The sequence below is a fragment of the Balaenoptera physalus genome, assembly GCF_965194825.1.
Source record: "Balaenoptera physalus genome assembly, chromosome: 9".
NCBI classification, from domain to species: Eukaryota; Metazoa; Chordata; class Mammalia; order Artiodactyla; family Balaenopteridae; genus Balaenoptera; species Balaenoptera physalus.
In genome coordinates, this window is record NC_138888.1 from 30,504,001 (window position 1) to 30,634,026 (window position 130,026).

A 130,026-nucleotide genomic window follows, 5' to 3' on the forward strand; every position below is an offset into this window, starting at 1 on the left:
AAGAATTTGTCCATTTCTTCCAGGTTGTCCATTTTATTGGCATAGAGTTGCTTGTAGTAGTCTCTTTGGATGCTTTGTATTTCTGTGGTGTCCGTTGTAACTTCTCCTTTTTCACTTCTAATTTTACTGATTTGAGTCCTCTCCCTCTTTTTCTTGATGAGTCTGGCTAAAAGTTTATCAATTTTGTTTATCTTCTCAAAGAACCAGCTTTTAGTTTTATTGATCTTTGCTATTGTTTTCTTTGTTTCTATTTCATTTATTTCTGCTCTGATCTTTATGATTTCTTTCCTTCTACTAACTTTGGGTTTCGTTTGTTCTTCTTTCTCTAGTTCCTTTAGGTGTAAGGTTAGATTGTTTATTTGAGATTTTCTTGTTTCTTGAGGTAGGCTTGTATTGCTATAAACTTCCCTCTTAGAACTGCTTTTGCTGCATCTCATAGGTTTGGATCGTCATGTTTTCTTTGTCATTTGTCTCTAAGTATTTTTTTATTTCCTTTTGATTTCTTCAGTGATCTCTTGGTTATTTAGTAACATATTGTTTAGCCTCCATGTGTTTGTGTTTTTTACACTTTTTTCCCTGTAATTGATTTCTAATCTCATAGCGTTATGGTCAGAACAGATGCTTGATATGATTTCAATTTTCTTAAATTTACTGAGGCTTGATTTGTGACCCAAGATGTGTTCTATCATGGAGAATGTTCCGTGTGCACTTGAGAAGAAAGTGTAATCTGCTGTTTTTGGATAGAATGTCCTATAAATATCAATTAAATCTATCTGGTCTATTGTGTCATTTAAAGCTTGTGTTTCTGTATTAATTTTCTGTCTGGATGATCTGTCCATTGGTGTAAGTGAGGTGTTAAAGTCCCCCACTATTATTGTGTTACTGTTGATTTCCTCTTTTATAGCTGTTAGCAGTTGCCTTATGTATTGAGGTGCTCCTATGTTGGCTGCATATATATTTATAATTGTTATATCTTCTTCTTGGATTGATCCCTTGATCATTATGTAGTGTCCTTCCTTGTCTCTTGTAACCTTCTTGATTTTAAAGTCTATTTTATCTGATATGAGTATTGCTACTCCAGCTTTCTTTTGATTTCCATTTGCATGGAATATCTTTTTCCATCCCCTCACTTTTAGTCTGTATGTGTCCCTAGGTCTGAAGTGGGTCTCTTGTAGACAGCATATATATGGGTCTTGTTCTTGTATCCATTCAGTGAGCCTGTCTTTTGGTTGGAGCATTTAATCCATTTACGTTTAAGGTAATTATCGACATGTATGTTCCTATTACCATTTTCTTAATTGTTTTGGGTTTGTTTCTGTAGGTCCTTTTCTTCTCTTGTGTTTCCCACTTAGAGAAGTTCCTTTAGGATTTGTTGTAGAGCTGGTTTGGTGGTGCTGAATTCTCTTAACTTTTGTTTGTCTGTAAAGCTTTTGATTTCTCCATCGAATCTGAATGAGATCCTTGCTGGGTAGAGTAAACTTGGTTGTAGGTTCTTCCCTTTCATCACTTTACATATATCATGCCGCTCCCTTCTGGCTTGTAGAGTTTCTGCTGAGAAATCAGCTGTTAACCTTATGGGAGTTCCCTTGTATGTTATTTGTCGTTTGTCCCTTGTTGCTTTTAATACTTTTTCTTTGTCTTTAATTTTTGTCAATTTGATTACTATGTGTCTTGGCATGTTTCTCCTTGGGTTTATCCTGCCTGGGACTCTCTGCACTTCCTGGACTTGGGTGGCTATTTCCTTTCCCATGTTAGGGAACTTTTCGACTATAATCTCTTCAAATATTTTCTTGGGTTCTTTCTCTCTCTCTTCTCCTTCTGGGACCCCTATAATGCGAATGTTGTTGCATTTAATGTTGTCCCAGAGGTCTCTTAGGCTGTCTTCGTTTCTTTTCATTCTTTTTTCTTTATTCTGTTCTGTGGCAGTGAATTCCACCTGTCCGTCTTCCAGGTCACTTATCCGTTCTTCTGCCTCAGTTATTCTGCTATTGATTCCTTGTAGTGTATTTTTCATTTCAGTTATTGTATTGTTCATCTCTGTTTGTTTGTTCTTTAATTCTTCTAGGTCTTTTTTAAACATTTCTTCCATCTTCTTGATGTTTGCCTCCATTCTTTTTCTGAGGTCCTGGATCATTTTCACTATCATTATTCTGAATTCTTTTTCTGGAAGGTTGCGTATCTCCACTTCATTTAGTTGTTTTTATGGGGTTTTATCTTGTTCCTTCATCTGATACAAAGTCCTCTGCCTTTTCATCTTGTCTGTCTTCCTGTGAATGTAGTTTTCCTTCCACAGGCTGCAAATTTGTAGTTCTTCTCGCTTTTGCTGTCTGCCCTCTGGTGCATGAGGATATCTAAGAGGCTTGTGCAAGCTTCCTGAGGGGAGGGACTGGTGATGGGTAGAGCTGTGTGTTGATCTGGTGGGCAGAGCTCAGTTAAACTTTAATCCACTTGTCTGCTGATGGGTGGGGCTCCCTGTTGGTTGTTTGGCCTGAGGCGCCCAGCACTGGAGCCTACCCGGCTCTTTGGTGGGGCTAATGGCGGACTCTAGGAGGGCTCACGCCAAGGAGTGCTTCCCAGAGCTTCTGCTGCCAGTGTCCTTGTCCCTATGGTGTGCCACAGCCACCACCTGCCTCTGCAGGAGACCCTCCAACACTAGCAGGTAGGTCTGGTTCAGTCTCCTATGTGGTCACTGCTCCTTCCCCTGGGTCCTGATGCACACACTACTTTGTGTGTGCCCTCCAAGAGTGGAGTCTCTGTTTCTCCCAGTCCTGTCAAAGTCCTGCAATGAAATCCCGCTAGCCTTCAAAGTCTGATTCTCTAGGAATTCCTCCTCCCATTGCCAGACCCCCAGGTTGGGACGCCTGACATGTGGCTCAGAACCTTCACTCCAGTGGGTGGACTTCTGTGGTATAAGTGTTCTCCAGTTTGTAAGTCACTCACACAGCAGTTATGGGATTTTATTTTATTGTGATTGCGCACCTCCTACCTTCTCATTGCAGCTTCTCCTTTGTCTTTGGATGTGGGGTATCTTTTCTGGTGAGTTCCAGTGTCTTCGTGTCATTGATTGTTCAGCAGTTAGTTGTGGTTCCGGTGCTCTCACAAGAGGGAGTGAGCGCATGTCCTTCTATTCCGCCATCTTGAACCAATCTTGAAACTGGAAGAGATACATTTTTAAATAGTTTAAGAGTAAAAGGATGAGAAAAGATATACCATGCAACCAATAAACAAAAAGGCTGTAGTGACTATGTTAACATCAGGTAAAATATACTTCCAGACTATTACCAATGATAGAGGTACTTCACAATCATAAATGACAAATGAGCAAGTTCACTGGGGAAACAAAACAAATATATATATATATATATATATATATATATATATATATATATGTACAGAAATTAAACGGTATGATAAACAAACTCAAAATTACAGTTGGAGATTTGAACATCCCCCTCTTAGTAATTGACAGAACAATTAGACAAAATAAGTAAGATCATAGAAGGTATGAAAAAATCTATCACTCTCACCTAATTAACTGTTATAAAATACTACATCCAACAACAGTAGAATATTATTATTTTCAAGTGCACATGATACTGTTTACAAAGATGGAATGCATGCCATGCTGCAAAACAACTTTCAATAAATTTTAAGAGATCGAAATTTCCAGGATAGAAATATTCCACAATAAAATTAAATCAGAAATCAATAATATAAAGACATCTAGAAAATCCCCCAGTAATTGAAAATTAGAAACACACTTCTTATTAATCCATGGGAAAAATAAATAAATAAGGAAAATTAGAAAATATTTCAAATTATATGATAATTTGCAGCATGTAGTTAAAGCAGTGCATAGAGAGAAATTTAAAACCTTTTGTGCTAATATTAGAAAAGAAGAAAGGGCTAACATCAATGATATGTTTCTAAAGTATAAAAAATAAGGGCAAAATACGTCAAAAGAAAGTGAAAGAAGTGGTTTCACTGGTGAATTCTATCAGACAGTTAAGGAAAAAATAACACTAATCTCATACAAACTCATCCAGAAAATACTGGGAGTAGGCAAAACTTCCAACTTGTTTTACAAGTCCAGGATTACCATGATACCAAAACCTGACAAAAGAAAAGGAAATTACAGGACAACATTATTCATAAACATAGGTAGAAAAATCCTTGTCCAATTTAGCAAATTGAACCCACCTTATATAAAAAAGATAATACTGTATGTCCTAAATTGGGTTTATCCCAAGAATGCAAGGTTGGATTAACAGTAGAAAATTGATCAGTTTATCATATTAAAAATATAAATAAGAAAAATTATTTACAATAAATTCAAAAGACACTTCTGATAAAAATCCAACACCAATTCATGTTAATGTCCCTCAATACATTAGAAATATGAGAACTTCCTCAATCTGATAAAATGTACATATGAAAAATCGACAGCTAACCTCATACTTACTGGTAGAAGACCTAGTATTTTCTTCCTAAGATTGGGAACAAAGTGAGTATCCCTATTCTCAACATTTCTATTCAACATTTTCCTGGTAATCCTAGTCAGTGCAATAAAGTAAGTGAAAAATGAAGGCATACACTTCAGAAAGGAAGAAGTAAAACTCATTCATAGATGACATGATTATGCAGAAAATCTAAAAGAATCTATAAAACAACTATTTGAACTAATGAGGAAATTTAGCAAGATTGCAGGATACAAAATTAATTTTAAATTAATTTACTTTTATATATAATCAACAAGTGATTGGAAAAGTAAATGTAAAAAAAATCCATTTTAATAACTTCTAAAACCAAAATATTTAGAAATAACTTGACATGAGGCATGTCATAGATACCTCTACAATGACAACTGCAAAGCATTTCTGAAAGAAATTAAAGAAGATTTACGTCAGTGGAGAGATATATCATGTTCATGAATTAAAAGGCAATATTAATTGGATGTCAGTTCTCTCTAAATTGATCTATAGAGTCAACAAAATCCCAATAAGAATCCCCCCAGGTTTTTTTGGAGAAATTGAGAGCTGATTCTAACATTTCTATTGAAATTCAAAGGACCCAGAATATTTAGACCGCTCTTGAAAAAGAGCAAAGCTGGAGAATTTTCACTCCCTGACTTCAAACATACCAGATTTTGACACGTGATGGAAGCAAGTAAGTGGAAGTAGATGGCCCCACCTGAAATCCCCCCGGTGCAGTGGGGGCAGCATTCCAGGGGAGTAGGGATGAGATTCTGACTGTAGTGCCTACCTCCAGCAGTGTTGACACAGTCTGGGTACTGGGCCGCTCCTGTGCTGTGATTTTAGGCACGTAGCTTCTAAGTGGTGTGCATAATCCTCCTGATAACCCTGTGCGTTACCTAATAACCTATGATACATTCAGTGTCTGCTTAAATGAGCAAAAGTTGTTTCTTTTAATAGCAACAGGGAACCCTGATTGATACAAATGCTAGGAAGAAAAATAAAGAAGGATGAAGGGACAAAGGGTTACGGGTGTATCAATTTGCATTCGCATAACCCTTTGTCCCTTCATCATATCAATTTACATTTCCATAACCCTTTGTCCCTTCATCATATCAATTTACATTTCCATACCCTTTGTCCCTTAATCCTTCTTTATTTTTCTTCGTAGCATTTGTAGCAATCAGGGTTCCCTGTTGCTATTAAAAGAAACAACTTTTGCTCATTTAAGCAGAAAATGAAGGGTGGGATAGGGAGGGTGGGAGGGAGATGCAAGAGGGAGGGGATATGGGGATATATGTATGTATACGAATAGCTGATTCACTTTGTTATACAGCAGAAACTAACACACCATTGTAAAGCAATTATACTCCAATAAAGATGTTAAAAAAAAAAAGGGTTATTGGTCTGTGTTTTGATATAGGGGTAAGAATGAACTCTGAGGAGGTGACATTTAAACAGAGACCATATTATTCCATTTTAGTTTGTAAAGAAAAAATGTTTCACATGTGTATATATGTCTACATGAACATATAAAAATATGAATAGATAATTGTGGTAGGTTGATAATTGATCCCAAAGATACGTCCACATCCTAATCCCTGCCAGTTATAATATTACCTTATTTGAAAAAAAGGGTCCCTGCAGTTTTGATTAAGTTAAAGATCTTGAGATGAAGAGATCATTTTGGATTTTGGCTCAGTGAAATTGATGTTGAACTGCTGGCCTGCAGAACTGCAGCTTATTTTAAGCTCCAAATTTGTGGTTATTTGTTATAGCAGCCACAGAAGACGAATGAGATAATATTTTCGACCGTAACACTAAGGATCTGGAAGGAGGATGGGAAAGAGTGGTTAGATGTGAGAGGAAGATAGGAGTATGAATATGTGTACCACAAAATCTTATTGTAAATTAAAAGTAGATGGACGCAAAACAAGAACATGCCTTTTATTAAAATATATACAAACAAAAAATTTATATTAAACAGGCAAGAAGGATTGCTGATGGGGAGGGAATGGGAATGGGGATAGAGGGAAATACATGACAACAGAAATGAAAAATTCAGTTGAAGGATTGGAACATAAAGTTAAGGAAACTTCAAATAAGATGGAGCAAAAAGAGAAAGAGATGAAAAGTAGAAGAGAAAAAGAGTAATAAGTAAGAGGATCCAATAGTCTAGTGACCCAATAGCTACATAAAGAGCAATCCAGAAAGAGAGAACAAAAAAAGGGGATGTAGTCATCAAATAAATAATTCAAAAAAATTCTCCTCTATGACTTGATGTTAGACTGGAGCGAGAATGCAGAATAAAATAAGATTAGAGAAACAGGCAGGGATTAGATCATAAAGATTCTGGAGGCCGCTTTAAGGAACCTTTGCTAGAGCTAATCCTGTTTAGAATGGCTCTAAAAGCTCTCCTAACCTACCTGCTCACCCAGGAATTTTTACATAATCTTCAAGACTCACTGTAACATCACTTCCTCAGGAAGCCACCCTGGACTCATTTAGCCAAAGTAAACAGTTCTTCCAATATGTTTGTCTTATAGAACTCATTGCATTATAATAAATTATTAATCAGTGTCTGTTTTATCTGCTAGAAGGAGGTATGTATGCTACTTAAGGGCAGAGGCTGGACGGAGCTCACTTATCTTTGAATTTGCAATGCCTGGCACTAGGCAGTAACTCAATGGTCTCGATTACTTTATTTTACCTTGGCCCCAAATTAAGAATTTCCCAGTCTTCAAACATTAACCCTTCCCAAATAGTAAATAAGTTGAAGATAAGTGAAGACTCTATTTTTTTGTGCCAGAAAATTGTGAGAGTGAGCGTAACATAGCAGCCGTCATGTTCGAGTGCCAAGCCCTTCACATAGTTTGTCACCAGTGCTCACAGCCATCTTACAAGATAAGCATTATAATCCCAGTCACACAGATGGAGAAGTTGACCTGTGCTCCAAAGTCACATACAGCTAGTACAGTCATCCCTTGGTATCAGAGGGTATTGGTTCCCCAGTGCATGTGCTCAAGTCCCTTATACAAAATGGCATAGTATTTGCATAACTTACAGCACACCCTTCCATTTGCTTTAAATCATTTCTAGATTACTTATAATACCCAATACAATGTAAACGATATATAAATAGTTGTAAACAGAATTTAAATGATATGTAAATCGTTGCTACTGCTTGGCAAATTCAAGTTTTGGTGTTTGGAAATTTCCAAAAAATTTTTAAAAAATATTTTCAGTCCCCTCCCTCCTTGGTTGAGTTCGAGGAATGCAGAAGGAGGATACAGAGGGCCGGCAAGTGCCTTGAATTGAACCTCAAGCCTCTGCCTCCAGGGGGATACTCCCAGCCATTCCGCCATGCGTCCTCAGCATTCACTATAATTCCTGCAAATATTTTTCTAATCCGAGTACTTCACATCAGTTAATTCATTGCCAGGTTACTAAGGTCTGGCTTCAGTGATTACAAACACCACATCATTTACCCACTGTGAAAAATAACGCACTTTAAATAAAAAATCTGGGCTGCTCTAGCCTTCTGAGACGGACTGCATTCTGCCTATGGAATGTGTATCTCTCTAAATAAACTTGCTTTCACTTAAAAAAAAAAAAGAGTCGTTATGAACCTAATTTTCTAATTCACATTTGTGTTTTTAAGTTTAGGTGTTCCCTATCTTTTCTGTGTCTACCTAGCTTCCTTTCTTACTCTTAGTATTCCTAAATTTTACTCATTTTAAGGTAGGGGGTTCAACTATATGAAATATAGACTAATCTTTTTTTTTTTTTTCTCTCATACAGAGAGAAAAAGTACAGCACATCTTAAGTGGTGGACGTAAACAGCCTATGCCTTAAAAAAAAAAAAAAAAAAAAAAGTCCTTGCTCCGCCCTCCGCCCGCCCTCGCCCCGCCCTCGCCCCGCCCTCGCCCCGCCTCCCGGAGCTCCTCCCTATCCTCTAGGGCTGCGTGGAACTCCCGGCCGCGCTTCCCGTAGGGAATCCGGGATGCCTGGGCCCGGCTGAGCAATCGCCGACTGCGTTTCCGCTCGTTCAAGGTCGAGTCCGAGGGCGCGGGCTTGGACCCGGGAGCCGCGGCGCAGGAGTCCGCGCACTGCCCATGGACTCGCCGGGGGACCCCGAAGGCCCACGCCCCCCAGGAGGTTACAGAGAGCAGCGAGGCCGGATGTACCTCTGGGGCTTGGGTCGTGTCTCTTTAACAGCGATTGAATTAGCTTTAGCGGGGTTTGTTTGCGAGAGATTCGAAAAGGAGGGGCCCGGCAGTGGGGTTCGGGTCAGCGTGTTTTTTCTCTCTTTAAAGGGGTTAAAGTTTGCGCACTGGGGTGGTGCGGATGTGGTCTCTAAGGACTTTCTCTCTGTAGCTCTACTTTTAAGTACTATGTGTTTAAGAATGCATTCAAATAAGTGTGCCCGTTAGACAAACGAAAATCGTTACATTTCGAGCCCCGCTGTTGTCCCCCTCGCCCCTTTAACTTTCTCTCAGTTCCCTTCCTCATCCACTACCAAAATTTTTACACAGATTCTTAAGACTTCCTCCTGTTGCACAGATTTCTTTTTCTAGACAGCAATGGCAACCTCTGAAAAAATAGAACAACTCAAATATACTTTTCTTACTTAAATTTCGTTTTTCTCAAAACCATTTAATTTAAAAATAGCAAATAGATTTACTGGATGTTTGGAACTGAGTAATTGACCTCGTGTCTTTAAATGGAAATTTAGCCCTGGGAATATTTATTAAATTAATTGATGCAGAAGACCGGTAATTATTGTAAAACACTGAGTTACAGATTTATGACACTTGTCTTTCCAGGAGCTGCCATTGTAAGTATTAATTCTCCAGTTGAATGATTTAGCTTATTTTCTCCTACTTACACTTCACTTGACTTCAATAGTACCCGCTTGATAAACCGCTAACATGACATGCTTAAAATGTGATTGAGTCCATGTAGCATATGAAGCTAGTAACTTGAGAAAGCACACTATACTTCAGAGAACAGTACTCTGGAGAGTACCCTGTGGCCTCATCTTTCTTGAAGGAATCTATTAAAGGTGAAAGAAATAGACCTTATGGTGAAGGCAAAACAAAGCAGATGGTTTGATAACTTGTGCACTGAAATCCTAATAGGGAATAGTATGTAAATGAAAAGTGATATATTTTGAAAATTGCCGTGATATACAGGGATTGTGTTACATTTGATCAAATGTGCTGTATTCAAAATAGCCCTTAGCTCAGTAAATGTTATCCTGAGTGCATTTCTGTGCACAGAAGTGACATTTCTGTACTTTGATCAGTAGCCCCAATTACATGTCTGTAATTGCAGCATGTTTGCCTTCAAGGTGATGGCCCTCCAGGAGGTGCAAGGGAGACATCCAGGCGGCTTTCAAGAGAACAGATTTTTGTACTGATATCAGCAGCTTCCATTAACTTAGGTTCCATGATGTGCTATTCTATCCTTGGACCTTTTTTCCCCAAGGAGGTAAGACATTTTTATATCCTTATGAACTATTAGTGTTTTTAAAAAGCCTTTGAAATACTTCATTTGGGGGATGTAAAAATCTGCATATGGCAAAGATGATGTATAGAACTTCAGCCAACAGAAGACTTCTTAGAGGATATTTGATACCAGAAAAAAAAAATTCAGTAAAAATAACATCATCTTAGGAAGTAATTCACCTAAGTATAATTGACCTTCTGAGGATTACTTTGCTTACCATGTAGTTTGATTCATCTGTTTGGTTTCTGCAACTGATAAAAAAAAAAAAAAGGAAGTGCACTGAATAACTGAGATTTTAACATTATTGCAAAAGATCTACGTTAAGACAGTGTTTCCTGGAGTTTGGGTTTATTAATATTTTGGAATTAGAAAGGCATGGTCCACTAAATGCCCTTTTCTGACTTGAATTTCATATGGAATCTAGTGGCAATGTTTGTGCCAAGGAGGAATTCTGATTAATATTGTTTAGGTCCTTCTAATCATAGTGTTTTATATGGTGTTAGGGTCTATGGATAATGGCACAGACTTGAAGGAATAACCCTTAGAGAATCCACCTGGAATCTGGAGGTTGGTGAGGTATAGTATGGAAGGAATGATACTGTCTTGGCTGAGTGGAGATAATATGCCCATGTGTTTTGTTTCATGCTCTTTGCCAAAGCCTCATGATGCACGGGCCCCTCCCAGTCCTCTAACTTCTTTGATAACATGTGGTCCTTCCTTCTGTGTGCTACAAAAGACGAGAAACATGGCTTCTCTGCTACAGGAGCAGTACAGCTCTGTAGCCATAAGTGCTTTTTAGTTTTCAGTGTACTTTCCCACACATTATCCCATTTGGTTTCCGTAGCAACTCCATAAGATAGGCAGAATAGTCAGAATCTCATCATGTTGAAAATGAAGAAACAGATTCCGAAGTTAAGTGACTGGCCCAGTTCAATTCTGTTTACTGAACAGGAATGGGAGGTTTAACGACTTCCCACCCTAGAGTGTGCTAGGCGTTGGATGTGTTAGGGCTGGAAAAAAGATGAGGAAAATGTCCCTCTCTCGTCTGTCCATTGGGAGTGAAAAAATATGACAACAAAAAGTTGCAGAGTATTTGGATCTCCTTGAAGAGGATGTCCAAAATGTTAGGAGACTCCAGGGAAGGGAATGGTTAATTTTGCCACGGGAGAGGCTGGCTGGTGTGGAAGGGAAGGAGAGAAGGAGTAATACTGAAAGGGGCTTGGCCGAATAACCCTAAGGTGAGTCAAAGAGGTGTTCTAGGTTAGAAACCCGCCGGGGATAGTCACGAGATTAGCAAAGTAAATAGCATGTTCTTAGGGAACCACGGACGATGGTGGGGCTTGGGCCTGGGGTTCAGTGAGGTCCGATGGGAGCAGAGGATCTGAGGAGGCAGGTTGGTGCTCGAATGCAAGGGTCCTTCCACGCAGGCCAAAGATGTAGTCAGTAAGAAGTCATCAGAGGTGCTTGGGCAAGACAGAGTAAGCAGACTGAGTAGATACCGGTTTTGGAAAAAAATAATGATGGATGGAGCCTGTGGAATTACGATGGAGAAGAGCGGGAGTAAGTGGGCCATCAAGTTAGAAGGGTATTTCCCGGTTCAGCTGGAACTCAGCAAGGGCAACTAGTGTTAGATTCCTCTTAGTGGAACACAGACGAAGGAAAAGAAGGCTGTTGGTGTGTGCCTTTTTTGTTTTTTCTTCTTCTTAAAGTTTTTGATTTAGTTTTTTGCGTCCAAGAGGCAGGGGAGAGAGTGTTCTAACTTTAATAGGTGTAGATTTGAAGAGTGGGCTCTTCTTTTTCATTTTTTAAAAAAATTTATTTAATTTATTTATTTATTTTTGGTTGTGTTGGGTCTTCGTTTCTGTGCGAGGGCTTTCTCCAGTTGCGGCGAGCGGGGGCCACTCTTCATCGCGGTGCGTGGGCCTCTCACTATCGTGGCCTCTCTTGTTGTGGAGCACAAGCTCCAGACGCGCAGCCTCAGTAGTTGTGGCTCACGGGCCTAGTTGCTCCGCGGCATGTGGGATCCTCCCAGACCAGGGCTCGAACCCGTGTCCCCTGCATTGGCAGGCAGATTCTCAACCACTGCGCCACCAGTTTTTCATTTTTAATAACAGCCTTAGGGTTGACAAATGCACTGGCAAAACTTGTTCTTTCTCCTTCGTATTCTGTTAACCTTCCTATTAGCTAGAGCTAATTAGGTCAAGGGAAAACAAGGCCCTTCTTCTTAACTTCTGGCACAGGATTCTTATTTCTACTCATCCTTTTTCTGGCCTCCTCCTCCTTTGGCAGAGGATTATAAGTGAACTAGAAATTGCTTTTAATAGCTCTTCTTGCTGTCCTAATGTGAAGCAGGATCCACATGCCAAAAGTGGTGTTCAGTTACTGCTGTGGTATGTGATTGTAGGACATCCTAAGTCACCATCCTGCTTCCACAGAGAATGTGGGAACCTGTGCAAGATGGAAACTGACATGACTGCTGGGACCATGACACAAGTAACTTTTGCAAGTCTGTGTTCTCATCTGTAAAATGGGGCCAGCTAAAAATACATCCCGTATTTAATTGTTCTTAGAAACCATATAGAATAGCATGGCTCATAGTGAGGGTTCAATAAATGTTAGTTGCTGTGACTAGTATATATTTTCTGCCAGACTCTAGAATTAAATACCTTTCAGAGCTATTAAGCAAAGAACATGGATGTGACTTGACCAATGAATGTTCTTTCTACATCTTAATTCACCCCTTTGATGATACCTTCCCTTCAAGGTACCTGTTTTATGTTATTAGGGCTGCTGTAACAAAGTACCACAGACTGGGGACAACAGAAATTTATTGTCTCACAGCTCTGGTGGCTAGAAGTCCAAAATCAAGGTGTCATTGGCAAGGCTGGTTCCTTCTGAGGGCCGTGAGGGGAGGATCTGTCCCAGGCCTCTCTCTCTGGCTTATAGATGGCCAACTTCTCCGTGTGTCCTTTCACACCATCTTCCCTCTACGCGTGTCTCTGTGAAGAAATTTCCCCTTTTTACAAAAATACAAGTAATACTGGATTAGACTCTACCCTTAACGACCTCATTTCAACTGATTACCCCTGCAAAAACTATATCTCCAAATAAGGTCACGTTCTGAGGTACTGGGAGTTAGGATATCAACATAAGGAGTTTGAGGGACACAGTGAACCCCGTAACACCACCTGACCTTTGTGTAGTAGAGATGTGGACTCTGTGTTCCTGTCTACACACAGTGTAACCTTTTGCTAGGATGCCAATGAAGGCATCGTTCATAGTGAGATCTCTCTTTTCTCCACACCATTATCTCATGTGATGATTAGTAATGGAAGGGGAATGGCTAATCCTGAGTCTCATAGAATTATGCGCTGAAATCCTGCCCAAGCAGTTTCTACAATGCTCTGGGTTCAACTTCTCCACTATCTCCCACCACCAGGCACTTAGGGACCACACTTCAGGGGTAGGGGGTGCTTCCTAGAGTGAGGGGACCTTTCCTGCCTATAGTTTACCCATGAAAAGTAGAGTTCACCTATCTGATTTCCTGTGGTATGCTGCTTTGAGAACTGTAGGGTTTATTTAGAGACATAATAACATAAGAAGAACATTTTTTAAAAAGACAAGGTTTGAATGATGATCATAACTTCGTATGGGAAGCAATAAAGTAAATTTTTATCTTAAAATTGTAGTTAGGGAGAAAAGGTAAAGAAATAGAATTATGGCTGTTGTGGAGGACGGATTTTAAAGGGAGTGTGTGTATGCACATGCATTTCTGTATTCAGAGTAAAGTGATTTGTGGAAGAGCTGAAGCTCTGACAGAAGGATGAATCTAAGTCGGATCTTCTGAGCATAGCTATTCACTGCTGGCTCCTGGGTACCATGCGTGATGCATAGAAGGTGCTCGATAAATGATTCCTGACTGCATGAGAGGACAGATGTGTGTTTCAGGCTTAGTGCTTCATGGTATGCCAAGTTGCCAATCTTATCTTAAAGAAATTAAACTCATATTTTAACCCCTTACATGGTTATAGCTAGAACCTGATCTAAGGATCTACCATAGTTCCAGGGTTTTAAAAAGGTTTTCAAACCTTTTGTCTATTCATTTGTACATCACAACTAATGGTAGCATTTGAAGTTCAAAAGAAGTAGATTTAGAATAAATACTATATCATCTGTAGCAAATTTAGGAGCTCACTGATAGAATAGGCTATAAATATTAATAGGGATCATTGATGGGCGATAAACTACTCCAAATGTTTCAGGAGAATGGAGAGAATGCTGGGAGCTGGGGGAGCTTCTTTCATCTGTGTTATTGATGTCAGGAAAGGAAACTTCATCTTCTCTGAACTGTCAGGTAGTTGAGAGTGGGTGTCAGAAACAGAGAACCAGACTGAACAGTCCTTGGGATGACTCATGTGCCAGCTTAAGGAGCTTCCTGTTCTTGAGTTTTTTTGACCAGCAAAGTGATTTTTTTATTTATTTGCATTCGAACCTTCCTCCTGTGTGTTTCTCCTTTTTTTTAAAATTTAATTTTATTTATTTTTTATACAGCAGGTTCTTATTAGTTATCTATTTTATACCTATTAGTGTATATATGTCAATCCCAATCTCACAGTTCATGCCCCCATCCACTTTCCCCCCTTGGTGTCCATACGTTTGTCCTCTACATCTGTGTCTCTATTTCTGCCTTGCAAACTGGTTCATCTGTTCCATTTTTCTAGATTCCACATATATGCGTTAATATACGATATTTGTTTTTCTCTTTCTGACTTACTTCGCTCTGTATGACAGTCTCTAGGTCCATCCACATCTCTACAAATGAGCCAATTTCGTTCCATTTTATGGCTTTATATATTTGTCTGTCAGTGGGCATTTAGGTTGCTTTCATGACCTGGCTATTGTAAATAGTGCTGCAATGAACATTGGGGTGCGTGTGTGTTTTTGAACTATCGTTTTCTCTGGGTATATGCCCAGTAGTGGGATTGCTGGGTCATATGGTAATTCTATTTTTGGTTTTTAAGGAACCTCCATACTGTTCTCCATAGTGGCTGAATCAATTTACATTCCCACCAACAGTGCAAGAGGGTTCCCTTTTCTCCGCAACCTCTTCAGCATTTGTTGTTTGTAGATTTTCTGATGATGCCCATTCTAACTGGTGTGAGGTGATACCTCATTGTAGTTTTGATTTGTATTTCTCTAATAATTAGTGATGTTGAGCAGCTTTTCATGTGCCTCTTGGCCATCTGTGTGTCTTCTTTGGAGAAATGTCTATTTAGGTCTTCTGCCCATTTTTTGATTGGGTTGTTTGTGTTTTTAATATTGAGCTGCATGAGCTGTTTATATAATTTGGAGATTAATCCTTTGTCCATTGATTCATTTGCAAATATTTTCTCCCATCCTGAGGGTTGTCTTTTTGTTTTGTTTACAGTTTCCTTTGCTGTGCAAAAGCTTTTAAGTTTCATTAGGTCCCATTTGTTTATTTTTGTTTTTATTTCCATTACTCTAGGATGTGGGTCAAAAAAGATCTTGCTGTGATTTATGTCAAAGAGTGTTCTTCCTATGTTTTCCTCTAAGAGTTTTATAGTGTCCAGTCTTACATTTAGGTCTCTAATCCATTTTGAGTTTATTTTTGTATATGGTGTTAGGGAGTGTTCTAATTTCATTCTTTTACATGTAGCTGTCCAGTTTTGTGTGTTTCTCCTTTATTCTTATACTACTACCACACTCACAACACTTTTGACACCAGATATGTGGGGGTTTTTTTCCTACACCAAGCAGTTCCCTTCGACACCAGGTGGGTGTCCTACCATTCAATTCAATTCTGACAGTAACCTGAATTAGCCCAGATGCCACAAGTTAAAAGCTCAGTCCCACGAGACTGCCCCCCCACTTCAGATGCCAATCGCGAGTAGTAGGTGTCTAGGTTACCCCCAGCTTCTGTCCAACTTGGCTACAAATCAGAGGTTCCCATGACCACCCCCCTGCCCCACCTTGGATTCAGTTATTTGCTAGAATGGCTTACAGAACTCAGGGAAACACTTGCTTAATGCTTACCACTTCATTATAAAAGGATGTGATGAAGTGTACAGATGGGCATGCGATGGAAGTGATACAGAGGGCGAGGTATGTGGGAAGGGGCACGGAGCTTCCATTTCCCCTCCGGGTGAGCCACTTTTCCAGCACCTCCATGTGTTCACCAACCCAAAAGCTCCCCAAGCCCCATACCTTAGGGATTTTTATGGAGGCTTAATCATGTAGGCATGATCAATCATTAACTCAATTTCCAGCCCTTCTCTGGAGGATGGGGTGTGGGACTGAAAGTTCTAAGCTTCTAATCATGGCTTGTCTTTTCTGGTGACCAGCCCCCATGTAGGAGTCCACCAAGAGTTATCTTATTAGAACTCCTGTCACCCAGGAGATGCCAAGGGATTTAGGAGCTCGGTGTCAGGAACCAGGGTCAGAGAATGAATATTAGAACAATATTGCTCCTAGAGCTCTTATCACTTAGGAAATTACAAGGGTATTAGGAGCTTTGTACCAAGAACCGGAGGGCAGAGACCAATATACATATTTTCTATTATCTCATGGATACCAAAAAGAAAGTGTGTCAAGATCAGCTGTTGTTTGCATTGATCCACGGCTGAAGCAAAGCCCAAATTTCCTTAACCAAGGTTTTTTGTTTTGTTTATACTCTAATTCTGATTTTTGCCAGCTAAAGCTAACAATTCTTTTTTTTTTTTTTTTAGGACTTTTAAAAAAATTTTTATTTATTATTTATTTATTATTTATTTTTGGCTGTGTTGGGTCTTTGTTTCTGTGCGAGGGCTTTCTCTAGTTGCAACGAGCGGGGGCTACTCTTCATCGCGGTGCACTGGCCTCTCACTATCGCGGCCTCTCTTGTTGCGGAGCACAGGCTCCAGACGCGCAGGCTCAGTAATTGTGGCTCGTGGGCCTAGTTGCTCTGCGGCATGTGGGATCTTCCCAGACCAGGGCTCGAACCCATGTCCCCTGCATTGGCAGGCAGACTCCCAACCACTGCGCCACCAGGGAAGCCCAACAATTCTTTTTTTCTTTCTTCTTTTTTTTTTTTTGGTGGGGGACTTTATTGAGGTATAATTGATATACAAAAAATTGCACACATTTAATATATCCGTCTTGATGAGTTTGGACATATGCACACACCTGTGATGTCATCACTGTTATCAAAATATTAAACATATTCAGCACTTCCAAAAATTCCCTTGTGTTCTTTTGTGGGGTTTTTTTTTTCTTTTTCTTTTTTTGTGGTGAGAACATAACAAGCTCATCTTACAAAACAGAAACTTTATACCCAAAGAGCAATAATTCCCCACTTCCCCCTTACCAAAGCCCCTGACAACCACCATTCTAGACTCTGCTTCTATGAGTTTGACTATTTTAGATACTTCATATAAATGGAATCATGCAGCGATTATTCTTCTATGACTGGCTTACTTTGCTTAGCGTAATTTCCTCAAGGTTCATCCATGTTGTTGCAAATGCCAAAATTTCCTTCTTTTTGAGGCTCAATAATATTCCATTTTATGTGTATACCACATTTTCTTTATCCATTCATCGATCAATGGACATTTGTGTTGTTTCTATATCATCTTGGCTATTTCGAATAATACTGCAGTGAACATGGGGGGTGCAAATATATCTGAGACCCTGCTTTCAATTCTTCTGGATATATACTCAGAAGAGGGATTGCTGAATTATGTGGTAGTTCTATTTTTAATGTTTTCAGGATCCTCCATATTGTTTTTCATAGTGGCTGCACTATTCTGCATCCCCACCAACAGTGTATAAGGTTCCAATTTCTCCACATCCTCATCAACACTTGTTATCTTTTGTTTTTTTCAATAATTGCCATCCTAACTGGTGTGAGATGATATCTCATGATTTTAATCGGCATTTCCCTGACGATTAGTGATCTTGAGCAGCTTTTCATATATCTGGTGGCCATTTGTGTGTCTCTTTTATAGAAATGTCTGTTCAAGTTCTTTGCTCATTTTTAAATCAGGTTCTTTGTGGTGGTGTTTTGGACTATTGAGTTGTAGGAGATTCTTACATATTTTGGATATTAACCCCTTATATAGAGGTGGTTTACAAATACTTTCTTCCATTCTGTAGGTTGCCTTTTCAGTCTGTTGATTGTTTCCTTTGCTGCGAAGATTTTTAGTTTGATGTAGTTCCATTTGTCTGATTTGTTTTTTTGCCTAAGATTTTGGTGTCAAATCCAAGAAATCATTGCCAAGATCAATGTCAAGAAGCCCTCACCCCCTGTTTTCTTCCAGAAGTGTAACAGTTTCAGATTATATGTTTAAGTCTAATTTGCTTTGAGATTATTTTGTGAGTGGTGTAAGATAGGGGTCCAATTTCATTCTTTTGCATGTGGATATCCAGTTTTCCCAACACCATTTGTCGAAGAGAATATCTCTTCCCCATTGTGTGTCCTTGGCACCCTTGTGGAAGATCAATTAACCATATTTATGTGGGTTTATTTCTGAGCTTTCTATTTTGTTTCATTGGTCTATATGTCTGTCTTTATGCCAGTACCATACTGTTTTAATTACTGTACCTTTGTAACTTATTTTTGAAATCAAGAAGTGTGATTCCTCCAGCTTTGTTCTTTTTTTTCTCAAGATCGTAAAGCTAACAATTTGTTATAGGCTTGGTGAGTGAATTACTTTCATGTCAGAGACTAGGTCTTATAGTTTCCTTTCCTTCCTCACCCTGTTTATTTTAAAATAATAATCTTTGAAATTACAGATAAAGGTTACAAGAAGATGATGCTCTGATCTAATAGCTCCATTTTTCTATATTGGTGCTAATTTGCCTTTCAAACTTCGTTTTCTTTTCTGTTTCTTTAAAGGCTGAAAAGAAAGGAGCCAGCAATACAGTTATTGGTATGATCTTTGGATGTTATGCTTTGTTTGACTTGCTGGCATCTTTGGTATTTGGAAAATATGTAAGTATTAATTTTTTAAAATTGTGTAATGAGTTATTCTAATTTACTAGTCTAGAATTTCCACTGATACAGAAATAACCACCATTATATTTTATGAATTGTGCTTCAGTTGACAGTTCCATTCTTAAAGTTGATTGATTTTTAACTTCTTCCATGTTTGTAAGCAACGCATGTTGTCATTCCATTAAAGACTTATAATGTTTTGTTAACTGTACATATCTTCCCCAAATCTTTTGTTTCCTGATACAGTGGATTTGTTTATGTCACTATAGACTTGTAGCAGTCATCAATTTATACTTTTCTTTGACATTTATTATAGCTTGTACATATTGGAGCAAAATTTATGTTTGTAGCAGGAATGTTTGTCTCAGGAGGAGTTACAGTTCTCTTTGGGTAAGTCATGTTCTGATATGTTTGGGAGCTTGAACAGGTTTCATAATTTATCTTCAGTTTAAAATGTTAATGGTTTATGTAAATCAGTCAATACCATGTGACTAATGTTGAAGGGAGTTGAATGATACAGTGAATGGAATGAATGACATTGATCTTAAGAAAAGAGTCCTCTAGGGGATCACCATTAAGCTGGCTGCTGAATCTGTTCTTTAGGACTCCTGTGATCGTGAGAGACAGAAACTTAACTCCCTTTTCTGAGTCACAAAAACCTTTTGGCTTAAGCAGAAAGGTGAATTTCTTACCTAAAGAATCAGCTGAAGAATATAAGGATACAAATGTTAAGATAATGTCATCAGAAATGTTTCTCAGGTTCCTGGTTTTGCTTTCCTCTTCTTGTGCTGTTTTTTTGTTTGGGGGAAGACCTAAAACTAAGAAGGCTTTCTACACATGTTCTTTTTTTTTTTTTTAATTTATTTATTATTAATTTATTTTTATGTCTGTGTTGGTCTTCGTTTCTGTGTGAGGGCTTTCTCTAGTTGCGGCAAGTGGGGGCCACTCTTCATCGTGGTGCACAGGCCTCTCATTATCGCGGCCTCTCTTGTTGCGGAGCACAGGCTCCAGATGCGCACAGGCTCCAGATGCGCAGGCTCAACAATTGTGGCTCATGGGCCCAGTTGCTCTGCGGTATGTGGGATCTTCCCAGACCAGCGCTCGAACCCGTGTCTCCTGCATTGGCAGGCAGATTCTCAACCACTGCGCCACCAGGGAAGCCCTCTACACATGTTCTTATCAGAGTGACTCTACATTTTTCAAAAGTCCTATTTAGTATTATTATTTAGGGCATCAAATATATCAGTAAAAGAGCACAATGAGGCTGTCATTATGACTCAAATTCCTCCTACTAAAAATATAACAAAGAAACTCTTAAAAAATTTGTATTCTAAAGAGATTTATTTTAATAACTGTGGTTGAGGTACTACTGTTTTCAGTGAGTACCGTTAAAAAAAAATCAAAATCAATTTGGCATTTGAGAGTCATCTTATTCTTTTTTTAGTGTATTGGACCAAGTTCCAGAAGGACCCGTGTTTATTGCTATGTGTTTTCTAGTGAGAATAACTGATGCAATCAGTTTTGCTGCAGCAATAACCGCATCTTCTTCTATCCTTGCAAAGGCTTTTCCAAATAACGTGGCTACAGTAATGGTAGGTATTTTATACACTTTTCCTATTTTCCTTTTAGTGTAGGCTAAAATATTTATTTGACCTTTCAAGTTAAACCTGGGGCCCATTCTTCTAGACCTGCCTTTTTTCTACTTTCTGTTTTTGTTACCTTTTACCCCAATTTCTGCCTGTAGCAGCAGGCTGTCAATAAATATACCCTTAGGCTACCTAGGTGCTCTTCCTGGGCTTAGAAGCCCCTGAATGGGCAAAACCAAATGTTCTTTTTACCCCTTAAAAAATAAAAAACCCTCTCTAATAGTATTTTGCTGTCTCTCTATAGCCTAGATTGTAGCTAGGCCGCCTGAAGCAGATTTATACTAGAGTCCTTCCTCCACTTTTCCCAGATTCACGGAAAGGACCTTAGAGATCATTCTGAAGTCCATAAGTGCTTCTGTGCAGTCAGTCTGAGGAGCGCCCTCTTATTTTACCAAAAAAATCCAGAGCCTGGTAGCATCGTATTGGCGTACATTCTCATATATTGCCTACGCGCCTCGACACCAGGTATGAGTGACATACCAGATTCCTGTCCTAGCTCTTGGCTGCTGTCTCCCTGATCCCAACTAGCCTTTCCCATAGCTCACTCCTCTGGACCCAGACATCCCCGAAGGACTCCTGGTTTGCAACGCAGAACAGGCACCATCCTCAGAGACCTCAGGGTCTAATCAGCTCAGTACCAAGGATTCTCTCATTTACCCATATTAATACTACAGTTTGAAAGTTTTGACCCTCAGGTAAACTACTTGCTGTATAAATATAAATCTTCACACTTGTATTAAATATATGTACACATATATTTATACACCCATGTAAGTGTATATATATATATATATATATATATATATATATATATATATATATATATATATATGTATGTATGTATGTATATATATCTGTATAGATTCACTTTAGGTTCTATAGTCATTTGCCATGCAGTGGTGGCCACTGTAACAGGTGTGCTGTTTACATTTCTCAAGAAGGGTTCAGAAGGATGCTAGTCCATTGACATGCTCTGTAAGACAAGGTTTTGTGGCTAAACATGTTTGGAGTGTGGCTTTGCTGTCCTGAAACTTAGAGGTGGCCAGTTCACATTCGAGCTAGTTGTATTTCATTTTATGTGTCAACAGTCTATTTACAACATTTGCCCATTTTCCCATAGGATTGTGTTTTTTCTTTTTGCTAAATTTTTTTTTATATGTTTATTTATTTATTTATTTATTTATTTGGCTGCATTGGGTCTTTGTAGCTGCACACAGGCTTTCTCTAGTTGCGGTGAGCAAGGGCTACTGCTTGTTGCGGTACACGGGCTTCTCATTACGGTGGCTTCTCTTGTTGTGGAGCATGAGCTCTAGGTGCGTGGGCTTCAGTAGTTGTGGCATATGGGCTCGTGGGCTCAGTAGTTGTGGCATATGGGCTTAGTTGCTCCACGGCATGTGGGATCTTCCCGGACCAGGGATCACATCCGTGTTCCCAGCATTGGCAGGCAGATTCTTAACCACCGCACCACCAGGGAAGTTCCTCCCATAGGATTGTTGATTTTTCTCATTGATTGGTAGTTGTTCTTGTGATGCATTTGGGAAATTAATCCTTTGCCATATTTTTTCCCCATTCTTCATTTGTCTTTTGATTTTTTTTTTGCCATTCATAGTTTTTCATATTTTCATGTAATCAGATTTATCAGTCTTTTCTTTTGTGTCCTCTAAGTTTTTATGTCATAATTAGAAAATTTACCTCACCATAAGGATTAGAAAACAAAAAACTCTCATTTTTGATTTTTCTAGTACTTATATGATTTTAATATGTATGTTTAAATTTTTGGTCCATCTTGGGTGTGTGTGTGGTGTGTGTATAAATTGTAAAGTGGATAGAATTTTTTTCAGATCCTGCCCGTTAAATCTTTGTTCATTTTTCAAACAAAATGTATTAACTCAATTTTCTTTTGTTTTCCCATTTGTAGGGAAGTCTTGAGAGTTTTTCTGGACTGGGCCTGGTACTAGGGCCTCCTTTGGGTGGCTTCTTGTATCAGTCCTTTGGCTACGAGGTGCCTTTCATTCTTCTGGGATGCATAGTTCTGCTGATGGTTCCCCTCAACATGTGTATTTTACCTAATTATGGTAAGACCTCATATATTACTCACTTTAAGAACCTTAAATTCAAGTATTTTTATGCCTTTGTAGGAGACCAATTTAACATATACACAGTTCTATCTTACATAATCAATAATAGCTTTGTAGAGCGTGGTGAAAGAATCGATCCTCTTTTCAGAAATGTTGCTGTAAGCAATCAGTTTATGTGAATTTCTGTCTGTCATAAATTCTTTCTGACCTATAGAACTAGCAAACATTAAATTTCTTATCATAAAACACACGCAGTGCCCATCAGATGTCTTTTTGATTTAAAATGAAAGATTCACCATCTGCTTACAAGGCTCTGTGACAGGAGGACAAAGTCAGACCTTCCTTCCCTGTGGTGCTTGCAGTTGTGTACAGCACAGCTCAAGTGCAAGGACACAGGGCCGCATCAGGCAGTAACGGGAGTCATCTTGGCTCCAAAGCTTCATGCCCCATAGGAGTCATCCTATCCTTAACAGCACTATGGGCACAGCTGCCAGGGTCTCCATGAGGCATGCGCCGGGTACGGTAGTCACCATAGTCAGGGAGGCACAAAGCATCCCATATTGATGGTTTGTTTATAGTTCCTTCTGTACAGATGAAATTTACCAGTCGGGGGTTATTTTCATTATACGTAAGATTGCCTAGCAGTGGAGTAGGCATTTTACCGTTGTCAGATTACTAGTGGAACAGAGCTGGAGGGGAGCCTGTCCTCTTTCTGTGCGTAGTGATGGTTATTTCTGTAGTAGGGCATCCTGGACTGTGCTCAGACTGGGTTCACAGGTGAACACTTGGCTGTTGACTAAGAAACTGATACCAGGTCGGATTCTCATGCAGCAGGAGAAGGAGTTGTGTTAACTCTTTATCAGTAACACCGTATAAGGAAAAAAGACTTTACTAGTTAATCGTGGGACGTGTATTTAGAGCTTCTGTGGTCGGGTGCCGGACTGGCCTCAACATCAGTAATTCCCTGCGTCCTGGCCTGCTCTCCTCATCGCTGCCCATCACCCCCACTACTTGGTATCTTTTGAAGCCCTTTTAATCCCTGCCAGCCTGGTTACTTCTTCCTCTTCATTTCTTTTATTCCTCAATTAAAATTTCCCTGCATCTTCAGTGAACTTAAAGTTCCAGTTAGCTATGGTTTTTTTTGTTTCTTTGATTTCTTTTTTTTTTTTTTTTACTGTTTATTCTTTTCCTTTTTATACATATATATCTTTATTGGAGTATAATTGCTTTACAGTGGTGTGTTAGTTTCTGCTGTATAACAAAGTGAATCAGCTATATGTATACATATATCCCCACATCCCCTCCCTCTTGCCTCTCCCTCCCACCCTCCCTATCCCACTCCTCTAGGTGGTCACAAAGCACCGAGCTGATGTCCCTGTGCTATGCAGCTGCTTCCCACTAGCTATCTGTTTTACATTTCGTAGTGTATATATGTCCATGCCACTCTCTCACTTCGTCCCAGCTTCCCCTTCCCCCCGCCCTGTGTCCTCAAGTCCATTCTCTACGTCTGCGTCTTTATTCCTGTCCTGCCCCTAGGTTCATCAGAACCATTTTTTTTTTAGATTCCATATATATGTGTTAGCATACAGTATTTGTTTTTCTCTTTCTGACTTACTTCACTCCGTATGACAGACTCTAGGTCCATCCACCTCACTACAAATGACCCAATTTTGTTCCTTTTTATGGCTGAGTAATATTCCATTGTATATATGTGCCACATCTTCTTTATCCATTCATCTGTCGATGGGCATTTAGGTTGCTTCCATGACCTGAATATTGTAAATAGTGCTGCCATGAACATTGCGGTACATGACTCTTTTTGAATTATGGTTTTCTCAGGGTATATGCCCAGGAGTGGGATTGCTGGGTCATATGGTAATTCTATTTTTAGTTTTTTAAGGAACCTCCATACTGTTCTCCATAGTGACTGTATCAATTTACATTCCCACCAACAGTGCAAGAGGGTTCCCTTTTCTCCACACCCTCTCCAGCATTTGTTGTTTGTAGATTTTCTGATGATGCCCATTCTGACCGGTGTGAGGTAATACCTCATTGTGGTTTTGATTTGCATTTCTCTAATGATTAGTGATGTTGAGCATTCTTTCATGTGTTTGTTGGCAATCTGTATGTCTTCTTTGGAGAAATGTCTATTTAGATCTTTTGCCCATTTAAAATGGTTTGGCAAACTTTCTGTTTATCTAAAGAAGGATCTTATATTTAGATTGAATGGAAAAACCTGGTATTTTTTTTTTAAATCTCAAAAATTGATAATGTTGAGGGTATAAATATTGATTTAGGGGTTCCCATTGAGTACCTTTAAAAATTAATGTTTTAGGAAAGCTTATAGATAGAAGCTAGAAAATTAAATTTTCTTTTATTTGGATGATATTGGCAGAATTTTGTTCTATAAGTTCCACCCCACTCATTTAACTGCTTCTAGACCCATGAACAATGTAGCTTTAGGCTTGGGTATCTAAGAGTCAACTTCGGTCCCTCCCTCTCTCTCATCCTTTATATTTGCTCACCAAGTCACCTCTTCCATACTGCGCTAAAGAAATATTTTTAAAACACAGTCAAGTACATGACAATCCTCTTAATAAGAATCCCTAAATCCATGAAATGAGAGCTTTATCCTGAAAGCCACTAGGAGCTGTTGTTAGATGTCAGCAGGGGAGTCACATGAGCTGGACTATCTCCCACTTCTACTCTCCCTAACTCCTACTCATCCTTCAAAACTTAATTTGTATGACCTCTTCTGGGAAGTTTTTCTGAGCCTTCTCAATCAATGATCTAAATGCTAAGTCACTAGTGCCACAGTGCTCTGCATTTTTCCTGCCCCTTCACACCTGAGGGCCACACCACTTCCTCATCTCTAAGAGCAGTTTCCTGTGGCAGGCATTGTCAACCATGGAGTCCTGTCCCTCCAAGAAGAATGTATCAGAATTGGAGGAAGCAGAGAGAATACCTGAGTAGCTTGGAAAAGCTCCCCAGGTGATTTTGTCACGTGCCTCTGGAAGTAGGTATCACCGTAAGTTTTCATTGCTTGGGCTTCATCAACAGCTTAGTTAAACTCATTATGTGTTCATTTTCATGTACATTCCTGTATGTTCTTTTTTTTTTTTTTTTTAATTTTATTTATTTAGTTATTTATTTATTTATGGCTGTGTTGGGTCTTTGTTGCTGGGTGTGGGCTTTCTCTAGTTGCAGTGGGCGGGGGCTACTCTTCGTTGCGGTGCGCAGGCTTCTCACTATGGTGGCTTCTCTTGTTGTGGAGCACAGGCTCTAGGCATGCGGGCTTCAGTAGTTGTGGCACTTGGGCTCAGTAGTTGTGGCTCGCGGGCTCTAGAGCACTGTCTCAGTAGTTGTGGTGTATGGGCTCAGTAGCTGTGGTGCATGGGCTTAGCTGCTCCGCAGCATGTGGGATCTTCCCGGACCAGGGCTCGAACCCATGTCCCCTGCGTTGGCAGGCGGATTCTTAACCACTGCGCCACGAGGGAAGCCCATCCTGTATGTTCTTATTGCGATAATCCCCTTTCCCACTTTGGATTTAGAGAAAGGGACCATTTATGCCATAATAATTTTGTCTTATACCATACATCCATAATACCTTCTATATGCACAATAAATGTAGTTGATTACAGTTGATCTTTTATCATTTATATTTTAAAGGTGACTAATAAACATCTGTAATATACAATCCAAAATCCACACCCAGTGAAGTCTCCCTGCTGGCACTGCCACACTGAGCCGCAAGGGGGTGCCTATCCCCGTTCTAAGTCCAATCTGTAGTTAAACGTCCTAGGCTGGGCTCACAATTGGTTCATCATTGAATATTTGGCTAATAATTAAGAAACTAACACCACAGTTTAACTTTATCCCTCATATTCTGACAAAGTCCAAGTGTAGTACTTAAAATAGTTGAACCACACTTTATGCTTTTTTGGTACTTTGCTCCCTACTGGATCATTATTCACCAAGAATTTATTGAATAATGAACTGTGGTGGGTGCTTTTGGAGAAACGAGGATATGTCAGTGCTGATTTGGCCCTCAGAGAGCTTCCTGACCTGGCTCAGTGCACAGTCTCCTAACCCGTCCCCCTGTCTCCATTTCCCAGGAGACCACAGAGGGGTCTCTTTAAACCACAGATCTGGTTCTCAGTCTTTGTTTGAAGTGTCTAGTGATTTCCCGGGCTTCTTAGCCTATTTTACAAGTGCTGCATAATCTTATCACTACATTCTTCTACAATGTGATCTCTCCTCCCTACCCTCCAATCTCCGTCCTCCACCTTTGCTTCTGTTCTTTCATTTCCTCAAACAGAATCGTTTTCCCTCACTTCTGAGTCTTGGAATGAGCCATTCCTGGATAATATGCCTGGATTATTCTTTCCTCCTTCTTTGCTTGTTCATCTCAAGCTCCTCTTTTAGGCAGCAACTTAGATATTACTACTTTTGGAAATTCTTTCCTAAACAGCTTTCCCTGTTTTTTTAAGGCAACCCTCTCATATGCTCCAATCCATACCCTCCTAGCTCCATCCTAGCTCTCTCCACGCCTTACTGTATCTTCTCTGTGAGGTCAGGGTCTGGGTTTGTCTCCTTTGCCTTTGTCTGCCCAGCATTTTACATGGTATCTGACTCAGCATAGATTTTGTTCAGTAAATTAGTTGGAAGATAGGAAAGTCATCAAACAGTAGAAGACCACATAAAATGAAATACAGTTTAAGTGCTAAATTACATGGTATAGATTAGAAGTGCAGTAGGAAGCAGAGGTAAAATTTGTGGCGTAATTAGGGTCACAGCCAGACGTTACAGAGTGAACAGAACTTGAAAAATTAGCAGGGGAAAAAGAAGGGAGTTGTAGGATATGATTGGCGGCTTGGAAACAATCATTCCTGGTGCTTGGGACGGTGCAGAAGTTGTGTTGCTGTTGGAATGGCGGGACATGAGGTTGCTGTTCAACTGACCTTTACTGCCAAATGGAATGTACACATGATTCAGTAGCATCTCATTCTTTTTTTTTTTGGCCGTACCACACGGCATGCAGGATCTTAGTTCCCTGACCAGGGATCGAACCCATGCCCCCGGCAGTGGAAGCAGGGAGTCCTAACCACTGGGCTGCCAGGGAAGTCCCGAGCATCCCTTTCAATCCAGTGTTTTTTCTTACAAGCAGAAAAAAATTGTTTTGTATTCTTTGATTAACTCAGATTCCTCCTCAGCACACACACATTGTTCCCTGATAAAGCGTCTGGCTTTTCCTATGCACCAAATCAAACTTTACATATTCTCTATCCCATCTGGGAAGGCCTCACTGACTTCTAGGTTATGACCCGTAACCAAGACTGCTTCTTCTCCTCACACTCTGATTCCAGTTGATTCTTTTTGAATTAGAGAAATTATTTTTAAGAACACTGAAATGGCCTCTAGGTTTGAATAACCTATATGCAAATTTTAGGCAAACTCAAAAGTGTGGTTATTTTGATTACTGGATAAAGGTGACCTTACCAATTTTACTTTTCAAAATAGATTGAAAGATAAAGTTAAGCAATTTTCATTACTCTCATTTCTTTTTTTATTTTTACCCCACAGAGTCTGATCCAGGGAAACACTCATTCTGGAAACTCATCATTTTACCCAAGGTTGCCTTTATATCCTTCGTCATTACCTCACTCAGCTCAGGTTTTGGCTTCCTTGATCCTACGCTGTCCCTCTTTGTTTTGGAGAAGGTGAGTAGCCTGGTGATGCAGACCTCCGCATTGTAGCGGGTGGACATAATTGCTTGCTCTCGGGCCCTGCTTGATGGAAAGTCCTGGGAGTGGCTTCAAGAAGGAGGCAGAATGAGAGCTACTCACCAAGACAGCCTGTACCTTCCCTCTGTGACATCCCTATAACTAGGGGTCTGATTTGGTGTAAATGAAAGAAGCCTTTCATCTGGTCTCCTTTTTCCAAGGCCTTGCTCGAATCATTGTAGCTCTGGCTTGGGCAACATCCTGGCTGCTTAATAAGATACTTTCCTCTGTTTTGATTCCAGTGAGGCATTTGGGGTACTTAGTGGCTCATTTAATGTGAGGTGTCCCTTCTTTTCTAACAGATCCCCTCTGGGTCCATTTACTTTTTAGTCTATTGCGTACATATTCAAAAGACTGTGGGCTATATTAATCTGAGATGGGAGAAAGGAACCAAGAATCTCTCTCCATCTGTTTAATGCTGAAAATTATATACTGAATTTTAAAGTTTGATGTTATAGCAATTTGTTCTTAGATATTTTTGAAAAAAGATTATTAATAAATAATGCAATAAATTACTAAGTCTGATAGTTAATTATACTGGAGAATTAATCTGTGTTTATAAAGACAGAAATCTACTAGCTGCAGTCCATACTCACTTTATTTGAGGCCCTAGAATGAAAAAAACACTGTTACCAGAAACACAGCCCCTTCAAGTCAGTAAAGACAGTTTTGGGTATTTCACAGGTAAACTTGGGGACTGTTATTTTAGTGCCAGACCCAAGTTTTGGAAAATAATATAATATCACACTTAAGAAGTGAGCATCTATGAGGTAATGCATAAGAAAAATACTTTGTGTTTATGGTGACACATTCCATTCACATTATCAACAACGTGTCTCTTTTTTTAAAAAATAAATTTATTTATTTATTATTTATTTTTGGCTGCATTGGGTCTTCATTGCTGCACGCGGCTTTCTCTAGTTGCGGTGAGCAGGGGCTACTCTTCGTTGTGGTGCGCGGGCTTCTCATTGCAGTGGCTTCTCTTGTTGCGGAACTCAGGCTCTAGCTGTGTGGGCTTCAGTAGTTGTGGCACATGGGCTCAGTAGTTGTGGCCCATGGGCTCTAGAGCACAGGCTCAGTAGTTCTGGCGCACAGGCTTAGTTGCTCTGCGATACATGGGATCTTCCTGGACCAGGGCTCGAACCCGTGTCCCCTGCACTGGCAGGCGGATTCTTAACCACTGAACAACCAGGGAAGCCCAACAACATGTCTCTTTAAGTCATTTTTCTGTCCTTTTAAGAAGTGTGTCCAAACAATGAAAAAAAAAATTTGTAACCAGTCTCTCATAAACCCAAGTTGCTCGTGTCTAACTTATAAAAAACTCTTTAGAAATGTACTTTCTGGTTTTTCTATCACATTTTTGTTCCTGTTGCCCTTCTTCTGCCTTCTTAACAGTTTTTTGTATTGGCTGTTTGCTGTCCAGTTGCTCAGCCTTTTAGGGAAGAAGGGTTCCACCCTGTCTCCCCCCTGTTGTAAAATCAGAAGAGGACATTTCTGACTTTTGTATCTTGCTACTGTCTTTAAAGGGCTGATTTTTAGCTTGAGTTATGTCATTAAAATTATTCAAGCATATACTGATGTATAAATAGATCTCATGGGCTTAATTAAGGATTAGTTAAGGAAATTAAGGAAAATGAGAACAACTCAGATAACCAAGAAAGGCATTTATATCATGTTGGTAACAGTAACAGTAGCAGAGTTATGAGGTGGCTTACTACTTTAGAAGCCTTTTAAAATGTGTCATACCATCTAATTCTTTAATTAGAAATTAATATCTCTTTGAGATGGATAGAACAGATATTATTGTCAGTGTTTTTCACACCAGTGCACTTCAGTCTGCGAGCAATGAGCATCACCTGGGATTTTTGTAGAAATGCACATTCTCAGGCCTCATCCCAGACTCTTTTGAATCAGAAATTCTAGGGCTGGCGTCCAAGAACCTCTTATAACAAGTTCTCCGGACTTCTCTGGTGGCGCAGTGGTTAAGAATCCGCCTGCCAATGCAGGGGACACGGGTTTGAGCCCTGGTCCGGGAAGATCCCACATGCCGCGGAGCAACTAAGCCCGTGTGCCACAACTACTGAGCCTGCGCTCTAGAGCCTACGAGCCACAACTACTGAGCCCATGTGCCACAACTACTGAAGCCCACACAGCTAGAGCCTGAGTTCCGCAACAAGAGAAGCCACTGCAATGAGAAGCCCACGCACCGCAAGGAAGAGTAGCCCCCGCTCGCAGCAACTAGAGAAAGCTCATACGCAGCAACGAAGACCCAGTGCGGCCAAAAATAAATAAATAAATTTATTTTTAAAAAACCCACAAGTACTCTAGGTAATTTTTTGTGCATACTAACGTCTGCAAAGCACTGATTGACATGTAAAAGTGCTATAATTCATAGAAGGATAATTATACTATATTTAATGTCAAATGCTACAAATCAAAAACATCCAGGACTTCTGACCTGTGGTTAGGTTTTTTCCCCTATAGAGAAAAAGTAATCCGTTTATAAGAGTAAGGCAAAAATTAGGAAGGATGCTGTTAGTAGTAGCCTCATGGCAGATAGTAAGAGCTGAAGAAATGGTAGAAGGAAAAGATAGATATTTATTGAAAAAATGACTTAACCATGTAACTTTAACACAGGATTTCTTCTACAGTTTAATTTACCAGCTGGATATGTGGGACTGGTATTCCTGGGTTTGGCGCTATCCTATGCCATTTCTTCACCACTGGTGGGCCTACTCAGTGATAAAATGCCAGTATGTATACTTCATCGATAGTTAAGAGTTACTTTTGTATGTCTAGACTGGTGGTTGTCCAACTGTACTTCCTGAACTCTAGAGGTCCATTGATTAGAATTAACATATTCAGTTTTTAAGAAATTTCATCTTTATTGAGGTATGGTTGACAAATAAAATTGTAAGATATTTAAAGTATACATCATGGTGATATGGTATACATACACCCTGAGAAAGGATTCCCTCCACCTGGTTAATTAATGTATCCATCACCACAGTTACCTTTTTGGGGAGGTGGAGAGCAGTGAGAACATTTAAATTTTAATATATTCAATTTTTTTAGCTGATGGAGAGGTTCCAGTGTGAGGCTCAGTATGTGCCAACCTGCCATCACCCTGAACAGATTCACTTTTTTTTTTTTTTTTTAAAGATCTTATGTGGCCAATTTACTAGTTTTTATTTATTTATTTATTTATTTATTTATTTACGGCTGTGTTGGGTCTTCGTTTCTGTGCGAGGGCTTTCTCTAGTTGCGGCAAGTGGGGGCCACTCTTCATCGCAGTGCACGGGCCTCTCATTATCGTGGCCTCTCTTGTTGCGGAGCACAGGCTCCAGACGCGCAGGCTCAGTAATTGTGGTTCACGGGCTCAGTTGCTCCACAGCATGTGGGATCTTCCCAGACCAGGGCTCGAACCCGTGTCCCCTGCATTGGCAGGCAGATTCTCAACCACTGCACCACCAGGGAAGCCCCAGATTCACTTTTTAATTGCTTCATCTGGGAGAAGAGGAGTCTTAACGCTAAAACTGTTGAAAAACTCTTGATTTAGACTTTCTAAAGGAAAAAGTTCCCTTGATGCAAAAAAGTGGTTTGACCTTAATAATTAGGGCAGAGCCCCAAAAGTAGTTAGGACTTGACCAAGTTGAGAGGATAGAATTTAGTTTTTCTGTGGGAGTGAAAGGATTGGTCGTGTAAATATGCATCAGTTATCCCATCGCCATCCTGACAGAAAATCCTTTCCATTCTCCTTTAACTAGGTCTAAGCCGTTCAGTCCAGATGACTAGTACACAGAGCTAGTACTGTTAGCCAGGTCTCAAGCTTCTATGACTTGAGTGCTTATTTTTGTGTTTCCCCTCTTAATTAGATGTGGGTATATATTTATGAAGACCTATTACATGGAGATTACTTGGTAGTCCAGGTGGAAAAAAGCAAGTGTCTTAAACAGCGTTTGTAACTTAGTTTTAAGGCATAGCCTTATATAACTGAACAGATATCGTACCCCTATAATTTTTAGCCTGCGTTTGAGTAGTTTATAAGGAAACATTTTATTTGGTACTTTTTAATAATGTGAATTTTCTAGATAGTGCATCTACTTGGTCATTCCTTGTGGTGACTGCTTTTTAAATTGTTATATTTGGAACAGTTTATCATGTGCAAAATCTACCATACACTCCCTTTCCATGGAATACTTGTCCTTTGCTCAACCCCTGTCTTGGGGGATATTGCACTTGCTTTTGTGTTTACCATCTACCTGTTTTCTCTTACATGTAAAATTTTGTTTTCTCCAATGTATTTGGATTTTTTAATATCACGACTTGTGTTCTTCAGTGATTTCTTTATTTTCCTAAATTATGGAAGATCTTTACCTCTAAGAGTTTCTGTGGACTTTCTTTACCAGCACCTAAGGAAATGGCTTCTCGTTTTTGGAAACTTAATCACAGCAGGGTGCTACATGTTCTTAGGACCTGCCCCATTCTTGCACATTAAGAGGTAATTTTTTTTCTTCTTTTGAATTTGTGGCAAAATAACATTAGGAATTATTTTAAAAATTTTTGGTGTAACACTGATATGCTTAGTATCTTTGAATCTTATTTAAATAATTACCAGATTTAGGACTATATTGAATTGTTTGTTTTACTGACAGTATTACTGGATGCTAGCAGTAGTCTAGGCAAACAGGAATGCATAAAATCTGAATCAAATTATAAAAATGCTTATATTCCCTTTGTATTTCAATTGCACATTTGTACTTTGTTTAATTTTTTAAAAATTTATTATTTATTTTTGGCTACGTTGGGTCTTCGTTGCTGCGCGCGGGCTTTCTCTAGTTGTGGCGAGCATGGGCTACTCTCTGTTGCAGTGTGTGGGCATCTCCTTGCGGTGGCTTCTCTGTTGCGGAGCACGGGCTCTAGGCGCGCGGGCTTCAGTAGTTGTGGCACACGGGCTCAGTAGTTGTGGCTCGTGGGCTCTAGAGCTTAGGCTCAGTAGTTGTGGCGCACGGGCTTAGTTGCTCTGCGTCATGTGGGATCTTCCCGGACCAGGCCTCGAACCCGTGTCCCCTGCATTGGCAGGCGGATTCTTACCCACTGCTCCACCAGGGACGTCCTGTACTTTATTTTAAAAGTAGCATTTGTTAATCTACCTTTAGCTGATAGTTCTTAGAATATACTTTTGTTTTTTCTATTCCTTCTTGCCCCTTGAGGAGGGAACTAAATCTTTTTTGTTTCTGTATCATCCTTAGCATATGGTAGCTGCTTAATAAAGCTTGTTTATTATAATTTATTTGCTAAAATAAAGTGAGCTACTTAGAGCTTTTTAGGTACCTCTGGGACAAAACATGATATGGAAAAAGGAATGATTTCAGAGTCTTTCAGATTTGGGTTTGTATTTGGGCTTTGCCCCTCCCTTGGTATGTGAACTTGAGCAAATCATTTAACTTCCAAGAGCCTCAGTTTTCTTATCCACCAAAAATGCCGATAAGAGTACTGTTGAAATAATTTTCTAGGCTCAAGATAGAGTGACTCCAGCCCAGGGTGCCATGTCAGCAAACCAAAACTTAGAAAACTTTCATGTCCCTGTAAATGCTCCTCTTGACCAGAAAAGCAGTCTATCCAGTCACCCAGTCACCCCCAAACGCCAAGCCACCAACTGTGGGCCGCTCACCCCAAACAAGATGGACTGTGTAGCCCCAGACAATCAGATATTATCTGTTTTTCTCTTCCTTGCTTTTTTTTTTCCTTATCCTGTAAAAGCTTCCTGCCTTCCATCCCATTTTTCAGTTCTCCAAAATGAGACCATCCACTTCATGAAGTGTTAAATAAAGTTTGTTTGTATTACCTAGATTGTCTTCCTTAATCATTTTTAACAGACTTACATGGCAGGGTTGCTGCAAGGATTCAGTAGAATAATGGATATGAAGTAACTGACGTAGGGCCCGACATGGAACACATAGCAGGTTCCTGTCACTTCCTTTACCATTTTCCTTCTGTGCCATTTTTCAGTCAGTGGAATTTCAAAGCCAAGTGCTTGAAGGAGCAACATTAACATTGACATTTTAACCAACTTTGAAAGGCTTTTACATGGTGATAAGAAGGCAGGTTGACTCTAGGCATGTGACATGTGTGACCAAAGATATTGGGATAGCAGGATAAATTGATCGTTTTCCCCCCTCAAAAATGTAAGGAGTTAAAAGATGCTTTCACTGAACAAAATGGGATCAGATGGGGATAAGAACCAGACTAGTCATGTCATCTGTGAAACGAACTTCTCTGAGATCCTGCCTGCCCTCCTTGGTGTGAAGCTTTGTTGTCTCTTTAAATGTTAATTTTTCTCCAAAACTCTCTTGCAGTCAGCTCTGGTTGTTGGTGCTGATACTAGTCATAAATGGTATCTCTGCTGGAATGAGTTTAATTCCAGCTTTCCCGGAGATTCTCAGTTGTGCACAGTAAGTTACTTCCATGGCTTGAAGAACTGTATTGTGATTAGCAATAAACATCACAAGCTTTCTTGAATTTCTCAATTTTGTAGGATGTTGGATATTTTTTTTACAATACTAAACCTTCATGATTTCATGTCATGCAATATTGTGATATAAATAGTATAAGCAAAAATACAATAATATAAATGATAACATATAGTAATATTAATACAATGATAGGTAAAATGGGTTGTGGATAGAGGCTCGTCTTAGTTTACGCCTCGGTATAGGTATACTTCTAAAAAGCCAAAGCATATATATGTATAAGTGAAGCACTTTGCCGTACAGTAGAAATTAGCACAACATTGTAAATCAACTATACTTCAATAAATTAAAAAAAAAAAAAGCCAAAGCACAGTGGGAAGCCCTCAGCATCATTTCCCTCTCATAGAGGAGGTCCACACAAGGGCACAGAGTGACCAGGTAAATGGATTCTAGTATCAATTCCAATGTGTGGGTTTTTCCTCCCTCACACCACCAAGCTGGGTGTCCTGCAGTTCAACTAATTCTGACACTATTTACCGGGAGATAACATCAGATCCCACAGGTTAAGGGCTCAGTCCCACAAGAGTGCCCTCTGCTTCAGATGCCAATTTCAAGTGCAGGTTGTTACCTATGTTTCTGACCGACTGGCTGTAAATCAGAGGTTCCAACGACCCCCTCCGTGGGTTCTCTTCATTTGCTAGAGCAACTCATAGATCTTAGGAAACCAGTTCACTCACTAGCTACTGGCTTACTGCAAAGGATATTAAAGGATACAGATCAGCAGTCAGATGACAAGATATATAGGGCGATAAGGTCCCAAGCAACAGAGCCCTGTCCTTGTGGAGTTTGGGGCCCAGCTCGGTGGCACGTGGAAGCATTCTGGCTTCCCAAGCTGGAAGCTTTCTGAACTCAGTCCTTTTGGGTTTTTATGGAAGCATCACTACATATGCATGGCTGATTAAATCATTGGCCATTGACAGTTGATTCAACCTCCACCCCCTCTCTCTATGGGGGGAGGGATGTGTGGGGCTGAAAGTTCCAAGCCTGTAATCACGTGTTGGTTCTCCAGGCAACGTGGGTGCTAGTCCCAAAGTCATCTCATTAACATAACAAAAGACACTTTTTTTTTTTATGGCTTTCATCACTTAAGAAATTCCACGGATTTTAGGAGCTCTGTGCCAGAAATGGGGAAGAAGACCAAGTGTATCTTTGTCACTTGGCCATCAGTCTTTTGTTTAGTAGGCATAATGATGAAGAACACAAAGTGATCTTGAGCAGGGAGAATACTGATGGCTCTGCTGTTGTCAGTTCAACAAGTCTCAAAGGAATAAGGAGCTGCCTCTGTATTTTCTAAAGGTTGCCCATCGTTCTCTCTACATGTTCATCTCATTTGAAGAATTTCTTAGTTAATTATATACTTTAATAAACATTTAATGCAAGTGGGTCGTGATTCTTAATATTGTATCCTATATATGCAGTAGAAGTATTTTTAGAAAACCCTGGAGGAAATATTACTATAGTGATATCTTCAAATGAGATTAGCTTTTTATTTTAGAAATGGAGTGTTCTTGCTGTTGGGTTTATCCAGATTATCCCTGGTTTATTTTTATACCATACACTATTCTTTTGTTTCACGCAGGTTTCCCTTTTAACCACAGACACACTCTTGTTTCTCTTTGCAGTGAAAATGGATTTGAAGAAGGATTAAGTACCTTGGGACTGGTGTCAGGTCTCTTTGGTGCATTGTGGTCAGTTGGGTGAGTAGCTATTGAATTTCATTCACACCTGTAAGTTGGAAAATGCTATCTCCAGTTTACAGATGAAGAAATTCAGACACTGAGAGGTCAGATGAGTTGCCAGAAGGCACATAATTCACTTAGGGGAGAGCTGCAGTTCTAATCCAGCTGTCTGACTTCAAGATCAATGGTTATACCAGCAGTTTTAATACATAATCAAAATGGTCTCATATACTTTGTCTTATTTAAGTGATATTTTAAAGTTCCTTTAACAGGAGCCTGTCTCAGTTTTGAAAATGTATTCATTTATTCATTCATTTGTGTATTTATTTTTAACTCTCTACTATATACCAGAGGGATAACTGTATGCTGCCCATGTAGCTATCATCAATAAGTATGTACTGAGTTGTTTTAAATACAAATACCTAGAAGAGTAGAGAGAATAATATAAAGGTTCTTTTGAATGCATATCATCTTTTAAAATTTTTCATATAAGGCATCAACTTTTCAGAAGCAGTTATAATTTTAGGATTGTTTAAAAATTTTAAGCAATCATCATTATCAGGTAGAATTATTTTCTTAAACCTAATGCTCTGTCCAGGAATTGGCTTTTTTCGTTAGCGTTTATAGTTTCAATATAATGAATTGAAGCGGTCATGCAGCCTATAAGGAGTAATGTTTTTTTTTGCACTGTAATCCTCTTTCTTCTTTTCATTGTTAGTGCTTTTCTAGGACCAACGCTGGGGGGATTTCTGTATGAGAAAATTGGTTTTGAATGGGCAGCTGCTCTACAGGGTCTCTGGGCTCTGACAAGTGTAAGTAATTAGTCTTTTACTTTCATTTTCCTTATGTTTATGGAGAAATGTGACTTGGATAATTGACAGTAACCAGTACCTTTCATTGTGTTAAAGGGACTAGTGATGGGCTTGTTTTATCTATTGGAGCATTCAAGGAGAAGAAGGAGGTATGGTCAACGCTTGAGTTTTTTTTCTCCTTTAAAAGTTGGCTTGTGGGAGTGGGAAAAAAACACCATTTTACATCCGTTCTTCCACCCTGGAGATTTCTGGGCACTCTGAGCCTCATCACTTGATAGACACGTTTACGGAAAAAGTTGGATAGAGATGTAGGTACTGAGGTTTTTTTTTAAGGTGAGAAATACTGAGGTTGGCCTCTTCTTTCCTTCCACGTAGATCTAAACTTCAAAATATCCTCGGCACAGAGGAGGAACGGACTGCTCTCTTGCCTGATGAAACGTAGCCCTACGTTAGGAATCCCTACTGGTACGGGGCTGGGAGATGGATGCTCCTGGCCTTGAACTTCATTGCTGGAAGGATTTTCCTAATTTTTACACACAAAACTCCATGAACTCCACACCAGCATCCTGAAATTGTTAACATAGTTTTGGATGATCCTGTGTTGGGCTGCACATACTGTTGTCCTGAAGAGCTGGCCTGCTGAACCAGCCATATTTGAAACCTTAAGTATGCGAAGAGTTGTTGAAAATCAACAAAAGTTTTTGGTTTTGAGTGACCAGACTTGGCCCTGAGGCTGTTACTGACTCTAGGTGTCCTGTTTCCTCTGTTTACTTTTTATTCTGAGGGCACTGATTCTGTGACTGTACCCCTTTTATTAACAGGGAAAGAAATGAATTGATTTGATATGCTTAAAAATAATATAAAGATAACTCAAAATATACAGAATAATTACTGTGAAATCAGTTTTTAAAATATTTGCTTTCTCTGTGTCCTAAGATTTTTTTGTTTTTGTTCAAAAGGCAAAATTCCAGCCTACCATGGAAAAACTCTATTGCATACCCTGGCCATCAGCTCTTCTAAAACTTTTGTTTGTGTGAAAGATACAAGAATAATATTACTTAACACTTCCAATTTTGTAATATGCTGTGAATTAGGATCTGGATTTATACATAATGCTTGGTATAATATTATTCATTTCCCTTAATGTCTCTGTTTTAGTTCTATCATTTTTAAAAAAAAAAACATACTCCCAATAGATGTATCCCATTCCCAGAGCAAGTGAGCCCACAGGAATGCTTGTTCTATGTTAGGGAAGGGGTTCCTCTCACTTCATGTAAAATCCATGCTGTTGTTTGAAGTGAGTGAATCTCTGCTGTGCAACTCTCATACCTCCTGATCCATTTTCATGGTGTAGTAGCCCCATTTACCCACCCACCCCCCTTTTTAGTAGAAGAAATGTTTTTTATCTATTTATTAATTCAAAAATATTTATTGAATGCCTTCTCTGAATTGACATTGTGCTTGATCTTACAGATTTAGCTGTGATCAAGATAAACAGAGTCTAGTCTTTATGGAACTAATATTCCAGTGGAAGGGACAAGCAAGAAATAAATACCAGAATCTCTAGTTATCTTGCAGAGATGCTCCGATGAAAAACAAAAACAAAAACACAAACCTGGTGATATGAAAGAGTAATCGGCTGGAGCTGATTAGGTGTGAGGAGCCTCGTTTAGATAAGGCCTTGAACTGAGCTCTGAAGGGTGAGAACGAGGCAGCCATTCTGAGGGGAGAGCCCTCCCTAGCATGTGCAAAACGGCTTGACATGGTCAAAGAGAAGGCCGTGGCCCACATGGCTGGAGTCTAGTAAACAGAGGAATTTGGGCAGGGGAGAGGAGCCGGCTTTTGAATGGAGGATTCTAGAATTTGATTCATATTTCAGGAAGGTCATTGTGTTTACATGGCCAAGGTGAGTGGGGATGTGGATTACCAGGGGTGGAGGGAGATCTTTGGAAGCTTTGAGAGAGACATTAATGGTTTGGATCAGGAAGGTGGTGCTAAAGTAGAGAAAAGGATGTGTTTGGAAGTAGAACCAACAGGGTTTGCTGATGATGGACAGAGAAGGGGAGGGAAATTCAGGAAGACTCCTAGGATTTGGCTTGAGGGCATGGGTGGCCAGCTGGTGCCTCTCAGTGCAATGGGGAAGAATGGGAGAGAAACAGATCTGGAAGAGGCACATTAAACCATGCCCTTTCACACCACCGTAAGGAAAAAAATAAAATTTAGAGGATCACAATACCCAGGTTGGAGAAGATGGACAGCAGCTGGACCACGGACTGTTTCGGAAGACTGTTTGGCATTAATTCCCAAAACTGAATACTCACAGTTCCCATGAACTCTTCACTCTCCTCCTGCCCCAAGTCCCTTCGCCCTGAGAGCTCTAGAGGCTGGTCCCTTGCCTGCCAAGCACAAGTGGCCTGTCACCCGCTTACTGGAGCGGCACCAGGACGAGTGTGACCCCAGCCCCCTGCACTCGTGTGCACTGCGGAAAGGGCCAGGCCTCGATTTCCCGGGTTAAATCGTCCTGGCTCCTCTCCAGGGCTTTCCTTCCTTGGGCGCAGGATGCAGGCTAATGCGGGGCCGCCCCTCCTCCGCCCAGTGGCCGAGGATGCCGCCGAATGCCTGTAGTTCCCATTTGTACCACGTGGGGCCGCTATTAAAGCACCGCGGGGATCCAGCAGCTCAAAGCCGGGCCGTGGCGCCCGAGCTCGCACCGCTCGCACCCGGCGTCCCGGCGTCCCGGCGTCCCGGCGTCACTCAGGACTGTCAGCCTATTACCGTTACCAGGGCTGTTGACTGTTGAGACTAGTTCAAGGTCAACGCAAAGATTCCAGGCTTACTGGCTAGAGAACTTTTTGTTCCCCCTCCCAACACGCCGCTGTCAGTACCTACTGTGGATACCAGTGTATTTAAAGCCGCTTTGTACAAAAACAACTTTGCCCCTTCCTCATTTTATGATTTTGAAGTATTAAGATAAATGACAAAAAAAAAGTTAAAAATATGAGAAACAATAGCAGAACTTTGAACCTTTTGAAACCAAAAGGTAGGTCAAAATTATCAGAGGAAATCTGTGTGTTTATATTTATATATATTTATATTCATCTGAATGTAACAAAGTGCCCAGTTTAAAAGCACTTTTTAAAAATGAGACTGAATGTAGAATACAATAAATTAAAAAGTATCTTTTATGTTAAGGTCACATTGCAACCTATACATATATGACATACAGACTAATCCCAAGGAAAAATAAAAAGGACATATTTTTTTAAATCACAAATCGTTGTTTCAATTAAACTTTTAAAAAATTTTTGAGGTAATTGTTGATTCACATGCAGTTGTAAGAAATAATACCCAGAGATCATCTGTACTCTTTACCCAGGTTCCCCCAGTGGTAACATCTTGCAACACTTAACAGTACAATATTCTAACTAGGATATATTGGTAGAGTCGAGATAAAGAAAGATTCCCAGTCTTCAGTTGCCCATGCTGCTACTTTTCTGTCACCCTCACTCCCTCCTTAATCTCTGGCAATCACTAATCTGTTCTCCATTTCTGTAATTTTGTCATTTCAAGAATCCTGCGTAAATGGAATCCTATTGTATGTTATTTTTGGGGATTGCCTTTTTCATTCAGCATAATGCTCTTGAAATCCATCCACATTGTTGCATGTGTCCATAGTTCATTTCTTACTGAGAAGTATTCCATGGTGTGGACATACATACAGCTTGGTTATTCATCCACTGAAGTACATCTGGATTGTTTTCAGTTTGTGGGTAAAACAAATAAAGGTGCTATGAACATTCATGTACAGTTTTTTGTGTGAAGATGTCTTCATTTCTCTGGGATAAATGCCCAAGAATTCAACTGCTGAGTTGTATGGTAATTGCATGATTAGTTTTTTTCCCCAAATAACCCATATATTTTACATAGGAAATTTGATTTGGACAATAAATATTAAATATCATACATCAATGCAATATTCTATTGTTTATTAAGTTATCAAGATTTAAATATGTTAAACATACCTTCTCACATCTAGCTGGCAAAAGAGGTGGGTAATAAATACTGACATAGCCAACTAATTTTCAGTAAGTACAATTAATAAGTGAGAAGTAAAACAGATATCTTTTATTTATATACGATCATAGCAAAAGGGAATGATCCAAAGACTATGATAGTTAGCTTTCCTTTGGTCTCACTGTCATATGTCCTCAATTTGTGAAATAAACACACAGGAGAGTAAGAAACAACATACTTAAGACAGAAAAAGTAAAATGTTATCCAAAGTATTAACAAATGAAACAAAAGCCTACTTATTCAGTTTTTCATTAGGAACAACTTGCAACTCTTAAAATATTTGCACTAGTTTCTTTCAGAAAATCCACAGCTCCACTTCGAATCCCAGTTTATTTATAGGTGACAATCTGAGAAAGCATGATGTTCAGTAATAACTTCTGGTTTATAGTTTAGTGCAATTGCATCAGCAGTACTAAAATAAGCCAAATGCATTTCTGGTCGATCATGGTCAACAGTAGCACAAGTACAAAAAGCAGTACATTATTATCATTTTTAAGTTTTTGTCATTTAAGATAAATTTGAATACCAAATCAGTTAAGTCACATTATTATATGTTTCAGAAATGACAGCCATGAGGGACTTTACTGGCTGTCCAGTGGTTAAGACTCTGCGCTTCCACTGCAGGGGCACCAGTTCGATCCCTGGTTGGGGAACTAAGATCCCACATGCCGCCCATTGAGGCCAAAAAAAAAAAAAAAATGACAGCCATGAAATCAGTTGTTGGATGAATATGAATAGGGTTTTTTTTTTCTTTTGAGAATTAAAACCAGTGTAGGTATATATTTCATTTGAACATATTGACCTGAAACAAATAGACAGCCAGATATTTCTTCAACAAAGATGGGTTTATTTAGAATCAATAGAGAATTGCAATTCAGGGTTTGTACAAGTGCCCACACAGCAAGGGAAGGAGGACACTTTTATAGATGGAAAAAGGAAGTTGGGAGGGCTCTGGTAAACAAACAGCCCATGGTGTTTCGTTGGTTGAGTTCTTGCCAGGAAAGAAGATGAATTTTTCTTTTCCCTGGTGGGCTCTGCTATCCTCGCAGGGTGTGAGAGCTTCCTCTCTGGTCTCCCAACTTTATTGAGATTTCTGTTTATTAATTTTTTGCAAACATCACACTAATACTTTTCACTTTCAGAACTTAAGTGAAATGAATGGTTATATTCATTTCCTCTGTTGTTTTCTCTTGCTATTACTAGTTTGCTTTTGCCTCTTTTATTTATTTATCTGATAAAGATCAGAGTTACCTGATTGTCGAGGTGTCCATTCCGAAGAGCTGGGTCCAACCTCTAGATCTGGAACACGAATGGTGTGAGGACAGGGCTGTGCATTAAGTGGCACTGCCATCTGGTAGTAAGGAAGCTGCAGGATTTAATTTCACGCGTGTCACTGAAAACTCTCTGAAAGAAAAAATATTCTTGAGGTAAAACAGCATTATTAATTGGAAAAAAAAAAAACTGCCTAAGAAAGGAAGATCTGCCCACACTTTTCCATCCCTGTACCTGGTGAATGTGTCTTAATGCAGCTCTCAGGACTTTGGTTAGTTGATTCAGAAGAGCAAGAACTCCCAAACAGATGTTGCATATTAATTGATCTTCCATATGAACAAATTCCATTTAGCAAAGCATAAGGTTTGGATTCTGGGTGGTCAAAGCAGACAAACGCAGACTTCGGCTTTTCTTCTCTATCTTTGAATATAGTCACTTTGGTTAATGGCCCAGCTTATAAGAAACTGAAGAAGCAGCTCATATAGAAATTCCCAAGCTGATTTCCAGAGTGGCTGTATCATTTCACAATCTTCCCAACAGCAACGCAGAAGTAACCCAGTTTCTTGGTAAGTTTTGTGTGTGTGTGTGTGTGTGTGAGGTTTAAAAAAATAGAATGATGTGTGAAATAGGGAGAGCTATTGATCAGAGGGCGAATCTGTGGGACTGCTGCAGGAAAAGCCGTCCAGATGAGCTCATAGAAATGGACTTTAAGTGAATAATCCCTGGCGAAACGATTCAGGTCAGATTGACATAGGAGACAGGAAACATGAACGACTTTGCGGAAAGCGACAGAACAATGAGAAAATAGAGAATGTGAACTAATTGACATTCTTTTAGTGAGTTAGTGGCCGAGAACAGGTGAGCATCTGACCAGAGAGATTTAAAGACGTGGGTCAACACTGCACTGGGCATTGCCCTCACAGTAGGGCCTCCATCTTGTGGGCATGAGATAATAATAATAGCCAAAACTATTCAGCACATTTTATCACCATCTTGCAGGTGAAGGAAACTGCAGCCCTGAGAGGGCATATAACTTGCTCATGGCCACACAGATAGGAAGTGTTTCAAACCCAGGCATTCTGGCTACAGGGTTCATACCCCTAAGCATCCCCCAATATCATCTTAGTTCAGGCTGCTACAACCGAATACCATCAACTGGGTGGCTTAAAAACCACAGAAATTTCTTTCTCACAGTTGTGGAGGTTGAGAAGTCCAAGAACAAGGTGTTGGCAGATTCAGGTCTGGTAGGACCCAGTTCCTGGTTCATAGATGGTGGTCCTGTGTCCTCACATGGTGGAAGGGGCAGGTGGCTCACTGGGGTCTCCTTTATAAGGGCAGGAATCGCATTCAGGAGGGCTTCGCCCTGAGGATCTAATCACCTCTCGAGGGCTTCACCTGCTAACACCATCACACTGGGGATGTGATTTCAATATATGAATTTGTTGGTGGGGTGGACGCAAACGTTCAGTTTATGACACCAACTAACAGACGTTTCAGAAGTTCCTGTTGGTGAAGTCAATAAACTTTGGCAGAGTTGGATCAGAACAAAATAAAGGATTTGCAAGTGAAATCATCAAGAAGAGAGCTTGTTACTATTTTTCTTTTGAGGAAGTGGGGACCTTCAGACAATGTGGGAGCATACTGCCAGTTCAAAGGGGCTTCTGCAGCCCGGCCTACCACGATCCTAAACTTCTAAGAGCAGAAAGCAGAAGGGTAGTTTGAACCACATGAAATCACTGTTGCCGCAGGTCAGAAACAGGTGGCGATTAGCAACTTCCTATGACACAACCCTTTCCACCCATTTTGGGAGCGGCAGGCTGTGATGAATCATTACTCTCTCAGATTCTCTCTTGGCTTGAGTTGCATGAACTGTCTGAAGAGCTGAACACCAATCCAAGTCCAGAGCTGGAGGAGCACCTCACCTGGGCTGGGATATGACCCCAAAAGATGGTTAAAGTTCAGGCTGGGGCTTCCCTGGTGGTGCAGTGGTTGAGAATCTGCCTGCCAATGCAGGGGACACGGGTTCGAGCCCTGGTCTGGGAAGCTCCCACATGCCGCGGAGCAACTAGGCCCGTGAGCCACAACTACTGAGCTTGCGCTCTGGAGCCTGTGCTCCGCAACAAGAGAGGCCGCGATAGTGAGAGGCCTGCGCACCGCGATGAAGAGTGGCCCCCGCTTGCCGCAACTAGAGAAAGCCCTCGCACAGAAACGAAGACCCAACACAGCTAAAAATAAATAAATAATTAAAAAAAAAAAAAAAGTTCAGGCTGGTTCTGCTCAAGCAGCCATTTCCTTTCTCAAACGCTGACTCAGACAGGCTTGCTAAAGACCAATGCAAGTCTCCGACGGGGACAGGGACAGAAACATTGTTCTTTACCACCGAGTACTTTTTTGGGGGGGAGGGGTACAGTATCATCCTTTTTTTGGTATACAGCATCAAGAGAAAATAGTTTTAAAAGTAGGGCCTGGTTTTTCTCTTTTGCTTACTTATTTTTTGATGTCATCCTTGCTGCTTACGAGGAAACGCCATCAGTGACTGTACATGCTATTTCCAACTCTTTGTTAATGTCATTTCACACCTGGGAGAGGGGCCAGACCAGGAAGTCCTGAGGCCTGAATCAGAGCCAGGAGCCACCCCTTGCCTTTCTGGGGCCTTGGTGCTCTTACGATGCCTTCGCCACGCCGTACGTCTGCCAGGCCCAGCTGGGCATGATCCAGGAGTAAGTGGCCAGGTGCTGTGTTCCCCATCCCATCCTCAGCACAGTGCCCCAGATAGACCAGATTTGTCCAGCCGAACAATAGTAGCTCTGTGGACCTAACGATGAATTATGGAGTCAGGATCATTACATTACTAAATTGTCTCCCCTTTTTGTTAATTATTGTCATCCCATCATAATCTTGCAGAGGACTTTCATGTGTCTTTGACTCTCAGAATAACTTTGTGAAGGTGATAGAGCAGGTATGATTACCTGAACTTTTAAGGTGAGAAATAGAGTTTCAGAGAAGTGGAGTGCAAAGCAGAAACTACACTTCTACTCTTCCTACTTATTACAGCCAGAAAACTAAGTCCAGTTGAATACTATTTTAAGAGATGACCAGATTCCCAGTTAGAAACAAATATTTGAACTATGTCTATTTTTTTTATAGTGGCCCTTTGACCATATAATTTTGAATTGATCGGAACTTTTCACCCTTGAAATCAATTCCATTAATCACAAATTGGTAAATTAGTAAATAGGTCCTATTAGCAGTGACTAATACTTAATCAATGTACCCTGTGGCCAGGTAACATTATTTTATAACAGAGTTAAAGAAGTTAATTAAGCCTTACTTAATCAACCACCTTTATGAGCATGAAAATGTAAACTCTTCAAGTTCTATGTCTTGAATTTAGTCTTTTACCTCTGAAGATTTAAAACAATATCAGCTGCTTCTATGACAAATGTATGTAAAAATTATTCACTTTTTTCTTTATGTCTCATGGATTTTTCCATATTTAAATTGTTGTTTCATTTACTAGCTTCTGACTCTTCCATGCCATTGTCTTTGTTACTCAGATTCTCAGTTTTTATGAGACAATTTTGAAATGCTGCAGAGAAAAAAAGGAGCTTAATCACCCTGACTTCGCATCAGAAACCACTTCCCCTTTCGCCCTCCAGCCAAAAAACCCGAATAAACAAGACACTATTTCTCTTGTTTATAGCCACAAAGAGAGAAAAATGTCCAGGAAATTTGGGGACACTGAGATGTGAAAGACATATATGACTGTTTCTGTTCTTACCCTCCAAAAGTAAAGATGTTAGCTTATTTTCACCAGCTTACCTAACTACTTACAAGCAAAAGCGATAATGAAGTATTACTAATTGGTGAGATTAAATCACAAAGAAGTAGATCATGATCCAAATTATACTGATACTTGTAGAAATGAAAGAGCTTACAGTTCTCAATTACATCAAGTACTCACTCAGTATTTAGATTTATCTGTGGTCTTCCTAAGGTGGTCATTTTGAATGGGGTTCCTTAAAAGATGCAAGTGAGGGACTTCCTTGGTGGCGCAGTGGTTAAGAATCCTCCTGCCAGTGCAGGGAACGCAGGTTCGAGCCCTGGTCCAGGAAGATCCCACATGCCGCAGAGCAACTAAGCCCGTGCGCCACAACTACTGAGCCCGCGCCCGAGAGCCCGCGAGCCACAACAAGAGAAGCCACCGCAATGAGAAGCCAGCACACCGCAACCAAGAGTAGCTCCCCCTCTCCACAACTAGAGAAAGCCAGTGTGCAGCAACGAAGACCCAATGCAGCAAAAAAAAAAAAAAAAAGATGCAAGTGAGTGTCCAGACACTTGGATGCAGACATTAAACCAGAGTACAGACTCATGCATGATGTCTTGGGTATCGGGGAAGATTCTGGAATCAGGAGTGAAAAGTCCTACGCCCTGCTCTAAGTCACTCTGCCTCTCTATGCCTCAGATTCCTGTTCTGTAAAGTGTGGGCATTTGCATTACATGCTCTGTAGACTCTAAAGGCACTCATAATCTACCATATAAAAATAGATTATAAAAATCTCATTCCCTTCACATTATCCACTAAAAGCCTTGACCATTTTTCTAGAAATTATTTTCAGTTTTCTATTCTATAGAGGTAAGAAGTTATTTCTTTACTAAAAATTTCTATTCAAAGCAGAAAATATGAGCAGACCTCATATTTTAGACCTCATATTTTAGACCTCAAATATAGACCTCATCTATATCAAGACTTTTATCTCAGTATGAGGGGAAACATAAAAGAATTTTATTCATTTGTTTCTACTCTTCTATGCCATCTAAAAGTATTTGAATGAAGAGACTCAGATTAAAAAACAAAATCAAAAACCGAAAAACCCCACTAAACTCTTGTGTGATAGGATTGGGACTGGGGAAGGGAGAATATGGATGTCCTAGGAGGTTATCAGAGGTCACATAACATATGCGTTTTTCTTAAAAGCTCATTTATGTGGTTATTTGCCTCTAACAAAAATGAAAATTACATCTTATCTGGGTTATAATAGAGATGATCTTTATAATCACCAGCCCGAGTGAGATGCTTCCCTTCCCTTCCATCTATCTCCAAAGAAAGGAAGGAAGGGGGGAAGGAGGGAAGAAAGGAAAGAAGGAAGGAAGGAAGGAGAGAGGGATGGGGAGAAAAGGAGTGGGGGAGGAAGGAGGCTTAGTCCCCGGAGGGCCAGGGCCCCCTTAACAGAAGTTCTTGATTTCTCCTCTGGCTAAACACCAGGGACCAGCCCCTGGAGGATCAGTGCTTTGGGTACTAAGGATGCAGCAGTGAGCAAACCTGACACAAAATCTTGTTTTTATGGAGTGCAAGTTCAGAGTCTTTAATAGGTAAGTCAGAGTGTTGACTTGGGTGAATTTTGTTCCCAATATTGCCCTGTATTGCATTTTCCTAGTAGTAAATATTTTAGTTTTTTTTCTTCTCTTCTAAAAATAAACATGACGTAGATCTGTCAACAGAACAGAAAAAAATTATTATCTAGTTTTTGTAATTTAATAAATGAGATTTGTTGTATTATGGTTTTTCACATGAGAGTTAATTTAGTTACTATTTTCTTTCTATTAATAAAAGGGTACAATTGTACTATATTTGAATTTTGTCTTTTTGAAATTTGACATTAAATCTTATCAATAGTACATGTACAATCCTTGCAATACTTTTTGATTGTATTCATGGAACTGGAATTTTTTTCCTCCAAAATGATCAGGCATAATATTCATAAGATTGTAAAATAAGAGCTGGCAGTCATGTTACCTAAATGTTCCTTTCTTTATAAATACTACATGAATGTTACTTTCACTTGCAGAACTCACTAGACTTTGATCATGATCACTTCCTCTTTTCAAACTTCCGTGGCAGTTTTGGCCCTAATTATTCTGCATGTCAGTGCTTTGGATACTTTCAAAGCTGCAGTATATGAACATGCGGTCATATTGCCGAATCACACAGAAACACGTGTTTCTCAGGATGATGCCTTGCTCCTCATGAACAAGAATATAGATATTCTGGAGATAGCAATTAAGCAGGCCGCTGAACAGGTATTCTTTTATTTCTGCTAATCATAATTTATGAGGAGCATGAGAGCTGGTGAAGGTTCGAGTGTTGAATTGTCTACATACATAGAGAAATAATTGTGATTTAACTTGTTTTAAACAGGGTGCTCAGATCATTGTGACTCCAGAAGATGCAATTTATGGGTGGAAATTTACCAGGGAAGCCATTTTCCCTTATCTGGAGAATATTCCAGATCCTCTGGTGAATTGGATTCCATGTCAAGACCCACACAGGTATTTGAGTTATCCTAGTTGTTTGTACAAAAGTGCTGTGGTTCTCTAAAATGTACACGTTCACTGCAGCAAAATGATAAATCCTGAATGATCATGTATGTGGTGTATGTTATTGTTTTATATATATATATATCTTGGCATTCATTAGATATTTAAAAATTGTACCTAGATGCCATTTAACAATTATTTATAATCTAGTATCTTTATTAAATTTGGAGAAATATAAAAATATTTATTACTGGGATTAGAAACTAAGGGGAACACGATCTCATGAATATTAATTTCTCATGAAAGTTAATTTCTGAAGTGGACACGGTTGTGTTTGGAAAATATTCCAAGGTCTCTATTGAAGGTACTATATTTCAATTCATAGCCTCTCTGCTCTAGAATCTGTTTCCCAGGCAGAAAGACCTCACTATCTACTTTCTAGTGAGACTTTATGATTTGAAACCTTGCATTTTCCTAGGCTCATAAAGCTAATTTTCCTGGGAAAAAGTAATCTAGAAACTTTCTAATATAAAATATTTAATATATGTGTGTATATTTAATATATAACTCCTACTATCTACTAAGGCTTGAATTATTGAAGCATGGATTGCACACTTCTATACTGGCAGTAAAAAGTCCCTCACTCTTTCACACTCGTTCTTTCTCAACTCTCAAATCCTCTCACCATCTCTTACCCTCTTGCACTTTCTCTCACTCTTGTACCTCAAATTAAGTTTATTAAACATCCCTTTGCCATGTTCTTGCTGGAGGATTATAGATACCACGCTTTTTGAGGCACTCCTGGTTAGTGTAAATTTTATATAAGTGTTATCAGAAAGCGGCTTTTCTCAGCTCTAAAGAGACTAACCGCACAACGAGGAGAATATCGGGTTACATGACAGTCAACCGCTCCACTTGCCAATCATTCCTGTTCTGAGCTAATGCTTCCTATGATGTTTGTAAGAAACACTTTTGTGGAAGAAGAGAGGCAATAGCTGGACAGTCTTTCTTTTTTTTTTTTTTTAATAAATTTATTTATTTATTTTTGGGTGTGTTGGGTCTTCCTTTCTGTGCGAGGGCTTCCTCTAGCTGCGGCGAGCGGGGACCACTCTTCATCGTGGTGCGCGGGCCTCTCACTGTTGCGGCCCCTCTTGTTGTGGAGCACAGGCTCCAGACGCGCAGGCTCTGTAGTTGTGGCTCACGGGCCCAGTTGCTCCGCGGCATGTGGGATCTTCCCAGACCAGGGCTCGAACCCGTGTCCCCTGCATTGGCAGGCAGATTCTCAACCACTGCGCCACCAGGGAAGCCCTGAACAGTCTTTCTGCCTAGAAGTTTTGAGCAGGGGGACAACCCATTTGTTTTCATCTCACAGTAGGATTGTAAGATGGACTTCCTGTTAAAAACAACATATGTTGCAAATTTATGGACTAGTCAAATATCACAGTAGCTATGGAAACTGGTGAAGGTTGGGGGAGAGGTCTACTCCATATGGTTAGTAAATACCTCTTTCATAGCTCTACACTAGAAAAAAGAAATTTTGACAGAAAATGGGCTTGCATTGTCACCCAATACAGTTACATTTAATTCATTTAACTATTACTTATTGAGCATCTACTGTGTGCCAGATACTATTTTAAGAATAGGAGATATAGCATTTATTCAAACAAAGTCTTTGCCCTCCCTGTGGCTTATGAATATTCTAGTGGGAGAAGATAGATGTAAACAAACTCATTTATTATATAGAATGTCATTTGGAGATAAGAATAGGGATGCTGACTGAAAAAGAAAAAGCACAACCTAATAGTTGACAATTATGTTTTCTTTGGGGCTTTACCAAGGACTTTAGCCTGGGATACAGCCCCTCAGACACCTCTTCGGACAGTTACAAAGAGGTAAGGGAGGAGCCAAGATATATGAGTTTTTGCAACGCCCCCAAAGGAAAAAACAAACAAGGTAGCCCAACATCAAAAGATTACTGCTAATGGGACTTCCCTGGCGGTCCAGTGGTTAGGACTCCGTGCTTCCACTGAAGGGGCCGCAGGTTCAATCCCTGGTCGGGGAACCAAGATCCCATAGGCCACTTGGCACGACCAGAAAACAAAAGAAAACAAACAAACAAAGAGTGACTCCCAAGTGTTTGGCCTGAGCAGTTGTAGGCGTGGAATTGCCATTTACAGACACAGGGAGTGATACTGAACCAAACTTGGGTCCACTTGCCCAGGCACAGTAAAGCCTATCTACTGACACGGGGCTGTGGTGAAGGAAAGTGCAGGGCCAAGCAAGGCATACAGGCAGCTAATGCTCAAAAGACTGAAACTCCCCGCTGGATTTTAGGGAAGGGTTTTTAAAGGCAAGGTGAGGGAGAGAGTGGCAGGGTGTGTGATCAGCTCTTGCACAATTCTCTGATTGGTTGATGGTGAGGTAACAGGGTGATGTCACAGGGGTTAACATCATGTCTCCTCAGGCTCCAGCCAGTCTGGGGGTTATGTGCTCATGGTCGTCATGCAGTTAGCTTCTTCCATCTGGTGGGGATTTTAGTATCTGCAAAACAATTGAGGAATGTGTGTCAGACTCTGTTATTTATGTTCGTTAGGGAGGAACTAAAGATTCTGTGACTCTGCTGTATGGCTAATCTATTATTTAAGTTGTTACCAGTTCTCCCGGCCCAACTGCTATTTTTTTGTTACTATGTGTTTACATTCTTCCAGTCATTAATTCTTGAGCCAGTTTTTTGTGACTCAGGGGAGGCCTGGGAGACTAAAGCTTTTCCACAAAGAAAGAGGCAGGTAGAGGACATGGAGGATGGGGGAAGTCTGTCCTGGGAAGGTCCCATAGGGTCCTCTCGGTTACAGGAGCACTGAAGGAATAGAAAGTCTGGGATGGAACTCAGGAAATCAGTTTTGTGCATCTGAAGTTTGAGCTGTGATTTAATAGATATCCAAGTGGAGATACAAGCTTGGCAGTTGCATATTCGAGTCTGGCATGAAAGACAAGGTCTGGGTTGGAGGGAGAAAGGGAGAAAAAATTTTTAAATCAGATTTACTAACCTGGAGAAGAGTAACTATCAATCCATCCCTTTTCATTCATTCATTCACTCATTCACCCATGTAACCAGCAAATGTATAAAGAGCTACAGTAAGGAAGCAGGAGGTGCAGTCATGATAAAGAAGCGTTTGAGGTTTGAATTCAGACTGCCTGTTAAACGTAAGCTCCAAAACACATAATTGTGCTGTAAAAATCAAAGGTGAATCTTACTAGATTCTCATTGGTGAGGTCGGGGATGTGCCTTAGCAGTGGCAGCTCAAATGAGGAACCATCTATAAATATCTCCTAAGTAAATCTAGGTCCACAGTAATCTTCTCACATACAGGCCTTTTTTTTTAATATAAATTTATCGATTTAATTTATTTATTTTTGGCTGCGTTGGGTCTTTGTTGCTGCACGTGGGCTTTCTCTGGTTGCAGCGAGCGGGGGCTACTCTTCATTGCGGTGCGCGGGCTTCTCACTGCGGTGGTTTCTCTTGCTGTGGAGCACGGGCTCTAGGTGCACAGGCTTCAGTAGTTGTGGCACCCGGGCTCAGTAGTTGTGGCACACGGGCTTAGTTGCTCCGCGGCATGTGGGATCTTCCCGGACCACAGCTCAAACCTGTGCCCCTGCATTGGCAGGCGGATTCTTAACCACTGTGCCACCAGGGAAGCCCAATACAGACCTTTTTTTCAAATCACATTGCTCTTAATGAAACTAATGTAATAATGTAGTTTATAGGATGGATAAGTTTATCATTATTCTATTCAGACACTCACTTTTATAAATTTCCTCTTATTTGCCTTCTATAAATAAACTCCATGTTCAAACCTATTAAGCTTTACGAAATAAAACACAATATCTATCATCTATACAAGAATAGTAAAGTTGCATTTTTAAATATTGATAATCACATTTAGTTTAAAAAAGATACCCTGACATGGCTCTCACTCTGTCCCTTTCACATTTAGTGTGACTATTCTCAAGTAAGGTTAATAACTTATCAATAAGTATATTGCCAACTCCACATTGGTCAGTAATGTCAAAGAGCAAAGAATCTTGGTCCTCAGTGGAAGCAGAAATGTCTCAAAGAGTTACCTATTCACAGATGAAACCACAAAAATTAAAAAGCACTCTACATATTCTTTATTCGGGGTAAAAATAGAGACCTTTCAAGCAGATTTTTTTTTTTAAGATTGATTGATTGATTGATTGATTGCTATGTTGGGTCTTCGTTTCTGTGCGAGGGCTTTCTCTAGTTGTGGCAAGCGGGGGCCACTCTTCATCGTGGTGCGCAGGCCTCTCACTATCGCGGCCTCTCTTGTTGTGGACCACAGGCTCCAGACGTGCAGGCTCAGTAATTGTGGCTCACGGGCCCAGCTGCTCCGCGGCATGTGGGATCTTCCCAGACCAGGGCGCGAACCCGTGTCCCCTGCATTAGCAGGCAGACTCTCAACCACTGCGCCACCAGGGAAGCCCCTTTCAAGCACATTTTAATTTTTGTACTTTTGTTTTTATTTAGAGAATACTTTGTTAGTTTCTGTAATCAAACCCATGTAGATAAGACCTTACATATTTAATACAGTGTGTTACCCCTGTACAAATGGAAAAAATTATGTTTTAACGTTTCTAGACCACTGTAGCTGTTAATTTCTGTACAGTGCCAACCCAACACAGTACAACTGGGATACTTTTTCCAAAGTTGACAGCACAGCTAAAGTTTCCAAAAATTCCAATTTTATGTATATACATATATATGTATATATATATAGATTTATTATTTATATAAAAAGACCAAGAGCAGTATTTTATGCATCAATAGCAGCAACAGCTTTTCCAGGTTCTGCAGTCATCTGCACAAAATTATAGAGACATATAGCACACTCTATTTAAAAAAAAAAGGTAAAAAACAAAACCTCAGAAAACAGCAAAGTTTTGTTACCTGTTGTGGTACCTGGCACCATTTTCTTTATTAGCTTCTCAATCATCATCTGGAAAGAAAACATTCTAGAATAACATCATTATAAATAGATCTGATAAAGCATGGTCACTACTATGTATCATAAAGCAGGTACAAGATATCTTACATTCACAGAGGTATGATACAGTACTGTTCTACATCTGTAATACTATAGGATATAATTAAAAAGACATTATTTGAGACTTGATTCTACTTTTCCAGCAGAGGGCCCAAGGGATGGTTACAACACAACTCTGGTACAGAAATGGACCTTCTTAGATAAGATTTCCCTTCTTTAGTGGCACAGTTCTAGGCACTCACTGTCAAGCACATTTTTATGTCCTTAAACATAAACTTTTTAAAAGTATTTCTATAGTAGGAAAGTTAGCTTCGTCATATAAAGTTATTCAATTCACTGTAAAGACACAGTAGTCAAATTTTCTATAAGCCCTGCAAACATTTCTGTTCATACTCCTTTCATCTCCAAAGATAAGAATTATAGACCACTTTGCATAACATAAGGCCACAGAGTTACAGCTAAAAAGAAAGTCACAATGGTAAGAATAAGGTCCCTTCTGTTGTAGTCTGCTATTTATTTGTCAGTTATCTTGGTATCTTGAGAGTATGGGCTTCCAAACGTCAGGGCACTCAGAGCTGGCCTTGGTCTAATGGTTCACAGCACTACCATTTCCAGGGGAGTTCCAGCGGTGTTCCATTCCTGCACTACCCAGATAATACGTCTGCGTTTCGGATTACCACCACTAACAAACTGAGACCCCTACCTCCGCCTTAACACCAGGAGGAAACGTCATTTGGCTATTCCCCAACTACCAAGAAACAAATTCCCAAATACATCTTAAACTTCAAGACTTTAGGAGCTGGATTATTTTTGGAAATAATAAAAGAATAAACTTCCTTTATAAAAAGAAAAGAAACTTACCGCTAAGAGGGAGAAAAAAAATTTTAACACCGTGATGAGTTCATCTATGGAGTGAGTTAGAGAAGAGATCTAATGCTTGAGCTATAGGAAACTACAGTGTTTAGACTCAGTGCAGATGAGGAGGAACCAGAAAAGGAGATGGAGAAAAGCACCCAGTGAGTAGGAGAATGAGAGCGTGGGGTCCAATAGGCAAGGTGAAGTGTTTCCGGGAGGAGGGTGTAAGTAACTGTGTCAACTGCTGCAGGTAAGTAGCACAAGATCACAAGATGCCACATGATGATGACATCATGTGGATGTCATCATCAGCATTAGTGAGAGTTGTCGGGTGGGATGATAGCGATGAAAGCTGATCTGAGCGCTTCTAAAGAGAACGGGAGAAGATGGGCTGAGGATAGCAAAATGGCCAGCTCTTCCAGGGAGTTTTGTTGTAAGATGGACCTAAGGAATGGAGCATAAAGTAGAGGGGCATGGGGGTCAAGAGAGGTTTTTATTTTATTTTGTTTAAAGATGAGAGGTACTACAGCATATTTGCATGCTGATGGAATGATCTAGTAGAGAGATGACAACGAGAGTGAATAATAAATTGCTGGAGCAATAGATACAATGTGGAAAAAAATTCATCAAGGTTAGGCATAATTTGTGACTTCTGCATATAATCTCTATCATGTCACATAATTATCATTTCTTTTTTGGTGGATAACAATTAAGATCTAGTTTCATAGCAACTTTGAAGTTTATCATACAGGATTGTTGACTATAAATGCTATGTTATGCATTCAGTCTCCAGGACTTATTTATCTATTAGTTGCAAGTTTGTACCCTTAAACTGCATCTCCCCAGTTCCCCACAATCCAGCCCCTAGTAACCACCATTCTATCTTCTGTTTCTACAAGTTTGACTTTTTAAAATTCCACATATAAGTTATATCGTACGGTATTTGTCTTTCTCTGTCTGACTTACTGAAATGTCTTAATTAAAATTGGATTTAGATTTGGTCGTACACCAGTACAAGCAAGACTCAGCTGCCTGGCCAAGAACAACTCTATCTATGTCTTGGCAAATATTGGGGACAAAAAGCCATGTAATTCCTGTGACTCCGCGTGTCCTCCTAATGGCCATTATCAATACAACACCAACGTGGTGTATGATGCAAAGGGAAAGCTGGTGGCACGTTACCATAAGGTAAGAGGGGGTCGGTGTGTAATATGCAGCCTGCTATGAGGGGGGTGGATGCTGTGTATAAGAGTTAGAGCTTCGTTCTCTTATAACACAATGTTACCAAGAGTTTTTTTAAAGCGAGCAATAAAGAAAACGACACTTTAGAAATGTGGAAAAAATTGTAGGCAGAGACCTGTAAGAAACGTTTGGTAATACTCCAGGATTGAGATAAAACATATATAAAACAAGTAATTTTAATATTGATATAAAAGATACTGAGATGACTGTACTCTGGATCCCATTTAATTTTGAAGTGATAAAAGATGTTTTCACATTGTATGAATCAGTTGCACGGAAGTTAATTTCCCTGCTTTCTATCAAGTCACAAAAATGATCTTTCTCTTTTCAGTTTCTATACCAGTTAATTGAATTATCCTCTTATTGATTTAAGGTCAAATCATAAAATTTTTTACTTTAAAATCTGAATTGAAAGAGTAAAATAACCTGAAGTGATAATTTTATACTAAATTAGACCGGGAGAGAGACTGACCTTTTAAATGGTTATGGGATGTGCAGGTCAGTGTGAATGTCCCTTTTCCTCTCCCATATTTTTTCTAAGCATCTTAATTGTGGCTTCAAAATCTTCTGACTGGAGAAATTATCACCTGGAAGTCCTAGGGAAAAATAAATATTACTCAAGAGGAGTGATATTGAGCCAATGACTTTCAAATGTTTTTGATCATATACCTCTATATGGAAAAAAATTTTAACATGAGCCCTCAAAATAAAATATATTTATATTTAATTGTGTGTTTGTGTATTTATAAATAAAACACAAAACTTTCAAAAAGTTTTCTTCATAAACTTGTGGGTTTCACAACTTGTTTTTATATGTAATTAAACTTCCGTGTTCTCCTCAAAAATATGTCTCAGACTGGAAATAGAAATGTCAGTACTTCCTTTTTCCTTATTTCCGAGACTGTGTGTGCATTGTGAGTATCATTTTTAAAGGCTCTTTCTTTGCAGCTACTCTTCCATTCTGTAAGTGTTGACCTAGTTAAACTGGTAGCATAGTTGGTCAATCCATTTACCCAGGCCCAGTAAACGGCAGGATGGCACAGTGCACCGGATGTGGACAGCTAATGAGGACCTGGGTTATCCTAAAGTGAGAAGCTCTCGTTCTTCCATCAGGGTACCTCGGAACAGTTCGTGACCCATGCTCTCTGACATATGGATCTGATAAGAGTACTTTTGTCAATCAATTCTTAAAATGCTAGTAAATTTCAATTAAAGATTTTTTTTTAGTTAGAAAATAAATTTAGAGAGAAGTTTTAATAGTCTGGCTCCCAACCCTCAGTCTTTCCTACTTTGCAAATCATTTTATTAAGCTGTTGACCCTGATTATTAAATTAGACTAGGTTCATTTCTCAAGTTTACTTGGACGGAATCAGAGAGAATGAAATAAAACATTTATTTTTAACAACAATTTTGAAAGCTGGGTAAGAGTCCCTGAAATTACTTTGGATAGGACACTGTAAAGAGGGAGAGGGCCTCCCTCATCTGATTAATAGATATTTATTGTGCATCTATTATGTTTCGAGGGATCAGGGACTCAAAGAAAAATGATGTATGTCTTCAGCTTTCAAGAAGCACGTAGTGTTTAGGATTTATGGGGAGGTATTTGGCTCCTGATTGAGAGAGAGAGGGAGTTAAGGAGAGAGAGGGAGGGAGAGAGAGAGAAAGAGAGGGAAAGATAGAGAGAGAGAGAGGGAGAGAGGGAGTGAGAGAGACTGTATTTCTCCATATTTTTCATTGGAAATTAATTTCCAGTCACCAGAGTTATTCACCTTCTATAGATTTCCTGCTATTGAGCATTGTCAAATCTCAAAATTACTAACTTGGATAGTTTTCATGTGTCACCTCTTCAATAAACAAGCCTTTCCTGGTTTTATCCTGTGTGTTTGTTATAGTACAACCTCTACTCTGAGCTTCAGTTTGATGTCCCCAAAAAGCCGGAGTTGGTGACTTTCAACACCTCCTTTGGAAAGTTTGGCATTTTCACATGCTTTGATATTCTCTTCCATGATCCTGCTGTGACCCTGGTGAAAGATTTCCACGTGGACACCATATTGTTTCCCACAGCTTGGATGAATGTTTTGCCCTTTTTGACAGCTATTGAATTTCATTCAGCTTGGGCAATGGGAATGAGAGTTAATCTTCTTGTGGCCAACACACATAATGTCAGCCTAAAGATGACAGGTAATTCAAGACCAGATGTGGTTTGCAGATTATATTTCTAAATGCAGAGAAACGTGTGCCTCAGATATGACCTGTTGTAATTTTTTGGTTCTTTGTTGGGACTTCTTACTATGTTTGTATCCTTTCATTAAAAAAAAAAAAAAAAAAGAGGAAGAAGAAAAGAAAAGCTACTGCTTGATTATAACAGCTATGGCTGTGTTAAGACTTCTATGTGTATTATTTCATCTATCCTCACAACAACTCTACGTATGCGCTGAGTACTATCATTCCAACTTTGCAGATTAGAAAACTGAGACACACAAAAATGCAAGTAACTTGCCAAAGGCCACGAGATAGTAGGGGACAAAGCAGGGAACTAAACAAGATATGCTCTATAACTGGCAAGGCAGAGTAGTGTATTATTGACATGTTGCTGTATAATAAATTGCTTTAAAAGTAAAAAGTGAAAGTGGCTTAAAAACAATAAACATTTATTATCTTACAATTTGTGTTGGTCAGGAATTTGGGAGTAGCTTAACTGGGTGGTCCTGGCTCAGGCCATCTCTTCAGGTTACATTAAACTGTTGGCTGGGCTGAAAGTCATCTGAAGGCTTGACTGGGGCTGGCAGGTCTGCTTCCAGGATGGCTCACTCATATGCCTATCGGTAGGGTTCCTCTCTTTCTCAGTGGGTGTTGAGAGGAGACCTTCATTTCTTGCACATGGGCCTCTCCATAGGGCTGTGTGATGTATCCTTATGACATGGCAGCTGGCTTCCTCCAGAGCAAGTAATGAGAGAAAGGGGGAGAGAGAGAGAGGGAGATAGAGAGAGAGAGAGAGAGAAAGAGAGAGAAAGAGAAAAGCTGCATTGCCATTAATGACTAGTCACAAACCATTATTTCTACCATGTTCTATTGATTAGGAGTATGTCACTAAGTCAAGCCCACACTCAAAGTGAAGGGAATTAGATCCACCCATTGGAGAAAGGAGTTTTGAAGAATTTTGGAACATATTTGAAAACCACCACAGTGGAGAACAGGAGGGAATTTTGTATTAACTTCCCTACCTCTCAGGAATGCCTGAGTACAATGATTTTAATATTTGGCTTAATTTTCTATAATGCTAGTAAATTATATTCAAGGTTTATTTGAAATGAGACCACTGATCACGTAGTTTAATCTCCTCCAGTAGAGAATAGGAGAAGTATTATACTTAGATGTTCAGTGCCTTGTGCTTTCTCATTGTGACTAATCTTGTGACATGACCACATGCTGAATTCTGATGGGGAAACTGGTGGTGTTGGGTTTGCTTTTTGTTTTTAAAAGACTTGTCTTCCATTCACAGGCAGTGGTATCTATGCACCACACTCGCCCAAAGTATATCATTATGATATGGAAACAGAGTTGGGAAAGATCCTCTTTGCAGAGGTGGATTCGCATCCCCGAAACTCTCTGACCTACCCACCAGCTGTGAATTGGAGTGCCTACGCCACCACCATCAAACCATTCCCAGGACAGAAAAACTCCTTTAGGGGCTTTATTTCCCGGGATGAGTTCAACTTCACAGAACTCTTTGAAAATGCAGGAAACCTTACAGTCTGTCAAAAAGAGCTGTGCTGTCATTTAAGCTACAGAATGTTAGGAAAAGAGGAGAACGAAGTGTATGTTCTAGGAGCTTTTGCTGGACTTCATGGCCGAAGGAGAAGAGAGTATTGGCAGGTAATCTAAGCTCGAGAGAAAGGGAGTGTTTGGATGTCAGTAAATTCCAGGGTTAAGTTTTCATATTTGCCCCAGGGAACCAAATGCTTTTCCTTGGCATGACTGCATGCATTGCCAGTGTCTCACACACACACACACACACACACACACACACACACACACACACAAACACACACACACTTTGGGATTAATCATGTGATATTTGCAAGGGGGCTAAGTATCATTGATTGCTTGCTTTGAGCACCTTAAAAGAATACATTAGCCTGACGATGCTGATTTTCTATTTGACTAATGAAACTAGTTTACATATTGAAGTGAACTTCAAGAAGGCTTCTTTAAGCAGCTTTGCTGACACATCTGAATATAAAGTCTTGTTTTAACTTTTAAAACCAACAATAAGTAGGGATATCACTTTTATTTTAACTTCTCTTGTAACCAAATATCCTGATCATTTCATGCCCTTCCAGTGACAAATTTTTTAAACTTTTTGTATTATGTTGGCTATGCATTTGTTTTTTCTTATTTCACTCTGTGCCTCATTGCCTTCTCCTAAGGAAACGGATATGAAAAAAAAAAAAAGAGATGGTCAAAATTTTAATCATCCTTTTGGCTTTTGTATTCCTGTTGCCCAAATACCTCTACTTTCTTGGGCCAAATGCCATCATCTGACATGCCAGACTAATGGTTTATATCTGTTACCAAGTCCAAGCTTGTACTGCTTGCTGTATGACAGACCAATACCTTGAGAGATGAGTTGTTGGGACAAGGAATAGTGACTTTATTTGGAAAGCCAGCAGACTGAGAAGATGGTGGACTAGTGTCCCAAAGAACCGTCTTCCCTGAGGTAGAATTCAGGCTTCTTTTACACTAAATGGGGAGGGGGTAAAGTCCTAGTTCCAGTAAGACTCTGGTGGGGATGTGTTTATTTTTTCCTTCCTGCAGCCATTCATAGGTGTGCCTGGTCTGGAAGTTTCCTGTGAGCTAAACAAAGGTATTTTAGCTCATTACATGAAAGGCAGGATTCTTAGAGATGGTTCATTATGTATAATTTAAAGCTTATAGGCAGCATGCCTTTAGTGAGTAACTTGTAGCAAAAGCAGTGGACTACAAAGGTTTAAATAAAAAGAAACGGATCCAATATGGAGTGGATTTGTTCTTTCCTATTACAAATCCAGTTTTAAACTGGCTTCTTTCTTTCAATCCCACTAGCTACCCAGGAAGTGAGGGTTGGTTCTTAATCATTTGCCATTTTCAACAAAGCAGGTAATTATATGATCCAAATCCCTTTATCAAATGGTGAAAATATTTACTTTGCTACGTTTATAAACTGAGTCAACAGTTCTAGTACAAGTAACTTAGATGCAAGACATTGCATTTTATCTGCATCTCTTCTACACAGGTATGCACAATGGTGAGATGTAAATCTACTAGTCTGACAACTTGTGGACAGCCAGTAGACACTGCTCTGACAAGATTTGAAATGTTCTCCCTAAGTGGCACATTTAGAACGGAGTATGTTTTCCCTGAAGTGCTACTTACTAAAATCAACCTGGCACCTGGAAAATTTGAGGTAGGATAACTTTAAGAGTGTCTTCATTTTATCTGTTTTCTGAAGTCAAATAAAACAGGCTATGACAACTGTATCTGTTAACTTTTGCTGTGTAACAGACTCCTCAAAATTTCATGGCTTGACACAATAACCATTTCTTTAGCCCTGATTCTGTGGTTGGTGATGTGAACTGGGTGTAGCTAGGCTGTTCTGCACTAGAAGAGGCTCGGTTGATCTTGGCTGGGCTCATTCATGCATCTGCCACTAGCAGGTGGGTTAGCTGGGATGGGCTGCTTTGTGATGGCATAGTCTTGGAGAGGTGGGATGATTGGGGCCACTCTCCCTCTGTGGTCCCTCATCTTCCAGAAAGCCTGGTCTTGTTCACATGTTAGATTAAGGAGTCCAAGAGCATAAATAGGGAAAGACACAATAGGCCAGTTCTTTTCAAGTCTCTGCTTGCAACTGGGGGTTGGGGACCCCTGCCATAGATGACAAGTTTTTACATGAGTCACACTGACCATGTCTTCCTGAGTATTTTCCCAGTTTCCTTGACTGATGGACTCTCCATCAACACATATTTACACGTTATCTTTGAGGATCACTTCTGCAGAGATTCCAACATATTCATTGCCTGTCTTTTCCCCATCCTTAGTTCTACGCTAAGAGCATGAAGTGTTACTGACCATCACAACGTGGGAAACACCTTGCTTTAACATTTTAGGTTAACTCTGGTATATTATCAGAAGTGTGGCCTCTGCAACTAACTAGTTATGTAAGTTTGTGCAAGTCAGTTAACCTCTGAATTTCCTACCTGTAAAATGGGGAGGATATCTTCCTCACTGATTTGGTAATGCATGTGAAAGCACTTTGTGAACAGTGAAGCATTATACAAGTATCAGGATGTATTTTTAGGTACTTACCTCAAAGAGTTTACCTAGTTAACCAAGTTCATCAACAACTGGAGGAAAAGCTTGCCAGAATTAGGCCACATGTACTGAACATCATGTAAGTATACATCAATGTGCAGACAGACTGGAGGAGTAGGAGGCCAGGTCCCACTGTAGATACAGTAAATCAGAATCTCTGAGGATGAGACCTATATTTTTCATAGTCCTACAGGTGATTTTGGTGGGTAAAAACTACCAGTTTAAGGGAATAGTCAAAAAGGTCAAATTATCTTGAGTGTGTAACATAGAAGGCCAGTTAATTATATAGTATATTTTAGGAAAATTTGTAACAGGAAAGCAGTAAAAATGCTAAGTTCTAACTAGAACCCAAGGGACAATCACTGATGTGGAACAATTAATTCCAAGGAGGTCAAAATAGACACAATTTTACTATATTGATGAAAAGTCACAAGAAAACTAAATATTTGTGTTTAACTTGTTTCAAACTTTCACCCAAATGTAATTTGAAATATACCTCTTTTATTTCATTTTTGTTCTTTAAGGAACAATTTAATAAACAAGGGACTATTTAGAAACAATGAACACTTAATAAACAATGAACATTTAACATTTTATATTTGTTCGTTTAATTACCAACAGGTTGTGTGTTTGACGACTTGTCAGTGAGCTATGTTTTTGTGTGTATGTGTCACCACAATTATCGTCTTCGGGGATATTTAGTTATTTTCTACTTCTAGTTATTAAGTATCTAATTTCTCACCTTCTAAGTTCTTCCCCATCCAAACTGTCCTTCTCACAACTGATGATGAACTCATTTTCTTTAATTCTTGTTCTATCTGTTGTCTATTTGTGTTTTTTTCTATTCTTGTTCCATTACTTTGCATACATTACTCCCTTACAGAGAAACCTCTTGCCTTCAGGATAGATCTGATCATTCACGACTTTCACAAATCCGATCCCTACCGTTCTCTTTGACCATATGGCTTAGTCTCCTCTTCAATAATCTTCAACTCCAGCTAGTGATGTGCTGCACATTGTAACAAGCCACTCTCTGAGGAAGAAAAAGAAAAGCTCCGATTTGTGGCATTTGCCAGTTATCATGATGTAAATATTCTCACCACCATCAATTTCAAGAACAGCCATGCAACAACCAGCTGTCAAAGTTCCTGGAGATTTAACAGTCTGTTGTTGTGAACTTACACACCACTGCCTCCAGCACACAACTGGTTCTAACCAAATTGGAGTGAGAAAGCACATTGCCTAGATCTGTCACATACATTCCTGTCTCAGAATGAGCCTTTGCTGCTTGATTTCCACTTGGCACAAAGTCTCCCATCATACAGCCCCAGGGAGAAATTCCTAACTACTCCTTGTAGCAGACTGTATCCCACCTTGGGAAGCAGAGCAGTTCAGCTATTCCTTCTCAGACCTCCTAAGCACACACCTGTTTCTCTCTGCAATATACTAATATACTGATTTCTCTCTTTATATGTGGGATCTTCTCAGTTTCACCATTAACTTTTAAGCTTCTTGAGGGAAGGGTGTTATTTGTGTTCCTCTGGCTCCTGGTTATCTTGCATATAATTGGACTCAATAGATTTTTGCTACTGATGATTTCTGACTTTTCATTAAGGGTTACATCTGATTGTTTAAACTCAATTATTGAACCCTCTAGGATGGCTCTAGTCTTCCTTACATATAAAATAGCTGTTTCCTATCTTTCCCACCTGTTCCCCAACCCCCAACCCCAGCCCTAGCCCCCTTACCTACCATGATATCTAGGATGGTTTCAAAATCATGAGTCGGCTTGTAATGTATATTCTAATCAAGTTGACTATACTTTTCCCACTTTTTCTTTAGGTACTAAAAGATGGGCGTTTGGTAAACAAGAATGGATCATCTGAGCCTATCCTAACAGTGTCACTGTTTGGGAGATGGTACACTGAAGACGTACGTTCCATCTCAGGCAGGACCAGCAACTCAGCGACAACTTACCTGATAATATCCACATTATTAATGATCATAGCTTTGCAAAATATTGTGATGGTGTAGGACATCATCACTTTATCATATTCATTGTTGCATCCCAAGTTTACTAAGAAACTTTGAATGGCTCGCTCCCTAGTATAGACCAATGATTTCCAGATATATATTTTTTTCTCATCAAGGATTATATTTAAGTGTTATGGTAATTTTGCCTCTTTTCTTGGTTACGCTGAAATAATACAGTATGGTATAATTGTATAATTGAGGTTTGGGTCGTGTAAATGAGGACTAATCCTGACTCCAGCCTTACTTGCTGTGTGTGCTTGTGTGTGCTTGTGTGTGTGAGCATGAGCAGCGTGAAGAGCTTCAGGGACGTTGTAAATATAGTGGTAGCCTTGGGAGAGAACAGTAATGATGGGAATTGAGATGTTTATGACTGAATTCCATTTGACATTAAAGACAGTTTGAACTCATCTAGTTTTCTGTGCTAATGATTGGGGAGGATTTGCTTTCTAATCAGATGGAAACATAAACTCATTGGAGTTTCATTGGAAACATAAACTCCAACGTTGAAGTTTATCTTAACAATGAAAGTCGTTTTGAGATGTTCTAGAAGAAATAACAGTTAGTCCAGGTTAATGGGTATTCATAGCTCCAAACAGTCCTACCTAAAGGCCGTGGTGTAATCTAACAGGCACAAATCCCATAACACAAAGACCATGACTGTTTTTAGTTTTTTGTTTTTAATTTATTTTATTTATTTATTTTTGGCTGTGTTGAGTCTTTGTTGCTGTGCACGGCCTTTCTCTAGCTGTGGCGAGCGGGGGCTACTCTTTGCTGCGGTGCGCAGGCTTCTCATTGCGGTGGCTTCTCTTGTTGTGGAGCACGGACTGTAGGCACGTGGACTTCAGTAGTTGTGGCATGCAGGCTCAGTAGTTGTGGTTCGCGGGCTCTAGAGCGCAGGCTCAGTAGTTGTGGCATGTGGGTTTAGTTGATCCGCAGCATGTGGGATCTTCACGGATCTGGGCTCGAACCCGTGTCCCCTGCATTGGCAGGTGGATTCTTAACCACTGCGCCACCAGGGAAGCCCCACCATGACTGTTAATGGTAACACTATTTTCAACATTGAGTACCTGCTTTTTTAGTGGTGGTGAATGTACATGTATGTAAATAGTCCAAAATCGCATAATCGTCAAAATTGTGTGTTCTTTTATCTCTTCATAAAATATAGAACATTTCAGATTTGCCAGGTTTCGCTTGAGGATGTTAGACATTATGCAATGGGTTTGCTATGTGTTCTGTGACTCTTGGGCAACGATATTTCACTTCCAGTCGACCGCTGAAACTAAACCCACTGGTTTGAGAAAGATACAAGCAAGGATATCCTCACAGATTCTAAGGGACAGTTCTTCCCTTCATTCACACTTAGAGCTGTCAGCTGTACTTCAACTCATTAAAAATAAAAACAAAAATGAAAAACAAAGAGCACCAGTCGCAAGGAAAATAAAGAGTACTTAACTGCAAAATTGCATCACAATGTTTTAACCCATATCTTGTCAGTGGTTTTCACACACCCACTGTGTTTTATCAAACAACTCAAGTAGTTTCATTTGGCATTGATTTAGGGAACTACGCTTGAGGGAGTAGCTCTTTAGTTTCTAACGAATCTGATGTCAGAGTCCAGTTTCTTTGATAAGCGTCTTTCTGTCTCACCTTAAAATTTCATGTTAGTTCTTGAATCTCCTGTGGTTCTGGAGGTAATAAACAAGGTGCTGGTTTCCACCTATCCTGGATTTCACCAGGCTTCTTCCTAAAATGCGCTGTCACAGCTTCCCAGTTGCGGGCACCTGTACTGCAAAGCTGCTCCTTCAGCTTCAGGTTTCTGTCAGCGCTCACTCTCTGTCTTTTGTTCTTTCATTCAGATAGCACTTGTTGATTTCATACTATGTTCCAGGCACTAGGTACTGGGACATGGTCTATGCATTCTCTTTGATCTTTTTACCATTCATTCTGTGACACTGCCCCTGTCATATAATCTAGTCCAGTAATTTCTGTGATATATTCACAGCCTACTCTGCAAGGATCACTACCTCTACTTTCTACTTTTTTATTCCTTCTTTGCATTTTGACCCATCCTCATGGTGTTAGCATATTCATCTACATAAGTGATTTCCAGTGGCATTTTTTTCTCTGTTTTGACCTCTCTTAAATTCCATTCACATTCTTTAACTCCATTCTGACCATCTCTCTTAGGTATCTCATAGATGATAATGTTCTAAAAAAATCTTAGGGCTGATGCCTGCTTAAGTAAATATGGTCATGACACACACACACACACTCAAACACTTAGCCACACACAGATACCTCTAACAAAGGCATTCTTGAAAAGATATTTGGATGTATTGAATAAAAACAGTAACAACTGGCAAGAGGATTTCTTGAGTTACTGGACCTGGAGACATGAAGTAGTACTTGGAGGAGGAAAGAAGATATTTTAACAATCTCCTAGAGAATTTCCAGGCCACTTGATGATAAGTCGAAGGAGAAAAATAATAGGGATGAACTGCATGATATTAATTTACCTGTCCTCAAATATCTTGTGACACCTCATGTAAATATGGATCGAACAACCCTGATGATAGCTTTGATCAGTTATAAGAGTTGTGAGCCCTTGTTTCCCTGCTCCTCTTATGCACTTTTCATTGTTTTTTATCCCAGATGTTAATTTCTAGAAAGATACGCTAACCTTCACTTGTTCCTGTTGAACTCTCAAAATTCAGTCCATTAGCTGGAGACTGAGGAATTCTTATGCTAAGTTCACTTTACACTATAATTTCAATCTTTTTAATAAAATAAATAATGAAGTATGAAAACATTTTAGGAGATTGCTGGTATTGAGTTTTTCATTATACTGTTTGAAGATGAGTTTCCTAAGAGAGTCTGATTTTTTTTTTTATGAACAAAGAGAAAAGAGGCAAAAAAGGTCAATACTCATTTTTTATGATAAAGAAAAATGGCAGTTTATATATCTTCTAGAATGAGAAGTGCAAATTTAAATGCAGTTACCCAGGATGACTAATGAGCCAGAAGGGCTTTATAAATGAAGAGCGGGTATAACAGACGTATAAAATATTTGAATTCCAGAAGGCTAAAATGGGGGTTTTCATAGACAACTTTACAAGGACACTCATGTGGTTACCAGTGATAGGACAGGAATTTAATGTTTTGGGCATCAGACCTTACATAAATTACACTTCAGGTGGCTTTTCTGTTTGACTTTCATTCCCCACCCACCTGCATTTAGCCTGCCCTTCTCTTATCTGTAATTAGGAGGTCCACCATAGCAACTTCAAGATTACAGGTAAGGTTCCATGTGCTAGAATTGAAAAGCCAGAGCTAAAGAAATCTAAGACTTAATTAAAAATATAAGAAATGGTAGATTTTAAAGCAAAGAATGTGAGGCCTAAAATAAATTATTCCTACAAGACTTTACATCCATTATAAATTCTTACAACCCTCATGGCATTGGTAAGTACTAGTAACACTTCATGTTATAAAAAGCATCACATTTGATATATTTACCACTGAAATGAACTTCTCAGGGACAGAAATCATGCTTACTCACCATGATGTATTTCTAATGTATGGCACAGTGCCTGAAACAAAGCTGCTGAATGAACTAAAAAAAATTACTAAGAACAGAGAGAATGGGTGCCCAGAATGGGTGTCTGTTTGTATTTGGGACATGATAGTTCTGTAGATTCTACTGTACAAGATATAAATCCTTCACTGACCAGATCACGCTTCCAATATGACCATATATGAATTTAGATTTAAGTATCTTAGCAATTCATAGAACATATCAGTGAATTGTGAGAGCATTGTTATTTGGACATGACGGAAAAGCAATTGCTTATAATTTACTCCTGCTGGGAGACATCTAGTATAAACATGCTCTTGACTACATGAAAATAGAAGTAGGAAGTATGTAGTTGGAGGGCAGATATGTGCCTTACTATTAAGTCCTAACTCATGCCTCATGGCTAGGAACCTATTCATCAATTAAACATCTCACTAATTTGAAAGGAATCCAAATATACTAGAAAAGATGGTAAAGTGATAGTACAAGAAATTAAGTGAAAGAATATGTACCCTCTGCCCCGTTTATGGAATAAGATGTTATGAATAGAATGGACTCCTTTTGTATTTCCTCCCAATTGCATTCTTCTCCTTTCCCTGTTTGCTTTTATTAGAGGAAGTCATTATCCTAAGGTTATTTTAGATCATTCCCATGACTTCTTGGTAGTTTATTACATATGTACATAAATACCTTAGTACTATTTTGCATTTTTAAAAATTTTGTATATGTGGCATCAAATTATACATATCATGCTGCATATTTCTTATTTTTACATAAGAAACTTTGAGTTTTATCTACGCAAACGAGCATCAATCTACCTCATGCATTTTCACAGTGTACGCTGTACAGTTGCCTTAGTGTGCCAGTTATTCAGCTATTGTCTCTCAGCTCCAAACCCACCTTTCTGTATTCTTCTTTGTGATGATGAGGCTGGGACTAGGCAAACATATTTCTCCTTTGTCACCTGGCTCCCTGTTAGGTTCTGCCAATAGAGGACGCTAGAGGGAAACAGAAGATTGGACGAGGAGTGGAGGGACTTCCGTTTGCTCACCTGTCAGTGTCGTCCCATCAGCAGTACTGTACCTGACAGCAGTAGTTTGTTCCAGTAGCACTTGGTTCTAGCTTTCAGTTTTTTCCATACTTTCAGAATCAGTGTCATTACTCTCCTTCAAAAATACCAGCACCAACCAGTGTCTCCTCAAGGGATGAGTCCCAGCTCTGTGGAGGTCCCCCTCTGAGGTGCTGGCTTATCAGCACCAGCTGGAGAGAACCCTCTCCCTAGGGGTCTGAGCCTCAGCTCCACGGGGTTCCCTGGAAAGCTTCTAGCTCCTGACATTCTCCTCTTCCCTTTTCTCACGAATATAAGGAGTGGTAGCTGCTTTCCTCAGTTATCCTGTGTGTGTTACCTCAGTGTTCCTCTTTTGTCCTTCATTCATCAAATACCTGTTTAACCAAATCCCTATGTTAAATTCTCTTAAAATAACTGGTGTGGATTCTGTTTTCCTGGTTGCATATCGTCTGATACAATGGATAAGACAATATTCATTTGTCTTCTCTCCTACTGACGAATATGGTGGGCATGGCCAAACCCGCTGCTCTGAAATCTTGGGTAAGCTTGATAATATAGTAAAGGACAAAATGTGGAAGCAGTCAGCTGTGATGCAGTGGTGGTCCCAGGCATGTTGTCATGGCCTCTCACACAGACATCAGTAAAAAAGCAGCAGGCCCATCCTCTGGCTTCCTCTGAGCTGCTATGTTCTTCACTACAGGAGGGCTGCTGAAACCATAAACTTTGGGTGCACCTCTGGGAGAACAGGTTTTGTGGACACTTATATCGTTGATCTCAAATATATACTTTGTGGAACTTATGTGAATTCTCAGTGACAAACTGAATCAAAAGGTAACATCAGCTGACTCTGAATCACCAGTTTCAACAGCCTTTGTCCCTGTATTTGTTTCTGTGGTTTAGTCCAGCTCAATGGATGCTTAGGTTTTTTACTTTGGGGTTTTTTACCTATTATACTTATTATTAATATTATTTCCTATTATAAATAAAGCTTCTCTGAGCATTCTTGTACATATCTCCCTGTGCATCTTAAGAAGTCCAACAACTTATTTTGGATTCCTACAACTGGTCAGGAAGGTCTTGTGCTGGATGGTGATGACGAATAAAACAAAAGTTTCTTTTCTAAGAATCTCAGTCTAGGAGACAGAGCATCACCATCACCATTGTCACTCATTAACATAATAATCAAATATTGAGCGAGTAGAATATGCCTCACACTGTGTTCTGCATTTCCAAGTATCTCATTTAATACATGTAATGAACATCACAGAATATTATAATGGGTCAATTTTGCCTTGGAAGACAAGAGAGTTGTCAGAGACCAGTTGGGTAAGTCAATCAGAACATCCTAGGTAGAGACAGTCATGCATACAAAGACATGGAAGAATGGCATGCTGCAAGTAGAGAACAATATATTGAGGCTGGGGGAGGGTAAAAGGAGGAAGGGTAAGGAGAGACAATGAAAAAATTTGAGGCCAGAAAGATAGGCAAGGGCCAGATCATTGAAGCACAAATGAAGTCTGGACTTTATCCTGAAGCTAAAAGACCCATTGAGGGATTTTAGAGTCAAGTATCATGATGAAGTAAATAGTTTTAAAAATTACTTTGCACTTTTATATACAGAATGAATAAACAACAAGGTCCTACTGTATAGCACAGAGAACTATGTTCAGTATCCTATGATAAACCATAATGAAATAGAATACAAAAAAAGATTGTATATATATGTATAACTGAATCACTTTGCTGTACAGCAGAAATTAACACAACTTTGTAAATCCACTAAATTTCCATAAAAAATTACTTTGCTAGTAGTTTGGAGGATAGATAAGAAGGGAAAATTCTAAATGTAGGGTAGCCATATAAGAGACAATTTTAATAGTTCCCTCAGGGTAGTGGTGGCACAATAGCACATTGAGGAACATCAAGGTGGCCAAGGCCAATACAACTGGAGCCAAATGAACATGGAGGAAATCACTAGGAGTTGATGTAAGAAGTAATAGAAGGCTGGATCTTGCAGGCATTGCAAGAACTTGGCTTTTTACTCTGAAAAGTGAAGTAGGAGGCCTTTGGAAGTTTTTGAGCAGATTGACACAATTAGTTTTACATTTTAATAGGATCACTCTAACTGCTGTTGTGCAAAAGTAGAAGTGGTACCAGAAACAGGTAGCAGGGTATTGGAATAACCCAGGACAGAGATGATGGTGGGCTTGGACCAGAGTTGCAGTAGTGAAAGACCTCCTGATTGAAAGTGTATAGAGTGAGAGACAAAGATAGAAGGAAGGATAACTCCAAGGGCTTTGGCCTCAACAACTGGTAGTTTACAGAAGCCATTAACTGAGATCTGAAAGACTGACTTCAGGAGTGTCGGAAATGGAAGGTCAAAAGCTCAGTTTTGTTTATGTTGATTTGATACGCCTTTATATATCCAACTGGAGATTCTGAGCAGACAAAAGTTTTAGGACACAAAAGTCTGGAGTTCAAGGAGAGGTCTGAGATAGAGATAGAGATCTTTGAATCACTAACATATAAATGGTATTTAAAGCCACAAAATGGATGAAATCACCTAAGCAGTGAGTGTAGATAGGAACAGAAGATTTCTAAGAATTAGGCTCCAAAGCAAACATCGTTGAGAGGTTAGGGATGATGAGAAGGAAGCAGGAAGAAAAAAGGCCACAAAAAAACTCTGAAGTAAATAAGTACAAAAACCAAGAAGAAAGAATGAGGAAAAGCAGGAAATTGTGGGCAAAGAAAGTGCTTCAAAAATGAGGTAGTGGCAGCTGTGTCAAATGCTGCCAGCATGTCAACTAGCTTAGTAACGCAGAGATCAGTGGTGACCTGGACAAGGTGGTGAAGTCATGGGGACAAAATCCTGATGGGAAGGAAGGAATTAAGACAGAGAGTATACACAACCATGTAGAAGAGTTCTGTTGTACAATAGAACAGAGAAATGAGACGGGAACTGGAAGGGGTTGTCAGATCAAGAGAGGGTTTTGTTTTGTTTTTATTTAAGGTAAGAAATACAACAAGATATTTGTATGCTGATGGAATTAACCCAATAGACAAAGAAAAATTGATGAGAAGGAGGAAGAGAGAGAATTTCTAAAGCAATGTCTTTGGGATCCGGTGAACAAGGATAGGGAAAGGACGTAGAGAGGGGCATGAGCAGTCATTGATAGTGAGAGGAGGGGAGGTGGACTTGATAGGCATGGATGCCGGCAAGTGGACTGATGCTTTGTAGGAGCTTGTGGAAGTCTATTTAGTTGGATAAACAATCCTGGAGTTCAGGAGAGAAGTTTGAGCTAAAGATAGAGACAGTAGTTTTCAGTTCATAGAGGGTAGTTAAAGGTATGAAGTAGAAAAGGATCTGCTATGGGGGCAAGACGGTAGAATACAGAACGAAAACTAATTAATAATGTGGCTACTGACCATAAGTGCATTCAGGGTTCAGAGAAGTGAACAGCAACAGAGGTGAGAGGTGAGAAACCTGAGTTGGAAGGTCAGGATTTAGCGAGGAATCAACCCAGGATCAGAGCGGTAGTAAGTGTATTAAAATATAATAAGAAGGGTGGTCTTAGCTAAGAACAGGAAAGATAAAATGGGACTGAGTGGGAGAAGGCTCTGATTGTCTGCCTTGATTTGATATACACATGGGAAGCATTTCACTTAATGAGAGCAAGGGTTAAGGGAACTCAGTAGTTTGCAGTATTGATTGAAGATTAAGTTGGGAGGAGTGAGATCAGAAGGGCTGATGGAGGGCTTGTAAGAGTAACTCTTGGCCACAGAGTCAGGACTCTGATGATAAAAATAGAAAGCAAGTTTTATAATGGATATTGGAACTAACGACCTGGGGAGAGCCAACAAACTTAGAGATTTTATTCTACCGGCCCTTCTCCCCTTTAAAATTTGTACCTTACATATTTAAAGGCAGAATTATATTTATTTTAATACAAAACTTTAGACTCTAAACTTCCTAATCCCACAATAACTTTGAAGTGTCATTCAAATTAGGTACTTGAATGTTTACGTTCAAACCTCGTTTAAATAATTTGCATCCACAATCCCTATTCCTTATGTACAAATGAGGCAAAGGCATTACTAACGACACTTGGTAACGAAATATTTAATGTAAGTTTCTATTGATTTCAACATAATAAAAAGTTGGTACACTTCCTGATATTAGGGAGAGTGAAGGGAAATTCCTTTGTTTCTTTTTGCTTCTATTCAGAAAGTCAGGTCGACTGAAGCAACAGGTAGAATTTCAACTTGACATATGAAAATAAGTTCCTTCTCATTATAAAGCAATTTATCTGTCTTACACAGGTCTCGTCTTGTCCTTGAATATTTTTTTCTGAAATGAATTTGTGTCTGATGGATATTATTTCATAAGGACACATGGAAACTCACCAGGGAGTCTGGGAGAATAAAGGCATATTCAGATAATGAAAAAAAGTTATTAGAATTAAAGGGCTTAAAATTATAGAACTGAAGCAACTAAAGAAAAAAAAGGCACAAATATCCCAAACCTACCAGTTTCCCTACATCAGACGAGGCATAAGGAAACAACCTCTTCAAAATTAGATTTTGAGCGATGTGCTAGTATAAGTATTTAGGGAAAAGGGGTTCACTTGAAAAATGAGCATATTCTATAAAGATGAAGAAATTGTATGACCCCAAAGCCTAGCTCCCTGGTTTTCTGCACATAAACTCCACAGCATTAGCTGGGTTCCCGAGAGGTCTGGAGTTTTAACCTGGTGGGCACTTGCCATCATTGATCACGTTATCATCTATCTATGTTTTGCACAGTGTTCAGGTAACGTTCTAATATCTCAGATTATTAGGCGGTCTTTCCCGTGTTTTCTGCTGATAGCCTCTTATAAATGCGAACACTAATGGTCACTGGTCATGAACATTGAGTTCAGTCATTAGCATGTATACTTTGTGAGCCATTTTGTGAGCTCTGTTAAAACCAGGGCTTGCCTAACACTCTGTTCTGTCTCTTACAGCGAAATATGTAAATTTTCACAAATTGTTGCTACGACAGCTCTTACTACAGTGATCCCATATTGGTCCTATTAATGGAAATATTGAACTACCAGGAAAATATATTTTATTAAAAGAAAAGAGTTTAACAGCCAGTGTGTTTTGGAATGGGGTGGACTAATCTGGTTGGCTCATTAACTCCACTTTTAGAGTTGGGTCGACCTCTGAACAATGCCAGCAACAGCATCGGACACTTGAGTCAATCTGATTATGTACTTCTTTCACAATATTCTTTCTCAACCCCGTGCTGCGTAATCTATTCATGAGCAAGTGAAGATAGGTGGTAGCGGACAGGAAGGTCTTTAAAATAAAAGTTTTTCCAGTGATACAAAGTACAAGAACCTGAGTTTATCAAAGCACACTAAGTTTCAGCTATGATTATATCATATTTTCCAAAATGTGGTGCCGTTTTAGCCTTCTTTGTCCTGAGTGTTGGTGCACTGGACACTTTTATCGCTGCAGTGTATGAGCATGCTGTTATGTTACCAAACAGAACAGAAACTCCTGTGCCAAAAGAAGAAGCTTTGCTCCTGAGGAGCAGGAATATAGATGTCTTAGAGAAAGCAGTTAAACTGGCAGCCAGGCAGGTATTGCCCTTTCTACACTGGCTGGGATATTGGAAAGGAAATTTGGAACTTGATAAGAATGTGAGTGTTTAGAATTTGGGAGAAACTTTTTTGCTCCTACTTGTTTTGAGCAGGGTGCACATACCATTGTGACCCCAGAAGATGGAATTTATGGCTGAGTCTTCACAAGGGAGACCATTTATCCCTATCTGCAGGATATCCCAGATCCTGAAGTGAACTGGATTCCATGTAGAGACCCCCAGAGATAATATCATTACCCTTTGATTTTTTTTTAACATCTTTATTGGAGTATAATTGATTTACAGTGATGTGTTAGTTGCTGCTGTATAACAAAGTGAATCAGCTATATGCATACACAGATCCCCGTATGCCTCCCTCTTGCGTCTCCCTTCCACAACATTTGTCTAAAACCAAAGGGTAGCAAGAGGAAGCAGCTGCCCTTTGATTTTAAACAAATGTAGTGATATTGTAACAGCAAGTTCAGTAAGCTTGACTAGTATTCCTGCTGACAAACAATCAGTCTGTGGCACTGGATTTAGACTTCTCTAATTCTTCATAATGTGTACCATCTGGCTTGTCTCCTGTTTGGTAAATGACTTGAGAGGATGATGTTTGGTTGGTTATTTATTGTAGTTTTCTTTCATGAATAGTATGTGTACACACAGTTTTTATAACAGATGTGCTTAATTGGGTTTCAACAAAGTGAGAAAGTCGTGATATCTAGGACTTACGTTCTCAAATGTAAGTAAGCAGGTCCACCCATGAACACCTGCCTCCTCTGCAGGAATGGTAAAAAGATGAATGGGTTTATGTTCCCAAAGGGCTTTGATATCGGCATGCAATGTAATCAGTACTGTGAGCGGAAATTGCCTAGGACTTGAAAAAGGAGGTGCTTTTTCTGAGACCACATTCTTCCACCTCCTGACTGAGTGACGTGGGCCAGACAAACTATTGACATCTCGGTTTCTTTATCTGTAAACCAGGGATAATAAAATTTCCTTTCCCACTTCACTTTACAGAGTAGACACACAGTATAGGGAATTCCTTGCTTGTCCAGTGGTTCGGACTCCATGCTTTCACTGCTAAGGGCCTGGGTTCAATCCCTGGTTGGGGAACTAAGATTCTGCAAGTCGAGCAGCGCGGCCAAAAAAAAAAAAAAAAAAAAAAACACCCCCAAAATGAGAGCAAAGTGAAGTAATACATAGAATCTATATACTATGGTGCCCTCTTCAGTGTTAGCTCTCACTATTACTTTTTTTTAACAGAAGGAGCGGGATCTGAACTTTTGCTTTCTTGTCCTTCAAGAAATTTAATAATTGTTTATAGCTGTAGTTTAGGCATAAGTTTCTTAAAGAAAATCTGTATAAAATATAAGAAAGATTTTTGAAAATAAATTATTTTACGTGTATTTACTTTTTAAAATAGTTCATATGTAATCCCTTTAACTGGCAAAATCAATGCATTAAAAAGTAATTTAATTTGCTAATTTTAAATTTACATGCCTCTGTTCAGAACTATTATCTAGCACACGAAAAAAGAAACTTCTTAAATAATTTTGACCACTTGAAATCAGTTGGAAAGTCAAGTCCAATGTTGCAACATAAGAGCTCTATTACGTGAGTCAGGTCTCACCCCGGGATTTTCACCTTTGGAAAATTTTTCTCTGAATGTTGCACAGTCTGTGTTTATAGTAATCACGTAATTATGACTCAGTTTCTACTTGATTATGGGGCTTTTCCCAGAGCAGGAAGGACTCATTATTTGCAGTAATTCGAGAGGCTTATACTGAAATACACTCTATTTGCCTTGGCTGATAAAACTGACTTTCTTAGGGGAAAGATGTCCTGAAGCCTGATAATTAGTCTCTGATGAATTATTGTAAGTAGGGAAGGTAGGTGACTGATGAAACTTTAATATTACTGAGGCTTGCAGAAACTTACTCAAATGGCAAGCTTTTAACTCTGTGTTGTAGAAAAGAAAAATCCAGTATTTAATATAATGCTAATATTGGTAAAGAGAGCCACCGTTTCTTTCCTAGTGTCATTTATCCCTAAAAGGGGTAATAAAATTCCACAGTCATCCTTGTGTATTTAAGTACTATCATTTAGAATACTGACACATGTCATTCTTCCTGGGCTTGCCCCATGAGGAACTAATAGGAAACATTAAAGTACCCTAATTATTTAGCCAAAAAAAAAAAAAAAAAAGAAAACCAAAATAAAATATATAATAGTTTTATTAAGGCCTTAATGAATATGAATGTTGACAATATTACCCTGCTTTTCCAGAAGGCAAAATGAAAGAAATGGTCACAATCTCTTCTTTCTATTCAAAGATTAGTTCAACATCAATTGCAAAGGGACTGAGAAACCACGGAGAGTCTGAATGGTCTCTACAAGCAATCAAGTCATCAGTGTTCTGGGCTGTCTTCTTGTAGTTACAAAATCCATAATGGCCATTATTTATTTATTGAGCACCTGCTTGGTTCCAGAATCTGTACCTGGTACACTATGCACATTATCTCATTCAATTTATGTAGCAGGTATAACTATTCCCATTTTATTTTATGATTTTTTTTTGTTTGTTTCTTTTTATTTATTTATTTATTTATTTTTGGCTGTGTTGGGTCTTCGTTGCTGCGTGTGGCCTTTCTCTAGTTGCAGCAAGTGGGGGCTACTCTTTGTTGCAGTGCACGGGCTTCTCACTGCAGTGGCTTCTCTTATTGCGGAGCATGGGCTCTAGGCACATGGGCTTCAGTAGTTGTAGCACACGGGCTCAGTAGTTGTGGCATGCAGGCTGTAGAGTGCAGGCTCAGTAGTTGTGACTCGCGGGCTCTAGAGCACAGTCTCAGTAGTTGTGGAGCACGGGCTTAGTTGTTCTGCGGCATGTGGGATCTTCCCGGACCAGGGCTCGAACCCATGTGCCCTGCATTGGCAGGCGGATTCTTAACCACTGCGCCACCAGGGAAGTCCCTATTCCATTTTAAATGTGAAGAAAAGAAGGGAGCTTAAGGTTTCACAATTGGTAATTAGCCTGGCTGGAATTCAAACACAGCCATTTCCACTGAGCCATGCTAACGGAATGGACTCTTGAGTGCCTGGAAGCACCATCTTATACTTGAAATTTCCAGTGACTAGTGAATCCACTTCTTAGTGTGTTCTGGTTGCTAGAAATTTTAATCTTATTTTCCACTGAAATCATCTATCTATAACTTCCTTTGGGGTTCATACTGCACCTATCGTATATTAAGATACGTGACTCATCTTCTTCAAATTAGAGACTTTCAATTATTTGAAGCCAGCTATAATCCCACCTATTTCCTCACCTCAATCCCCTCTTATTTCTAGGGTAAATATCCCCAAGGTGGGTGGTTTGGGCATTACTCTGAAAAACAATTTCATAGTCTGTATTTATCCCAGGGTTTCACACAAGGGCCCTCTAAGATAGAAGGGAAGCTATTGTGTTGCACTGACAAATGGGGACACTGAGACTGCATAGTGAAATCCTTTTTTCCTTTTCTTTTCTTTCCTTTTTAAAAATATTTCTGGTACCTAATGCTGCATTTGTTCTCTGTAGAAGATGATCTGCCTGGGACCAACTCTATACTGCCTTCTAGTAGGACTGTGGCTTGGATTATGGAAAAGGTCCTCCCCATTAGAAAAGTGTTAAATTTCAAGCCCTTCATTTGTGTTCCTGGGAGAACGTCATAAGAAAATATGTTGCTTCTCTTCTTTCTCCTCTTCCCCCTCAATTTGCTCTGTGCTTCAGTCTTGCACTGCCATCTTGAATCTGCCAATTAAAAAATAGGTTAGTTTTCATAAAGAAGATTGTATTACATGTGAGTTTTTAAATCTTTACTGTTGATTCTTAACCTAGAGCTGTTGTGTGTTATAGGTAACGGGCAAATAAAGTATCACTTTGGAAGTTCCAAAATCACTAACACACAGTGAGTTTAAGGCAATATCTATTGAATTAGGTTTGGCCGCAGCCCAGTGCAAGAAAGGCTCAGCTGTCTGGCCAAGGACAATTCTATCTACATTGTGGCAAATATTGGGGACAAGAAGCCATGCAATGCCAGTGACCCTCAGTGTCCCCCTGATGGTCGTTACCAATACAACACTGATGTGGTGTTTGATTCTGAGGGTAGGCTGGTGGCCCACTACCACAAGGTGAGAATTACTTGTGTCTTAGCTAAGCTCGATTTACTTCTTTTGTTTGTGATAGCTAGGTATACTTGTCTGTGAATGCCGGTGAGGGAACTGTTGTGAATGCGTTTCTGAATTATTACACTTAGTTGAAAAACGGATTTAACTTACTTTGATTTCGTATAAGGGTTCTGAATTTGAATTAGTCATAAAATAGAATCTAGCAGACCATTAAAGCAGATGTGCTAATAGCTGCACGAGGATTTTAGTATTCGCTGAGAAAGGAGAAATGCTCAGTTTCATCACAAGATTTAGTACTAGAGTTAGGTTTTTGACCCAATTTGTTGACATTTGGTATTAAGCTGTAGTCATTCATTTCATTAGGACTTTTTTGATTGCAATGATAGAAAAACCCCCCAACTGAAATTGGCTTAAAAAAAACAACACAATTTCCTTGCTTAGGTACCTGAGAAAATATAAATCATAGAAAGGGTAGGTCTAGTTTCCGATGCAGTCTGTCCCTCAGAGGCCCAGAAGATGTCAGCCATCCCTCTAGCTCTCTTATTCCTTTGTAACAACTTTTTCCCAGGATGACTGTCCTTTCAGAAGCCACACGGCTGCTCATCACAAAGCACGTATCCTAATAGCAACAAAATCCGGAGGAAGACTGCATTTGTCTTTCCTAGAAACCCTGCAAAAACCTTAGCCTTCCTTGACTCCAAATCAGCCACATGCCGCCCTCGAGTCGGTCACCTGGGGATGAAGGATGGGCTACCCCCTGAGCCGAGGGCCGAGGAGCTTGGGATGCTCACTGGTCGGGTGGGGGTGGGGTGTTGCCTGAGCACATATGCACACATCAGGCCAAATGAAAACGTGAGCAGAACATAAGGCTGTTCTCCTGAGCCCAGGGTAGTTGGAGTTTGGGATCAATAATCAGGCTGGAAAAAAAATTCTAATGGCTTACTAATTAACAAGGTTTAGCTATTACATTGTCTAAATTAAGTTCCAATTATATAAACCAAGCAGTACCATGGGGAGACATGACAAAGTTTATTTTATTACCGTTTATTTTATTACCGTTTATTTTATTACCGTGTTAGACTTCACACGGACAGTGCTGTTGGTATTTAAAGAATAGAGTGGAAAACCATCAGAAATTTGTGAGGTTCAAAATTTCAAGTGATTTTAAGACAAATATTCACCTTTTAAATATCATTTGTCGGGGCTTCCCTGGTGCCACAGTGGTTAAGAATCCGCCTGCCAATGTAGGGGACACAGGTTCAATCCCTGGTCCGGGAAGATCCCACATGCCACGGAGCAGCTAAACCCATGTGCCACAACTACAGAGCCTGTGCTCTAGAGCCCGCGAGCCACAACTACTGAGCCCACGTGCCACAACTACTGAAACCCGTGCACCTAGAGCCCGTGCTCCGCACCAAGAGAAGCCACCGCAATGAGAAGCCCGTGCACCACAATGAAGAGTAGCCCCCGCTCACCACAACTAGAGAAAGCCCGTGCGCAGCAACGAAGACCCAACGCAGCCAAAAATAAATTAATTAATTAAAAATAAATAAATATCATTTGTAGATATGAACTCATTGGTTGATTCATAGGTTGTGGGAAAATGAAGTGTTTTGATGAATGTCACAGTGAGAAAACTCACAGACAGTGGTATACTGGGTATAATTTACACTAATTTATGTGTAACAGTTTTAAGTATGCACACCAACATGCGCTCAAGAAAAGATTTTGAAGATATTGATCACTTCTACTTGACAGTTTTCTTACTAATCTTCCCCTTCTTTGCGTTTCGCTTAACAGTACAATCTTTTTGCACCTGAAATTCAATTTGATTTCCCCAAGGATTCAGAACTTGTGACTTTTGACTCTCCCTTTGGGAAGTTTGGCATTTTCACTTGCTTTGACATTTTTTCTTATGACCCAGCTGTGATGGTGGTGGAAGAGTTTCAGGTTGACAGCATTCTCTACCCCACGGCCTGGTACAACACGCTGCCCCTCCTCTCGGCGGTCCCCTTCCACTCGGCATGGGCCCGAGCCCTGGGAGTCAACCTGCTTGCTGCCAATACCCACAACACGAGCATGCACATGACACGTACCTCACCCTGGTTCTGCCCCAACAGGTAGCCACAGTCTTGGGAAGCCTTCCTTCATTTTCAAGCCATGCTTTTCTTTAAAGGTTCTTCAATTAACTCCAACGTCACAAAATTAATAAGAGCATGGGCTTCTATACCAACATTATTTAAGGAACATTACTCCTGGGAGTAAAGAAGGAGGCAAACATTATATTCTCAATTTCACGCGAGGGGAAATCGGAGTTAGAGAGAATTCAAGTTACATAAAAAAAGCAAAGCCAGAGCTAAAGAATGCTGCAGCTAACATCCATGAGTAATATTGAAATAGATCTTGCTGTTGAGGTGATAAAATCACTTTAGACTTAATCAGGTTTTTAGAGTTTATCCTTTATGGTATCCACTTTCAAGGTAAAGCAGCCTCCCCTCTTGACTGGTTTGTTGTTCACTGATCCAGGTGAAGAATCTCAAACACAAATAAATTAGATAGGTTAGTGGAGAGCTAAAATTGTTCTTCATGTTTGAGAAATTTTCTGGTTTACTGTTAAGTTGGCTAAAGAAAGGGGAGTTTAAGTTAAAAAAAAAAAAGCTATCAAGTCATATAGTTTCAGTGTAAGCAGTCCCATACGGAAGACTCAGAGTCAAATTGGAATTTAGGTCAATGTAAAGCTCTCTCCCTCCTTATCTTGAAAATGGTTATGCTTTCATAACTTTATATTTCAGTTCTTACGGAAGTGATTCTATTAGTTTGTCACCATGCAAAATTTGAAACCAATGTTTGTGTTTCTTTATGTCACCCGTAGGCAGTGGAATCTACTCACCGGAGGCTGTCAAGGTGTATTACTATGACATGGAAACAGAGAGTGGCCAGCTGATGCTCTCAGAATTGAAGTCCCGGCCTCGAATAGAAGCCATTTACTCTGCAGCTGTTCACTGGAGTACTTATGCCAGAGGTGTCAAGCCATTCTCATCTGAACGGTTGAGTTTTCCAGGGATGACTTATTTTGATGCATTCACTTTCACCAAGCTTAAGAGAAACACAGGAAATTACACAGTTTGTCAGAAAGACCTGTGTTGTCACTTAACTTACAAGATGTCTGAGAAACGAACCAATGAGGTGTATGCACTAGGTGTCTTTGACAGACTTCACATGGTAGAAGGCCAGTATTACTTACAGGTAGAAACACCCGAATATGTTAGAATGGCTCTTTTACTGATTTGTCTTCTAGGTCATCATTGCATTTCTTTAAGGTTTGTGCTGGATTCAGTTAACTGGAATGGTGTTACATTTGTCACTGAACTTTTCTCCCTAGAACACATTATTTGTTCAGTCTTAGTGAGAACAGAATTAGAGCTGCAAGGTAAAAACATGAAGCAGATTGATTAGTTCTCAGCAGACTGGGTTCAAGTTTAAAAAGCTACAACCCCCATATACTCTCTTTTTCTGTCAGGTAACTTTAGAGCTGTGTTTTGCAAACTGTCTTCAACTAGAGTCCAGAGCAAGAAGTCCATTTCACATCATAAACAAGCGCAGTCAAGATGTATGAGTGAGTTAAAAGAGATACTTAATTGAAACAAACATTTTATAAAATAATTCAAATCAGAATTAGAAATAGCTATAATTATATCCAACATACTCTAATTTTGAAAATTCTAGTCTTCTCCATTTTGCTTCATTGAAAAAAGGGCTAATCTTGACTCACTAAATTAATTTTAGGATTCACTAATAGATTATGAGCTGCAATTGAAAAAAAAACTACTTAAGAGGCAACCTAACAAATATTCTTCTATTCTGTGAAATTGTATTTTTAGCTGAGAAAATATTTCCAAGATTTCCAACCACTTTTCTTTTCCTACACAGGTATGCACATTACTGAAGTGTCAAACCACTGACCTGAGAACTTGTGGAGAGCCTGCGGGGTCAGCTTTTACCAGGTTTGAAGAATTCTCCCTCAGTGGCACATTTGGAACGAGTTATGTTTTCCCACAGATCGTTCTTAGTGGGAGTCAGCTTGCCCCTGAAAGACATTATGAGGTAGGAGATTTTCAGGAGGATAAATTCCTTTGAACAGATGCAGTAGACTGGCATAATGAAAATCGTTGAAATAATGAGACAACATGGCAACATTGTCGTTCACATTATTCAAGCAAATTATACAAAGAAACTATGATATGGAAGACAAGTTGTGGTTCTAGACTGTCCTTAGGCTGTGGTGGAGAATTTGGGGTTTATTTTTCTACATAAATGTGATTTTGAGATACAAGGGAACAAGGAGATTATGAAAGAATTAAAATAAAAATATTGATTGCCAATGATAGCCGGCAACTAATGTTTTCTCTTTTTGCATAGTGGAGAAGGTCCAAGTTGAATACATTAAATAATGCATCTATAACTTATTTCATGGGTGCATTATTCTGCGTAGTTATAATAATGATAGTAATAATTGATACTTTGTATAGTGTTTCATGAATTAAACAAAAAAACCCTCATTTTTATACATTATCTTACTTAATCCCCAGGGCAATAGATTTATTTGCTACACATTCATCCAAAGTCCCTCTGATACTATTAGACATGTAGAGCTGAAACAGGGGTCTTCTGACTCCAAATTTTGTGTGCTTTTGACTATTTCATGTTGCTTTTAGAGATGTTGTCAGAGAAGCCTTCTGGGCTGGAACCAACTCTGCATGGAAGTTAATCCTTTGCTTTCTTTGATCGGGTTTCAGGAGATGGACGTCTGCAGAGCCGAGGCAGAGCCCCTTTGCCTTTCTTGGTTCTGGCCCTGTATGGAAGAGTGTTTGAGAGGGACCCTCCGCGCTTAAGTCAGGGAACTGGGCAACTACCATGATCCCCTTCACCGCCATCCTTTCAGGATTAGCCTGGCAAAGAGAGAGGGAAAAGAGAGAGTCTTTAGTGTCTGTTTAGAAGAGATGTCATCACTTTTCTGAAACAACAAACTTAAGAAGATTTAAAAAGCAACGGATGTGTGTGCACATTTTCCATATTCATTTCTGGGAGCTGCATGCGTCTTCTGCGTGGGTGCACTTAAGTATGTGTTAGTATGTCTATGTATAGTGCAACATGTATTTATGGGAGGGAAGCCTAAAAGAGTCCTTTTGTGGTAACTTCTCTGACGTATGCAAATATTGTGTCTCTCATTTGTAAATGCACAGGGTAAGCGTTGAAAATGCGGAGGGTATTTGGTCCTAGTCTTTAGGATACAGGAAGTTAAAAAACAAGGGTATCTTTTAAAGTAATTATGAATGACTTTTGTAACAAATTAAAATTGTTCCATTATCTCTTTATTCTACCTTTATGGAATATTTGTATGGAAATTAGATACTTGTGAATGGAAATTTAAAAAGAGATAAATGAATAAATGATCTCCTTCAGACCACACGCTGTTTCCTTCTGAAATTATTCTTTCCTAAAATTTACCCAATCCTGGTTAAACCCCCTCATACTCACGGATTTGTTGCCAGACAGGAGCTTCCTCAGAAAAGACTACCCTGTTACCTTTCTCCCGGTTACCTTTGGTCCCTTGACCCTGGCGCCCTGAGTCCTTTCCCTGGTTTGTCACTTATTAACTCTGGGAAGAGACACACATGAGAGCAGGAGGGCTCTCTAGGATGTGTGGGAGAGGTTGGGGATCACTCTGAGTTTGGGGACACCTTTCCCTTCCCTTAAAACATATGACAACTGCTTTCCTAATCTTTTCCCAGGTGTTTATTTCTACTCGGTTTAATTCAATCCAGTTCCAGGAAGCCAGAGACATTCTGGGCAGCAGAAAATGCCCTTTGTCTCTCTGTTTCCATTTTACTCGGAATCTCTCTCCAGGGGCTACAACACTCGATGTCTAGGATGCTACCTATGCCCTAGACTCCTCCACTTGTGCAGGACGTGACCTTCTTCCCCACAATGGCCTCCTGTTGGTTCTTTCTAGGCTTCCCTCTCTCTTCTAGACAGTTGTTGGAGCTTGCATTAGTACCTGGTGCCTCTAGCTTCCTCACCACCCCTCACCCCAGCCATCTTATATAAGCTGACCTCTGCCCTTCTCTAGTACTGGGGTGTTCTCAGCTCTTACTCACTGGGACTAAACAACCCAGTGCCCCTCTGAAAGTCGTTTTGCCCCTTATCTTTTAATATCCCACGTCTTTTATTTCTTTGACCGCTTTTTTTGTCTCTCACCCTTCTCCCCCTAATTCTCATTTTATTTACTATGACATAAATGAGGACCTTGCTAGACTCAGCCCTCACAGCTGTGTCTTCCTCATTGAAATTCTTTCTTCGGAGAGTGAAGCCACTCTTCTGGCTTCAACTAGTGTTTCTGAGGCAGCAGAGTATAATTCACTGGTAGGCAAAAAAAAAATTTTTTTTTTCATGAGAGACAGTTCAAGCCACATAATAATGATTTGAGGCTATATTAAAAAAATAAAAGTTTTATTAAGTCTTATGGCAAACATACATTCTTACAATGTAAACAACTTTATCAATCAGATTAATGTCAATAGGAAATTAACACAGTGTTCTAGCCATTAAATATATATATATATATATTTTGTAATTGAAAAATGCTTTATTTTTAGAGATGTCACCTTTGGAATTTAAATTAAGCCGTATATGCACTAAAGAAATTGCTTTACAATACAGGTACTTAAAATTTTTTTTGTCTGTGATGTGTTTTTCACTAAAAAATATTTTAATAATTCTAAAAGTAATTTTGGAAGGCATGGGAGAAGGATGGAGGAGCTAAATTATTATTTCAGGGTCTCTGATTAGTGCTTTTTGTCCAGTCCACTCAGGTAATTTAAGATTTATAAGAATATATGTATAAATGAATCACTTTGCTGTACACCTGAAACTAACACAATATTGTACATCAACTATACTTCAATAAAAATTTTTTTTTAATTAAAAAAAAACCCAAAAGATTTATAAGAGAAATTGTTTTAGAAATCAAGGTGATAGAAATAACATTCAGCCTGGGATCATACCATTCAAGAAAAAGAGCAAGAAAACCACTTGTAAAAACCAAGATAGTATAATCAAAGTATATTCATAAGATCCTACTCTTAGTAACAGAAATACTCAGTATAAACATTACAAAAATAATTCTTACCATTTATTCAACACTATCATTTGCCAGGCACTGTGCTAGGTGCTTTACGATCATGATTCCTAATTCTAAAAACTATTCTTAGGAAGACGGCTAAGCTGTTTTTTGAACCAGAAGAAGGAAATGAAGCTTATTAAAGTGTAATGACTCATCTAAGGTTATACAGCTGGTAGATGTGAGAACTGGTGTTTGAATCCAAGTTTTTTTTCCACACTACACAGCACCTACCATATAGAAAATCGGCAGAATAAACTGCTCTTACTATTTTATCCAAATTTCATTTGTAAAATCCCAGACACGACCTACTATTCTGATGACAATATCTATCTTTCATAGTATTAATAAATAATTAAGAGAATTCATTACGTTCTTATCACGTGTTTGGAAAACAGTGTTATCACAGATAACAATAATACGCTATTCTTGTCCTCAGTTCCAACAATTTAGAACCTGTTACTCAAAACAAGAAGCCCTCTGATTCAAATATAAAACACAGTATTCTAGTTAGTCATAATCACAGAGATCCGAAACCCCGTTTTTGAACCATTTCTGCATAATAAGAATCCAGCCTGCATTTGTCCATAATAGAATATTAAACTAAGAAGTCCCTGAAGAGGTCACAGTGTTGACAAAACTCAACATGATGGTGGAGGTTACAAAGACACAGGAAACAAAGCTAGGCCCTTTCACACAGCCACAAGTCCTAGCCATGATTTCGTTTTAAGTCAATGTCTCTTCATGCCACACGTATTCCCCAACGTCTGCTTGATGAAATACCACAATCGCCATGGGGTCTACTTTCCTGCAGTCTTGTATAGACTCTGCTGCCATCCCAAAACCTAAAGGGATGTCTGCCATGGAGTACACCACGACTCCCTGGTACTGAGCAGTATTTTCAGCAATTCGACCAAGTCCAGATTTCAGCACATGGTTCCCATACAGGAAGGATTGCTCTGCTCCAGGTTTTATCCACACTTTATACTTGACATAGGGTGCTAGGTAATCCAGAGCTGTGATGTGCAACCGAAACTTGTGGGTCTTGGTGAATTTTCCAAAGCACGTCCCCAGAGACACCAGCTTGTCACCGGAGATATTGGTGGCCAACTTCAAAATCTTCTCACTCACGTAGTACCCCCGGTCGTTGTGCATCCTGAAACAGTAGGTGCCGTCGGGCCTGTCGACCAGCAGCTGAAGATTCTCCCAGATGTATTTTGCTATCTTCTCAAACATTACACTCGTCTCCTCTTCAGTCAGAGGCCTCATTTTCCAACTGGGTTGGAACGCCGGATCCTCATGCCTCAGTAGCCATTAAATATTAATATCTAGGTGCATATATTTAGAAGCAATAAAGAGATAGATTTCTAATCTTTTATCACACACACTAGAATTCTGACTCTGATCCTACTTCTGATTACCAGCTACGATTTTGCAGTGTGGATTTTTTCCCAACACCACCTAGCAAATTTCTGACACTAGCTGGGTGTCCAAGAGTTCAATTCAATTCTGACACCATCTACCTGCAGATAGCGTTAGATCCCACAAGACTGCCCTCTCCCCATGTCAGACTCTGGTTGCAAGCCCAGATTGTCCCCTGTCCTTCTGACCAACTGGCTGTAGATTAGAAGTTTCATGGACCTTCTCCTTAGGTTTGATGAATTTCCCAGGATGCTCAGAGAACTCAAACAGTTTACTTACTTGATTACCGGTTTATGACAAAAGGATATAACTCAGGAACAGTCAGATGGAAGAGATGCATAGGGTGAGGTATGGGGAAGGGGCTCTGAGATTCCATGCCCTCTGGAGCACGCTACTCTCTCTACGTGTCTTCCTGTTCACAAACCAGAAAGCTCTCTGAACCCCATCATGACATAGGTATGACTGATTAAACCATTGACCGTTGATGATTAAAGCCAGTCCCTAGCTCCTCTCCCCTCTCTGGAGGTCAGGGGGATGCAACTGAAAGTTCCAAGCTTCTAATCACTTGGTTGATTCTCCTGGCAACCAGCTCCCAGCCTTAGGTGCTTTCCAAGAGTCACTTCATTAACAAAACAAAAGACATGTTTATTGCTCTCATCACAGAAAATTCCAAGGATTTTAAAAGCTCTGTTGAGGATAAAGACCAAATATATATTTCGTATTATGAGTCACAATACTGCACATAAAACACGTGTGTGTGCACAGATATACACACGTGTTCAAATGGCTCCTCAGAGTCCACCAGAAGTCCACAATTCTCATCTCATCTCATCCTCAAAACCACCCTGTGAGATCAGCATTTTGTTGACCTCCCTTAAATCAGCTGGATCAGCTGGGAAGATAACTGATAAGGGAAATAAACTATCCTGTGTCCCACAGCAAACTAGTGGCAGTGCTGGGACAAGAATTAGTCTAATCCCTTAAACGCCACATTTATTGTTTCTTTTGTGTACCTGTAGGCAGATAGGATAGGGGGTCCCCGGAGGAAAAGAACCAGACCTAGCTTTCTTAACATGAGAGAAGCCATTTTAGACCTAAGCCATTTTGTAATCTAAGCCTGGCCACAATGCTTGTCTTTGCAGAAGAATAGGTCTCGGTAGATAATGGTTTTAAGGGAACAAAGGAATTAAAGAAAAAACAGCTCTTACCAGGCCAGAAGATAACCATATCGGAGACAATATATCAGTTGTAAAGACTACCAGTTCAGTTTCAAAAGTAAAGATCAGCCTTAAGCACATTCTTGAGCTGTTTTGCAGGATCCAAACCCCCGATGAGCACTCAACCACCAGGCTGACTAGAACCTAAGTAAGGATGATGCTGACCTTTCCTAACCCTCCTGACTTCAGTCAACTAGAGCCTGGACTCTACCAACCTTGGCCCCTAGTCTGTGCTGAATTCTTCTTTGCTCAGGGCCCTTCAGGAATATGAATGTGCCCTTAGCTTAAAACTTCCCCAGTTTTGCGGTTTGGGAGACACTGCATTGGGAAATATCCCCGGTGTTCTTCTTACTTGTTGGAAATAAAAGAATCCTTCCTTCTGCTCTTTGGCTTGATTGCATCTTTTGGCTCAACACCCACCAAGAGGCAAACCCAGTTTGGAGGTAACATTAGGGGTCAGGAGATTCAGCTCAGGCATCATAGCGGAGGCTATTGGTGTCCCACCAGTTCTAATTTAAGCTGATGGATGGCATTCTACTGCAAGAAGCACAATTGTCCACCTAAAGGCTTCTCCCAGCTGGTATGTGCCAAGGTAGGCCAGAAATGCCAACTTGATGTGGTAGTAAATGTCAGGGGAAGGGAAGGGTTCTATAGCCCAGTGATTAAATCTCTGTCTTGTAGTGGGCTTGTGTTCCTGAGCTGTGACCTTCACAAGTGTTTCTTAGCTGTTTCCTTTCCCCTTAGTGGAGACAGGCAAGCTAGAGGGGGTTAGAGATGGGATTTTCCCGTCCCCCAGGAAGGTTAGGCTCTAGTAAATTGTTTCCATGGAAGGCAGGCTTTGGTTAAGAGGACAGAATGCTCCGGACTTATTTCAAAGTAGGTGTATTTTTCCTCCTCCTAGAAGAAGCACAAGGTGTTTTATTTCCTCATTATTCGCCCAGAGAACCTGGTTGGGCTTCTGGAGTGAAAGTCACAAAAGTGTGAGGGTCCCCCTACCACTGAAACCTCCTCCACCTCCAGCCCCCATTTGTATCTCTCGAGCTTGCCCACGCTGAACCTCTGGCCATTCGTCAAAGACAGTTGGAGTGACCATACCAGGACTGGCTCCAGCAGTGGACTTCTGCTACGGGCAAGCCTGTCTCTCTAACTCTGGGGGCAGTGATTTGTCCTGTGAGTCCAGTTCTCTGATGTACCTAAAAAAGTTGCTGCTTTTCAGTTGTTCAGCTTTTTTCTTATTGAGAAAATGGTAGAGATGACTTGCAAGCTCTTTCTATATCAGACTAGAAACACAATAGGAGATTCTTATTTAATATTTTTATTCTAATAAGATCAAAGAAGTAATTTTTTTAATCTCCTGGTGACTTATTCCAGTTTTAACTTTTCTTTCAGAGCTTCCTTTATAAATTCTTATGGAATGACTGCATCTCCTTGTAAAAAATTAATCAACAGAAACCTCAATTAAATAGAGCTGGAAGACCAGAAGGGGGAGTTCTCGTGCCCCGTGACAATAGCAGAGCCAAACAGGAAGAAGACCACTTCTCTTCTTCCTGGCAAGGACTCAGCCAAGGAAACGCCACGTACTTGTTGTTTACTCCAGCCCTCTCAGCTTCCTTTTTCTCTCTATGTAAGCATTCTCCTTCCCTTGCCGTGCGGGGGCTCACCATGGTGGCAGATCCTGAATTGTAGTTCTCTGCAGATCCCGGATAAACCCGTCTTTGCTGGAGAAAGATCTGGTAGTCTGTTTTGGGTCAACATCCTTGTGAAGTATGCGTATCCCAGCCACCTGGGCAGGGAAAGCCCAAAGGAGGTCAGCAAGCAGAGAGAGCTGGTATTTGCTATAGACTTAGGAAGACCAGGCAGACACAGCCTCCTGGCTACTTTGGCAGCCACAGAATAAATTTACTGTAGTCCTGAAGTAAAAAAAAAAAAAAACATACATACCCATCTGCAAATTGAACTATAAAAACACCATCCAAAGTGAAATCTAAAAACAAAACAAATAATCATAAACACTAATTCTGTAAATATAAAATATGTTACACTTAATTCACAAGTAAAATAAAATTTGCCTACTTATTCCATACCAAAATCTATAAGCTCTCTTTCTATTTTCTATTATTTTCCTCTCTTCTCTCTCCCTCTATCTCCCTCTTATTCGCCCTCTCATTCTTTATACTCCCCTCTCTATGACTCGTATGGTATGCAGCCTCTAAGATGGTCCCCAATGATCCCTGCCTCATTCATGCCCTTGTGTAGTCCCCTCCCAGCAAGTGTACTGACTTGCTTTTCATGAATACAATACAACAAAAATGATGGGCTGTCACTTCCCAGACGACAATACTAAAGACGATGACTTCTGTCTTGGGTGGTGGGGTCTCTTGCTCTCTGGCTTTGAGGGAACCTACATGCCATAACGTGAGTGTTCTTTTAGTGTGGCCTGAGGCCTTTGTGGCAAAGAACTTATTGGGCCATAACCAGTGAGGACCCAATGCCTGCCATCAGCTGTGTGAGCCTGGAGCTGAGAAGTGAATCTTTCCCCAGTCAAGTTTTGAGGTAACTGCAGCCTTTGCAGACTTGTGAAAGAGACCCTGGGCCAGAGGAACCCAGCCAAGCTGCCCCAGGATTCCTGACCCACAGAAAATGTGAGATCATACACGTCTGCTGTTAGAAGCCACTGCTTTTGGGGGGCGATCTGTTACATAGGAATGGACAATGAGTAGCCCTTTTCTATTCCCCTTTGTTCTGACTCTTTGCCATTTTGTGCAAACCAAAGTGAACAAAGTATGAAGCTCAAATATTCGCATGATGATATTAATAATAATTTCAAAATTGAAAAGTTATTTATTTTTCAAATTATTTACATAGACTACTAGGTGCTGAAGTTCTCAAATGTATGAATTCCAAAAATCCATGTGTTTAAGTCCTAACCCCCTGTACCCCAGAAAGTGACCTTATTTGGAAATAATATCATTTCAGATGTAATTCGTTAAGATGACGTCTTACTGGAGTAGGGTGGGCACTAAATCCATTAACACGTGTCCTTGTAAAGAGAGGAAATTGGGACTCAGGTATGCACACAGGGAGAATACCGGGTGAAGACACACAGGGAGAAGACAGCAAAACACCGGGAAAGAGGCGTGAACAGATCTTTCCCTCACAGCCCTCAGGAGGAACCAATTCTGCTGACCCCCTTCCTCTGAAACTTCTAGCCTCCAGAAATGACAGAGAATACATTTCTGTTGTTTAAGCCGCCCAGTGTGTGGCACTTTGTTATGACAACCCCAGCAAAGGAAAACACACATGCATTTTCTTATTTGATCCTCAAAAACTCTTGCAAAAAGAAGGTCATTTGTTACATAAAATCTGATTACATCTACATCTATGATGTAAAACCACAAGGCTTTCTTAAACTTAGCTTTTGTAATTTATTTTTAAAGTACTAAGTTCTGGGAACCACGTGATTGCTTGTGTTTTCTCCCTGTAAATATCAGAGCTTGCTCTGCTTTTCAGCAATCGTTGGACTTCAGCATGACTATGTCTCAGTTGCTGGATCATGTGGCAATTTTGTTTTTCTGTGTCTTAAAAGCCAGCTCTCTGCATACGTTTACTGCAGCTGTTTATGAGCATGCAGTGATATTGCCTAATGCCACCCTGATACCGGTGTCCCATGAAGAGGCCTTGCTATTAATAAACCAAAATCTGGATCTTTTGGAGGGAGCAATCACATCAGCATCAAAGCAGGTACCGTTTCTCAAGTGTGCTGGCTTCTACGTAGAGAAAAGGGTGGGGTCTTAGGAGACAGAATCCCTGTCAGGGTCAATTACACTTTTGAATGACATATGTGTCAGGGTAGCCAAGACCTTCTTTTACAGAGTCCCCCCTGCTCCTAGTTATTAGAGCAAAGGCACTATTACATGCTTCCCTTGTAGTGAGAGCAACATTTTGAAAAGAACGGCTGGTTATTAAGTGGCGACAAAACTTTGAGGAACTTGCTGTAAATTCAACAATTTTGTTGCTCTTTTCTGCTACAGATGGAGGGTGAAGGACGGATGGGTGAGGGATCAGTTGCTATTCTTAGAGTGTTTGTGGCCTTGGTGTACTTCTGTGCTCTTAAGAGTTTGCAGGTTTTTAGGTTACTTCATAACACCAAGACGATTAAACGTAAATTGCATTGTGTATTATATACAGTGTGTATTATATACTTCATACTTCATTCTAATTACAAGACAAAAGTACATATGTTAATGCATAGTAAGTCCTTGAGTTGAATGAAGGGTTAAGTTTAAGTGTGTGGTTTGGACGAATATAGTTGAAATAAGCTATTCGTAGATCAGGTAAACAAGGGATATATAAAGTCTGATGAAAGTCATGGATATATACATATGACATATATCTATCAACATACATTCTTCTACATGCAAAGATTTAAAAAGGTTATTAAGGGGACTTCCCTGGTAGTGCAGTGGTTAAGACTCCGAGCTCCCAATGCAGGGGGCCTGGGTTTGATCCCTGGTCAGGGAACTAGATCCCACATGCATGCCGCAACTAAGAGTTCGCATGCCACAACTAAGGAGCCGGCAAGCTGCAACTAAGGAGCCTGCCTGCCGCAACTAAGACCCAGAGCAACCTAATTAATTAATTAATTAATTAGAAGGTTATTAAGAATTCTGAGGTTCTTTTTCACCTTAGTCCAACTATTTCCTTAAAGGCCACACAGCAGCTTCCAGGATGGTCTTCCTACTGAAGGCGCCCAGGTGAGCTCACGTTGTACCTCTAGGCCTGGCACCCTTCAGGTAACTGTGTCAGAGCTCCTTTCTGAGAAGCAGGAATCACATTTGCAGGGTATGAGGCAGGAAAGATTGGGCGGAGGAGAGAGTGATAAATCAATCCTGACACATTCAGGCAAAATAATTGGCCAAAGGTCAGGGAGAGGGTTTATCCAGGGAAGAGTTAGGTTTATAGTTAACAACCACAGTGAGTGGCAAGCCTGAGAATAGCCTGGAAAAATATTAACAGCTATGAAAGGATGAAAAAGTTACATAGAAATGATTACTGTGGGATTAGAAAATGAAAGTGGTTGGGCAAAGAAAATAAATTATAAAAATATAGAAAGCAAAAGAATAAGGTGGAAAAAAAACCCCGAATGTTTGTTCTTCAGCCACTCAGGTCCTCTTGCAGGCCCCGTTTTTGACTGTTTGCTTATTTGAGAAATATTTTGATTCAGCTCCATTTTTAACAGGGTGCACATATTATTGTGACTCCAGAAGATGGTATTTATGGCTTTAACTTCAGCAGGGAATCTATCTACCCATACTTGGAGGATATCCCAGACCCTCAAGTGAACTGGATCCCTTGTAATAATCCCAACAGGTAAAGAAACATATTGTGGAAAATTTAACCATGAACATGAACTTACTTTACCTGGGAAAACTTTGTAAAAGATCACTGTATAAGATTTACTATTGACTCTAAGTTTCAAGATAGTTTTATAATTTTTCATCTCCTACAGATATGTGTATTAGGAAAGTGAATATGAATTATGATATCACAAAAGTCAGTGCTGTAACGTAACATAGAAATGATCAAATTCAATGTGAATTTCCACTGGGGGAATGATCTGGAGAGGATAGCATAACTTAGGGCCACACGGTGGTTGGCTAGAGGAAGAACCATATCCAAACTCACCTCTTCTGACTCCTTGCCAGTGAACAGAAAATTGTTTCCCTATGTAGGTCTGTACTTTTAAAACTATGTGAGAAAATAGTGAAACAGAGTCACATGTCAGTTTAAGATTAAAATTTTTCCTTTCACATGAATAAGATAGCTGGATGAGGTTAATATATACGAAATTCTTAAAGCTTAAGGTGATAACCTAAGAGGTGATATAGCAGAACTGTGTAAGTGGTTTACATCAAGTCTAGAATAAGAAATATGAAGTCTGATAAAAGTAGCACTATTATTTTTAATATAAGCAAAACAATACAAACTGTGTACAAACGTTTTAGAGAATCACGTCAGTTAGCTCACTTCTTTCCAAGTGTATTATTGCTAAAATTGTAGGAGTTCTTCTTTTGGAACTGCTCTCAAAACCACACAAACAACTGTATCTGCTTATAGAGACACCTTGATTTTGACAAAGTTCAATATTATTTATCTTAATCATCTACCTTATATTTCATTACATCATAATTTTTTCTTATTTAACCATGTCTTATACCAGAGCTTCAGATTCTAAAGGGCAAGCACTGTTATGACTTCCATTTTGAATTGACTTCATTTGTTTCTGAATGACCTTTCCCTAGAGCCAAATTTCCTAAGGCCTTCTGAAAATCCCCACCAGCGTGTTCCATTTGTTCCATTTCAAGAAGTCTGGTAGGAGAGGGAGGAACCAACATGGCAGAGTAGAAGGACATGCTCTCACTCCCTCTTGTGAGAACACCAGAATCACAACTAGCTGCTGGACAATTATCGACAGGAAGACACTGGAACTCACCAAAAAAGATACCCCACATCCAAAGACAGGAGAAGCCACAATGAGATGGTAGGAGGGGCGCAATCACAGAAAAATCAAATCCCATAACTGCTGGGTGGGTGACTCACAGACTGGAGAACACTTATATCACAGAAGTCCACCCACTGGAGTGAAGGTTCTGAGCCCCACGTTAGGCTTCCCAACGTGGAGGTCCAGCAACGGGAGGAGGAATTCCTAGAGGATCAGTCTTTGAAGGCTAGTGGGATTTGATTGCAGGACTTTGACAGGACTGTGGGAAACAGAGACTCCATTCGTGGAGGGCACACACAAAGTAGTGTGAGCATCAGGACCCAGGGGAAGGAGCAGTGATCCCATAGGAGACTGAACCAGACCTACCTCCTAGTGTTGGAGGATTTCCTGCAGAGGCAGGGGGTGGCTGTGGCTCACTGTGAGGACAAGGACACTGGCAGCAGAAGTTCTCGGAAGTACTCCTTGGCGTGAGCCCTCCCAGAGTCCATCATTAGCCCCATGAAAGGGCCCAGGTAGGCTCCAGTGTTGGGTCGCCTCAGGCCAAACAACCAACAGGGAGGGAACCCAGCCCAACCCATCAACAGTCAAGAGGATTAAAGTTTTACTGAGCTCTGCCCCCCAAAGCAACAGTCAGCTCTACCCACCACCAGTCCCTCCCATCAGGAAACTTGCACGAGCCTCTTAGATAGCCTCACCCACCAGAGGGAAGACAGCAGAAGCAAGAACTACAATCCTGCAGCCTGTGGAACAAAAACCACATTCACAGAAAGATAGACAAAATGAAAAGGCAGAGGGCTATGTACCGGATGAAGGAACAAGATAAAACACCAGAAAAAAACTAAATGAAGTGGAGATACGCAACCTTCCAGAAAAAGAATTCAGAATAATGATAGTGAAGATGATCCAGGACCGAGGAAAAAGAATGGAGGCAAAGATCGAGAAGATGTAAGAAATGTTTAACAAAGACCTAGAAGAATTAAAGAACAAACAAACAGAGATGAACAATACATTAACTGAAATGAAAACTACACTAGAAGGAATCAATAGCAGAATAACTGAGGCAGAAGAATGGATAAGTGACCTGGAAGACAGGATGGTGGAATTCACTGCTGAGGAACAGAATAAAGAAAAAAGAATGGAAAGAAATGAAGACAGCCTAAGAGATCTCTGGGACAACATTAAATGCAACAACATTCGCATTATAGGGGTCCCAGAAGGAGAAGAGAGAGAGAAAGGACCAGAGAAAATATTTGAAGAGATTATAGTCGAAAACTTCCCTAACATGGGAAAGGAAATAGCCACCCAAGTCCAGGAAGCACAGTGAGTCCCATACAGTATAAACCCAAGGAGAAACATGCCGAGACACATAGTAATCAAACTGGCAAAAATTAAAGACAAAGAAATATTATTGAAAGCAGCAAGGGAAAAACAACAAATAATATACAAGGGAACTCCCATAAGGTTAACTGCTGATTTCTCAGGAGAAACTCTACAAGCCAGAAGGGAGCAGCATGATATACTTAAAGTGATGAAAGGGAAGAACCTACAACCAAGATTACTCTACCCAGCAAGGATCTCATTCAGATTCGATGGAGAAATCAAAAGTTTTACAGACAAGCAAACGCTAAGAGAATTCAGCACCACCAAACCAGCTCTACAACAAATGCTAAAGGAACTTCTCTAAGTGGGGAAAAGGACCTACAAAAACAAACCCAAAACAATTAAGAAAATGGTCATAGGAACATACATATCGATAATTACCTTAAACGTGAATGGATTAAATGCTCCAATCAAAAGACACAGGCTTGCTGAATGGATACAAAAACAAGACCCATATATATGCTGTCTACAAGAGACCCAGTTCAGACCTAGGGACACATACAGACTAAAAGTGAAGGGATGGAAAAAGATATTCCATGCAAATGGAAATCAAAAGAAAGCTGGAGTAACAATACTCATATCAGATAAAATAGACTTTAAAATCAAGAATGTTACAAGAGACAAGGAAGGACACTACATAATGATCAAGGGATCAATCCAAGAAGAAGATATAACAATTATAAATATATATACACCCAACATAGGAGCACCTCAATACATAAGGCAACTGCTAACAGCTATAAAAGAGGAAATCGACAGTAACACAATAATAGTGGGGGACTTTAACACTTCACTTACACCAATGGACAGATCATCCAAAATGAAAATAAATAAGGAAACAGAAGCTTTAAATGACACAATAGACCAGATAGATTTAATTGATATATATAGGACATTCCATCCAAAAACAGCAGATTACACGTTCTTCTCAAGTGCGCACGGAACATTCTCCAGGATAGATCACATCTTGGGTCACAAATCAAGCCTCAGTAAATTTAAGAAAATTGAAATCATACCAAGCATCTTTTCTGACCACAATGCTATGAGATTAGAAATGAATTACAGGGAAAAAAACGTAAAAAAGACAAACACATGGAGGCTAAACAATACATTACTAAATAACCAAAAGATCACTGAAGAAATCAAAGAGGAAATAAAAAAATACCTAGAGACAAATGACAATGAAAACACGACGACCCAAAACCTATGGGATGCAGCAAAAGCGGTTCTAAGAGGGAAGTTTATAGCTATACAAGCCTACCTAAAGAAACAAGAAAAATCTCAAGTAAACAATCTAACCTTACACCTAAAGAAACTAGAGAAAGAAGAGCAAACAAAACCCAAAGTTAGCAGAAGGAAAGAAATCATAAAGATCAGAGCAGAAATAAATGAGATAGAAACAAAGAAAACAATAGCAAAGATCAATAAAACTAAAAGTTGGTTCTTTTAGAAGATAAACAAAATTGATAAGCCATTAGCCAGACTCATCAAGAAAAAGAGGGAGAGGACTCAAATCAATAAAATCAGAAATGAAAAAGGAGAAGTTACAACAGACACTGCAGAAATACAAAACATCCTAAGAGACTACTATAAGCAACTTTATGCCAATAAAATGGACAACGTGGAAGAAATGGACAAATTCTTAGAAAGGTATAACCTTCCAAGACTGAATCAGGAAGAAACAGAAAATATGAACAGACCAATCACAAGTAATGAAATTGAAACTGTGATTAAAAATCTTCCAACAAACAAAAGTCCAGGACCAGATGGCTTCACAGGTGAATTCTATCAAACATTTAGAGAAGAGCTAACACCCATCCTTCTCAAACTCTTCCAAAAAATTGCAGAGGAAGGAACACTCCCAAACTCATTCTATGAGGCCACCATCACCCTGATACCAAAACCAGACAAAGACACTACAAAAAAAGAAAATTACAGACCAATATCACTGATGAATATAGATGCAAAAATCCTCAACAAAATACTAGCAAACAGAATCCAACAACACATTAAAAGGATCATACACCACGATCAAGTGGGATTTATCCCAGGGATGCAAGGATTCTTCAATATACGCAAATCAATCAATGTGATACACCATATTAACAAATTGAAGAATAAAAACCATATGATCATCTCAATAGATGCAGAAAAAGCTTTTGACAAAATTCAACACCCATTTATGATAAAAACTCTCCAGAAAGTGGGCATAGAGGGAACCTACCTCAACATAATAAAGGCCATATATGACAAACCCACAGCAAACATCATTCTCAATGGTGAAAAACTGAAAGCATTTCCTCTAAGATCAGGAACGAGACAAGGTTGCCCACTCTCACCACTATTATTCAACATAGTTCTGGAAGTCCTAGCCACGGCAATCAGAGAAGAAAAAGAAATAAAAGGAATACAAATTGGAAAAGAGGAAGTAAAACTGTCACTGTTTGCGGATGACATGATACTATACATAGAGAATCCTAAAACTGCCACCAGAAAACTGCTAGAGCTAATTAATGAATATGGTAAAGTTGCAGGATACAAAATTAATGCACAGAAATCTCTTGCATTCCTATACACTAATGATGAAAAATCTGAAAGAGAAATTATGGAAACACTCCCATTTACCATTGCAACAAAAAGAATAAAACACCTAGGAATAAACCTACCTAGGGAGACAAAAGACCTGTATGCAGAAAACTATAAGACACTGATGAAAGAAATTAAAGATGGTACCAACAGATGGAGAGATATACCATGTTCTTGGATTGGAAGAATCAATATTGTGAAAATGACTATACTACCAAAAACAATCTACAGATTCAATGCAATCCCTATCAAATTACCAATGACATTTTTTACAGAACTAGAACAAAAAATCTTAAAATTTGTATGGAGACACAAAAGACCCCGAATAGCCAAAGCAGTCTTGAGGGAAAGCAACGGAGCTGGAGGAATCAGACTCCCTGACTTCAGACTATACTACAAAGCTACAGTAATCAAGACAATATGGTACTGAAACAAAAACAGAAACATAGGGCTTCCCTGGTGGCACAGTGGTTGAGAATCTGCCTGCCAATGCAGGGGACACGGGTTCAAACCCTGGTCTGGGAAGATCCCACCTGCCGTGGAGTGGCTGGGCCAGTGAGCCACAATTACTGAGCCTGCGCGTCTGGAGCTTGTGCTCCGCAACAAGAGAGGCCAAGACAGTGAGAGGCCTGTGCACCGCAATGAAGAGTGGCCCCCGACTGCCGCAACTAGAGAAAGCCCTCCCACAGAAACGAAGACCCAACACAGCCTAAATAAATAAATAAATAAATAGTGTTCCCTTTTAAAAAAAAAAAAACAGAAACATAGATCAATGGAACAAGATAGAAAGCCCAGAGATAAACCCACACACCTATGGTCAACTAATCTATGACAAAGGAGGCAAGGATATACAATGGAGAAAAGACAGTCTCTTCAATAAGTGGTGCTGGGAAAACTGGACAGCTACATGTAAAAGAATGAAATTAGAACACTCCCTAACACCATACACAAAAATAAACTCAAAATGGATTCGAGACCTAAATGTAAGACCGGACACTGTAAAACTCTTAGAGGAAAACATAGGAAGAACACTCTTTGACATAAATCACAGCAAGATCTTTTTTGAGCCACCTCCTAGAGTAATGGAAATAAAAACAAAAATAAACAAATGGGACCTAATGAAACTTAGAATCTTTTGCACAGCAAAGGAAACCATAAACAAGACCAAAAGACAACCCTCAGAATGGGAGAAAATATTTGCAAACGAATCAACGGACAAAGGATTAATCTCCAAAATATATAAACAGCTCGTGCAGCTCAATATTAAAAAAACAAACAACCCAATCAAAAAATGGGCAGAAGACCTAAATAGACATTTCTCCAAAGAAGACATACAGATGGCCAAGAAGCACATGAAAAGCTGCTCAACATCACTAATTATTAGAGAAATGCAAATCAAAACTGCAATGAGATATCACCTCACACCAGTTAGAATGGGCATCATCAGAAAATCTACAAACAACAAATGCTGGAGAGGGTGTGGAGAAAAGGGAACCCTCTTGCACCGTTGGTAGGAATATAAATTGATACAGCCACCCTGGAGAACAGTATGGAGATCCCTTAAAAAAGTAAAAATAGAACTACCATAAGAACGAGCAATCCCACTACTGGGCATACACCCTGAGAAAACCATAATTCAAAAAGTGTCATGTACCGCAACGTTCATTGCAGCTCTATTTCCAATAGCCAGGACATGGAAGCAACCTAAGTGTCCATCGACCGATGAATGGATAAAGAAGATGTGGCACATATATACAATGGAATATTACTCAGCCATAAAAAGGAACGAAATTGGGTCATTTGTTGAGACATGTAAGGCACGTGTAAGTGTAAGTGTAAGACGTGTAAGTGCCCATTCTACCACTTCAGGTGATTTGAAAAGACATGGGATAAATATGCTTCAAGTGGTCCAGTGTATTGTATTTATATCTGCATTTCAGATATGACTTGAAGCACACAAGGGGGGAAAACTATCAAATGGTCATTTTTTATATAATTGCACTGAGATAATAATTTTTTAACATGCAGTTTCCTATCCTTGTTGGTCTTTTTCAATGATATGTTTTGTGGATGATTGCTATGGTTTTGCTTATATTGCCAGCAGATGACACCAAATTTTCTTATAGTAAGTTCTCAGACCTAATGTACAGCATGGTGACTATAGTTAACAATACTGTATTGTATATTTGAAAGTTGCTTTGGGAGTAGATTTTAAATGTTCTCACCATAACAACAATAAAATTGTAATTCTGTGAGGTGAAGGATAATCACATTGTGGTAAGCACTTCTCAATATATACATGTATCAAATCATCACATTTTACATCTTAAACTTATACAGTGTTATATACCACTTCTATCTCAATGCAACTGGGGAAAAAACACAATAACTCCCGACTTCCCCCTCCCCTCAGCCCTTGGCAACCATCATTCGACTTTCTTTCTCTATGATTAACCACTCTAGCTACTTCATATAAGTGGAATTGTACCTTATTTATCTTTTTGTGATTGGCTTATTTCAGTTAGCATAATGCTCTTAAGGTTCATCTACAATGTAGCATGTTCAGAACTTCCTTTCCTTTTAAGTATGAATAATACTCTATTTTATGTATACAGTACAACATTTTGCTTGTCCATTTATCCATCGATGGATATTTGGGTTTCTTCTACCTTTTAACTATTGTGAATAATGCTGCTATAAATGTGGGTGTACAAACATGTCTTTGAGACCCTGCTTTCAATTTTTTGGATATATACACAAACGTGTAATTGCTGGATCATATGGTAGTTCTATTTTTAATTTTTTGAGGAATTGCTAGACTGGTTTCCACAGTGGCTGCACCATTTACATTCTCATCAACAGTGCTCAAGTGTTCCAGTTTCTTCAAATCCTCACCAGCAGTTGTTCTTCTACTTTTTTTTAATAGCTGCTATCTTAATGGGTTTGAGGTATCTTGTCATGGTTTTGATTAGCATTTCCCTATAATCAATGAAGTTGAGCATATTTTCATGTGCTTATTGGCCATTTGTGTATCTTCTTTGGAGAAAATTTTGTTCAAGACTTTTGCCTATTTATTTATTTAATTTTTTTGGCTGCGTTGGGTCTTAGTTGTGGTAACCAGGGATTGATCTTGCATCCCCTGCATTGAAAGGCAGATTCTTTACCACTGGACCACCAGAGAATTCCCTTTGTTTTTTTTTTTTAATTAATTAATTAATTAATTAATTAATTTTATTTTTTTGGCTTTGTCTTTTGCCCATTTTTGAATCAGGTTTTTGTAGCTGTCGTTGATTTTTAAGAGTTCCCTTTGTATTCTGGACATTAATATTAACATACAATGTCCTTTGTTTCTCATAACCTTTTTTGATTTAAAGTCTATCTGGTCTAATATTAACATAGAATATCTTAATTTCTCCCTCACTTTTGAAGGACGGTTTTGCCAGAGACAGGGTTTTTATTTGACAGTATTTTTCTTTCAACACTTTAAATATATCAGCCCATTGTTTCCTGGCCTCCAAATTGTCTGATTAAAAACTGCTGATAATCTTATTGGAGATCCTTTGTATATTATAAATCATTTCTCTCTTGCTGCTTTCAAAATTATGATTTTGTCTTTGTCTTTTGAAAGTTTGATTATGTGTCTTAATATGGGTCTCTTTGAGTTCATCCTTTTTAGAGATCATTGCCTGTCTGAGTCTGTCTTTGAATCTCTTTTGTAAATTTTCTGTTTCAGTTACTGTAATTTTCAGCCCCAGAATTTGGTTGGGGGGGGTGGGGTTTCTACCTCTTTATTGATATTTCCATTTTGTTCATACATCATTACCTTGACTTTCTCCATGTCTTTCTTTAGTTCTTTGAACATCTTTAAGACAGTTGTCTTAAAGTCTTTGTCCAGTAGGTATGCCATATGGTCTTTCTCCAGGATAGTTTTTATTGGTTTATTTTTTTCCCATTGAATGGGTCATATTTTCTTGTTTGTTTGTATTCCTTATGATTTTTTATTGATAAGTGGGCATCTGAATCTTATAATGTGATAACTCTGGAAATCAAATTCTCCCCCTTCTCCAGGGTTTTATGTCTTTTGTTTGTTTGTTTTGATTGTTGTAGGCTGTCTCCATGCTGGGAGTAAGCTTAAAGTCTTCTCAGGTCTTTTCTTAGTCTATGACTTTCCCCGGGCATATGCAGTGATCTTCTAAATTCTGTATAGTTGTTGCTTTTCCATGTCCTAGTCCTTTAATGTCTGGCTCCAAAAAGGGGTAAAAAAGAAGGTACTGGTGCTTTAAATCCCCTAGAAGTCATTTCAGCCAGTGGGGGAAGTACTTGCAACAGTATATGTAATAATGGCCTGTCTCTGTGTGTACCTCCATGAACAGAGCAGTTATCAGTGATCAGAACCAGACCCCTGATATTTGGAAGACAGGGTCCTTAGGGCCCACCTTGCTCCTACAAACTTGGAGCAAGTTGCTCCAAGAACACCTGCATGGCTGCCTGCAGTGGGGTGGATTTTGGAGGCTGGGGCATGGATAGCCCCTGCTGAGCTAAGAGCTTAAATTGACTCAACCTGACTGCAATTTACCTTCCAAGCATTTCCCTCGAAGTTTCATGTCTTTGAATAGACTCCAGATTTCCAAAATAATTATGTCAGCTAGATTCTTGTAGGGCAAGTTTTATCTACGTAGAGAGGTGGATTCCTGGCGCTTCCTACTCTGCCATCTTTCCACAATCATCCTACTTCCAAAATGTTGTTCTTTCATTCAAAATATTTTTTAATACCTTTTTTCTTTCAAGCATGTGTTCGGTGAACAGGAGATGTGTGTCTTTGCCCCCAGATATCTATAAGATGTGACATACAAGATGAGCACATAAATGAATATATGATTATAGATGATGATAAATGCCATAAGAATATACATGGCCTGGAGTCTTATCCTAGAATAGTTTCCTAGAACCAAATTCCCACAAGCATGGACTTCCTCTGAAGTCTCTTCTTGTTTTAATCCTTCCCTTCTATCTATGCTATTTAGAATTTATTTTTGTGTATATCACATAAGTTCAGGCAATTATCATTCTGAATTTAATTAAACGCTAAGTTTGATTTTTTTTCCTCTTCCAATGAACACATACCAGATTTGGCCGCACCCCAGTGCAAGAAAGGCTCAGCTGTCTGGCCAAGGACAACTCCATCTACATCGTGGCAAATATTGGGGACAAGAAGCCATGCAATACCAGTGACCCTCACTGTCCCCCTGATGGTCGTTACCAATACAACACTGATGTGGTGTTTGATTCTGAGGGGAAACTGGTGGCCCGCTACCATAAGGTAGAATTCATCTGCAAATAATTCAACTACTGAATTGCTTACCAAAATAAAGTGGACAAGAAGGGAAAAAAATCACCATTGTTGATAATAACAAGCTTACTTTAAAAGCAGAGGAGAGACAAAGCATAGAAAGTAATGATTATTTGTGGTAAGGTCCTAGAAAAGGGAGGTTTCCTGTACATTTAGGAACACAGGAACGTGTCATTAGGAGTATGTGATAATCAGTAGAAGCTACCTGTTTTGAAATAAAATGTTGCCTTTTGGACTTTGTCCTTTTAATGACATGCCCTGGCAAAGGGTCAAGGCTAGAATGAAAAACTCCTTACCAGATAGACTTGGTTTTAAAGAGAAAGGAGGAAAGAAAGTTCTTTGTCCACAGAAAATTGTTATGTGTTCTTGGCAAATAGAAGTTATCTGTTTCACTCCTATGTCTCTAATAATTGAGAAGGTCTTAATAGATAAGGATTCCCTTCTACAGATCTATCAAATGTGGAAATTAAACCAAAGGCATAGTAATCCTATCAGCATAGTGATCTTTGATTTTCTAATGCTCTTTCCCTGCAGAGACAGTGGTGGTAGATGAGATTGGCACTGTTTAATAGATGTGAGCTTGCACTTTTTTAGATGCAGTGATATCTGGGCCAACTTCTTAAAAGAGATTTCCCCCGACCATCATCTTCTGTTTATTGCAGCAAAATCTTTTCTTGGGTGAAGATGAGTTCAATGCTCCCAAGGAACCTGAGGTCGTGACTTTCAACACCACCTTTGGAAAATTTGGCATTTTCACGTGCTTTGATATTCTCTTCCATGATCCTGCTGTGACTCTGGTGAAAGATTTCCACGTGGACACCATACTCTTCCCGACAGCTTGGATGAATGTTTTGCCACATTTGTCAGCTATTGAATTCCACTCAGCTTGGGCTATGGGTATGGGAGTCAACTTCCTTGCATCCAATCTACATTACCCCTCAAAGAAAATGACAGGTAACATGTCATCTTTAAGATTTTGATGTAATCAAAAAAGGAAAAAAAAATCATGTTCTTTCTAGGTAACATGTACTCCTTAATACAATGTTTTCCAACTCTTAATGGTTGCACATCTAGCTGGTGACACGCTGTAGAATCAATCTCAACCTAAATTGTTTCATAAATTGATTTATCCAACTTGAATGTATACTTTTTTTGTTTTTTTCAAAATTCACTACTTCTTACGTGAAACTCTCTCTTCTTGGCTTCTTGGTGACATACTCTAATGGATTTCATCTCACCTCTCTGTCCTTATCAACATATTTTACTGAAATTAATGAAATATATAACTTAGAGAAAGTAAAATGTTAATATGAGTTTAGAATAACAATAACAACTATGCAACCTCTTTTTGCTTTACTGTTTTAAATGTCATTTCCAATTTCCAGGAAGTGGCATCTACGCACCTGATTCTCCAAGAGCATTTCATTATGATATGAAGACAGAGGAGGGAAAACTCCTCCTCTCACAACTGGCCTCCCACCCACACCCCACAGCAGTAGTGAATTGGACTTCCTATGCCAGTGGTATAGAAGCCCCCTCAATGGGAAACCAGGAATTTAAGGGCACCATCTTTTTTGACGAGTTCACCTTCTTGGAACTCAAAGGAGTCGCAGGAAATTACACAGTTTGTCAGAAAGATCTCTGCTGTCATCTAAGTTACAGGATGTCTGAGAAGAGATCAGATGAAGTTTATGTACTAGGGGCATTTGATGGACTACATACTGTGGAAGGGAGCTATTATTTACAGGTAATGATTGTTTTGGTGGCAGGGGAATTACTGGATAAAACACAGGACACCCAGTTAAATTTGAATTTCAGATAAACAATGAATTACTTTTATTATAAGTATGTCCCACTTTGGGGGACATGTGTATACTGAAAATTGGTTGTTTATTTGAAATTCCAATTTATTGGGTATCCTGAATTTTTACTTGCTAAAACTTGCAATCTTAGATGTCAGCCCAATTTTAAACTGGTTGGGAAAAGGCAGAACATTTACTTGCAGTCCCAGTGTTTAAAATGATATATTAATCAAATTACAGATAATTTTAATGAATAATTAACCTCTAATATTTCCTGCCTGAACTTATTAAGGCATTTCCCATTTACGGTCACTAATGCCTATCTTGTTTTATAAGAAGCTTCAGACTGAGTATGTCCCGGAGACATATAGAGCTGACCTCTGTGATGTACGGTAGAATAGCTGCAAAGATTCAGACGTCTCACAGCCCTCAACATAAAGGGGGAGCTATTATAGCCAGTTGAGATGGAACCCTCAAGAACAAGCTGCTTCCATGTTTCTCTCATTCTGCTCTTCTTTTCCTTGATGTGGCCCCCATCCTATCTCACCCAGATTATTGCAGCATCCTCCTAAGAGGGCTTTCCATTGATAGTTTCAGTTCCATCCAGTGCATTCTGTACACTGTAATTACAAAAATCATGCAACACCATTTCTGATTATTTCCCACACTTGCTTAAAATTCCTCACTGTTTTCTAATTGGCAAATCAAATTCCTTAACATAAAGGACTCAGGAAGTCTTAACATGTGCTTTTTGCTACTCTCTGTCCTCATCTCTCATTTCTACCCCCATGTACACTGGGCTTCTATCATATTGAGACATTTCCCATCTACAGTGTGTCAGCATCTGTAGAACCTCTGGATGTTTGAACAGGTTTTTTTTTGTTTTTTGTTTTAATCTTTGATGGTCCCCAACTACTCAACACTCATAGTGCTTTGCAGGTGTTATCTTCACCAAGGTGTCTTCTCTGACACTCCCACTCCCCAGCTGGGCTAGGTAACTCCTTTATATACTCCCAAATATCCTATGTTTAACTTTTTCAAAGACATATCATGTCAAATTATGTACATACTTGTTTGAGACTGAAAGGCTTTTGAGTGCTGGAACCTATGCCCACTGTGTAGCATTTTGTTTGCTGTATGATAAGCACCTCTACCAAAGCTTGTTCATTTTGGCAAACATTTATCGAGTGCCAAATACATATCAGGCATATATTTGGTGCTAATGTGATGAAGATGAATAAGTATGGACCCTCCTCTTGAGGAATTTAATAGGGGAGAAAGACAGATGAACAAAATTTCAGTACAGGTTGGCATGTGATAGAACAAAGGCATATTTTGCTGTAGAAATACTAAGGAGCTGCACTTAGCCTAATTTGGGGATCCAGGGAAGTTTCTGAAGACATGCTGCTTGAACTTATGCTATTTTATCCAGGTGAAAAAAAGTGGGAGGGAATTCTAGGTGGAGTTAAGAGCCTGAGCAAGGGGGTGGATATGTCAAAAAGCAGGGTATGCAGGGACAAGCAAGCAGCTGACTGTCACTAAAATGTAGCATAAGAAGCAAGGATGGGTGGAAGATGAGCGTAGAGGCAGGATCACATCCTGCAGGATCTTACCTCTCATTCCTAAGCTGTGGACTTCATTCCATCAGTGATGGGTTTCTGTTGGAAGGTGTTCAGCAGGGGAATGATGTGATCACATCTGTTTTTGAGTAGATTGTTTTGGTTGCACTACGGATCATGGAACATAGGACAAAATGACTAGTTAGATTATTAAAATAGTCCTATTAGGACCTGAACCAAGATTATGTTTGTAGGAATAAAAGCAGGGTATGGAGTCAAGAAATATTTAGAAAACTAAACTTAGTAGCTAATTTTTTTATTTTATTTTATTTTTTTGGCTGTGTTGGGTCTTCGTTTCTGTGCGAGGGCTTTCTCTAGCTGTGGCAAGCGGGGACCACTCTTCATCGCGGTGCGCGGGCCTTTCACTGCCGCGGCCTCTCTTGTTGCGGGGCACAGGCTCCAGACGCGCAGGCTCAGTAGTTGTGGCTCACGGGCCTAGTTGCTCCGCGGCATGTGGGATCTTCCCAGACCAGGGCTCGAACCCGTGTCCCCTGCCTTGGCAGGCAGATTCTCAACCACTGGGCCACCAGGGAAGCCCCATTAGTAGCTAATTTGACATGGAACAGGAAAGCAGAATGAAGGGTCTAGAATGTACCAGGTTTCTGGCAAGAGTGGCTGGATGAAATGTGATGCTTTGACAGATCAGGATTCAAGAGGAGGAGCAAATTGGATGGGAGTGGGGAAGACGTTCAATTCAGCTTTGGATGTGCTGGTTTTTAATTACTTTGGGGACATTCAGTTGGAGCCATCCAGTAGGCTGTTGAATATATGGGTCTGATACTTTAGGGAGATACGAGATTTAGAAATATTGTTTTGAGAACCAGCAGGAAAAAGGTGGTGGTAAACCCACAAGAGTGAATTGCAAAAGCAGACTAAAACAGTGAAGAACAGTGAGCTAAAAGTGGAAGCTTTTGAAACTCCTGTGTTTGGGCAGGAAATAAACAGAAGAATAGGAACATGCAAATATGTTTGAGAAATAAAGGAGAACTTAAAGAGAACTCTCATGGAAGGAAAGGAAGCAGAGACTCTCAGAAGGAGGAAATTGTGAAGTGTATTTGTGCAATACGTTTACCATTATTGAATGAATGAGTATAATTTTGGTGAAATCTCCTGGGCTCATAATGATAGAGTGAAAGACAGATTACAGTGGGTTGAAAAGTCAAAGGGAAGTGAGATATTGAAAGAGCGAGTGAATATTTCTTCTGCAAAAATCTTGTCTGATACAGGAAGAAAGGAAACAAGGTAGAAGCTAGACAGAGAGGCCCATGCTTTTTTTGTTTTTTGTTCTCCCAATAGATGAGAGAAGCATGATTATCTTTATAGGCCTAAGGGAAAGAGCAACAAGAAAGGAAAGGATGAAAATATCAGCGGAATCAATATTCCTTACCAGTGCTCTGAGGTGCTAGAAGAAAGGGGAAAAAAATGGTATAAAAAACACAGGTAGAAAATGTCCAATGATTGGAAATTAGTTTAAAAAATTATGTTGTAGAAGAATATTTATTGCCATATAAATATTATCATATATTATGCAGCATACTGACATATATTGCATTATATACGTGGTGTATATATATGGTATTATATTGCCATATTTTTAAAATTAAAAAATTGTGATTTTTTTTATTATTTTGTGATCTATTTTTAAGTTTAAAAAGCTGGTTGTAAGACAAGATAGCAATCTCTCAGCTCTTCCTCTCTCTTTTCCATCCTTCCCTCTCAGTCTTGTCTGCTTCTCTGCCTGCCCCAAAGTCTTGGCTCCACTTGAGGGGATCGGCGGTAGGTCTCTTCTTGGTGTTGGGAGGTTGGTTAGTGCTGTCAAGTGAAACGAAGTCCTCTGTTATTATTGCTGGCCAGTGATCCCCTAGCTAAGCCACTGGTGCCAGACAGGTTTTCGAATTTAAAATTCTAAATTTAGAAGCTTTCTTCATGGATCTGGTGACTTCGTAGGGTTACCGAAACTGACTAAAAGTTCTGAGCATGTGGGTGATACTTGCCAGTTTTAAGCTTCACCGAGGGACGGTCTAGCTGGGCTTTTGATTAGGGGAATCCCTGAGGCAAGTGTCTTTAGAGACTTTCCTTTGGGATGATTAGGTTTTCCAGGTTTCAAAATTCTTCTATTTCCCTTCCTGAATCATTTAACAAATAAAAACACAGGATGCCCAGGTAAATTCAAAGTTCAGATAAATAGCAAATTAAAAAAAAAATAAGTATGTCCATGCAATAGTTGGGACATATTTATACTAAAAACTGGTTTTAGTTTTTTTAGTTTATCTGAACTTCAGATTTAACGGGGACGCCTGTCCTGTAATTTATCTGGCAACCCTATCCCTGAAGGGTAAATGCCTTTTTGACAGCATTTAGAGAGTCAAGTGAGGGAAATGACCTTGCAGGGTGGAGGGAGATGGTTTTACCATTCAGTTTGATTCATTCAAGGAATCCCCTTCAAATATGTCTTTCAAAACCTCCATCTAAGCGTCGTCTGCTTTACCCTCTCTGGAAATAAATATTCCATATTTTACTGGAACAGGGAAAGGGTAGTTGCCCATCCATGGGTGGGGACTCAGTATTTGAGGCATTCTTAACAACTTCCCACAAATTTTCCTTTCTTCAAGCACCCCAATTTACTCCCAGCTCCTGAGGTACCTAGTGCTTCCAGGGATGGAAACTTTTGAGTATTCTGCAGGGTAGATAGGTTGATTCTTAGCTTTCCCCACAGCTAGTTCAGAACTTGGTTTTCTTAGGTCTGTTAAATCAGTTACCATTTTTTACATTGAAATTTAGTTGATTTATAATATAGTGTTAGTTTCAGGTGTACGATGTAGTGATTCAGTATTTTTGCAGATTATATTCCATTATAGGTTGTTACAAGATAATAGGTATAATTCCCTGTGCTCTACAGTATACCTTTGTTGCTTATCTATTTTATGTATAGTAATGTGTATCTGTTAATCCCATACCCTTAATTTGTCCCTCGCACCTTCCTTCTTCCCTTTGGTAACCACAAGTTTGTTTTCTATATCTATGAGTCTGTTTCTTTTTTTTTTTATACACATTCATTTGTATCATTTTTTAGATTCCACATTCTCTGTCTGACTTATTTCACTAAATATAGTATTTTCTAGGTCCATCCACATTGCTGCAAATGGTAGTATTTCATTCTTTTTTATGGCTTAGTAATATTCCATTGTATATATGTACCTCATCTTCTTAATCCAATAGTCTGTTGACGGACACTTGGGTTGCTTCCTCAGTTACCATTTTTGCATCAACACCCCAACTTCTAAACTTGTGCCATAATCTATCCTCCTGTTCTCCTAACCTTGTGGGTTTAGATCTTCCAAAAATAATAATAATAATAATAATAAAGTTGTTTTTAGTAGGATTGCAAGGGAACAAAATTGAAGCATGTGTTCATTCTACCTTTATCTGAAAGTTATTTGTATCCCATCTTGACACACTTGCCCTAAAACGCTTGCTCTCCAACTTCAAAAGTGGAAGCAGGGAGACCAGTTAGGGGCTATTGGTTTAGTCAGGCAAGAAATAAAGGTGGCTTGGAGTAAAGCTTTGAAGACGCAGTACAGATGGAGTTAAATGAAGATGGATCTTCCTTTTGGGGACTTTGCATCTGCAAGGTGAGGTGATTCATACACTTAAATTTACATGCAAATAGCTATGTAGTGTAGTGTAGTATAGTATAACTACGTAGGATAACGAGAGCTGTTATCATTATCCTGCTCAGGTATAAAATATGTGACTTTTCCAGATCACAAGAGTTGTCTCTAGATCAACTCTAGGACTCAATACAAATTTAAAGTTCCTTCATTGTTAGAAATAGGCACTAAGGTAGAAATTAAACTAGTGTCTAAACTTTTTAAAAATAATCAAACACTTTTGATTATTAAAAGCATGGCTAACTTGAAAACAATTAGGGTATAATTGTTCATGACTGTAGACCAAGGATCTGATTATTTCTTTACGTGGTTTAATCTGTTTACAGTGAACTGCAGAAAGCACTAGGGTCTGAAGTCCTTTATTTTTATCACTAGTTGCAATAGTATTCAACAACAAACCAGATTAATCTAATGAGGAAGTAATACTATAAAAAACATTATAAACAAAGGGGCATAGGCACTTTTTTCTAGGTCAAGAGAATGTTCCAACTGGCTTTCCTAAGACTTATTGTTTTGTTTTTACGTTCCTAGATTTGTACTCTGTTGAAGTGTAAAACAACGGACTTACACACTTGTGGTGATTCAGTTGAAACTGCTTCCACCAGGTTTGAAATGTTCTCCCTCAGTGGCACTTTTGAAACCCAGTATGTCTTCCCTGAGGTGCTGCTGAGTGAAATTCAGCTTGCACCTGGAGAATTTCAGGTACGATTTTTTGCTTAATATTGCCAACTCATTTTATGTAAGAGGAAGCATCTTTTGAGTAGAAGAGCTGCCCAAGTACTTACAGATATCATGAAAATCTTCATTTGGAAAGGGTAAAATTGTCCTTAGGGCTCACCAAGGACACTGAGGACATGGGATCTCTTGTCTAAAATTCCCTTAGAGAAAAATGAGCGTGTCCTTGAGAATAAAGAAATATATCTTATTGTGGGGACTTCAGGGAGTGGGCTGGGGTGTTTAAGGTCTGTCAGGTAGAAAGAAGACTCAAGAAGAGTTTCAGGACCAGTCCCACCAGAGGAAGCCTCTTTGTATCACTGGGGAGGGATGGCCTAGGGCACCGTGTGACCATCAGAGAAAAGGGAAGAAGGAAAAGCTGAGAGAGAATTAGACAGTCGCTGAATTGGCAAGAAAGCAAAACCTTTTTTTTTTGTTAATATGGAAGAAATAATTTATTACTGCGCAAGTGCTCTGTCCAGCCACATTCTCCTACTGACTTTTCCTGCAGGTTCCACTCTCACTCCCCTTTCCTCGTCCAAACAGTTGCTATGGGGAGTTGGGGACAATGGGCAGGTAGGAAGGCTGTGGTGAGTGAGTGTCAGGGATGATAGAGGCTCAGCCCAAAACCCCCTTAGTCAAGCCCGCCTGACCCTTTGGAGGAGTCTTTTTCTTGTCGGAGAGAACAAGATTTCTCTCTTATTTATTCTCATATCCATTGTTTTATGTTTATTAACTCATCAGATGCTCACTCAGAGTAAATTATAAGATATAGATTATGGGCATTTCAATAATAAATGAATCAGTGCCAATTCCATAGCTCCAATTTTTCTTATACTCTGTACCATTTCACATATTTCAGATGGAATAGAATCTGGCCATTATTTTTACTGTTCTTCATCCAGTTGTACTGAATTTTAAGAGTATGTTGTGGGGTTGTATAACTGAAAGTTATTCTCAGTCAACTTCCCTGTGTTTTAAATAGGTGTCAAGTGACGGACGCTTGTGCAGCCAGAAGCCACTATCTGGACCTATCTTGACAGTAACTCTGTTTGGAAGGTTATATGAGAAGGATAGTTCACCAAATGCTTTCTCAGACCCCATGGCACAGGTACTGAGAGTAATGCTCATAGTTGTAATACCTATTGTGTACTCATTAGGTTGGTAGAATATTTACATTTTCTCTCTTTTACTTCAGATCATTTAAGTGGATGTGAAAAGAAGAATGGGTCTGGGATGTTGATAATAGTGGCCATGGTCTATCATATCAGTGAATTACTAATACACTTTTCCTTCTGTTTAGACAAATACACACACGCACACACACACACACACACACACACACACACACACACACACACATGACAATATAAACCAGATAAATAGTGAAAGAATTTTGAAAGGTAAAATCTGTAAAATGAGAACAACAATTATACCCACCTGTTAGGTTTCTTTGGTGAGAATTAAATAAGTTACTGCAGTTAAAGTGCTTAGACAAATTCCCAGCTCATGGAAAGCACTCTATATATGTTAGCTATTTCAATGATATAGGACTATCACAGAAAAACCAACAGTGATGTATTTATTGCTAAAATTATATCACCTCTGATTGTACAAAGTGCATATATTTTCCAACAGTTCAGCCACTCTGCATATTTCAGTTAGAAAATCAATGAACTCAACATCAGCCAGTTGGATGTGGCTTGATATCTAGCACTAAGGTATCCCAGAAGGCAGCTGGGCTTACATCTAGGAATCTGCTCAAGAGCCTTAATGTTTTTTATGTGCTTTTCAGTGGTGATTTCCTGCCTATTTAGTGCTTTGCCTATCTTGTCAACCTGTAAGCAAGCTAATAGGGTGGCTCAAAAATAGACATTTATCAAACGTGGCCTGTTATTCTGTTTTTGTATGAGCTAAGAAAGGTTTTTATGTTTATAAAGGTTTGAAAAAGAAAATAAAAAGAAGACATTTTGTGACACATGAAAATTATTTGAAATTCAAAATTTAGTCTCCATACCTAAAGTTTTATTGAACACAGTCATGTTTATTTGTTTAGTATTTTTGATGGTTGTTTTCATGCTACAATTGTGGAATGGAGTAGATGTGATAGAGACCACATGGCTAAAAAGGGTGAAAGTATTTACTACATTTACAGAAAAACATTGCTGTCTCCTGCTCTAAAGTATTAAATAACAATGGATTATAGTATTGAAAACCTTTAATACAAATCAATAGGCAAATAGTCCTTAAGTGTCTTTCTTGTAATTCTTCCACCCAAGGAGAAATAAAATATTCCAATTTGCTTTCTGTTATATTAACACCACAAAAGGATTACCTTTAATAATTTTTGACCAAATATGCCTATTAGACTAATACCCCAAACAAGTGAATATAATTTTTATAAACATGATTAATATCTAATCATTATAAGATACCACATCATAGTCTTTTGTTGCATTGGTATGTTCTAAAATTTTTGAAAAAAATTGTTAGTTTTTATTTTCAAATTTTTCCTGGAGATCAACTAAGAACTACTTATATTAATATACTATCTGATATTTTTCTCTGTGACAACTTTGCTTGTTTGTCTTAGAATGATTTTTCTTAAAATTTAACATTGCAGCAGTGAATTCACTTTAAAAAATGTTATTTACTACATCCATACCCAGCTCTGATTACTTTTTCACTCTGGATTTCTTTAATGCATATATGTTTTTAATGATAGTTTTGATGTGCTTTTTAACTGTAATTTTTCTTTCTTCTGCATAAAATATTTGTGATGCTCATTTGATACAAACAACCCAATTCTAAGAAAGACCAATGCTCAAATACACTTTAAAAAAATAAGCTATCTATTTATACCTTGACAAATGTAAATGGTCCAGAGAGAAACTTTTGACCCTTCCTCATTTAATGATATAATTTACGTTATCAACTTCATGATGATGTAACACACACACACACACACACACACACACACACACACACACACTCTCTCTCACTGTGGCAACCCATTCCAAGATGCCCTCAATGATCCTCACCTCCAGTCTCCATGGAGAGATTCTCCATGATTAACTCTTCTGCTCTTATTTCTTATACAATTTCTGAGCCTTATCACCTACAATAAGTCTGAATTCATTACCACTTTTATTATAACACGTATCTTTTACTCTGTTCTGCTTAAGACTCCCAACGATTTTATTTATGTAATATGTTAGTTATTTTCCTAAACAATACATTTCAGTTCTCTTATGAGCTGACTTATGTGTCCCTGAAATTCATACACTGAAGTCCTAACTCCATACCTGAGAATGTGACTGTATTTGGAGATAGGGTTTTAAAGAAGTAAAATGAGGTCATTAGGTTGGACCCTAATCCAATATGACTGGTGTTCTTATAAGAAAAGCAGATTAGGACACAGACATGCACAGAGGGGAGACCATGTGAAGACACAGAAGAAGATGGCTATCTACAAGGCAAGGAGAGAGGCCCTCAGAAGAAATCAATCATGCTGACACTTCTAGCCTCCAGAATGAGAAAATAAATTTCTGTTGTTTAAGCCTGTCTGTGGTACTTTATTATGGCAGCCCTAGCAAACTTATACATATTCCAACACCCTCCCTCCACCTTGATTTTCCACCATTAATTGAACCTTGAACAAAATGTTTACCTAGTAAGAATATCCAGCTAGCCTGGCTCCCCAAGACTCCACTAGATATTCTTAGAGAAGCATTGCTGATGAAATGATAGTGAAGCCACCATATTATTGGAGATCTATTGGAGTTAGGAAACCAGAAAGTCATATTGATGAAACTATGCAGTCAATCTGGCATTAAATGTTCTCTTTTAGTAACAGCAGAATCTCCTGACATTATACAACTTAGTGAAACAAAGAACATCTTTGAAGTCAAATCATCTCTCAACTGATAGAATATCCACATAGCCCTGATACAAACCTCACAATGTACAAAACATGACCTTCTACGAGGGAAAGCAGGGCACTGGCAGCAGTGATTCATGCCAGCAATACACCCTTTTGAAACAGACATTTTTGTGGCAGATGCTTTTCCTAAAAAAATACTATATAATCCAATAAATATATAAGTAAAATTCATCTTGTGCTTTTGGATGACATTAACTGACTTAAAAAAAAAAACCTATTTGAAAATAAGGAAGCTCCTTATGTATTTAGGAATAGGAATCAGCATGATAAGCCTCAATACCGTCCTACAATTTTAGTTTAAAACAGAAAACATGCTGATGCATATCAGTAATAGGTTTAAAATACTGAAGGCTTCAAAAAACCCTAAATGCTTCTTTTTCTGTTCAGTCTTAACAAATGTATTAGTTATCCATTGTGACATAAGTTATCCATTGTGACATAACAAGTTACACCAAGCCTAACACCTTAAAACAATAAACACTATCTTATACAATTTCTTAGAGTGAGGATAACTTCAGGAATTGACACTACGAGGAAAAAGGGTCTTTAAAAAGCTACATGTTTACTTAATGAGCCAATGTTTTTTTAATCATCAAGGTCTTTTTCTCCTAATAATTTATAAAAATATGTATTAAAAATGGAAAAATCCACTTAAATAATTGAAGTGTTTTGAATATCAAGAGGAACATGGAAAAGGTCAAATAGGAAATCATATCAATATCAAAAGCTGTTCTGAAATATAGCATTTGACTCCTACACAGAAAATAACTGTTCATTCCTCACATTTCCTTTGATCCTCTGTCTTGTGGATGTTCTGGGCATGTTCCAAATGCATCACTTTAATTTTTGTTTCTGAAAAGAACATAAAATTTTTAGATGGGGAAAACACCTCACATCCACTAGTAATAATACTTAGGCAGCATGCTTTTGTGTACAATGGGATTAGTGATTTAGGTACAGATAGTGCAAAACCAAATCTGTGTTCTAATAATTCTGTTCTTACCTGGCCGTGGTTGGCATTATTAAAGTGAAACATAGTAGATAAAATAGAAGTAAATATGGGACTTAATAAATCTAAATAGCACTTTAATTATGAAGACAATTATCACCGAAACTTAAAATGTGAGGAAAACAACCTATACGTTAATAGTGCTGCAGTGTCGTGCTATTATTTTGTATAGCATTTTATCATGGTAATTTAAAGATTAAACAAATAAGAGCTTGTACTTTTGAAAACTGAGATCTGCTATTTCACCAAAGTTGTTCTTAGTGAATCCAAAGACAGCAACATGGAAAAGTAAATAAGTTCTAATGTGAAAAAACAACACTGAATGGGAAGGAGGAAAGAGAATAGCAGGGGAGGAAAACCATCAGAGTTCTCCATAATCTAATAAAAATATGGTCCTTTTTTTTTTTGAACTAAAGATGGAGGTTTTTAAAATGGAGAGTAATGCAAAAGAACACGTGTTCACTCATACATATGTGGGCGCACACACACACACACAGACACACCTTGGTGACCACACACACAGGCCATAGCACGTGTGGGAGCACATAGTTGGACACAGGTGTAGATTAAAATGTGAGTCAGTGTGTTTGTACTACTAGAAAAGTGTTTATGACAGAAAGGTTTGTTCAGGTATGGTGCCCTCAGACAGGAGACAAACGAGTCTCTTCCAAAGCGAACAATCAAAAATGCACCCTACAGGGAAGTGTGCTTGGCTTGCACTTGGAGGGCTGAGGTCTCCTGTGCCACAATCTCATTTTCTTTCAGCCTCCAGGCATGGCAGGAGCACTTGGCTGCCGTACTGTTCTTTCTACTCATAGCTCAGGACTTGGTAAATTTCAACGGCCAAGGATAAAGACTTGGTGAGCTTCCCTAGTTTTGTACTGTGGTTTCAGTACAATCTTAGAGAACCCGGGTTTCCTACAGTCAAACACTTCCTGGACGTGGATGCTGGAGAAACCAAGATCTCAACGACCTTGTTCATACCCCACAGGGACATGAATGGTGTCAGGCTCAATGGGACTCCACGTCTGGTGGTTTTTTGACAACAGCTGACCTGGACTGATGGCATTCTTCATGCAGTTTTGAGACAGGATGATGGGTGAAGAGAGCCCAGATGCCAGGACCAGGCTAGAAGGGCCAGCTGAGCAGCCGGCCACAGCTCCAGAATGTGGAGGCTATGGCCATGATGACAAGTTCTCACATTCTGAGTGCTGTAGAACACCGACTGGGGAACCAATGGGCTGTGACTCTTTATCCAGCTCTTTGTCTTTTTCTTTATTCCTCACTCAATGCATCTTTGTGATGATAGGAGAGCTGCTTCAATGGCTTCTTTAATATAAACTTAGGAAGACAGTAGAGGTGGGAGAGAGGGATTCATGTGGGCTTAAGGTGGGGACATTTTCTCCATCTCAATTCATTGCTTTTTTTTTTTTTTCCATAAAAAATCCCAAACCTCTCAAAATGTTGCCATAGTATTTTCCTCCTTCCTTTGCTAAAAGTATTCACTTTCAAGTTGGTGGAGAAGACAGGGAAAGGAAAAAGTTCCTTAGATCTCTGAATATATCTGTATAAAAATTAAAAGAAATAAAAACATAAACAAAACAGAACTTCCAGATTCCAAGAATCGTCCATCCTTGGAAAGGGTTCAAAGTACCTGTGGTCTGCTCACTGTGGTAAGGATGTATCCACTTGTCTTGAGACCCGGGTCTCACAAAAAATTCAAAATTACAAAAAAGAGGGAAAAAATTAAACAACTACAAAATGCAAAAAATGTCCCAGCAGGAACGCATGGCCCCCTCACCCTTATTTCCTGGAACAAGGGAATATCCCACCCCTCACACCCTCCAAGGATGGTTCCTATTTTCCAGCCCTGATAGCTCTTTAGTACCCATTGCATTGGGACATCCATGTGTAGTGGCACCAACAAGAGTTGTGTTTAAGATATTTCAACTGTATTTTATTATTGCTGAGGTATAATAATAATGAGCATTTCAAGGATTAACTATTAAAAGATAAAATGAGGCATATTAAATGTTCTAAGAGTTTATTTGAGCAAAAATCAATTTGAATGGGGCAGCACCAAACCAGAAGTGGTTAGGAGAGCTCCACTGACAAGAGTTAGGGGCAAGACTTTTATAGAGAAGATGAAAAAGCAAAGCAAGAAATAATTTTATTGGCGATAGTTCAAGTGGCCGTCTTATTTGGGAAAGCCTAGTTGGCTGTTTGTGATTAGTTGTCTTTAGGTTTTGATTTCTTAACTTCTACGCATTTACAGGCTTAGGTTTTGGTTTGCTTACATAAGTTGCTAAGGTATTAGAACCGCCTAGTCTAATGGCTTCCTTGTTTAATTAACTTACTATTAAAAATAGACACTTTCTCACATGAAACAATTCTTTAAGCAAGCATTATTATCATTTTACAAGGATAACATTGAGGCTCAGAGGGACTAAGTAATATATTCAAAGTCAACCAATAATAAATAGTTAAGATGAGGTAAAACATCCAGCTCCTTTTGCCTCAGATGTATGTACAATCAGCCCTCCATATCTGTGGTTAGTGTCTCTACAGATTCAACCAACTGCAGATTGAAAATATTTGAAAAAAATTCCAGAAATTTCCAAAAAGCAAAATTTGAATTTTCTGTGTGTTGGCAACTATTTACATAGCATTTACATTTTATTAGGTATTATAAGTAATCTAGAGATGATTTAAAGTGTACCAGAGGATGTGCATAGGTTATATACAAATACTATACCATTTTGTATAAGGGACTTGAACATCTGAGAATTTTGATATCCACAGGAGGTCCTGAAATCAATCCCCTTTGGATACTGAAGAATGAGTGTACTCTTTCACCATGCTATACTTTCTCTGTAGAATGTGTTTTAGTCAGGATAGGCTAGATAATGGTGCAGTAATAAATGATATAAAAAAATCTCATGGCTTATTAAAATAAAAGTTTATTTCTTGTTCATTCAGAATCTATTCTAGGGCAGCTAGCCTATATGTTGTCAAAGCTCACTCCAGGCTTTTTCATCTTGTGTCATCTCCTTATCAACACTGCTCCCATAATTTCTAGAGCATGAGAAAAGAATATGGAGAAATTGCACACTGCCTCTTAAATGCTTTCACCCAGAGTGATACCTGCCATTTCCACTCATATTTTATTGGCCAAAGAAAGTCACATGGCCATGCCAAATTTAAATAAGTAGGAAGTGTAATTCTCCTGCATGTCCAGGAAAGGGAAATGGTTCATGAATATTGGCTAGCACAGTAATGTCTATCACTGAATGTAAGGTCCTCAAAAACGTGTATCTTACATTCTTCTTTAGCTTTAGCATATAGAAATCACTCAGTAAATGACTAATGTCTGCCATGAGTCACCAAGGTTGCCAGTTATCCTTCCTTTATTCTCTAACCAATAGTTACATTATACTCCTTGCCTCTTGCCCTATTACTTTGTTGTCAGTACCATGTACCTGCTAATTGCAAGCCAATACCAACATTTGCTCAAACTTTCCCTGCCCTTTTCATTGATCTGAGGGCAATTTTACCTGTATCTTCTTGCCAGGAGTATGTAAAGTTATCACTGATGTTTTATATATAGCATTTTATAGTTTACAAAATATTTTAACATGTATTTTATTTTATTTCACAAAGTAGGTATATTTTTCTCTATTTTATCTTAGAGAGCAAAGTGTTGTACTCAAATCTCTTAATTTAGGTGTATCAGATCCTCAAACCAGAATCTTTGAACTTCATGTCCAATGTGTTCTTTAGCAGTCTAGGTTACTAGTGTTTTCTTACATGGCCATGCTAGACTGTGGCTTCCTGAGGGACTCAGTGTTAATCCTGTTTGACTGAAGGGCTGGACACTGACATTTTGCTTAGTGATTATTAAAGTTAGGTTTTAATTGCATCCTTACCTTAAATACACCACATTCCTCATAGTCAATCTTGTAGCTTTAATAGCCACAGACTTTGATAGAATGCAGGGTGAGGGCTTAGGTGAGAGAACAAAATTAATATTAAATATATATACACACCCTGAAGAAAGATTGAACTTAATCATATCTGTAGACGTGGCATGGAGAATATAAATTTTCCTTGAGACACTGAGAGAAGACTGTCAACAGAAAGAGTAGGAATTTTTCAGACCTGGGAGTTAAGTTTAGAAGGATCAATGACAATGTGCTCATTGGGTTTCCTTATATGTGGTAAGAGTGAGCTCTTCTAATCTTTCTGTTTTGAAATCAGCTCCATATGGTGGCCCAGTCACAGAAATACAGCAAGAGCTCTTATCAGTGTTAATAGCTATTTAGCCATCAATACATTCTAGAAACTTTGAACTGCTGCCAAAGAACATAAAGGTCACCTGTCAGCACAGTGGTAGATTATCTGATAAATAGTTAATATTTGGGCAATATGCTTTGTAGACAGGATGAATGGATAAATTTTGAATTGAGTTATGAAAATATTAGTATCACAAAATACTGTTTTAACAGATTATGATGTTGATTTAACTGAAATTGTGAACTTGCTGATTTCTTTTCTTCCTGTCTATGATAAAATTTCATCTTGCTTTATCAAAGACAACTGAGGGTTTACTTGCTATAGCAATATGAGTGAAAATTAATTGACATTGTGTGTACTTAGTACAAAAAAACTAGTTGTTGTAAAGATCGATTATAAAAGCATTATAGCAAGAAAATAAAATCTGTTAGCCTGAAAATATTTATAATTGAATTTTAACTGAAATAAATATGTGAAAGTTAGTGTTAGAGACTGCTGATAAAAATATACTATAATAATTTTAGAGACAAAAACAATACAAATACTATTTTGAAAATGTTTTGAAATTACTGTTAGTATGTTATTATCTCACCTGCCTAACTTGTAATTAATAAGATTCCCCTGCCCACCTATCCATACATGGATGTTAAGCAAAGTTCACAATAGTGTAGTTACCTCAGTTTTCACTATCTAGCTGTTTGGAGGGTCTGTGGGAAAAATCTCCTCTAGAGAAGAAAACCCTTCACTCAAACTTTTTTTCTTTCAAATTCTTGGTAGTGGTTAGGAGTTGGAACTCCGGAGTCAGACAAATCTGGAATCAAACTCCACTGCTACCCCTCAGTATTAACTTAACTTAAAATATCTAATTCTCAGTCCCTTCCTTTGTAAAACAATGATAATGATGGTATCTATTACTTTAGAGTTGTTATGGAAATAAACTAGAGATTTCACATAATGCCCTTAGTCCAGTGACTGATACAGGTTCAGTAAAAGTTGTTTCTCGTCCCTTTTCTTCCTTCTCTCCCTCCTACTCCTCCTTTTCCCCCCTCTTCCTCCCAGGTTTCCTCCTCCTCCTCCTCTTTCTTCTTCACCTCTCCTCTTGCCCCTCCTCTTCTTCCTTCTTATTTCCCCTTTTTTAAATTATTATTATTGAGAGTAACCAAGCTTAGGCTGTGCCCACATGAGCAGTATGTTTCGGGATTGTCTTCAAGAATTCCTAAGATGCAAGGGAAGGTCCAGAGCTGCACACTGTGGGAAATCCACTATCATAAATCATTGTCCTAGTTTATTCCTCCTCCCCTCTCCCCTGGGGGAAAAAAAAAAGTGAGAAGGATGAATTTACTTCACACTGGGTCACTCCATTCTAGGGTCCTTGGGAGGTAGGAGGAAGGATCCAGTATAAAAACCTACATCCTACAAAAATTTGCAGAAGGCTGTCCTCTATAGGTCCATGTGAGTATAATATCTGGGTCAGAGATTCAAGTTCAATAAGAAATTAAGATTCAAGTTGTAGTGTCTTATGGTCAGTTAAGAAAGAGAAGATACCCTTCCTAAAGTGTGTAAGCCGAATGCCTCATTACATTTCCATTCTTCTATTTGTTGTAGCCAAAGAATAGATATACAAACAATCCTCCAAATATCCTCCCTATAACGTTCATGAAAATATTCAGAGTTAGTGACATCAGGATGATTTTATTTATGAGTCAGTCTATTGTCTGAATGGAGTTTTAAGAGATTTATGAGACCTGCTAACATTTGGTCTATCCTCAGGGCTCTGAACTGATCACAATTTTTGAAGTACCACTTTGCTTTTCAGGCTCCACACTATTTGTGTGTGTGTGTGTGTGTGTGTGTGTGTGTGTGTGTGTGATGAACTGACTTTATTTTTAACTCCAGTTTTATTGAGATATAATTGACATGGAGAACTGTACAAATTTAAGGTGTACAACATAATGATTTGACTTACATACATTATGAAGTGATTTCCACAAGTTTAGTGCATATCCATCACCTCATATAGATACAAAATTAAAGAAACAGAAAATTTTTTTCTTGTGATAAGAATTCAGGATTTTCTCTCTTAATTTTCGTATATAACATACAGCAATGTTAATTATATTTATCATGTTGTACATTATATCCCAAGTACTTATTTATCCTATAACTGGAAGTTTGTACCTTTTGACTACCTTCATCCAATTCCCCCTCACCCCACTCCGGTAAACACAAATCTGTCCAGGGACTGAACAGAACCAAAAAGCTGACCTTTGACAAGTAAAAGAGAATTCCTTCTGCCTGATTGCTTTTGAACGAGGACATTGGCTTTTTTCTGCCTTTGGATTCAAACTGCAGCATTGACTCTTCTTGGGTCCCGAGCTTGTCGGCCTTTGGACTGGAACTACACCATTGGTTCTCCTCCATCTCCAAACTGCCAGCTCCCCCTGCAGAACCTGAGACTTGTCAGTGCCCATAATCACACGAGCCAATTCCCTATAATAAATCTCTCCTTATATGCATATACAAACTACTGGTTCCATTTTCCTGGAGAACCCTGACTAATACATACATGTTCCCAAGATAAACAATAACTAGTCCTCAAGAAAAAGGACTGACAGCACCATTTGTCACACATACTTTATCCTAAATTCACTTGGTAGTTGGGCTGACCATCTGTGCTAACTAATGGGCTTTATCCAAAGGACATATAAACTCCTCTTTATGACAAAAGATAGTTTTGCATCTTGGGAGTGAAGTGTCTGCTGAGGTTAAGCTCCTACCAACCCACAGAAACTGGGAGCTAGGGGAATCATCTTGCTTAATAATTATATTTCAGAGATAGTTCCCAGGTCCTTGAGCAAGACACTCCTGGGTCGTAAAGCTGGCAAGAGCCAGCTTAGTTAGCTTTTAAAAAAGACTTACCTATATTTCAAAGAGAGAAAGAACTTACACTTTTTTTCTTTTAAATAAATGCTCTAAGAAAAGGGACAGAAGGAGTCTCTTCCCTTATTTTCAAAAAGGAGAATTAAGCCTTTTATTTTGAATTTGTATTTGCCCTTATACTTCCCTGAACTTTTCATCTCTTCACTGATATTCCATTTTCACCTTCCTTTCACTGTCACATGTCTCAAAAAATTAATTTAACCCAGGTACTTCTATTTTTTCACTGTGCACTATCTTTCTAGTGTCGTGAATGTAGCTTTCCTCTGACCTCCTCCCCCTAGTCCACAATAATCTATTGACATTGCTTCAAAATCACTAATGATGCTTTCTTTAACTTATGACCTTATTTTCAATCCATTTCCTCACTCTTTCTTTCTCTCTCCCTCTCTCTCTTTTAATCCTCCACCACAGACAGCTTCAACTATTACCACCGAGTTGATGCCTTCCGAATCTATACCACATGCTCTGACTGCTCTTGTGCTATAGGCGTGAATATTCATCTAATCTGCTAGAAATCTCAGACAGTCAACTGATCAGTAGTTTTTGAGCACCTACTATGTTCGAGGTCTAAGGATATAGCAGTGAATAGAGCTCCCTGTCTTCCAGGAGCTCACAAATTCTACAGGAGTGCCCCACTCGAAGAGATCAGCAGAGAGTCTGCACATCCAGAGACATGGATCGTGTCTTCACTAACAGCCATTGGATGGTGGAACTGAAAACAATCAATCTTTCATTTTATAATTAGGAAGATGATGTTCACAGAAGTTTGGCCATGTGCCCACATATAAGGTTATCAATAGAACTGGGAAGTGAGTATTTATCCTTTTATTTCTATTATCTTTTTTTAAAATTTAATTTTATTTATTTTTTTATACAGCAGGTTCTTATTAGTTACCCATTTTACACATATTAGTGTATATATGTCAATCCCAATTTCCCAGTTTGTCATATCACCACTGCCCCCCTGCCACTGTCCCCCCTTGTTGTCCATATGTTTGTTCTCTGCATCTGTGTCTCTATTTCTGCCCTGAAAACCGGTTCATCTGTACCATTTTTCTACGTTCCACAGATATGCGTTAATATACAATATTCCTTTTTCTCTTTATGACTTACTTCACTCTGTATGACACTCTCTAGATCCATCCACATCTCTAGAAATGACCAAATTTCGTTCCTTTTTATGGCTGAGTAATATTCCATTGTATATATGTACCACATCTTCTTTATCCATTCATCTGTTGATGGGCATTTAGGTTGCTTCCATGTCCTGGCTATTGTAAATAGTGCTGCAATGAACATTGGGGTGCATGTGTCTTTTTGAATTATGGTTTTCTCTGGGTATATACCCAGTAGTGGGATTCCTGGGTCATATGGTAATTCTATTTTTAGTTTTTTAAGGGACCTCCATACTGTTCTCCATAGTGACTGTATCAATTTACATTCCCACCAATAGTGCAAGAGGGTTCCCTTTTCTCCACACCCTCTCCAGCATTTGTTGTTTGTAGATTTTCTGATGATGCCCATTCTAACCGGTGTGAGGTGATAACTCATTGTAGTTTTGATTTGCATTTCTCTAATAATTAGTGATGTTGAGCAGCTTTTCATGTGCTTCTTGGCCATCTGTATGTCTTCTTTGGAGAAATGTCTATTTAGGTCTTCTGCCCATTTTTGGATTGGGTTGTTTGTTTTTTTAATATTGAGCTGCATGAGCTGTTTATATATTTTGGAGTTTAATCCTTTGTCCGTTGAATCATTTGCAAATATTTTCTCCCATTCTGAGGGTTGCCTTTTTGTCTTGTTTGTAGTTTCCTTTGCTGTGCAAAACTTTTAAATTTCATTAGGTCCCAATTGTTTGTTTTTGTTTATTATTTCCATTACTCTAAGAGGTGGATCAAAAAAGATCTTGCTGCGATTTATGTGAAAGGGTGTTCTTCCTATGTTTTCCTCTAAGAGTTTTATAGTGTCTGTTCTTACATTTAGGTCTCTAATCCATTTTGAGGTTATTTTTGGGTATGGTGTTAGGGAGTGTTCTAATTTCATTCTTTTACATATAGCTGTCCAGTTCTCCCAGCACCACTTATTGAAGAGACTGTCTTCTCTCCATTGTATATCCTTGACTCCTTTGTCACAGATTAGTTGACCATAGGTGCATGGGTTTATCTCTGGGCTTTCTATCCTGTTCCATTGATCTATATTTCTGGTTTTGTGCCAGTACCATATTGTCTTGATTACTGTAGCTTTGTAGTATAGTCTGAAGTCCAGGAGCCTGATTCCTCCAGCTCCGTTTTTTTCCCTCAAGACCACTTTGGCTATTTGGGGTCTTTTGTGTCTCCATACAAATTTTAAGATTTTTTGCTCTAGTTCTGTAAAAAGTGCCATTGGTAATTTGATAGGGATTGCATTGAATCTGTAGATTGCTTTGGGTAGTATAGTCATTTTCACAATATTGATGCTTGCAATCCAAGAACATGGTATATCTCTCCATCTGTTTGTTTTATCTTTAATTTCTTTCATCAGTGTCTTATAGTTTTCTGCATACAGGTCTTTTGTCTCCCTAGGTAGGTTTATTCCTAGGTATTTTATTCTTTTTCTTGCAATGATAAATAGGAGTGTTTCCTTAATTTCTCTTTCAGATTTCTCATCATTAGTGTATAGGAATGCAATAGATTTCTGTGCATTAATTTTGTATCCTGCAACTTTACCAAATTCATTGATTAGCTCCAGTAGTTTTCTGATGGCATCTTTAGGATTCTGTATGTATAGTATCATGTCATCTGCAAACATGACAGTTTTACTTCTTTTCCAATTTGTATTCCTTTTATTTCTTTTTCTTCTCTGATTGCCATGGCTAGGGCTTCCAAAACTATGTTTAATAATAGTGGTGAGAGTGGACATCCTTGTCTTGTTCCTGATCTTAGAGGAAATGCTTTCAATTTTTCACCATTGAGAATGATGTTTGCTGTGGGTTTGTCATATATGGCCTTTATTATGTTGAGATAGTTTCCCTCTACGCCTACTTTCTGGAGAGTTGTTATCATAGATCGTTGTGGAATTTTGTCAAAAGGTTTTTCTGCATCGATGGAGATGATCATATGGTTTTTATTCTTCAATTTGTTAATATGGTGTATCACATTGATTGATTTGCATATATTGAAGAATCCTTGCATCCCTGGGATAAATCCCACTTGATCATGTTGTATGATCCTTTTAATGTGTTGTTGGATTCTGTTTGCTAGTATTTTGTTGAGGATTTTTGCATCTATATTCATCAGTGATATTGGTCTATAATTTTTTTTTTTTTTGGTAGTATCTTTGTCTGGTTTTGGTATCAGGGTGTTGGTGGCCTCACAGAATGAGTTTGAGAGTGTTCCTTCCTCTGCAATTTTTTTTGGAAGAGTTTGAGAAGGATGGGTGTTAGCTCTTCTCTAAATGTTCAATAGAATTCGCCTGTGAAGCCATCGGGTCCTGGACTTTTGTTTGTTGGAAGATTTTTAATCATAGTTTCAATTTCATTACTTGTGATTGGTCTGTTCATATTTTCTATTTCTTCCTGGTTCAGTCTTGGAAGGTTATACCTTTCTAAGAATTTGTCCATTTCTTCCAGGTTGTCCATTTTATTGGCATAGAGTTGCTTGTAGGAGTCTCTTACGACGCTTTGTATTTCTGTGGTGTCTGTTGTAACTTCTCCTTTTTCATTTCTAATTTTATTGATTTGAGTCCTCTCCCTCATTTTCTTGATGAGTCTGGCTAATGATTTATCAATTTTGTTTATCTTCTCAAAGAACCAGCTTTTAGTTTTATTGATCTTTGCTATTGTTTTCTTTGTTTCTATTTCATTTATTTCTGCTCTGATCTTTATGATTTCCTTCCTTTTACTAACTTTGGGTTTTGTTTGTTCTTCTTTCTCTAGTTACTATATGTGTAAGGGTAGATTGTTTATTTGAGATGTTTGTTGTTTCTTGAGGTAGGATTGTATTGCTATAAACTTCCCTCTTAGAACTGCTTTTGTTGCATCCCATGGGTTTTGGATCATCGTCTTTTCATTGTCATTTGTCTCTAGGTATTTTTTAATTTCCTCTTTGATTTCTTCAGTGATCTCTTGGTTATTTAGTAACATATTGTTTAGCCTCCATGTGTTTGTGTTTTTTACACTTTTTTCCCTGTACTTTATTTCTTACTCATAGCATTGTGGTCAGAAAAGATGCTTGATATGATTTCAATTTTCTTAAATTTACTGAGGCTTGATTTGTGACCCAAGATGTGATCTCTCCTGGAGAATGTTCCATGCACACTTGAGAAGAAAGTGTAATCTGCTGTTTTTGGATGGAATGTCCTATAAATATCAATTAAATCTATCTGGTCTATTGTGTCATTTAAAGCTTCTGTTTCCTTATTAATTTTCTGTTTGGATGATCTGTCCATTGGTGTAAGTGAGGTGTTAAAGTCCCCCACTATTATTGTGTTATTGTCGATTTACTCTTTTAGAGCTGTTAGCAGTTGCCTTATGTATTGAGGTGCTCCTATGTGGGGTGCATATATATTTATAATTGTTATACCTTCTTCTTGGATTGATCTCTTGATCATTATGTAGTGTCCTTCCTTGTCTCTTGTAACATTCTTGATTTTAACGTCTATTTTATCTGATATGAGTATTGCTACTCCAGCTTTCTTTTGATTTCCATTTGCATGGAATATCTTTTTCCATCCCCTCACTTTTAGTCTGTATGTGTCCCTAGGTCTGAAGTGGGTCTCTTGTAGACAGCATATATATGGGTCTTGTTTTTGTATCCATTCAGGAAGCCTGTGTCTTTTGGCTGGAGCATTTAATCCACTCACGTTTAAGGTAATTATCGATATGTATGTTCCTATGACCATTTTCTTAATTGTTTTGGGTTTGTTTTTGTAGGTCCTTTTCTTCTCTTGTGTTTCCCACTTAGAGAAGCTCCTTTAGCATTTGTTGTAGAGCTGGTTTGGTGGTGCTGAATTCTCTTAGCTTTTGCTTGTCTGTAAAGTTTTTGATTTCTCCATCGAATCTGAATGAGATCCTTGCTGGGTAGAGTAATCTTGGTTGTAGGTTCTTCCCTTTCATCACTTTAAGTATGTCATGCCACTCCCTTCTGGCTCGTAGAGTTTTTGCTGAGATATCAGCTGTTAACCGTATGGGAGTTCCCTTGAATGTTATTTGTCATTTTTCCCTTGTTGCTTTCAATAATTTTTCTTTGTCTTTAATTTTTGCCAATTTGATTA

At 39.1% G+C, this 130,026-nt stretch overlaps 4 protein-coding genes and 1 pseudogene across 22 annotated transcripts; 4 read left to right on the forward strand and 1 right to left on the reverse strand.

Moving 5' to 3' along the window:
* The first annotated feature begins 5,757 nt into the window (after nucleotides 1-5,757).
* On the forward strand, nucleotides 5,758-38,405 carry SLC18B1 (solute carrier family 18 member B1). Of its 13 annotated transcripts, none has more exons than XM_082474797.1 (14): nucleotides 5,759-8,630; nucleotides 9,826-9,965; nucleotides 18,877-18,972; nucleotides 19,292-19,365; nucleotides 20,420-20,567; nucleotides 22,540-22,696; nucleotides 28,283-28,419; nucleotides 31,134-31,235; nucleotides 32,892-32,983; nucleotides 34,842-34,937; nucleotides 36,638-36,712; nucleotides 37,413-37,506; nucleotides 37,603-37,655; nucleotides 37,882-38,405. In XM_082474797.1, exons 1-14 carry the CDS (start codon nucleotides 8,588-8,590, stop codon nucleotides 37,946-37,948), a joined length of 1,374 nt encoding a protein of 457 aa, XP_082330923.1. In that variant the 5' UTR covers nucleotides 5,759-8,587; the 3' UTR covers nucleotides 37,949-38,405. The 13 variants fall into 13 exon arrangements, with proteins under 13 accessions (XP_082330924.1, XP_082330923.1, XP_082330928.1 ...); XM_082474808.1 differs by having other exon boundaries at nucleotides 5,764-8,525; XM_082474804.1 differs by having other exon boundaries at nucleotides 8,521-9,537.
* A 2,994-nt stretch (nucleotides 38,406-41,399) lies between these two features.
* Nucleotides 41,400-65,122, forward strand: LOC309666789 (pantetheine hydrolase VNN2-like). Of its 2 annotated transcripts, XM_082474756.1 has the most exons (7): nucleotides 41,400-48,933; nucleotides 49,052-49,182; nucleotides 56,084-56,276; nucleotides 58,223-58,511; nucleotides 59,833-60,206; nucleotides 61,606-61,776; nucleotides 64,524-65,122. In XM_082474756.1, exons 1-7 carry the CDS (start codon nucleotides 48,721-48,723, stop codon nucleotides 64,713-64,715), a joined length of 1,563 nt encoding a protein of 520 aa, XP_082330882.1. In that variant the 5' UTR covers nucleotides 41,400-48,720; the 3' UTR covers nucleotides 64,716-65,122. The 2 variants fall into 2 exon arrangements, with proteins under 2 accessions (XP_082330882.1, XP_082330883.1); XM_082474757.1 differs by lacking the exons at nucleotides 58,223-58,511; nucleotides 59,833-60,206.
* Nucleotides 65,123-70,756: 5,634 nt separating this feature from the next.
* Nucleotides 70,757-84,197, forward strand: LOC309666917 (vascular non-inflammatory molecule 3-like). The gene is given in 8 exon segments (XM_082475055.1): nucleotides 70,757-74,985; nucleotides 75,099-75,140; nucleotides 75,144-75,229; nucleotides 78,962-79,154; nucleotides 80,952-81,243; nucleotides 82,024-82,397; nucleotides 83,082-83,262; nucleotides 83,948-84,197. Coding segments are annotated over 8 exon segments (1,503 nt in total). The 5' UTR covers nucleotides 70,757-74,772; the 3' UTR covers nucleotides 84,070-84,197.
* Nucleotides 84,195-90,717, reverse strand: LOC309666879 (60S ribosome subunit biogenesis protein NIP7 homolog pseudogene; annotated as a pseudogene). 2 transcript variants are annotated; one of them, XR_014268481.1, is made up of 3 exons: nucleotides 90,632-90,717; nucleotides 88,033-89,867; nucleotides 84,195-87,659 (listed from the first exon to the last, which is right to left on the reverse strand). The product of XR_014268481.1 is annotated as a 60S ribosome subunit biogenesis protein NIP7 homolog pseudogene (transcript). The 2 variants fall into 2 exon arrangements; XR_014268482.1 differs by lacking the exon at nucleotides 88,033-89,867 and having other exon boundaries at nucleotides 90,632-90,698.
* Nucleotides 90,718-92,404: 1,687 nt separating this feature from the next.
* On the forward strand, nucleotides 92,405-116,153 carry VNN1 (vanin 1). 4 transcript variants are annotated; one of them, XM_082474759.1, is made up of 8 exons: nucleotides 92,405-92,711; nucleotides 94,210-94,340; nucleotides 104,566-104,758; nucleotides 105,451-105,742; nucleotides 106,174-106,535; nucleotides 112,412-112,582; nucleotides 113,580-113,705; nucleotides 113,793-116,153. In XM_082474759.1, exons 1-8 carry the CDS (start codon nucleotides 92,499-92,501, stop codon nucleotides 113,799-113,801), a joined length of 1,497 nt encoding a protein of 498 aa, XP_082330885.1. In that variant the 5' UTR covers nucleotides 92,405-92,498; the 3' UTR covers nucleotides 113,802-116,153. The 4 variants fall into 4 exon arrangements, with proteins under 4 accessions (XP_082330885.1, XP_082330884.1, XP_082330887.1 ...); XM_082474760.1 differs by adding an exon at nucleotides 93,679-93,724 and having other exon boundaries at nucleotides 92,632-92,711; nucleotides 94,263-94,340; nucleotides 113,580-116,153; XM_082474758.1 differs by having other exon boundaries at nucleotides 113,580-116,153.
* The last annotated feature ends 13,873 nt before the right edge of the window (nucleotides 116,154-130,026 follow it).

Excerpts from the sequence above, each read along its gene's own strand:
- SLC18B1 (XM_082474797.1), top strand. The coding sequence starts at position 8,588 with ATGGACTCGCCGGGGGACCCCGAAGGCCCACGCCCCCCAGGAG. Across the intron at positions 20,568-22,539 it reads ATAACGTGGCTACAGTAATG|GGAAGTCTTGAGAGTTTTTC; the intron begins GTAGGTATTTTA and ends TCCCATTTGTAG. Across the intron at positions 28,420-31,133 it reads CCCTCTTTGTTTTGGAGAAG|TTTAATTTACCAGCTGGATA; the intron begins GTGAGTAGCCTG and ends TTTCTTCTACAG.
- LOC309666789 (XM_082474756.1), top strand. The coding sequence starts at position 48,721 with ATGATCACTTCCTCTTTTCAAACTTCCGTGGCAGTTTTGGCCCTAATT. Across the intron at positions 49,183-56,083 it reads CCATGTCAAGACCCACACAG|ATTTGGTCGTACACCAGTAC; the intron begins GTATTTGAGTTA and ends AATTGGATTTAG. Across the intron at positions 60,207-61,605 it reads GGAGAAGAGAGTATTGGCAG|GTATGCACAATGGTGAGATG; the intron begins GTAATCTAAGCT and ends TCTTCTACACAG.
- VNN1 (XM_082474758.1), top strand. The coding sequence starts at position 92,499 with ATGACTATGTCTCAGTTGCTGGATCATGTGGCAATTTTGTTTTTCTGT. Across the intron at positions 104,759-105,450 it reads TGGTGGCCCGCTACCATAAG|CAAAATCTTTTCTTGGGTGA; the intron begins GTAGAATTCATC and ends TGTTTATTGCAG. Across the intron at positions 112,583-113,579 it reads TTGCACCTGGAGAATTTCAG|GTGTCAAGTGACGGACGCTT; the intron begins GTACGATTTTTT and ends TGTTTTAAATAG.